This window comes from Budorcas taxicolor, chromosome 2, assembly GCF_023091745.1.
Source record: "Budorcas taxicolor isolate Tak-1 chromosome 2, Takin1.1, whole genome shotgun sequence".
Lineage (NCBI taxonomy): Eukaryota > Metazoa > Chordata > Mammalia > Artiodactyla > Bovidae > Budorcas > Budorcas taxicolor.
In genome coordinates this window covers 17804946-17947456 of record NC_068911.1, presented here as the reverse complement: position 1 = coordinate 17947456, position 142511 = coordinate 17804946, and the positions used below count along the sequence as shown (strand labels likewise).

General features: G+C 50.6%; 2 protein-coding genes across 4 annotated transcripts; one reads left to right on the top strand and one right to left on the bottom strand.

The window, feature by feature from the left end:
• The first annotated feature begins 40738 nt into the window (after window positions 1-40738).
• Window positions 40739-54904, top strand: IL21R (interleukin 21 receptor). Its single transcript, XM_052636150.1, has 8 exons — window positions 40739-40787; window positions 44008-44110; window positions 47224-47423; window positions 49592-49755; window positions 50805-50982; window positions 51426-51519; window positions 51922-52006; window positions 54182-54904. Exons 1-8 carry the CDS (start codon window positions 40739-40741, stop codon window positions 54902-54904), a joined length of 1596 nt encoding a protein of 531 aa, XP_052492110.1.
• Window positions 54905-62979: 8075 nt separating this feature from the next.
• GTF3C1 (general transcription factor IIIC subunit 1) lies at window positions 62980-142308 on the bottom strand. 3 transcript variants are annotated; one of them, XM_052654450.1, is made up of 38 exons: window positions 142085-142308; window positions 137541-137750; window positions 134739-134915; window positions 133863-134006; window positions 129177-129273; window positions 123235-123358; window positions 108493-108645; window positions 106794-106909; window positions 105387-105702; window positions 104627-104841; window positions 101489-101625; window positions 100352-100505; window positions 97599-97702; window positions 96357-96541; window positions 94347-94577; window positions 93958-94103; window positions 92361-92458; window positions 91775-91871; window positions 91492-91669; window positions 88074-88215; window positions 87552-87687; window positions 86746-86827; window positions 86428-86616; window positions 84539-84693; window positions 82673-82815; window positions 80993-81074; window positions 78429-78541; window positions 76556-76618; window positions 74724-74817; window positions 72168-72340; window positions 71059-71346; window positions 70179-70438; window positions 68541-68821; window positions 67250-67784; window positions 66537-66588; window positions 64948-65140; window positions 63821-64011; window positions 62980-63427 (listed from the first exon to the last, which is right to left on the bottom strand). In XM_052654450.1, the coding sequence occupies exons 1-38, from the start codon at window positions 142303-142305 to the stop codon at window positions 63202-63204; spliced, it is 6501 nt and encodes a 2166-aa protein (XP_052510410.1). In that variant the 5' UTR covers window positions 142306-142308; the 3' UTR covers window positions 62980-63201. The 3 variants fall into 3 exon arrangements, with proteins under 3 accessions (XP_052510410.1, XP_052510406.1, XP_052510413.1); XM_052654446.1 differs by having other exon boundaries at window positions 63244-63675; XM_052654453.1 differs by lacking the exon at window positions 62980-63427 and having other exon boundaries at window positions 63544-64011.
• Between the last annotated feature and the right edge of the window lie 203 nt (window positions 142309-142511).

Here is a 142511-nt window from a genome sequence, read left to right as displayed (position 1 = left end):
GAGATGAAAGAGATGTGGATTCAATCCCTGGGTCAGGAAGATCCCTGGAGAAGGGAATGGCAACCCACTCCAGTATTCTTGCCTGGAGAATCCCACGGAGAGAGGAGCCTGGGAGGCTACGGTCCATAGGGCTGCAAGGAGTGGGAAACGACTGAAGTGGCTTAGCAAACATGCACGGGTCACATATTCTGACTGGATTAATTAACGGGAATAAAGTACATTGACTTAGGACAGAGTCGTGCGTGCCTCTGCAGAGAGAGGCAGAAAAGATCGGGACACAGTCCAGGAGAGGAGTAAGTTAGCGCTAGAAAGCAGAAAAAGAAAAAGTAAAAAGGCACTACTCCTAAATTCTATTATCAACACTACTAACAACAACTCTTTAAGTCAGTTATATACTCAACACCTACTGGTCCCAAGTGCTTCACGTTACTCCTGCATGTCTATGCCCCAATGAATGTGAGACAGTCGACAGTGAGGAAGTTCTGTTCTATTAACTGAGAAAGATCAGAGGCTGCAGGGGAGGGAGGAGGTGGTCAACCCTATTAACGACCCCAGTAGGGTTCCCCTCAGCCCTTTTAGCGTAGCTGCTGCGGGACTCTCTGTCTTAGCTCCGGCTGCTATGACAAGTACCACAGACCCAGGGGCGTAAGCAACCGAAATTTATTTCTCACAGTTCTGGAGGCTGGAAAGTCCAAGTTCAAGGTGCCAACCCATTCAGCTTCTGGCGAGAACCCACTTCCTCGCTTGCAGAGAGCTGCCTTCTCGCTGGGTCCTCACATGGCCTTTCCTTGGTGCCCATGGAGAGAGGGAGAGAGGAGGAGCTCCCTGGCATCTCTTCTTGGAAGGACAACCGTCCAGTCCTTAACGACTTCCATACCGCCGCACGGGTTAGGGCTACCACATGTGAATTTCAGAGAGATACAGACATTCAATTCAGGACATTCTCCTTCCAGCGTAAGCCCTCCCAAGTCTTTCCAAAAATCAGAGCCCCACAGACACTCAACATGAAAGGAGCCTCCATGGCCTTGTGGTCCAACCACACATTCAATCAATCCGACTATGCGCCCACATCAACAGGTGGCCAAGCCTTGGTTTGCATACCACCAACGACCGGAAGCTCACTATCTACTTTAATTAGGCAACTGTGACTGCCGTGGTCTGGAACTAAAGGTCAGCTCTCACATCTTCCACCCTGAATCTTCCCTTTTTCAAGCTAAATACCTCTGCTTTCCCGTGGTTTTCAGACCCTCTTCACACTCTTGCCCCCCCAACATCTTGGTTGCCTCTTTGAATATACTCCAGTTCACCAGTGTTCTTAAAATGAACTGGACATAGACTGCAGGTATGGCCTCTGCAGTGAGACTCACCTCCCTTGCTCTGGGCACCATACCTCTATTAACACAGCCACAGGGAGCCTCAAGTTTCTCTTGGCTGTGATACATTCTTTTATATGTTTCTGTATATATACGTTTAGCTGGGTCAGGTCCTAGGTGTGGCATGCGGGGTCTTTTGTTGTGGCCCACGGGCTCAGTAATGGTGGTGTGTTGGCTTATCTGCTCTGCGGCATGTGGGATCCTAGGTCTCCAACGAGGGATAGAACCTGTGTTCCCTGCATTGCAAGGAAGATTCTTAACCACTGCACCACCAGGGAGTTTGATGGAGGATAATTGCTTTGCCATGTCATTGGTTTCTGCTGTACAACAACGTGAATCAGCTATGAGTATACACATACCCCTTCCCCTCATGAGCCTCCCTCCCACCCTCCACCTCACCCCTCTAGGTCATGTGACACACTCTTGGTGTTGGGAAAAACCCCCTGAGCACATGTTGCTTCAGTGGTTCTAACCCTCACGCCTGTGAAATTGACTAGTTGACCCGAAGGAAATGACATTGCACTCATCCTTTTATTTATTTATTTATTTGCCCGCTCTGAGCATGTGAGATTTTAATTCTCTGATCAGGGATCCAACCTGTGCTCCTTGCTATGGAAGCGCTGAGTCTTAATCCCTGGACTGCCAGCTAGTATCACCATCATTCTTGATCAGCATCCTTGGAAGGACCACTACTCACATCTCTTTATGTTTTTAATGCCTTCCCTCTTGCTGTGCCTTCTCCCCAGCATGCAGATACTTGGTGACTTTCTTTTTTTTAATTTCAAATATGAAGATAGCTTTATTGTTTTCCTCAGATTCCAGAAGCGATGTATCACTTTAAAAATCAATACAGGAGGGCTTCCCTGGTGGCTCAGGGGTAAAGAATCTGCCTGCCAATGCAGGAGACATGGGTTTGATCCCTGATCTGGAAAGGTCCCACATGCCTTGGAGCAACTAAGCCCGTGTGCCACAGCCTGTGCTGCAGAGTCTGGGAGCTGTAACTACTGAAGCCTGCTCCCCCTAGGGCCCTCACTGCAACAAGAGAGTGGCCCTGCTTGCTGCAACTAGAGAAAAGCACATGCAGCAGTAAAGACCCAGCACTGTCAAAAGTAAATAAATGAATACAAATTAATAAAAATCAACACAGGGGACTTCCCTGGTAGTTCAGTGGCTGAGACGCTATGCTCCCAACTCAGGGGGCCTGGGCTCGATCCCTGGCCAGGGAACTAAATCTTGCATGCCTCAACTATAGATCCCACACTCCACAAGAAAGATTGCAGATCTCGTGTGCTGCAGCTAAGACCCAGCCCAGCCAAATACATGTTTTACAGTGGACTTCCCTGGTGGTCCAGTGGGGAATCCACTGGCAATTCAGTGGGCACGGGTTCAGTCCCTGCTCTGGGAGGATCTCACATGCCACAGGGCAACTAAGGCCGTATGCCACACCTACTGAGGCCCTCTCACCTAGAGCCGCAAGAAGTCACCACAGTGAGAAGCCCTGGCACCGCAACTAGAGAGCAGGGCCCACTCAGTGAAACTAGAGGAAGATCACACAAAGAAATGAAGACCCAATGTGGCCAAAAATAAAAGAATGAAAATTTAAAATAAATAAATAAAAGTAAAAACCAACATAGGGAATTCCCTGGAAGTCTAGTGGTTAGGCCCCCTGATTCTACTTCAGGGAGCACAGGTTCAGTCCCTGGTCAGGGAGCTTAGATCCTGCGTGCCATGCAGCATGGGCACCCCCCCCCCCCAAAAATAATCAATACAGAAAAAATTTTAAATTAAAAATTCCTATCAACTAGATATAGTCCTATTAACACTTGGAGTTAGATTGCTCAGGTTCAAACCCTGACTTGACCACTTACCAACCCAATGATCCTGGGCAAGTTGCTTAATCTCCTGCACCTTCATTTTCTTGAGTCTAGAAATGGGGGAAATTAAAAGTGATAGCTTAGTACAATGCCTGTTAGATGGTGAATTCCTTAAAAATGTAAGCAATCTTGTTATTAATAATTGTGTTAAGGTTCTGTTTCTCTGTAGAGAATCTTGACTAATACAGAGAAATATGTCTTAGTCTGTTCAGGCTGCCATAGCAAAATACCATAGATGGGGGTGGCAGGGTGGGTCAGGCTTAAAGGACAGAAATTTACTTTCTCACTGTTCTGGAGGCTGGAAGTCTGAGATCAAGCCTGAGCCAGGAAGCTGGTATGGTTGGGTTTGAGTGAGGGCTCTTTCCCTGGCTTGCAGACAGCCACCTTCTTGCTGAGTCTTCACAAGGGCGTGGGGGTGTGGTAGAGAGAGAGAGCGTGGGGCGAGAACTCTCGTGTCTCTTCTTCTTCTTATAAAGCCACAGTCTTATAAGATTTGGGCTTCACCCTTTATGACCTCATTTAACTTTAATTACCTCCCAACGGCTCTATCTCCAGATAGTATCAGATGGGAAATTTGAACTTCAAGCTATAAATGGGCTGGGGAGGTGTGAGCAATTCAGTCCTTAGCAATAATATTGGTATATGTGACGACTACTGCCTGCACAGCATAACTCTATACCCAACCCTCCTTCTTTTGATGATAACCACAGAGATGGGTTGGCAATTACCCCATCAGAGCCTCCTTCGCTCTGGCCACAGTAACCAGCATAGGGATTGCCAGGTGACTTAAGCTGAGCCTTCCTTGACCCCAGACTGGCACATAGATTGGTTTGTGATTCAGTCCAAGCCAATGCAGATAATTCCCTGGGAATTTTCTGGCTGGAGTCCATGGGAACTCTTCCTTTCCACTCTGACTGCAGAACTCGTGAACTGGGAGTTTGCAGTCTACAGATGCTGCAGAGAGATCCCCACTGCGGTGGGAGGGAATTCGTTTCCGAGCTTTGACCTGCTACAATGCATTCCCAGGTTTACTAAACTTGCTTGGTTTGGTTTCCTCCTACTGCAACTGGGATAATACTGTTGGTAACAGGCCCTGCGTAATACAATTTGTTTAGTTTAGTTTCTAGCACTTGACAGAGATTGCTGGTTGCCTGTGTGAGTTTTAACCTTTTTTCCATAACAAGTCCCAGAAGGGGATCTATCCATCAGTCAGGACTGTTTCTGCACCTGTATCTTGTGTGTGCTCAGTCGTGTCCAGCTCTTTGAGATCCCGAGGACTGTAAGTCTGCCAAGCTCCTCTGTCCATGGAATTCTCCAAGCAAGAACACTGGAGTAGGTTGCCATTTCCAACTCCAGAGGATCTTCCCAACCCAGGGATCAAACCTGCACCTCTTGCTTCTCCTGCTTTGGCAGGTGGATTCCTTATCACTGTGCCACCTGGGAAGCCCCATCTCTATGTCTATATCTGCCTCCACATGCAAATCTGTATCTGTCTTAGTTCAAATACAGGTTCAGTTGCATGTAACAGGAACTTAAGTTTATGGTGGCTTAAATAAGAGTTTTGTGTGTTTTTTTTTTTCCCTCACATGTCATAGTGTAGACCAACCAAGGTGTCCAGGGTTGAGTGGTACTCCACAAGGCCTTCAGGCACCCAGGCTCCTTCTGTCCTGCTTCTGTGCCACTTTTAGGATATTACCCTAGTCTGCCTTGCCCGAGATGGCCACCACAGTGCCCACATTCCAGGGAGCAGGAGAAAGGAAGGGGGTAGAATGGAAGATTACATTCCCTCCCTTTGTTTATTATCATCATTCTTTAGTGACTTGAAACAGTTTGTCCTGATCATGGATTCTGTGAGTTAGACATTTGGACAGTACACAGCAGGGATAGATTGGTTCTTCTCCATAGTGTCTGGAACTTGAACTGGGGAGATTTTTTTTTTTTTTTTTGACCACACTGTGTGACTTGAGGGATCTCAGGTCCCTGGCCAGGGATTGAACCCAGGCTATGACAATGAAAGCATTGAATCCTAACCACTAGACTACCAGGGGACTCCCAGAGCTGGAAAGATTTGAAAGTTTTGGGTGACTTAACAGCTGAGGGCTGGAATATCTGATGGCTGGGTCACCTGCAGGTATGGCAACTGGGTCATTGTTATTGTTCAGTTGCTCAGTCATATCCGACTTTTTGCAATCCCATGGACTGCAGCACGCCAGGCCTCCCTGTCCTTCACTATCTCCTGCAGTTTGCTCAAACTCATGTTCGTTGAGACACTGATACCATCCCACCACCTCGTCCTCTGTTACCCCTTCTCCTCCTGCCCTCGATCTTTCCCAGCATCAGAATCTTTTCCAGTGAGTCAGCTCTTAGCATGAGGTGGCCAAAGTATGGTCACCTGGGTCAGAATGACTCAAAAACAGGGCAGCTGACCAGAAAACCTACACATGATTTCTCCGTGCAGCTGGGCTTCCCCACAGCATGGCCGCATCAGGGTGCTTAGAGTTCTTGTGCAGCAGCCAAAACCCCAAACAGAAGTGTTCCAGTCTTGTTTTGTTTTTATAAACGTAAAGGATTTTAAAAGTATGAGGCACCTCCCTACAAACGTATGACTCTGAAATTGCACGTGGTACTTATACTTATGAAGCTTGATTTTCTCACTTGATCTATTATACCTTTTGATTTTAAATGATATAGGAATCTATTTCTATATTGTCTCTTTTACATACAAAGAAATTATCCCATTTTAATATCTGTGGAGTATTCCATGATATCAATGTTTCATCAATTATTAATACAAACCTCTCATTCTCATTCATTTAGACTTTGTCAGTATTTTTATATGTACCTGGCATAACTTGTTCTACCAATCTGGGTATACAGTAAGACCCATTTTCTTTATGCTAGTTCAGATGGTATGAGAACAACCACTGGGCTGAATTACTTAAAAGCCTATTCACCTGTGTAATGTGAAGCCTGAAGGCAAGTAGCTGCTGATATTGCTTCATAACATGTGATATCAGCATCAAGTTCTCTGTGATTTTCTTGACCTTTCCCTTTGGTTCCAAATGGCTGCCAGAGCTCCAGCCATCACATCTATACTTCAGGCAGGAGAAAGAAGGAACTGGAAGAGTAGGAGGGCCAAAGGGTGCTCTCAGAAGCCCCATTTGAAACTTCTCATCATTAGCTGCAAGCAAGGTTGGGAAGTGGTCTGTTAGCTGGGCATGTTGCTGACCAGAATTACATTGCGGTTCTGACGGGAGGAAGAAGTACAGGGTGGAAGCTGGGAGGCAGCGGTTGCTGCCATTCGCTTTGTAGCAGATGTCAGAGCTTCGCCCCCATCCCCTCAGCTCTAGGCACTGAGACGTTCTCATTGCCTATACTTGCAGCCAGCAGCCTGAAGGCTTATTTTTGGGGCAGGTACACACCATTGGGCAGCTGAAGTGCTCCTGGAAGCAGCCCCCTCCTAACGACACATGGGGTCCTAGCCAAGAAACACCCCGACTTCCTTGTTCCTTAATCTGCTACGGTTTGGAGAAATTAACTGGATTGAGTTCCAGTTGCCATAAAAAGGAACGAAATTGGGTCATTTGCAGAGATGTGGATGTACCTAGAGACTGTCAGACAGAACGAAGTCAGGAAGAGAAGAACAAATATCATATATGAACGCATATATGCGGAATCTAGAAAACTGAACCTAGAGGCAGATGAACCTATAAGCAGGGCGGGAATAGAGACAAAGGTGTAGAGAATGGCCGTGTGGGCATAGGGCAGGGGGAGGGGATGTGGGATGAACTGAGAGAGTGGGATTGGCGTCTACACACTGCTGTGTATTAAATAGATATAGCTAGCGGGAAGCCGCTGTATAGCTCAAGGAGTTCAGCTCGGTGCTCCGTAGTGACCATGTTGGGGGACCTAGAGGGGTGGAATTGGGGGTGGGTGGGAGGGAGGTTCCAAGACGGTGGGGATATACGTATCTGTATAGCTGATTCACCCCGCTGTGCAGCAGAAACTAACACAATATTGTTAAGCAACCATGCATGTGTGCTAAGTCCCTTCAGTCGTGTCTGACTGCGACCCCATGAACTGTAGCCCACCAGGCTCCTCTGTCCATGAGATTCTCCAGGCAAGAATGCTAGAGTGGGTTGCCATTCCCTTCTCCAGGGGATCTTTCTGACCCAGGGATCAAACTCACATCTCTTACATCTCCTGCACTGCAGGTGGATTCTTTACCGTTGAGCCACCAGGGATCCCCACAGCAACTATTTTCCAATTTTAAAAAAAGAGTTCTAAGTTGCCATAGTAGTAATATGTTCCTTAGAGCTCTCTAGTGGCTTCCCGCCCTGCCTCACTTCCCCACTCCCATGCAAGTGTTTCCTGGGATCACTCCCCAAATCCATCACATGTGCTTGAATCCTTGTCTTGGAAATTGTGGCTAGGGAAACTCCAGGCACCCCTCCTGCCTCAAACAGCTATAATATGATTGATGGCTGGGAGAATCGGATCAGCCCACCCAGGGAGACTAATTTGAGGAAGAGATTTACAAAATTCTATGACATCATTATCACATGCTTAAATGAGAGCCTTATTGGTCCAGTGCCTGAAATAAACCAAGATGAGTCTTTAAAGCAGGATAATCCTACCCCTTCAGTGTTACTTTAACTGAGGACAGTTAAAGTAACTGTTTATTTGTTACTGTAATTTATTTGATACTGTAATTGTTATAGTTTAGCTGTTTATTTGTTTTTCCTTTATATTCAGTCATTGTTCTTTAAATAAATCCACTCTATGAGGGTAACAGTGAAAAGAGGGCTCCAAGTGTCAGACACATATGTGTAAAACGCAGCCCTCCTGCCAAGACCCTCTAGATGTTACTTTTGTCTCTGATGAGTTTTCAGTGAAACGCCTCCTGCCCTTCCTTGGCTAGGGTTCTCAGCAGAGCATCTGGCCCATCAAAGGAGCCCTGCAGTGTTGCTGATGTTGGGGATCAAAAGCAAATGGATGAGGAAAGAGGTGCCTGAAAGAAATTTTGGAAGATCTATATAAACAGAGAGCTAGTTCATGGGTATGGAGCAGAAGACGATATTTTTAAGATGGTACATTTCTCCTAATTGATCTATAGATTCAATGCAATCCTTGTCAAAATCCTAGGAGATATTTTTGCAGAAGTTAACAAGCTAATCCTAAAACTTACGTGGAAATCCAACCAAGCCAGAATAGACAAAACAATTCTGAATAAGCCCGATAAAGTTGGATGACTTTCACTTCCAAATTTCAAAACTTGCTACAAAGTTACTGTAATCAAGAGTGTGATACTGGCACACAGATAGACCATAAAGCAATGGAACAGAATAGAGTCCTGAAATAAACCCATACATTTATAGCTAATTAATTTTCAAAATAGGTGCCGAGGTAATTCCATGGAGAAAACATGTTTTTTCTTTAACTTATTATGCTGGGACAATGGAATATTCACATGCAAAAAGATGAATTTAGATTGGTCTCTCACACTGTACACAAGCATTAACTCACAAGACCATAGTGCTAAACATAAGAATTAAAATAATGAAACAGTTAGAAGAAAACATAAAGAAAAATTTTGTTACCTTGGGTTAGGTACAGTGTGCTTAGATATGGCACCAAAATTGCAATCTACAAAAGAAAAAAAATGGTGAAACGGCACTTTAATAAGCTTTAAAATGTACAGAATTTCAAGGATCCGTCTTTCCCACTGAAGCACGTATGAAGCTGGCAGAAACTGTCAAAATAGACTTTTTTCTTGGAATCTAATCAAAACTGTAAAGCAACCAGGGGACTGCTTACCCCAAAAAGAGACTCTTAATCTTTGCTCAGAGCATGTTGTGGCATTTTTGCTTACCTGCTTAAGTTTCCTTCTCCCCAGCTCTGAGGTAGGTGCAGGAACAGTGGCCTGCATTTTTGGTGTGTTTTGCTGGAGGAAGAAAGGGTAACAGAGCCTTTGTTCTCAAAGAATTGTGGTTGTACCTTTTGATCTGTCTGGTAGCGTCTTGAGGGATTGGCTTAGGCATTTGCCTTTGTTTTGCTCCCCCCTGAAACTCTTTAAAACTGGAGCTGCTTCCTAGGCAATGTCTGTTGAAATAATTTAAAGACATATACTGCCCAACTGGGGCAAGGAGGGATGGAAGGAACAAGCAGCAGACAGACCAAAAAGACTGGGAAGAGGAGGCTGAAGAGGAAAATACAAAGGCTTTGAAAGGCTTCCATCCGTACCACAGGATCTGGAGTGCAATGCAGATGCCGAGGGCTGGATGCATGCACACACACATAAAAACAACAACTACAACAATAGGGCCCTAGGTTTGCACCTCGGGCTGATCTCTGGACTCTTCACAAACAGGCAAAAAGCTAAGATGAAAGCTAAAATGTAGTTGTAGTCAGCCTGGCTAAGCTCAGAGCTGGTCTCAGACCGAGAAAACACTTTTTGTTCTGTTGTACCTTATTCATTCGGGCCCCAGGCGTTTAAGGAAGTCTCTATCGGGTCGTTGGCTGGCTGCCAAGATAATGGAACAGAGGCTGCAGTGAACCTACAACGGCAAAAATACAGTGTTTGCAAAAAGAGATGGGAAGAGTCATTAAACAAATGGATGGATGTAGCCGAAACAAACAACAAAAGCTAATCCTGCTGGGGCAGAGGGGAATCTGATTGCCAGAGTTATCGCCTTATAATATTCAGCATCCAGTTTTCAACAGTAACAAAACGGCATAGGAAATCACGGCCCATTCACAAGGAACAAACAAACAACGAGAAAAGAATCTGACAGAAACCGTCCCTGAAGAAGTCCAGACATTGGACTTACTAGACAAAGATTTTAAGTCTGGTGTCTTAAATATGCTCAAAATGCTAAAAGAAACCATGGATGAAGAACTGAAACCAGAATGATGTATGAACTAATGCAGAATATTAATTAAAAGATAGATGTTATTTAAAGGAACCAAATAAAAATTCTGGAGCTGAAAAGTAAATATTGAAATGAGAGATTTGCCAGGTCTGAAGCAGTCAAAACAAAGAGCCAGTGACTTGAAGCTAGGCAAATTGAAATTATCCAGTTTGAGGTGTATAAAGGAAAAAAAGTGAAGAAAAATGAACAGAGCCTAACCGACCTGTGAGACCCCATGTCAATATATGCATTATAAGAGTCCCAGAAGGAGGGGAGAGAAAGGGGCAGAAAGAATATTTGAATGGCCTCCACCACTTGTTACTACAAATGAGTAACCTAACTATACACTTGAAGGAAGGACTTCCCTGTAACTCAGACGGTGAAGAATCTGCCTGCAGTGCAGGAAACCTGGGTTTGAACCCTGGGTCGGGAAGATCCTCTGGAGAAGAGAGTGGCAACTCACTCCAGTATTCTTGCCTGGAGAATCCCCATGGACAGAGGAGCCTGGTGGGCTACAGTCCATGGGATCACAAAGAGTCGGCCACGACTGAACCACTAACACTGCTACTACTAGACCTCAAGGAACTAGAAAAATAAGAGCAAATTAAACCTCAGAACTGACAGAGGAAGGAAATGATAGAGATTAAAGTGGAGACAAATGAAACAAAGCATAGAAAAACAATGGAGAAGATCAACAAAACCAAGAAACTGTTCATTTGAAAAGATCAACGCAGTTGATAACACTTTAGCTGGATTAAGCAAAAAAGACAATGCAACCAACTAAAATTCGAAATGGAAGTGAGCTTGTTACTACCAACCTTACAGAAGTAAAGATTATAAGAGAATAAACAATTGTATGTCAAAAATTGGATAACCTAATTATCCATTTAGGAACGGAAAGATTCCTTAAAAGACATAAATTGCCAAAACTGTCTCAAAATGAAATAGAAAAGCTAAACAGATGCATAAGAAAGCATTGAATTAGTCATCAAAAGCCTCCTAACAAAGAAAATTCCAGAGTCAGAAATGCTTCACTGATAAATTTTACGAAACATTTAAGGAAGAATTAATATCTATCCTTTTCAAACTCTTCCACAGAACGGAAGAGGAGGGAACACGTCATAAGTCATTCCATGATACCAAAGCCAGATGCAGAGAGCAGAAGAAAAAAAAACCTGCATTATGTGCCAATACCCGTTAGGAATATCAATACAAAATCCTCAACGAAATACCAGCAAACCGAATCCTATCACATGTTAAGAGGATTAGACACCATGACCAAGTAGGGTTTTTCCAGGAATTCAAGAGTGGTTCAACATAAGAAAATTAATCAATGTAGTACCCCACAATAATAAGATGAGGAAATACCCGTATGATCATCTCAACTGATGCAAAAAAAAAAAAAAAAAACATTTGATAAAATTCAACACCCTTTCATGATAAAAACACTTAGCAAGCTAGGAATAGAATGGAAATCCCTCAACGTCATACAGGCCATATGTGAAAAACCCACAGTTAACACAAGATATATGACAGATCAAAAGCTTTTTCCCCTAAGATCAAAAACAAGGATGCCTGCTGTCACCACTGATACTCAACACTGTACTAAAAGTTTTTGCCAGAGCAATTAAACAAGAAAAAGAAATAGGAGAAACTGGAAAGGAAGAGGTGAAATACCTCTATTTGCAGATGATATAATACTATATCTAGAAAACCCTTAAGAATCCACAAAGAAATTGTTAGAGCTAATGAACAAATTAAGCAAAATGGCAGGGTACAAGATTAACATGCAGAAGTTAGCTGTTTCTAAATACCACCAATGAACAATGCAAAAAGGAAATTCAAGAAAGAAGACAATTTCATATATAACAGTATCAGAAGTAATAATATACTTAGGAATAGATTTAACCAAATAGATGGAAGATTTACACACTGGAAACTACAAAACACTGCTGAAAGAAAGTAAAAGTCTAAGTAAATGAAAAACCATCCCATGCTCATGTAATGCAAGAATTAACATTGTTAAGATGACACTATTCTTCAAAACAACCGATAATGCAATCCCTATGAAAATCCAAATAGCCTTTTGTTCTTTCAGAAATGGAGAAGCTGATCCTAAAATTCATAGGAAATTGCAGAGGACCCAGAAGAGCCAAAACACAAACTTATGGTTACTGGCGGCCGGTGGGGGTGGATAGAGGGGGAAAGAGGAGGAAGTGATAACTTGGGAGATTGGGATTGACATGTCCATACTACTATATATAAAATAAGGACCTACTGTATAGCACAGGGAACTCTGCTCAGTACTCTGTAATGACCTATCTGGGAAAAGAATCCAAAAAAAGTGGATATATGTATATGTAACTGATTCATTTTGCTATACACCTGAAACTAACACAGCATTGTAAATCAACTACATTCTAATAAAAATTTAAAAAATGAAACAAAAACCAAGCAAACAAGAACAACACAGCTGGAGGGCTCAAATTCCCAATTTCAAAACTTACTCTGAAGCTGCAGTAATCACGTGTGTACAGCTGATTCACTTTGCTGCACAGCAGAAACTAACACAGCATTGTAAAGCAACTATACTCCAACAAAAATTAGTTAAAAAAATAAAAACAGTGTGATACTGGCATAAGGATAGAGATAGAAATCAATGGAATTGAATCAAGAGTCTAGAAATAAATGCATGCATGTAAGGACAAGGACGCCAGGACAATTCAACAGGTGAAAGAATAGTCTCTTAAGAATCAGTGGGTGGGGCAACTGGATATCTACATACAAAAACGGAAGTTGGACCCTTATCTCACATCATATACAGAAATTAATAACAAATAAAACTGTTAGAGGAAGTAAATCTTCATGTCCTTGGATCTGGTGATGGATTCTTAGACATGACACCAAAAGAAGGGGCAACAAAAGGAAAAAGAGATAAACTGTGCTTCATAGACATTAAAACCTCCCTGCCTCAAAGGACACTATAAATGAAAAGATGATCACAGAATAAAAGAAAATATTTGCCTATCATATATCTGATAAGGGTCTGGTATACATAAAGACCCTTATATATGTTCCAGGTATACTTATAATGGGTCTGGTATATATATTCTGGTATCCAGAAAATATAATGGACCCTTATAACTCAATAACAAAATGAGGGACTTCCTTAGCAGTCCAGTGGTTAAGAATCCATCCACCTTGCAATGCAGAGGACGAAGGTTTGATCCCTGATTGGCGAACTAAGATACCACATGCCCAGGAGCAATTAAACCCATGTGCTGCAACTACTGAGTCCTTGACCCACACCTAGAGAAGCCTGCGCACCACGAGGAAGAGCCCGGGCGCTGCAATGGAGATCACGTGTGCCAAAGCTAAGACCCGACATGGCCAAATTTTAAAAAATGACAATCTGTCTTAGTCTGTTTGGGCTACTATAACAAAACCCAGTAGACTGGGTGGCTTATAATCAACAGAAGTTACTTCTCACAGTTCTAGAGTCTGGGAAGTCCAAACATCAAGGTGCCAGTAGATGCCCGTAGGTGCCTCTACGTGCCAGATAAAGCCCGCTTCCATGTTATGTCCTCACATGATAGAAGGAGCCACCTATCTTTCTAGAGTCTCATTTATAAAGGCACTTTTCCCATTCATGAAGGCTCTGCCCTTGTGACCCAATCATCTCTCAGAGGCCCCACCTTCTAATACCCTTACATTTGGGGGTTAGGATTTCCACATATGACTGTTTTGGTCGAGGGGACAGTCTATAGCCCAGCCCAATTTAAAAGCAGGCAAAGGAGGGACTTTCCTGATGGTGCATGGTTAAGAATCTGCCTTGCGATGCAAGGGACGGCACTTCCATCCTGGTCTGGGAAGATCCCACATGCCTGGGAGCAACTAAGCCTGTGCGCCATAACTACTAAGCCAGCACTCTAGAGCCCATGAGCCACAACTATGGAGTCTGCAAGCAGCAACTGCTGAAGCGCATGCACCTAGAGCGCCTGTGCTTCGCAAGGAGGGACGCGGTGAGATGCCGGTGCACGACGAACAGTAGCCCCTGCTCACAGCAACTAAAGAAAGCCCGCGTGCAGTATCGAAGACCCTCCATGGTCAAAAATAAAATAAATAAATACATCTTTTAAAAGTAAATGAACAAAAATAGAAATAGGCAAAGGACTTGAATAGACATTTCTCCAAAAAAAAAAAAAAGATCTATGAATGACTACTAAGCACATGAAAAGGTGTTCAGCATCATTAACCGTCAGGGAAATGCAAAGCAAAACCACAATGAGATACCACTTTATACCCACTAAGATGGCTGTAAAAAGAAAGGAAAATAATAAGTGTTGGCAGGGATGTGGAGCAATTGGCATGCTCATTGCTGGGGGTAATGTCAAATGGTGCAGCTGCTGTGGAAAACGGTTTGTCAGCTCTTCAGTAAGTTAAACATAGAATGAACATATGGCCCAGTCATCCACTCCTGGGTATAGACCCAAAAGATTTGAAATGCATGTCTGCCCATAGATTTGCATGGAAATGTTCAGAGTGGTATTATTCATAATAAAGATATGAATAATTCTTTCACAGTTCAACTTCCAACAGCTAATGAATGGGTAAACCAAAAGTGGCATACCAGTGTGGTACAATATGATTTGGTGATAAAAATGAAGTACATGCTACCAGGCAGATGAAACTCACACACATTATGCAAAATAGAAGAAACCAGACATGAACGACCACATGCATGATTCAATGTGAATCAGAAAAGAAAAGGGAAGATCAGTAGAGACAGAGAAGAGATTACTGGGGCTGAGAGTAGGGATGAGACTGCAAACAGGAGCAAGGGAACTTTTTGGAAACGTGCAAAAGATTAGATGGTTCCAAAACTCAGCAAACTTACTAAAACTCAGTGAACTGTACACTTCTAATGGCTGAATTTGATGCTATGTAAATTGTACTTCAATAAAACTGCTGAAATAAAAATAAAAAAGAGGAAATGGGTTGAAGGAGGGTTTGTCTCAATTATTTTTTTCCCAGTGGGCCCCTTGGCTGAAATGCAAATTTAACCACTTCCTCCCCATTGACCAGCTTTAAATACTCGGGGGTGTTGAGAGATCTTACTTCATCCTCTTCTGAGACCTCCGAGGCCACACTCACCAGACAGGCACAGACCCAAAGAGGCCCCTTAAGGGACCCTTCCCTCAACTTAGATCTATTTCTGAGGGGACTCAGGTCCACCTCAAAAGACACGCAGCTGTAAACTTTCCACCTCCAAAAACATCTACTTTTAAATTTTAAAAATATATTATTATTATTATTATTAAAAGTTTCTGGCCATGCTTCACGGTATGTGGGATCTTACTTCCCTGACCAGGGATCAAACCCACACCCTCTGAAATGGAAGTATGGAGTCTTAACCTTGCTTAACTGGACTGCCAGGAAAGTCCCTAAAAGCATCTACTTAAAAAGAAAAATAATAACAGAAACATTTTCTTTGGGGAAAAAAAAGATTATACTGAAATAAGGAAAATATTGTTCATATTGAAAGAAGATTGTTGATTAGCAGAATAATGATAGCGGAAGTTGGCATTTTATGCAGGCAGTCACAATTTGAAGACCAAGAAGGCATTTGAACTATTAGTTGTATTAAATTGCTCTCTCAGTTCTTTAATAATCCCCACAACAATATAGATAGTTCTTATCATCTACTGCCCCATTCTTGTATCTGCATTGGTTACTGACAGTAGAACTTGAAGGGTCCCACGCATATGCATTTGACTGAAAGATGATGGCCACAGCTTCTCAAGTACTCTCTCAAGCATCTACTTTTTAAATACCAGGGATTAGGTCACCCCTGCTACATCTCACCCACTCCCTAAATCAAGGCTGGAGCCCTCTTTTGAAAATGTAAATCAGATTAAACCACTCTTATGAGGAATCCTCAGATGACATCCGATTGCCCTTGGAAGCAAATCTACCTTCTTCACCCCAGCTGGTGTGCAGCCAGTAGAACTCCCACGACTCTGCCTCCTAGCATTCCTTTGTTTGCTCACTCTGTTCCCCACACTGATCCCAAATTCCTGGAGTGAGCCACACTCCTTCCTTCTCAGTACCTTTGCCCCTGCAGGTCCTTCTGCCTAAAATGCTTCCCCTACGGCTGGGATATTTCTTACCATCCACAGTGCCCCTTCTGTGTCACTCTCTAGACCTCTTATCTGCTTATTCCTTGGAAGAAAAGCTATGACAAATCTAGAAAGTGTATTAAAAAGCAGAGACATCACTTTGCCAACAAAGTCCGTAGAGTCAAAGCTATGGTTTTTCCAGTAGTCGTGTACGGATGTGAGAGTTGGACCATAAAGAAGGCTGAGCACCAAAGAATTGGTGCTTTTGAACTGTGGTGCTGGAGAAGACTCTTGAGAGTCCCTTGGACTGCAAGGAGATCAAGCCAGTCAGTCCTAAAGGAAATCAGTCCTGAATATTCATTGGAAGGACTGATGCTGAAGCTGAAGCTCCAATACTTTGGCCACCTGATGTAAAGACCTGACTCAAAGGAAAAGACCTCAATGCTGGGAGAGACTGAGGGCAGGAAGAGAAGGGGATGACAGAGGACAAGATGTTTGGATGGCACCACTGACTCAATAAATGTGAATTTGAGCAAACTGCAAGAGATGGTGAAGGAAAGGGAAGCCTGGCATGCTGAAGTCCACGGGATCACAAAGAGTCCCCATGACTCAGCGACTAAACAACAGCAACAGTTTGCACTTGGCTTATCCGTTACTTCTTTTTCTAAATTAATTAATCTATCTATTTGGCTGTGCTGGGTCTTAGTTGCCACACACTGGACCTTCTTTCACACTCAGGATCTCCTTTTACTATTGCATGAGGGCTCTTCGCTGTGCAGTTGTTGCAAAGCGTGGGCCTAGTGGCCTCGTGGCATGTGGGATCTTAGTTCCCAGACCAGGAATGGAACATGCACCCCCTGCAAAGAGGATTCTTAACTACCCCACCACCAGGAAAGTCCCTCCATTACTTCTTTTTGTCTGTCTCTCCCACCAGAATACCAGGCTCCAGGAGGGCCATCACTCGTGTATGTTTCTGGAGAATATGTCACATCCATAGCCAAGGGCATGTTCAGTGTTGGTGGAGAGAAGGCTGCAGGGAGAGAATGGATGGTTGCTTGGGTGTGTGCCTAGAAGCATGGATGCGTGGGTAGTGGGTGAGTGTGTGGGTGGAGAGACGGGGAGAGAGGAAGGCAGGGAGTTGGAAGGGAGGGTAGGAGGGCTCGACCAACCTTGGGTTAACAAGCATCCAAAAACAACTTGGTGAGTGACCAGGAATGTAAACTCAGGAGCCTGAAAGACTGAGTTCCAATCCCAACTCTGCCAGCACCAGCTGTGTGACCTTGGACAAGTCACGTAACCTCTCGGAGCCTTGGTTTCCTTGTCTGTAAAAGTAGGGTGATGTCAGTGATGGTAATAGTAACTACCTTCTTCTGAGATTTAAGTGAGATGATACATTTTTTAAAAATTAACGTATTCATTATTTTTGTTTGCACTGGGCCTTCCTTGCTGCCCACAGGCTTTCTGTAGTCGTGGCGAGAGAAGGCTACTCTCTAGGTGTGTAAGCTTCTCATTTCTGTGGCTTCGCTTGTGGAGCACAGGCTTGTGCCCAATAGTTGTGCGTGTGCCCAGTAGTTGTGGCACAGGGACTTAGTTGCTCCACTGCATGTGGGATCTTCCAGAACCAGGGATGGAACCTGTGTCCCCTGCATTGCAAGGCAGATTCTTAACCACTAGGCCACCAAGGAAGTCTGAGATGATACATCTTTAAAGTCCTTATAACCCTGGCATAGAATCAGCTTTCAGCAAATATTAGCTGTTTTTTCTCCTTTAAAAAAATTTTTTTATTATTACTCCTCTTGATCTTACATCTACGGTATCAGAAAACTCACCCTGACGATCAAGAGAAAAAGAAAAGTTGGCTTCCTCCCAAAATATATGCTCCAGAGAATAAGAGATATTTCGGTCGTGAGGAAGAGAATCTCTGTAGGGCCAACATCCTTCAAATCAGCCACAGGGGAATTTGTACTAACTTCCTCAAAAACAGTTAGAAAAAGAAAAAAAAAAAACAAAAAAGAATAAATAACAAGATGCTTTCTCTTTTTCTCTGGAGTGAGCATGTGGCTTAGCTGCAAACTGTTTCCCAAAAATGAGTCAGCTTGGGGGGAGATGGCATGTGTGTTTGAGCCCACCTGTGTCATCAAAAGAGCACAAAGCAGCCCCCATCCACTCTGGTAATTCAAGGATGAAATGTTTGGGTCCTGTTTCCACAACTTGGTGCAGACTTAGGAATCCCATCCGCCCAGGTTCACATCCCATCTAGGACACTTCTTTGCTAGTGTGATACGGCCCCCCTCTGAGTCTTGGTGTCTCCCGCTGTAAAATAGGAATAATCTTATTTGCCTCACAGGGTTTGTGAAATAAATGAGATGACCTAGTGCCCCCCAAAAAGCAGGATACTGACAGTATTAGTTGTGGTAGCATCAGCTCTCTTTTGAGGCTGCTGGGTGTGAACTTGTTGAATTTTGTCCCCAGAGACATCTGACCCTCTGGAGGGCTCCTGGCTTGTTGGCAAGATGAAAATGCTCTGGAGAATTTCTTTTCACTATTTCCTTTTTGAGTTCCCATGTATTAAAGTCAAGGTCTCCCCATTGGACAGATGGGCAAAGTGAGGCATTCAGAGCCGTGGTGACCTGCCCAACGACTTGTCTTCGCAATGGCACGCAGGTAGCATCCTGCTCCCTGCAGCAGGAAGCTGGATTCAAAGGAAACAGGGGCAGAGAATTTAGGAGGGACGGTACCAAACTCATACCCTTTCTGGGCCAGGCAGGCAGTGTGCATGAGTGAAGCCGGCCAGTGGGCAAACACCGCTTCTCCCCGGGACCTTGGGCAGGTCTCTGGGCTCTCACGCTTCTCGCTGAGCTGAGACCCCCGGGGACCTCCCGGATCTCGCCTTGCCACCTCCGCACCCTGGGAGCCTCAGTTTTTACATCTGTGAGAAGCGGCGGCTCACCACCTTCCCGCCTGCCTTAAAGGTCAAGACCGTGAGGCCTGCGGGGGTGATGTCACCGTCCAGAGGAGGCGACGTCACCCCGGTGGCCCTAAGTGTCTCGCTAACAGGCGACCTTTGGGGAGCAGTGGACCTTGCCCCCGGGGGCCCGGCCCCCTCCCACCTCTTTCTCCCTCCCCGGGGGAGGAGCCGGCCGCTCCGTGGGCGGGGCCTGCGGGAGCCGCTCACCACATCCTCCCCTTCCTCCCCACCCTGCGCACGCGGCGGGGGCTCCGACGGCAGACGCCGCCTCTGGCGGACCCGCCGGCGTCTCTGCCAAGTGACTGACGGGCTCGGGGTCTGATGGTCTGCCCGCTTCTTCCTGAGTGTGACTGACAGCCGCGCAGCTGTCTGTCTGCCTGCGCCTCCCTGCCTGTCGGCCCGGCTGGCCAGCCGTCTGTTTCGCTTGACTTCTGTCTGTCCGCGTCGTCTGCTCTCTGTTCACCGCCGGTGCAGCGGATCGGCCCCTGTCCCGCAGCCTCCGCCTTCTGTCCCTGTGTAACCTCTTTGGGATGTAACTGATGGTCGCCTTTGCCTCTGCCTGGCCCGCCTGCCCGGAGCCCACCCGCCATCCGCGGGGGTGACAGGTCCGGCCCTGCCTGATCGGTGGCTCGGGGCAGGTTGCAGCTTCCCACCCCAGACCCCTGCCTGTTCTCCCAGACCCCCATTCCCCTCCACATCCCCCCAGTACCAAGCCCAGCTGCCACCCCTGGGAGCCCACCGGACTGCCCGGAGCCCAGAGAGAATGGATTTCTGAGAAAGAAGTAGAACAGCAGGTAACTGTCTCCAGCCACCCGCTCTGGGGGCAGGCGGGGAGGGGACCTCCTCTGCCCGGGAGGACGCACAGGAGTCCTGTGCCCTCATCACCCCTGGGGGCGGTGAGACCAGCAAAGTTAAGCTGGAGTCTCTCGTTGCTCCCAGCTCAGGGTGACTGGAGCGCCTTTCTGTAGATCGCAGGAGGCCGCAGGACAGAGAGGCAGAGGCATGGTGAGATGACCCCCTGAGCTGGTGGAAACAAGCCTCCGAAAGGCAGGGGCTGGGGAGGGCATGCTGTTTCCAGACTGAACATGATGTGATAGTCACCATGGTTCTGGGCAGCTGAGCTGGGCAGAAGTGGGCATGACTGTGATCAGGCCAGTGTGGGGAAGGGAGGAGACATTGACTTTGTACCAGGTTCTGTGTTTTATCTCCTTTATTTTGTCAAAATCCTTTAAGACAGGTTGGTGTCCCCATTTTGAAGATGAAAACTGAGGCAATGAGAAATAGAGTGGTTTTCCCAAGGTGACTCAACCATTGCGTGGTTGGGTGGGCAGGTGACTCGGAGGCTGGTCCTGCCCTCCACGCTGTCTCCTCTTCCTTCTCAAGAAAACACAGGGGATGGGCGGCTGGTGAGAGGCAGACTGGTTCCGTGTGTGTGGAGGAGAGTGGGGTGAGGAGGCTTGGGGAGGCTGAGCCTTGAAAGATGGGTTGGATTTTGACTTGAGAAAAAGGGAGGAAGGAAGGAACAGGCAGACAGGCTCTTGGGCAGAGGGGGACTTGATGCCTGGAGGGAAATTTAGGATGCAGAGGACTCAGGGCACGGGAAGGGGCATTAAAATGTCAGGGGTTCCTCCTGCGAGGACATATGCTTTCCCCAGGGGGAAAGCGTGGGGCTTTTAGAAGCACATGGTAGAGTGGGGGAAAACCTGGAGGGTTCAACATCCAGCCATGTGGCTTTCTGGCTGGGTGAACTTCCACGAGTTTCTCTGCTTTTTTCTAACTTCATGGAGCCTTGGTTTTCTCATCTGTGAAATGGGCAGAATGGCAGCTCCATCTTCATAGATCTGGTTGTGAGGATTCGAGGGCATGAAATAGATAGGCTGTTGGCTGGGGGTCTACCAGGGGAGAGAATTTGCATCATAAGAAGCCTAGAGTCCATGGAAGAGAAAGGCCAGTTTCCAACAGTCAGGGAAGGTGCACCGACACACTCAGGAACATGCAGTCTTGCCTCCTTCAGCTCCCTGGGTTGTGGTTCTCCCAGGCCGGCTCTCAGCATGTGACAGGTGCATGAAGCTCTCCCATCATCCTCATGACCCCAGGTAGGGCTGCTGGCCTCTTTCAGCCTGTTTCACAGATAAGGAGACTGACGCTCAGTGGGGAGAAGCTTGCCCCAGATAGCTGTGACTGAAAGGTGCAGAGGTCGGTTTGGAACCCCAAGGTGACAACCCGCTAGACAGGATAGCAAAAAAGCAAGAGCCATAGCCTGGGGCACCTTCTGAGAGTGGGGCATTGAATCAAGGGGGCTAGGGAGACCCCAGAGGGGGAGCCTCGGTCACCTGTTCCCCTGGTGGGTTCAGCAGAAATCCTGGTCCTGCCTGCCCCACACCTGGCAGGAAGTCTAGAACCTTACAGCCTTGTGGAGGAGGAAACTAAAAGCCCTTATGTTAGAAGGTGGCTGAGACCCGGGGCCAGGAGAGACAGGTGAGCAAGATGAAGGATGCATCCCAGGTGCTTCAGGCTCACACCTGCCCAGCAAAGAAGAGAAGGGGTTTGGAGGTAGGGATTGGAGTCTAAATGGGGAGAGGGAGGGGGCTTGCAGGAGGAGGGGGCCAGTTTAAGAGAAGACAGAACAGGTAAAGCAGGCCACTGGAAGCTTTGAGTGGGACCAGCTTCTCTGCAGCATCGGGACCGTCTTGGGGCCTCATAAATAAATGAATGAAAGGAAAGGAAGAGCATCCTTCCTCCTCGTGAGAGAAGCCAGTGCCTACAGGATCGCCAGAATGATGGCCTGGCTTCTCCACACAGCTGGGAGGTCTCTGCAGTCCACTGCGGGGCATTGGATCTGGCTCACTCACACTGCCAGTTGTGCTCTGGGGCTTTGGAAATGGTCAGACCTGGGGTTGAGTGCCAGCTCCATTACTTAGTACCTTTGTGACCTGGAGTTAGTCACTTAACCTTTCTGAACCTTCAGTGTCCTTATCTGTTACAGAGAGATAAGAACGCCTATCTTGGTTTGCTGTGGGGTTTTACTCAACATGGGCTTCCCTTGGAACTCAGTCAGTAAAGAATCTGTATGCAGTGCAGGAGACCCAGGTTCAATCCCTGGGTTGGGAAGATCCCCTGCAGAAGGAAATGGCAACCCACTCCAGTATCCTTGCCTGGAAAATCTCATGGACATAGGAGCCTGGTGGACTGCAGTCCGTGGGGTCACAAAGAGTCGGGCACGACTGAGCGACTAACACTTTACTCAACATGTGTTTCTGAAACACTGTCCTAGGTCCTGGGGATTCAGTGATGCTCAGACAGAGCCAGTGCAGTTATGAGGGGAAACTTGCAATGGCTCACGAGAAATAGTAGCTATTATCTTTTACTTTAGATATCATTGGTAATAATTTTCTCATTGTTACTCATTATCAACACTTGGTATATCTTCTGGCATATACCCAGCCCTCAATGAATGATAATTCTTATCATGACTCTACCCCCCCCCCCTTTCTCAGATGGGAAAACTGAGGCTCTGAGAGGGGTAGAGGTTTTCTAGGGTCACCCTGGGAGTCATGTACAAGCAGAGGGAAGAAAACTGTGAAGACATGGGAAGGAACACCCTCAAGGAGTAGGGGTCTTCCCCTTGTCACAGTCCCTTCCTCACCTGCTTCTTTCCCTGCCCTTCACTGCACACCAGGGCAGGGGAAGCGCGGGAGCAGAGAGGAGCCCCACCCCCACTTCATGGCTCACAGGTGCCCCCGCCTCCACTCCTCACCCTGGCGCCCCGCCAAAGGGACTTTTTACCACTGCTCAAATGAGAGCTCTGAGTAAACTTGGAACTTCTGAAACAACCTGAAAATATTCCCCGGGGTGTGGGCAGAGGCCCCTCTGAGGGCCCTCGGGTAGCCAGGACACCTGCCAAAGCACCCCCGACCTGGCCCCCAGCCTGCTGGTCCTCCAGCCCCCAGGAAGGATCAGGCCACTCCAGTTGTCCCAGTGGATGTGGGGCAAACACACCAGCCTGGCTCCATGCTCAGGCCCTGGCCCTCCTTGCTGTGTGATTCTGGGCAAGCCTCTGGGCCTCTCTGGGCCTCTATTTCCTCATCTGCCAAGAGGGCTTGATGATGTAACCTGGGATGAGGGCCTGCAGACTTTCTGCAGTATGAATCAGTAACCCCCAGTCTACTTTGGCCAGGGCCAGGCAGGCTGGTGGGGGCTTGCTGGGCAAGGACGAGGACAAAGGGCAGGTTGCCAGGCCCACACCCACCCCCCACCTCATGACTTCAAACAGCCATGGAGCAAAGCATCCTTTTTTTTGTCTTTGCCTTACAACCAGCCCCTCCTGGCAGGCGTGGTGGGGTGAATGGGGCTGGGGCTACAGGAGCTGAGGCAGGTGGCACAGTCTGGGTGCGGTCACCCAGCATGGTGGGGGGCAAATCAAGATGGCACAGGCAGGAAGAGCCTGCTGAGAGCAGGGCATGTACCTCGGTTGGCAGAGTTTGCACAGGCTAGAGGCAATGGCAACCCACTCCAGTACTCTTGCCTGGAAAATCCCATGGACGGAGGAGCCTGGTAGGCTGCAGTCCATGGGGTCGCTGGGAGTCAGACACGACTGAGCGACTTCAATTTCACTTTTCACTTTCATGCATTGGAGAAGGAAATGGCAACCCACTCCAGTGTTCTTGCCTGGAGAATCCCAGGGACGGGGGAGCCTGGTGGGCTGCCGTCTATGGGGTCACACAGAGTCGGACGCGACTGAAGCGACTTAGCAGCAGCAGAGAAGTTCCAGTAGGGAAAGGCCAGTTGGGCTTGGAAAACCTGCATGGACATGGGTTCATGGCCCACCTGGGAGGGACAGACAGACTAAAAGGGTCTACAGGCTGAGAGGTGGCCCCGGCTGGTAAGGCCTTTCCCCTCATGTTCGGCAGCTACTGATTAAGCTGCAGATCAGGGTCTCAGCACACCTGTCCTCAGACACCTGCCCTTTGCTACCACCTCCCTCCCCCAGATATATAAAAAAGCAATTCCCGTTACTCACACTCCAGTGTACCCAGCACCAGCCTCACGCTCCCTCATCTAGGCCAGAGTGAGTGCCCCCATCCTACAGATGAGGAAACTGAGGCCCAGAGGAACAAAGAGCCCAGGATCCCACTGTGAGTTAGGGGCCGAGCCTCCTTCCTGATCCAGGGCCACCAGCCTGAGAGCTCTGCTTTAAGTAAAAACTCTCTTTGTGACCCTGTGCAACCCACTGTCCCTCTATGACAATTTCTTTCTTTTATAATTGAATATATTTTTGGCTGGACTGGGTCTTCTTGGCTGCACGGGCTTTTCTGTAGTTGCAGTGAGCAGTGGCTACGCTCACGCCGTGGCACACAGGCTTCTCATTGTGGTGGCTCCTCTTACTTCGGACTAAGGGCTCTAGGCCTTTCCGGCTTCAGTAGCTGTGGCCCATGGGCTCAGTAGTTGCGGCTCCCAGGCCCAGCCGCCCTGTGACGTTGTGGGATCTTCCCGGACCAGGAATCGAACCCATGTCTCCTGCATTGGCAAGCAGATTCTTAATCATTGGACAACCAGGGAAGCCCAGAAAGCATTTTCTTGCATTTAGTCACTCATGTAATGAGTGCTTTGAGCACCTACTATGTGTCAGACACTGGTTAGCCATTGACATTCAGCGGTCACCAAGAAACACGTGGTTCTTGCCTAGAAACTGCTCAGAATGTTGCCAAAAACACCATGAGTGGTGTTCTCTGAGGGGAGGATGAACCCTAGAAGAAGGAGTGACTCATATGCCTTGGAGAGGGCAAAGAATTATGAAGGGGATGACATTTGAACTGGCTTTTGAAGCTGGGAGATCGGAGATCAGAGAGTCATGGTGGCTAAAACAGCAGGTGCAAAGGCGTGGAAGGAAGCCAGATGCACGGGGGTGTTGTGAAGAGGTCCAGGTGTCAGAAACCTGGAGTACCCGGAGTCTGGGATGAAGACTAGGGGCAGAGGGAATGTTGGGGACACATGCTGACATGTTTTGAATGCTGAGCGAAGGAATTTAGGGCTTTCTCTGAAGGTGTGATGGGGAGCCACAGAGAGTCAGGCTGAGGCCTGGGTGGGAGGAGCTGCAGCTGGAGGCACAAGGTTGGGGAGGAGGCCACGGGAAGGGCAGTGGGCAGAAGTCCTTGGAGACCAGCGATGGGCTGGAAGCCGTCTTCTGTGTTCCTTCTTGGGAAGTCCCTCAGTCTTGACACTTCCCCTTCTGGCAACCTGTTGGCTCTTGTTTCTGGCACGGCTGGGGAGTCCCTCTACACCCATCTCGTGTCCTCTGGGTCCCTATGGGAAACGGGCTGTTTTACTTTCCCTCTCACCTTTTACTTTCAAGACCCAGTCCCCACCTGGGTCACACTGGAAATTATGATCGGCTTGAGGATCTGAAGGAGTCCCATTCCTGAATTATCAGTGAGCGAAAGAAGAAACAGGGAAATCAGGACCTTCGGTTCTTTTCAGTTTGAGGAGGTTGTAAATAAGGCTGCCGTGAGCACCCTGGTATATGTCTGCTTGTGTACATGTATATTTTGCCCTTTGGTGCATAATCTAGAAAAGTACCTCTTGGGTCTCCTGTTTAGCAGAAGTTTTCCAAAGTGATTGTACCAATTCACATTCTTTAGAGAAAACTGAGTAGAGATTAAGAGTTTTGATTACTTCCTATCCTTTTTTAGCACTTGGAATTGTTTTGTTTTGTTTGTTTTCATTTTAGTCATTCTGGGTTGATATGTAGTGCCCTCATATTGGGATATACATTTGCATTTCTTTGATGAGCTATGATTTTAAGCACTTTTTAACATGCTTTTTGCTGTTTGGATATCCTCTTCTATGAAGTGTCTGCTTAAGCTTTTTGTCCATTAAAAAAAAAAAAGAGTCCTGAGTTATTTATTTACAGTTGCTTTGTGGGAGTTCTCTCTATATGTTATATAGAATTATAGACATAATTTTATATATTATACATTTATATATAATATATAAAATGTGTAATATAACTATATGAAAGAAACTACAGATGTAGAGACAATCTCCTATTTCAGTTCTTTTCCATTCTCTTTCTTTTTTCAGTTTCTCTTTTTGTTTGTGTCTTTTATAAGTGAAAACTTTTCTAAATTCAAAAGATATTTCCATTGGAGAAAAAAATGGAATTATAGTGTGACTTATTATTGTCCCTTTTTTAGAGAACAATAAAAAGATTCCAATTTAATGAAGGTAGCTTTCTTCATCAAACCAGATATCTTCTTCAACATGTGGCAATTTATCTGACACCTCAGTGTGTTAATCTATTATTTCCTGGTGCATATTTTTATAGATTCTAGACTTATGCATAAGGTAATTGTAGAAGTACTTATTTTCCTTTTGAAAAGTAATCTGCAAAGATACTAGGACACAAGAAGCATGATTTGTTCACTATTTGTTCATGATTCATTCACTATTTCTCCATACTTAAAAGTTTTTTAGTAAAAAAAAAAAATAGTACATAAATTTTGCAGTGTGACTTATAACTTAAGATGAAACAGTTGACTCAAAATAGAGGTCAAAATTAGCCTTTGAATGTTGATACTAAATCATGTATCAGTTAATTTTTACAAAATTACTTAATGTAACACCTTTTGGACCACACGGTGCATGAGAGATCTTAGTTCCCCAGTCAAAGATTGAACCTGTGTCCCTTGCAGTAGAATCCCAAAGTCTTAATCACTGGACTGCCAGGGAAGTCCACATTCAATTTTTTAAAGATAAATTTATCAGAATCATACATTGCTATTTAAAATTTATATCCTCTATATAATTGATAGTTTATTTCATAATTTTAAATTCTCTCTAGTTTCAGTGGTGGTGATATAAAGTTAAGTATTTTTTAATAAAATATTTATTTATTTGGCTGCACTGGGTCTTAGTTGGAGCAGGCAGGATCTTTAGTTACAGCAGGTGAACTCTTTGGTTGCAGCATGTGAGATCTAGTTCCCTGACCAGGGATCAAAGCTAGGCCCCCATGGGGAGCTTGGAGTCTTAGCCACTGAACCATCAGGGAAGTCCCTAAAGATAAGTATTTTTAAAAGCTGTGTCATTAGAGAAAATGAATTGTATTCAAGTGTCAGTATATTTTAGTTTCTGCAGCATTCCGTTCAGTTCAGTTCAGTCGCTCAGTTGTGTCCAACTCCCTGCGACCCCATGAATCGCAGCATGCCAGGCCTCCTTGTCCATCACCAACTCCTGGAGTTCACTCAGACTCACGTCCATCGAGTCAGTGATGCCATCCAGCCATCTCTTTCTCTGTCGTCCCCTTCTCCTCCTGCCCCTAATCCCTCCCAGCATCAGAGACTTTTCCAATGAGTCAACTCTTCGCATGAGGTGGCCAAAGTACTGGAGTTTCAGCTTTACTCAGTCTTTTGACTGAGTAAATTGCTGAAAGCATGTGGTTAGTATTTTTGACATATGTTTTGAACAAAAAGACATCAGTAAAGCTAGAATAAAATGCAATACTCAATGTTGGTGTACAATATAATTTATGTAGTAGTCTACATAAATTTAATTTATGTAGTTCATAAATTCTAATTTATGTAGTTCATGAAATTTAACCACACTGAATAAGATGCTTTGGACTTATGCACTGCAAGTACATAACATTAAAAAAATTTTTTGCTTCTTTTTTATTGTGACTTTTGCTCAATAATGCACCATATATTTTTTCTTTTTACCTTTCAGCTCTATTCACCAATTCTTCCCACCCCCACATCTTTCTTCTGGCAAACATCAACCAGTTCTTTCTGTATCTATAAACATTATTATTATTTTTGGATTCTACATATGAGAGATCATACTATATTTACCTTTCTCCATCTTTCATATTTCACTCCATATTTCACTCAGCATAATACCCTCGAGGTTCATCCATGTTGCCACAAATGGCAAGATTTCTATTTTTCATGGTTGAATAATATTCCACTGTATGTGCACATCACATCTTCTTCATCCATCCACCTGTTGAAGGACATGAGTTGTTTCCAATCTTGTTTATTGTCAATAAAACTGTAATGAACAGAAGGGTTAAGTGTATCTTTTTGAGATAGTGATTTCACTTCTTTTCAGCATATAACCAGAAGTGGGATTGCTAGATCATGGGGTAGTTCTATTTTTAATTTTTTTAGGAACCTGCAACTGTTTTCCATAGTGGCTGCACCTAATACATTCCCACCAGCAGTGCACAAGTGTTCCCTTTTCTTCATATCCTCAGCAACATTTGTTAAAGTCTTTTTGATAATAGCCAGTTTTTAGCAGGTGTCACATGAAATCTGTAATCGCATTGTGATTTTGATTTGCATTTCCCTGGTAATGAATGGTGTTGAACATTTTTCATGTACCTATTATCCATCTGTATGTTCTTCTTGAAAATGTCTATTCAGATCTTCTGCTCGTTTTAAAGTCAGATTGTATGAGGTCTTTATTTTGCATATTATTCTCTTATCAGATATATAATTTTCCAATATTTTCTCCCACTCAGCAAGTTGCCTTTTCATTTTGTTGATGGTTTTCTTTGGAATGCAGAAGCTTTTTGTTATGATGTAGTCCCACTTCTCTCTTTCTGCTTTTGTTGCCTTTGCAACCAACATAGAGGTCTGTTCAGACTTTTTATTTCTTCGTAAGTCAGTCTTGGTAGGTTGTATGTTTCTAGGAATTATCCATTTCTTCTACATTATCAAGTTTGTTGGTACAGGGTTATTCATAGTTGTATCTTATCATCCATTTTGCTTCTGTGGTATCTGTTGTAATGTCTCATCTTTCTTTTCTGATTTTAGTAATTTGAATCTTCCCTTTTTCTTAGTCTAGCCAAAGGTTTGTCAACTTTGTTGATCTTTAGAAGTATAATATATTTTTTATATTGGTCTCAAATTCATTGCCCTTGCTTAACAGTTATTATCTAGTAGTTTATTTACTAAGTATCTGAACTTAGTAAAGACAGTCTGAACTTTTAAGACAGTCTTTTACCATTCCAATCCTTATAATTTTCTAATATTTATAAATTTATTTATTGTTCTGGCCTTATTGCATTGAACAGGACCTTCAGTATAAGACATCCTTGTCTTTTCCCTGCCCTGGAGGATAACGTGTTCAGTATTTGACCTTTTGGGATGTTAGCTGTGTATATTCTGTGCGTGTGTGTGTGTGTGTGTATGTGTGCTCCTCATCAGATCAAGAGAATTCTTTCTATTCCTGGTTTCCTGAGAGTGTTTTTAAAATCATGAATAAGTACTTCAAATTATTAAATGTCACATTAAAGTTATGAAATTGTCATATAGAATTTCTTTATTCTGTTAATGTGGTAAAACAGATTACTGATTTTCAAATGTCAAACAGCCTTTGTATTCTTGAAATAAACCTCATGTAATAATGGTGTATAATACATTTGTATATATAAATATCAGATATGATTTAATATTTTGTTTTGAGTTCTTGTCTGTATATTTGTGAGATAGATTAAACTATAATTTTTACTTTAATCTAAAGTATTGATTTCAAGGTTAGGTCTTTAATTTGTGGTGACTTCATTTACATTTTATTAAAAATGCTGATGTGTTTAGGATTAAGTGTACCTTCTTACTACTTGTTTTTCTTTTGTCTTATCTATTCTTTGTTCCTTATTCTTCTTCTTTGTCCCATTTTCTAAATGAATAAAGTTTTTAAAATTATTGTTCTGTGTTTCCTATTAGTTTGTTATAGTTTCTTTTGTAACTCTTTCAGTGTTTTTCTTAGAGATTATAGCATCATGCTCGAATTTTTTGAAGTCGACCTTATACTAAGGGGTTTCCTGGTGGCTGAGATGGTCAAGAATCTACCTGCAATGCAGGAGACCTGGCTTTGATCCCTGGATCAGGAAGATCCCCTGAAGAAGGAAATGGCAACCCACTCCAGTATTCTTGCCTGGAGAATTCCATGGACACCTTATATTGGTACATTTATCACTTTCCAGACAATACAGTGACTCTTTTTTTTTTTAATACAGTCACCTTTATCTTTGTTCATGTCTTCTTATATTTAGTAATCATGGTAATGTATTGAGTTGGCCAAAAAGGTTGTTTGAGTTTTTCCATAACACCTGAATGATCCTTTTGGCCAACCCAGTGTTCTCATTCTGCATATAGTTTAAACTTCATAAGACATTAACATTATTATTTTCATTAATTAATATTCATTTATATTTTTAATGTCCTATTACTCTTCATTCCTTCCTACAGTAAATTACTCCCCCTCTGAGACTATTTTTATTTTGCCCCCAAAATTCGCTTTAGTATGTCATTTGATGCTGGTCTACAGGTGACAAATTCTCTCAGCTTTTTTTTTTTATGAAAAATAAAGCTTTATTTTGCCTTTATCTAAAAATATTTGTAATTAAGGTCTGATTCACATACCATAAAATGCACTCTTTTGAAGTACACAATTAAGTAGTTTTTAGTATATTTATAAAGCCATGTGATCATCACCACTATCTAACTGCAGAACATTTTTATTTCTCCAGAAAAGTGCTATGCCCATTGACAGTCACTCCCTGTTACCCCTCCCTCCAAAGTTCCAGCCCCTGACAACCACGAATATACTACCTATCTATGGATTTGCCTACTCTGGACATTTCATATAAACGGAATCACACGATAGGTGGCTTCTTGTGTCTGAATTCTCTACTTTAGATTCTAAAGGTTCACCCATGCTTTAACATATATCAGTACTTGATTCATTTTTATGGCGGAATAATATTCCATTGTCTGTGCAGTCTACATTTTGTTTGTCCATTCATCAGCTGATGAACATTAGAGTTGCTTTCAGTTTAGCGCTATTATAAATAATGCTGATATGAACACCTGTGTAGAAGGGCTTTCTTGTGAATATATGTTTTAAGTTCTTTTCCCTATATGCCTAGGAGTCAAACTGCTTGGTCATGTGGTGACCTTATGTTAACTATTGGAGAAACTGTCAAAACGGTTTCGCATAGTGGCTGCACCATTGTACATTCCCATTAGCAATGTGTGAGCGTTCCACCCTTACATCTTCACCCACGTTTTTTATTTTCCATTTTTAAAAATAGCCATCTAGTGGGTGTGAAGTGGCACCGCACTGTGGTCCTTATTTGCATTTCCCAAATGACTAATAATGATGAGCATCTTTTCATGTGTTTAATAGTCATTAGTAAATCTCCTTGGAGAAACATCTATTCAAATCTTTCACACAGTTTAAAACTGGGTTGGCTTTTAGACCTTCAGAGTTCCTTATATATTATGAACACTAACAAATATATAGTTTGCAAGTATTTTTCCCATACTGCCTAGTGGCTCAGCTGGTAAAGAATCCACCTGCAGTGCAGAAGACCTGGGTTCGATCCCTGGGTTGGGAAGATCCCCTGGAGAAGGGAACAGCTACCCACTCCAGTATTCATGGCCTGAAGAATTCCATGGACTGTATAGTCCATGGGGTTGCAAAGAGTCGAACACGTCTGACTAACTTTCACTCACTAGGGATTCCCTGGTGGCTCAGAGGGTAAAAAGTCTGCCTGCAATGTGGGAGACCTGGGTTCCATCCCTGGATGGGGAAGATCCCCCTGGAGAAGGAAATGGCAACCCACTCCAGTATTCTTGCCTAGGAAATCCCATGGATGGTGGAGCCTGGCGTGCTACAGTCCATGGGGTTGCAAAGAGTCGGACACCACTGAGGGACTTCACTTTCGCTTTCGCATATTGTCTTTTCACTATTTATTTATTTAACCGTGTCGGATCTTAGTTGCCGCACGCGGGATCTTCGTGTGTCACGTGGGCTCTTCCGCTGGGGCGCACGGACTCTCTAGTTGTGGTGTGGGAGCTTAACTGTCCCTTAGCATGTGGGATCTTGGTTCCCTGAACAGTGATTGAACCCGCATCCTCTGCATTGCAAGGCAGATTCTTAACCACTGGACCGCCAGGGAAGCCTCTATCTTCTCACTTTCTTGATAGTGTATTTTGAAGCACAACAGTTTTAAAATTTGAAATCCTTCAATATATTTGCCTTTAGTTGCTTGTGCTTTCGGTGGCATGTCTAAGAAACTATCGATGAATTCAAGATTCTGAAGATTTACTCCTATATTTTATCTTAAGATTTAATTCTACTGCTTCATACTAGGTCTTTGATCCATTTTGAGTTGATTTTCATATATGGTGTGAGATAGGAATCCAATTTTATTCTATTTCATGTGGCTATCCGGTTGGATGAACACCATATATTTTAAAGACCGCTCTGTAGTCCTAGAATATTTAGCGGGAACTGTTTTTGTTTGGTTGTTTACCTTGTTTCATTTGATTTCCTTGGTGTGGATTCTTTAAGATGCTGCATGTACAAGACCATACCATCTGCAAACAGAAATGCTTTACTTCTTTCCCTCAAATATGGCTGTCTTTTGTTTCTTTTTCTTGCCTAATTGCCTTGGCTAGAACCGAAGCATTCAGCACAGTGAGAGTGGGTATCTCCGTTTTGTGTTCTCTGAATGTATCTATTTATTTTTGGCTGCTGGGGCCTTGCTGCATGGGCCTCTCTCTAGGTGCAGCGAGTGCGCACAGTTCTCTAGGTGCAGCGAGTGCGCGCAGTTCTCTAGGTGCAGCGAGTGCGCGCAGTTCTCTAGGTGCAGCGAGTGCGCGCAGTTCTCTAGGTGCAGAGGGCGGGCTGCTTCTCTTGCAGCAGAGCATGGGCTCTAGGGCGTGAGGGCTTCGGTAGTCGTGGCACGTGGGCTCAGTAGCTGTGGCTCCTGGGCTCTAGAACACAGACTCAGTAGGTGTGGTGCATGGGCTTAATTGCTCCACAGCACGTGGGATCTTCCCAGATCAGGGCTCAAACCCGTGTCTCCTGTACGGGCAGGCAGATTCTTTACCACTGAGCTACCAGGGAAGCCCTGGACATCCTTGTTTAACAAAAGTCATGAGAGGCAATGGCACCCCACTCCAGTACTCTTGCCTGGAAACTCCCATGGACGGAGGAGCCTGGTGGGCTGCAGTCCATGGGGTCGCAAAGAGTCGGACATGACTGAGCGACTTCCCTTTCACTTTTCACTTTCCTGCATTGGAGAAGGAAATGGCAACCCACTCCAGTGTTCTTGCCTGGAGAATCCCAGGGATGGGGGAGCCTGGTGGGCTGCCGTCTATGGGGTCGCACAGAGTCGGACGCGACTGAAGTGACTTAGCAGCATGAGAGTAGACATCCTTGTCTTGTTTCAGATCTTAGAGGGAAAGCTTTCAGTTTTTCATTATTAAGTATGATGTTATAGCTATGGGATTTTAGTAGACTCCTTTATCATATTGAGCTTGCCTTCTTTTTCTGAAGGGTATTTTTTTGCTGGATATAACATTCTAAGTTGGATTTTAAGTACATCTTTGTCTTAAATTTTTAAAATCATTTTTCTATGATGTGCCTAGATGTGGTTTTCTTTGTATTTGTTTAGGGGAGGGGTGGTTATAGAACTCCTTGAATCTGTAGCTTAAAGTTTCTTGTTAGCTTTGAAAAACTCTTAACCAGTTTCTCTATCATTGCTTCTGAATCATTCTCTCTCCTCTTTTTCTTGACTCCAAATACATTTATGTTAGATCATTTCACAATGTCTCATATGTCTCTTTTGATCTTTACTGTATTTTTAAACATTTTTTTCTCTGCATGCTTCAATCTGATTATCTTCTACCAATCCTTCAGTTCACCAATCCCCTCTTCTGATTTTTTAATCTGTTGTTAAATCCATCTGTTGCTGCTTCTGCTAAGTCACTTCAGTCACATCTGACTCTGTGCGACCCCATAGATGGCAGCCCACCAAGCTCTGCCATCCCTGGGATTCTCCAGGCAAGAACATTGTAGTGGGTTGCCATTTCCTTCTCCAATGCATGAAAGTGAAAAGTAAAAGTGAAGTTGCTCAGTTTTTGCGACCCCATGGACTGCAGCCTATTGGGCTCCTCCTTCCATGGGATTTTCCGGGCAAGAGTAATAGAGTGGGCTGCCATCGCCTTCTCCAAAATCCATCTGTTACGTTCTTGTACATCTCAATTATTGTGTCTTTCAGCTCTCGAGTTTCTGCTGTTAAATACATTTCATATTTCTGGTGGAATTATTGAACACATTGATCATTGTTGTTGTTGTCTAGTTGCTAAGTAATGTCCAGCTCTTTTTCGACCCCATGGACTATTGCCTGCCAGCCTCCTTTGTCCTTGGGATTTCCCAGGCATGAGTACTGGAGTGGGCACCATTCCCTTCTCCAAGGGATCTTCCCTACCCAGGGATCAAACCCGGGTCTCCTACATTGGCAGGCAGATTCTCTACCACTGAGCCATCTGGGAAGACCAATCACAGTTATTCTAAATTCTGTCTAATAATCACTTATGTGTCTGCTTCTGGTTTTGTTTCTTTCTCTTGGCTTTTGGTCATTTGATGCTGTTCTCTGGTTTGTCTTGTCAATTTAATTCAATGCTGGACATTGTGTATGAAAAGTATGGAGGCTTTAGATGAAGCTAAGTTTTTCTGGATAGGTTTTTTTTTTTTTCTAGTTGACAAATAGTTTATAGGCAGATCATCTTGATGCAGTGAAGGCTGAACTATTCCTGATTTTTTTTCTGATTCCCAAGGCATCTTTTTTTTCCCCCTGAATAACTGGGTATTTATCGGGGCCCATTTTTCTTAAACTTTGATTCTCTCCTTAGCACTGTGACACTGACAAAATCTCTTCTTAGTTTTTTTAGCCTCTTACCAGATGCTTTCTGCTAGGTTTCTTGGAATGCAATGATTTGGCAAATTATTTAAGGGGACATTGCGTGCAGAGAATTTTCCTTCTCTCTGGCACCCTGGCTTCTCAAGTACTATCTCACTTGGTTGCTTTCTCATGCTTTCTAATAGTTTTTTTTTTTTTCCCTTCCTGCTTAGCAGTTGTTCTTAGTAAGAAGGTTAATCAGTTACCAACTCCTTCATCATAGCCAGAAGTGAAAGTGTCCTTTCACATTTTATTTTATAATTCACTTACATTTAAAATGTTATGAAATAGTTTGGACGTACACAAAAGTATAAAGGAAAATATAATCAACACCATTCACTCAGTTTTACCAAACTCCTGAGACGGCTGAAGATCCCCACCTGATCACATCCCCTCCTAGTTTGCACTCTTCAAAGTTTGATGTTTCTCATCCCCTTGAGTTTTTTCTATATATTCAGGACACATGGATATTCACCGAGACAATATGTAGAGCTTCTTTACATGGTGTTGTGTAAAGACATGGGCTTTCCCAATGGCTTAGCAGTAAAGAACCCACCTGCAATGCAGGAGCCACAGGAGACTGGGGTTTGACCCCTGGGTTGGGAAGATGCCCTGGAGGAGGGCATGGCAACCCACTCCAGTATTCTTGCCTGGAGAATCCCATGGACAGAGGAGCCTGGTGGGCTACAGTCCGTGGAGTCAAAAAGAGTCAGTCATGACTGAAGTGTCTTGAAAGTGTGACATAGATAGTGTTATTATGCCTGTGTTCTTTTCTAACTTACTTTTCTATTTCTTCAGAAAGGGTCGTTTGCTTTTTTTTTTTTGGTTGCTTGGTTTTTTGTTTTTGTTTTTCTGTAAGAGTCATTTGCTTTGTTGTGTGAAGCTATGATTCATTGTCACGTTGGATGAGGACACCGTGGTTTATCTTTCCATTCTTATGCTGATGGAGATTTATCTTGTTTCCAGTTTTTCAATATTCAAGTCAATGTTGTTACAAACATTTCTGCCTCGGCTTCTTGTACACATGTGCCAGTGTTTCATTAGTAGTATACTTCACAGTGAAATTGCTGGCTCTTAGGGCAAATACTTGTTCCAGTTTGTCAGACCATGCCAAACTGTTTTCCAGACCAGTTGTATTAATTTACATTTCCACTAGCCATAAATGAGAGTTCCCATTACGCCACGTCCTCAGCAGCACGTGATATTGTCAGACTTTCAGTTTTTACTAATCTGATAAAATTTAAATGGCATGTTATTGTGGTTTTCATTTGCATTTCCCTGTTGACTGTGAAGTTAAGCACTTTGAATTCTCCATAGCACCTGCTTCCATCTGACTTCCTCCCCCGAGTCTGCCCCACATCCCCAGACTCTCTTCAAATTTGGCCAACTTTTAGTCTGAATGACCACAACCTCAGAAATCATTTCTAGGCACTGGAGCCTTGTGGATAAGCACTTCTTTAGGGCTCTATCCCATCCAGGACTGTGCTGGAGGGCTTCATATGTACTTATGCATTTAGTGCCCGCAACAAAGAAAACAGAATCAGAGAGGCCCGGAACTTGCCCAGCGTCACACAGCTGGCACCTGGCAGATCTCAGCCTGGTGCTCCTCACTCCTTGTAGGAGGCTGCAGGGCACCCTCTGTCCTTCACTCAGGAAGCACACCTGCTGGTCTGGGTGCACCTGGGGAGTAAGCAGCTGTTGCCCTCAGGAGTCCGCTGAGCAGGAAGCCCCATATAGGGATGGATTCAGGGCAGGAAGGGCCATGGGACTGTGGAAACCAGAGGAGATGACTTGAAGACTTCATCATTCAAGGCTGATGTTTCCCAGAACTTGAGTGGCTTGTTTTAGATGGTTTTAAATATCCCTGGACCCCCTAGTGAGAGAGTGAGACCCTTTTCAAATTTCTTTGGCTCCTCTGATGTTGACGAGGTGGTTGTGGAGGGGGAGAATCTCAGTTTGATGCTAGTATGTCTTCCACACCTCTCTCTGATACTCTTTAATCTCTCTTTTTAAACAAAGGCAAACTAGATCTCCAACTCATCAGAGTCTTAAGCAAGGAATAGTGTCTTGCTAAAACTCAGTTTCTGTCTTTTGTTTTCCTTATATTCAGGTTTTACATTTCATTGCATTTTGTTTCATGGTGAGTCGGTTAGTTTAAGAAACATGTCTACAGTGCCTACTAACATGCCAGGCACTGTTCCAAATGCTTTAAAAACACTGACAATTCTCCCAAGAACTCTATGAAGTAGGTTATTAATATCTCTATTTTACAAATGAGGACTCAGAGGCCCAGAAAGGTTAAGTAAACTCCCCAAGGTCACACAGTATATAGTCAGCAGTGCTGAGATTTAAACTGAGGCAGGCTGGCCCCAAGTCTGTGTTTTCACCACTGTGGTGCATACTGCCTCTCCATTTCATACTAGTCACCTGTTGAAAGAGGGCTTCCCTGGTGGCTCAGTGGTAAAGAATCCGCTTGCAATGCAGAAGACGTGGGTTCAATCCCTGGGTTGGGAAGATCCCCTGGAGGAGGGCACGACAACCCACTCTAGTATTCTTGCCTGGAGAATCCCACGGACAGAGGAGCCTGGTGGGCTATGGTCCATGGGGTTGCAAAGAGTTGGACACGACTGAAGCGAATGAGCACGCATGCATGTACCTATTGATGGTCTGATTTTCCATTTTGAGATGTTTATTGGAGCAAAAACTATGAGAGCAGATAAAGAGAAACAGCAAGCAGATCACAGCACTGGTAAGAACCTTGAAGGCAGTAAGTGGCAGGAGTTCTAGAACATTCCAGCATAGCTTCATGGACACTGGGATGGAGCAGGTGGGCCATGAAGACTGAGTGAGTGGAGGGAGAGGGAAGATGTCTAAGAAGCAGACTCAGCACAGGAACTTGTCTCATGCAAAGTCAGGGAGGCACGAGGAGGCCTGGGATGCTGGGGACTGGTGAGTAATTCAGAGCAACTGGCCACTAAGAGCAAAAATCCAACCCCCTGGACAGCACTTTACGGTTCACAGAGCACTGCGGCATCTGCTTTCCCACTGACTCTTCTTAACTTCCAGGTGCCATGTGCATTTCTGTCCCTAGTTTAGAGATGATAACTGAGGTCAGAGTTAGAAAAGGCAGAGAAAAGCTATTATTTGCTCCAAGATGCTCTGGCCACAAATCTGGGGCTCTTTGTTCTGTTCTACTATTTCAGGTATCTTAGATAGCAAGCCACAGAAAAAGGATTCTACCAAATAGGTGGGGGGTTTTGGCATATGTTAAATCCAGGTGTGGACATCAGGTATAGCTGGATCCAGGCCCTCAAGTGCTGCCATGGGGACTCTGGATCTGTATTTCTCAGGACTGACATTTCTCTAAGAGATGATAATGGAGAAGGAAATAGCAAGCCACTCCAATATTCTTGCCTGGAGAATTCCATGGACAGAGGAGCCTGGCAGGCTATAGCCCATGGGGTCACAAGAGTCGGACATGACTTAGCAACTAAACCACTACCGCCAAGAGATGACAAAGATAGCTACCAGCTTTTAGCAGGCACCCAAAAGATTACCTCTTAATAGAGTTCTAGAAGAAATTCCAAGATGGCTCTCATTGGCCTAGCCTGGGTTGGTTTCTGTGTCTGATCCCTTCACTTGACCAGGTGGGTGGAGTGCTTTATTGGTCAGAGCTGGATTAGGTGCACACCCTGGTTCAAGTCAGCTTCAGTTTGAGGGGCTGCTCATAAAAGGGGAAGAGATGCCTGGAAGACAGAAGCAGCAGAAACATCCTCTCCTTCCCCAGGGGCTTGTTTGTCATTGGTGCAAAGCTGAGGAATGAGGGACCTTGAAACTGGCAAAGGATCTTGTGCTTTCTCCTGTGGCCCCAGATGGAGCCGCTGGGAGCGATGTGGACAGAGCCAGGCCAGGCCCTGTGCCGAGGCTGGAGTCAGAGATGTGGCCTCACCAGTGAGGGGCAGACACACACTCCATCTTCTCTAATGGGAAGCCAGACCCCTAAAGTGTGATGATCAGACCTCCTCCAGGGCGTGGAGCCAGGCATGAGCAGAGCTCCTTAAAGCAGATTTAAATACTATCTGTGCCAACATTATTTTATTTTAACAGTGATATTATTCATTTTAAAGTGTGTTGGGGAGGGAATTCCCCAGCGGTCTGGTGGTTAGGACTTGATGCTTCCCCTGCTATGAGCCCTGGTTCAACCCCTGGTCAGGGAAATAAGATCCCGCAAGCCAGGTAAGGAGGCCCCCAAAAAAGTGTATTGTGGAAAAAATGCACAACTATGGACATTATTGCTTAGGTTGAGGTTGGAGTTAAAATTTTAAGAGTTCATTTATAGAAAATAAACAGTAGTATACATGATCTACAAATATGGCCAACTTTTTGAAAATGAGACATTTAAGAACTTCCTGGCTGGGTCACTCAGGGAGTCCATCCATTTCTGGTGCTCTAAAAGCCTGTATCCATCGCTGTTTCTTGAGCGTTTACGTGTCAGGGGCTCTGCCAGGGGCCCAGCAATTCTATAAATGGAGTCTTTGAATTCTTGCAGGCATCCTGGAAGCAGGGTTTACCATCTTTACTTATAAGGCTCAGAGAGGGGAAGTGTCCAGCCCAGAGTCCCACAGCTGAGCCTCTCTGTGCCCTGCACCACTGCTGACTGGTGACTTGTTAGGGAGTTCAGAGGACGCTCTCCTGGGGGCCAGAGTAGGATCTGGGGAACCCAGGCTCAGGGATGGCATCTGGAAGAAGCCACACATGTGACCTGGTCCCTGCGTGTGTCAGTCCTCTGGGCTTCAATTCCAGCTACACTCTTGTCTCTGGGGTCAGTCTGGGTGGGGTTCCTGGACCCACTGGTCTGTGACTGGTACCGTCCCATGCAGGCACAGAACTGAGGGTGGAGCTGGCAAAGTGCCAGTCTGGTGAGTTGTTCCTCTGCCCAGGGTACCAAAGTCTGCTTTTCCTGGACAGGCTGACTCAGGTCTCCAAAGAGGTCCCTTCTCGGTCTCACACAGATCAGGGTGAGTGATCAGGGTGAGTCCAGGGCACCTTCATGTGCTCAGGCTGGGTTCCCTGGTGCTTCCTGGTGGGCTCCCCCAGGCAGGCTCTGTGGTTGAGTTACCGGGCTAGGCTTATCTTAGTATTAGGTAGTGATCTCCTTTGTGGTCTAATCTTGGATTTGTTATTCAATGAGAAGCCAATTCAGGGAAACATGGCATGCTGCAGTCCATGGGGTCGCAAAGAGTTAGACACAACTGAACAACAGCAACAAGAAGCCAATTAATTGGGCTAACAGCAACATGGGGATTTCATGGGAAGGAAATATCTCTGCTTATCAAATACAACTTTCCAAGCCACTTTCCCTTTTCTTATCTAGATGGATAAACACACACACATCATGCTACAGCAACAGGTTTATCGGAATCTCTGAATAGCGAGCTTCTCCCCATTTCCATCCCCCTCTCACTTGTGACTGTGCTGAGCGCCCAGGAAGAAGGCGGGGGAGATGTGGGGAGGGACCCCAGGGGTGCAAATTGGCCACCTCTAAGGGACAGAAACCCTTGGGAGCAGCCACGTGCTCCTCAAACACTTTTTTCCCCCCCGAAACAAATCCAAGGAACTGAGAGGCAAGTCTTCCAAAGGAGGGATGAGGACCAGAGTGGGGCAGTTGAGGGCCCCTTGGTCTCTGGACCCTAGGCTCACCCTCTCGCTCTGTGTCTCTTCCAGGCTCCGGGAGGCAGCATGCCGTGTGCCTGGGCTGCGACTTTGCTCCTGCTAATGCTCCAGGGAAGTAAGTAGCTGCCCCGAGGTCTGCAGGTGGGGAGCGGCCGCGCTAGCCTTGTGGGCTGCAGAGCGGGGCTAGAGGGTCGGAGCCTGTAGCATCTGTCCACTTACAGCTGACACGGGTGCAGTAGCCCTCTCTGCATCAACCAGAACCCATCCAACCAGCGAGCTCCACCATCTAGAAGTGGTTCACGCGAGTCCCAAGTGGTCCAGCCCACCGTCCTGGGTCTCCAGGTCTCACTGGCTGGGGAGGCTGGTTCGTGGGAAAGATGAGAGACTTCATCCTTCATCTCCATGGCTCTCTGCGTTGGCCAGCTCCCAATTCTTGGAGGGAGGAAGTCCTGCCTGTGGTCTATCCTCGTTTCTCCTCATCTCCTAGGAGATGGTTTTCAACAATCCCTGGGTCCACTGCTGGCACTGATATTCCCCAGAGATGTTAAGCCCTGAGCTGGGAGAGGCCGGGAGTTACACTTGGGGGCGGAGTCGGGGCTGAGAGATCCAGGAAGCCTGCCCGGAGGAGGCGAGACACAGCACACAGGCTCAAATAGAGGCTGGAGGGGGCAGGCTGGCGGGGGTAGGGTTGGGGGGGCGGGGCCCTCTGCCGCGACTCTGCTGACTCATGGGCATTTCTCTCCGGTTTTTACCGAAAGACCCAGAGCTTCAAATAGCTCCGTCAGGAAACAGATGTCAGGCTCCTTTGTTTTTCCTTTCTGAGTGGTCAGCAGCCCGTCCTGGCTCTAAAGGGCCTTTAGGTCACCCGCTGCCTCTCCCCACCCCGCGGGCATAAACTCCAAGCCCCTGCTGTGTCCCGGGCGCCGCCGAGTAGACTGTGAAGTTCTTGCAGCCCTGAGGAAGCTAAGGCTCAGAGAGCGTGGGGGGCAGGCTCATGGCCACACAGGCACGCAGTTGCGGAGCTGGGATCGGTTCCCATATCTGCCCGATTCCCATGGTCTTAACTGCTTTTACTGGGTAAGTGCCTCGTGCAGGCGGCGTGGGCTGCCCTAGCATGATAGCATCTAAATACCTCCACACACAGACACCCTCGAGAAGCCAGTGTCCCCAGATTAATAACAGGGACTCGGAGCTGTCGTGAGTCATGTGTCCACTTTCCGTGGTTCCCACTGCCTCCCACATGCTGTGATAACCCTGTGGGTGGGGATGGGGTGGGGGTGGTGGTGGAGGGAGGGTGACCCTGGGGCTTTCTGCCTAGGGCTCAGGGTGCTGACCAGGTGATTGGGTTTTTACTCCTTCTGGTCCCCGATGCCACCTCCATGCTAGTTTCTGGGACTGCTGTCCCCTCCTCAATGTTTCATTCCAAGTTTGAGACAAACCTTGCCCCTTGGTAAGGGCTTCCCAGGTGGTTCAGTGTAAAGAACCCACCTGCCAATGCAGGAGACTCGGGTTTGATCCCTGGGTCGGGAAGATACCCTGGAGGAGGAAATGGCAACCCACTCCAGTATTGTTGCCTGGGAAATGCCATGGACAGAGGAACCTGGCGGCTATACAGTCCATGGGATCGCAAAAGAGTTGGACATGATTTAGTGGCTAAACAACAGTAGCTGTTCCTTGGCGGCCTTGAGCTTACCGAGGAATGGCAGCCCCTCTCCAAGCTCTGCAGCCCTGAGAGAGAATAACCAGGATACGAACCCGGAGAGGACACAGCCACATGGGTTTGGGTTCTGCCCAAATCTGTCCTCTTTTCTCCACAAATTATCTGAACTCGCCCTTCTGTAACCACCAATGGGCCCTGTGTTCCTCCCCAAAGGACGCCTCCTCCTAGAATAGGATTGGTTTCCACATCTCAGATCCCTTGCTAACGCTGCCGGAAGCCTTCTCAACTGTGCGAAGGATTCTGAGGCCACACACCGCTGGGGGGAGTGCCGTGATCGATTAGCAATGTCTGCCATGTGTGTGGATGTAAAAACCTAGCGGAGATTAGCTTCTGCCTTTCCTGGGTTTCATCAGCCCAGACCAAAGAGAGAGACGAGGCGTAGCCCAGTCTCGGAGCCTCAGTATCCTCATCTGTAAAATGGTGGAAAGAAGACTGAAAGTCGCTCAGTCGTGTCTGACTCTTAGCCACGCCACGGACTATACAGTCCTTGGAATTCTCCAGGCCAGAATACTGGAAGTGGGTAGCCTTTCTTTTCTCCAGGGGATCTTCCCAACCCAGGGATCGAACCCAGGTCTCCCACATTGCAGGCAGATTCTTTACCAGCTGAGCCACCAGGGAAGACTGTAAAATAGTCGTGGGATTAGAAATAAAAGCTGTTTCCAGCAACAGTGCTCTTGGCTCCGCATCCAGCTTCTGAGCTAGATGGAGCCCTGGGAGGGACCTACTCCCACCCTCTGAATCTTCATTAGTCAAGGAAAAATAGGAAAAGGCCACAAAGAATGAATCCGCTTAAAAGGGGAACGGATTTCTGGTAAATAGTAGGGATGTGGGGGTGGGGAAGAGCAGTGTTGGCGCTTGAACTTACAAAACAAAACCGAACTAAAACTTAAGTGGATTTTGTCAAACATTTACCAAAATTTAAACTGTGGTTGGACCTATATTTTTAGACCCAAAGTGAAGCAATTGACATTGGAGGTGGGCGAGTATGAAATCTTCCAACAGAATTGCCTGAGAGGGCCAGACCTGTGCCACTCTGGTGGTGGTGGTGGTGCTTTGGGTAATAGGATACATACATTTTGGCAAATATATTCAAGGGCTTCTCAGCTTTCTGAGGCCTTCTTGCTCCCTCAGAGCACTTCCGGGTCACCGAGGTCTTTGTCCTGTCTGAGACCAACTGCAGGGGAATAGAAGGCTCCTCCTTGTCTCTCATTGGCTGTGTGAATCCCTCTTGTGGGATGTGCAGATTCATCTGGCATCTGAGGCATTCAGGATGCGCCACCTTGAGAGGAAGGCTGGCCAGGAGGGATGATGAGCTGGTGTCTGGACACGGGGCTTATTGGGAGAGCTCATGGTGGGGACCTGCTTAGTTTAGGAATCTCATCCTCACAGCTAGCCTCAAAATTTTGGGGGGCTCAAAAACAGAACTGTCAGGTGGCAAGAACCCCCGTTGCCCAAGTCCTTCATCTCAGTTGCCTTTGAATCATCATATTCATCATGGCCCAGGGACCCCTGCTTCCCCTCACCATCCAGCCCTCAAGGGGGTTAGGAGGTGGCAAGCCCTGCAGCCCCCACTCTACCCCCTCACCAAGGCCTCTGTCTCCCTTTGACTCTCCAGCCTGGGGCTGCTCCAACCTCGTCTGCTACACCGATTACATCGAGACTATCACCTGCATCCTGGAGACATGGGCCAGGCACCCCGACTCGCTCACCCTCACCTGGTAAGTGGCCGGGCCTCGCTAGCTCTGGGGATGATATTCAGGGTAGCCCTGGAGGGTTGGGATGAGGCAGGACCACAGAGACCTCAGATTGATTTGGACCGACTGGGTGCCTGGCAGGTTTTGTTGTTGTATAGTATCTGTGTCTGACTTTTTTGCGACCCCATGGACTGCCGCCCACCAGTCTCCTCTGGATTTCCCAGGCAAGAATACTGGAGTGGGTTGCCATTTCCTTCTCCAGGGGATCTTCCCAACCCAGGGATCGAACTCACATCTCCTGCATTGGCAGGCAGATTCTTTACCACTGAACCAACAGGGAAGCCCTCCTAGCAGATAGTTATGCAATCTAAACAATATCTACCACTGCATAGGGGTTCACTCAGCCCTTTCACCAATAGCACTTGGTTTCACTGTGGGCTGAGAACCATGATCTGGGACCAGGAGCTGAGAATCACTGACTGTGGTCTGGGAATCAGTCTGCCCATCTTACAGATGTTCACACAGGGCTCCTGAGACTTGTCCAGTAAGCAGGGCTACAGAGGCCATCCTCTCTGGCTCACACAGGCCTGACTGTGGCTTTGAGGCTTCAGGATGACCAGTCTCCCATGACTGTCTTGAACACTAAATACATGCCCCACATCCAGCTATGCTTCACATGAGTCATCACTTCTGATTCTCACAATTATTACTCCCATTTTACAAATGAGAACACTAGGGTTCAGCGAGGTTATGCAGTTTGCCCAAGGTCACACAGCCAGTGAATGTTGGAGCTGAGATTCAAACACAGGCAGTCTGACTCCAAGATCCGCGGGTCCCTGTTAGTGCACAGTGCGAAAGAAAACATTGTTCATTGCGCTTGTTAAAGAATGGTAAGGTGTATTTTTTTTCACTTTATGTTTTAAAACAGAATGAGAAGTTCATGCTTTTATTTTATTTATTTTTAAATTTAAAAATTAATTAAATTTTTAATTAAATTTCATTAAATTTAAATTTAAAAAATTTAAAAAAATGCTGTGCTGGTTCTTTGTTGTGATACATGGGCTTCTGTCTAGTTGCAGTGCACGGGCTCAGTTGCCTCATGGCAACTTAGTTCCCAGAGCAGGGATCAAACTCACGCCCCCTGCCCTGGAAGGAAGATTCTTAACCACTGGACCACCGAGGAAGTCCCGAGGCAGATTTTATTCAAGACCGTCATGATAGGTGTAGGGGCCGGGGGTTTTGGCGTGGGGAAGAGAGATTGGGCTCAAACAGAATTCAACAAGGAAAACTGGGAATTTATAGCCAAGGAGAAGGGCAGTGAATGGGAAAACACTTAAGAGGAAACATCAGGGGTCGGGGGGAATTCCAGATAAACTGACCTGAACTGATGGCAGCCCAATATGATCAGACATCACCTGGGTAATGGCTGAGGATGAGGAAATTGACCAGTTATGAAGGATAGACGGTTCTGGCTAAGCTGAGTTAGCAGGATTCTTGCTGAAATTAGCCAATGCTCCAAAGTCAGCACCTAGTTGAGGAGAGAGTTCCAAGGAGCCTGAGCTGAGCCTGGTCAGGGAGAGTCTTTGTCAAGATGCTGCTCAGGATAGAAAACAGGTGGTTTTCATTCTGTCATCACCAATTCATTCGTTCATTCACTTACTTCTTCAGAACATATTTATTAAGCTCTTGCCAGACATTCGCAGGCACTGAGGGCTCAGTAGAGCCCAAGACTGACAAAGTCTCAGCTGTCCTGTAGCTGACACACTGCAGGGAAGACAGACAATAAACACGTAAACAGCCAACAGGATACGTTCTGAGACTGCGTGCTTTAAAGTCCAGGAGTCTTGACCCTGGAGTAGAGAGTCAGCAACGTGGGGGGAGAGCGGCTTTAGCCAGGGTGGTCCGGCCAGGCCTTTCTGGGTGAGAAGGAGGCAGTCAGGGAGCTGGGGAGAGGACATTCCAGGCAGAGGGTAATGCACGTGCAAAGGTCCTGAGGTGGGGACAGGCTGGTGAATTTGAGGAATAGGGAGGAGGTCAGTGTGGCTGGAGCAGAGTGAGCCAGGGTAAGGGAGAACCACCGGGGAAGGAGGGGAGAGGTAGGCGGGGGCCAGCTTTTATTTGTGTGGGTGGTGAGAAGCCACCTGAGGATTTTAGGCATGGAGGTGACAGGGAATTTTTAAAGGTCCCCCTGGATGCAGTCTAAGAGTCTTAGAGACCCCCTTTTTTTTCAGCAGAAGTTTCTATTCCAGCAAATACTTGGCAGAGAACTGAGTCCATGCCTCCATATTAGCCCTGGAGGGTGGTCATGTTCATAGCCTGAAGAGATAGGTAGGAGAATAAATATCTGGTGAACTCCTATACATACTTCAAAACCCACTGTTTCTGCTCACTGGCAGTTAAAAAGCCAGAGCATTTTCCCCTAACTTTATACCAACAGCCTTCCTGGAAGGCCACCCAAAGCAGGGGGTAATGTTCATTTGGCTCTTATCTTGGCCCTGAGTACAAGCACTTATTAGGTATGCATCGGATATTGGACAGAAAGAGGGCAAAAGGGAGACTTGAAATGCTTAGCTTCCTTCCTCTAGGACAGTGATACAGTTGATGGAGCTGACAAGGATGTATTTAGGTTCCGTCCAGGAAAGGATGACCCAAATTTCCAAAGTTAAAAGCTACTGCTCTCAAATGGGGCTTCCCCAGTGGTTCAGTGGTAAAGAATCTACCTGCCAATGCAGGAGACATGGGTTTGATTCCTGGGTCAGGAAGATTCCCTGGAGGAGGGCATGGCAACCCACTCCAGTATTCTGGCCTGGAAAATCCCATGGACAGAGGAGCCTGGCGGGCTACAGTCCACGGGTCGCAGAGTCGGACACGACTGAAGCGCCTGATCACGTATGCAGGCATGCTCTTTTAAGTAAGGTGGTGAGTTCCTGGTCCCCTGGAGGCATGCAAGTCAAGCCTGGACACAGTCCATCAGGGCTGCTTCAGGGAAGGAATATCTTCCTTGGGAAAGGGGCAGTTGGGCCAAGTAACCCCCCAGCCCCACCTCAAATCCCTCCCAAGATTCTGGGCTTGGGCCCTGACCCTGAGCCCTGAGCCCTGCTGACTTCCAGCCATAACTAGCTGCTCTGTCTTTGAAGGCAAGACACATTTGAAGAACTGGAGGATGAAGTCACCTCCTGCAGCCTCCTCCAGTCCACCCACAATGCCACCCATGCGGAGTACACGTGCCACATGAAAGTGTTCTCCCTCGTGGCTGACGACTTCTTCAATGTAAGCATGACAGACCCATCCGGCAACTCCTCCCAGGAGTGTGGCAGCTTTATGGTGGCTGCGAGCAGTGAGTATCCCTCAGACCCCAGAGTTTAGTAGAATGCACGGTCGCTGAGCTGGCCCCCCAGGCCCACCCTCTCCTTAGAGTTCTTTTTGCTATAGTGTGATGGGTTGATCAGTAGGTTTGAGTCTTAACCAAAGAGAGGCAGCAGGGTTACGGAAACGAGTTGGACTGGGACCTAGGACCTTGGCCTTCAGTTCTGGTTCAGCCCCTGCCTGTCTGTGACCTTGGACTGCTTCCCTATTTATAGAGTTGAACCCTGACTCTTAGGGATTCTGTTCCCATGATGGGGGACATTGGGTCCCAAGAGAAAATCCTCGCTGAGTTTTCTCCCATTCATTGGCTCCGTGAGGCCCAGCATCTCTCTCCAGGCTGAGGGTAGGTGGGAGTCCACAGGCAGAAGGGGCCGAATTGGTGGAAGCAGTTGTCTCTCTGGGTCCAGAACCAGGTTGGGTCCAGGTGTGTCCAAAGTGGGATTTCCAGGGAGAGGGGGTGAGAGTCCCATGCCCAGAGGCATGCAAACACAGACTGCTGAGAGAGTCCTGTCTTGCTTGGGAAGGCCCAGCCTCCGCGGTTTGGGAGTTTCAGGCCCTGGATCCCCAAGGGTGGGGCGGGGGGTGAGAAGGTGTCTGTCATTCACACCTTGGGGGTCCAGGTTTGGATCATTTCACTGTGGGTGTCACACCACACAAGGTGTGAATGAAGCTTCACACACACCCAGACACACCCAGAGTCTCTCTCACATACACACATTCATAAATACACCCTCGAACACATGCATGGGTGTCCCACCCACCCTCAGCCTATCCAGCCTGGACACCTGCCCACATGCTCGCTCCTACACAGGCACACGTGCCCGCACGCTCTCTCAGCCACGCAGATCCAAGCGTGGCTAGTTCACAGAGCAGGGGTGCCCTCTTGCCCCTCTGAGAGAGCCGGGCAGACAGCAAGCCTGCCCCTTCCCCTACAGAGCAGAGGGACTGCTCCACTGCCCTCCACCTCACAGTGGGGCTCCAAGTCACTTTTCCCTCTGGCCCTGCCTTCCCCTCCCTGCCAGGGTCTGAAGCCAGGCCTGTACCCAGATTTGGCAGGGGGCGGTGTTCTCCCCCACCCCCAGGCCCGTTTCTTCTCCTGGGCCCTGGACCCCTGTTCTTGACCCCACCCCATCCCTGATCCCCGACTCTGGTCCACACCACCCAGCCCAGGACATACCAGAAAGTGGAAAACCAGGCCTCCATTGGCCTGGGGAAAACAGGAGAGGGCCTAGAAGCATTTCCAGTCCCAGGAGACAATGAAACTCCCCCCGCCCCCCCCACCTCCTGAGCACGTGCCTTCCCCCATCACAGTCGTCCGCAGCTTCAGAGTTGCTGTCTGAAATCCCTGGCAGGGATGCGCGTTGGTTTCACAAGCATCTCTTGAGGGCCTACTGTGCACCAGCTCTGTCCTAGGAACTGTGGACATGGCATTGACTGGAGAACAAATCCTCTGTCCCAAGGAGCTAAGATTCCCCGAGACAGGGGCAGGTGACAAGCAGGATCACAGAGCCCTAGAGGGCGTGGTGTGGCGACTCAGATCTCTGCTTCTGCACTTTCCAGAAAATGTCCAGGAGATGACAGCATTCACATCACATCCCCAGGGCCCCTTCGGGCATCAAATTACTTCTGCAGAGCAGCCCAGCAGGCACTCAGAGGTGGTAACTTCCATCATTAGCATAATTTGTGCTAATTCATTAGCATGATGCTAATTACAGTCTCTTGACTTCTCAAGGAAGCTAGAGTTAAAAGAACATGATGCCATCATTTAGAACAGACATGGAGAGCATCTGGGTCTCATTGGTTTTTTTCCCCTGGCCGCCGGTCTGCATTCTTGCCCCTTTGAGGGGTAGCATCCCCCTTGAGACTGGGAGGGCTTGGTCTCTGAATCTGTGTCATCCATCTCTGTCCCCTGCCCAATTGGGTTGAGTTTGCAACCCAATCTCATCTAAATCTCCCATTTCTCAGATGAGTAAACAAAGGCCCAGAGACGGGGTGCTTCACCCCAAGTCATTCAGGGTCACTAGTCTTCATCTCATCAAGAATGGATCAGGCATAAGGGAATTTATTCCCATCACCACATCCTTCTCAGCTGCTGCAAAATCTCATCCCATTTTTCTCTTTCTGGCTTTTTCCTGTAAGTCAAGCCATCTCCCCCTTTCAACGTGACCGTGAACTTCTCCGGATATTATAACATCTCCTGGAGTTCCAGTTCCAGTTCCAGTCCCAGGGACCTTGTCTACGCCCTGAAGGACAAACTTCAGTATGAGCTGCGGTACAGGAAGGTTGGAGAACCCTGGGCTCGGGTGAGGCCCTCAGAGGACTGGGCTGGAGGGGTCGGGGGAGGGAGGGACAGGATGTGCAGAGCATCCAGGCAGGAGGAGGGGCAGCCACAGGTGAGCCTGTAATTCACCGTCCAGAGTGGAAACCAAGGACTCGCCAGGGATGGAGGCGCTCCCTGGTACCCTCTCACTCCATGCTGCCCTCGTCTCATTTTTCCCCGGGGTAGGAGGCCCTTTAAAATCCCTTCCTCCCTGTCCCTGTGTCCTCTTCTATCAGTGTGCCAGACAGGAAGGGATCAGCACCATCCCTGGTTCTATCTCAAGTCTAGGTCTGTCACAGTAGGAGAAGTTTCAGAAACGGGGCAGCCTGGAACTGTCCCATTACACTTAGAATGGCCACTGTTGGAGACTTCCAGAATCATCGATAACCAAGGAAGTCCAGAGGGACCGTTGTTTCAAATGTGAAGGCTTCTGAAGGCGTTCTTTGTTTAGAGTGTTGAAGAGTTCCAGAATGGCCTGATGTTTTGAACAGTCACAGCTGAAGAGTTCTAGAACTATCCATCCTTTAGAATGGTCCCAGTTGAAGACTTTCATAAATGCCATTGTTCAGACTGTCCCCAATGGAAGACTTCCGGAGGCATCAGTTGCTAAGATGCCTGTAGTTACAGATGCCCAGAAATGCCCACTATGGAAAATACCCGCTGTTGAAGAACTACAGAAGTGTCCAAGGTCTGGAATGCTGTCAGTTAAATATTCCCAGGAATGGCCACTGCTGCTCCTGGGACATTTCCAAGCCCGGCCAGGAAGGGTGCCCTGCCAGGACTGTGAGTGGATGAGCTTGGATCAGAGAGAACAGAACAGAGCACTATATCTTAGGGAGGCCAGGGCTCTGTGCTGCTCAGGCTGGAGTGTCCAGAGCTCAGACTGGGGCTTGATTCTTGTGAAGAGGGCGGAGACTTTGTGGGACAGACTCCTCCCCTTTCGTGGGGGCTGGTGAAGGATGGTTCTGCTGGGGGGTGGGAGGGCTGGACTAGGGGTTCATGGCTTGGTGCATCCTTTCCCTGTGCCAACAGAGTCCAGGGAGAAAGCTGATCTCAGAGGATTCCAGAAGCGTCCTTCTCCTCCCCTTGGAGTTCCACAGCGGCTCAAACTACGAGCTGCAGGTGCGGGCAGGGCCCCAGCCCGGCTCCACCTTCCAGGGCACCTGGAGCGAATGGAGTGAATCAGTCGTCTTTCACACCCAGCCGGAAGGTAGATGTGAAACAGGGATGGGTGGATGGATAGACACCACTCCTTGTACCAGATCGTGTTCTAGGGCAGCCACCCCGAGCCTGGCTGGAGGGTACCCATTGAGTCCTGCGCCCGTTCGTTGCCACTCCATAGCATTCCTAGGGCCCCTGCTTGTCAAGCCCTGCACTGGGTGCTAGGCACGTTTCCCGGCAGGGCATTTGATCCCTCTAATACATCTGTGAAGTGGGAATTATTATGCCCATTTTGCAGATAAGAGAAGGGAGGCTCCAAGAGATTAAAATCACTTGCCTGGGGTAGGGGTTGAACCCAGGTCCATCCCACTATGAGGTAGCAGCAGCCTTCTGACCCTCTTCCCCTCCAGCCTGGACCCAGTGCCCCACCCACACCCGCGTGGCCTCCTATAAAGGCCAGTCAATGTCATCCAGTGTTTGCTTCCTTCCCAGAGAGAAAGGGAGACCTGTATCTTCACCTGGTTCCCATCCTGCTCATCCTGGTCTGCCTCATCTTTGTCTTCTTGGGCCTGAAGGTCCCTTGGAGGTGAGGCCAGGGCACAGGGAGGCAGGGAGGGATTCAGCATGGGCCAGGATATAGGGGGCACCTCCAGGAGCTGGAGTGCCCAGGTCCTCCACTCCCCGACTCCTCCCCGCAGCCCTGTGGAATTGAGGGTGGAGGAGGACTCAGGACTCAGAGCGGGGCAGCATTGGCTCAGCACAGAGTAGGCAGTCCAGCCCTTTAACACTGTGCACCGTAGGAGACTCGCTGCCCCATTTTACAGATGTGAAAATTGAGGCCTAGGGCAGAGGGGCAGAAGGGAGGGGCCCGAGTTGTATCTTGGAGACGCTGAGTCTCCCACAGGACACATTTGGGGTGCAGCTGAGCAGGAGGCCCTGCTGCCCTCTGGGGGGTGCAGGGGGACTCACCTCGTCTCTGCCTTCCCAGGCCGTGGGAAAAGGTGTGGCTGCAGGTGTCCAGCCCAAAGCCCTTCTTCCAGCCCCTGTACGTGGGCCACAGCGGAGACTTCAAGGTGAGCACACCCACCCTGTGATGAGCTCCTTGGAGCCTCTCACCTTCTGGGAGCTTGCGTCTCCCCTCACACCTGGACCCCCAGCCCCACCCTGCAGGTCAGGGGCACCCAGATCCCCGCCCAGCCCAGAGCCAGACTTCGTTTTCTCCATCCACAAAGTGCAGGAAGGGGTTCCCGTGGCGCAAGGTTGGCATGAGTGTTAAACCAGATCCTGCAGCGTTTCTCAGGCTGAGGAATCAGACTGGGGCAGAGTGTGAGCTAGGTGGTCCCTTGAGCCTCAGACTGGCCTCCCAGTCCTTTCGTAGAAACCCTTGCTCTGGAGGTGGGGAGGGAGCAGCTTCTGGGAAGGAAATGGCCCCACCTGCAAAACACATGGGGCCCCCACCCCCTCTGCCAGCACCCATGGGTTCTCTGTGCCCATTTACCGCCACCCACCCACCGGAGGCGGCAGCCACCACAGAGAGGATGTGGTGATGGCGGGCGGGGCGGACAAACTGCTCCAGCCGAGCCTGAAAGTCAGGAGGTGCGACCTGCCGGCTGCCTGGCCATCATGGAGCGCCGTCTCGCCTCCGCCCTTTCACCCGCGTAACAGCCCCTGTGAGTGGGTGGCTGGGTGTTCCATTGTTCCAGGGGAGACACGAGGAGACCAGAGGCTGAGGCTCAGAGACAGGCAGGGGCGAGGCCTAGGTTCCATCACGTCCAACCAACCTTTCCTCTTTCCTCTGCACTTTCCCTGAAGCTCAACTCTTACGTCTATTCTGTTTGTTTACCAAGACTCATATAGTCCTCGCTGGTGCACTGGGTGCTCTGCTAGGAGCTCCACAGATGTTATTCAGTGTATCATTTAATCCCCACAAGCACTCTGTGGAGTGGGGACTGTTAGTGGGCCCGTTTTGCGGATGAGGAAGCTGAAGCAGAGAGGGCAAGTAACTGGCTCAAGGCCACACAGCTGAGAAGTGACTTCAGATCATGGGTGATGGGCCTCAGCAGGGTTCTGAGATGAGCTTTCTGACCAAGAAGCTCAAAACTGGGAGATTTTGGTTCTCAGGGATGTTCTCTGCTGACTGATTGGAGACCCCGTGTCATGAAGGGAACCCCTGGCAGGCAAGGGCAGGGAGACCCTTAAAGCTTAAGGATGGCTGCCCCACAGTTCATCTTTGCCCTGCAGCCCTTATCAGGAGATGCAGTTTTGATCTCTGGGTCAGGGAGATCCCCTGGAGTAGGAAATGGCAACCCACTCCAGGATTCTGGCCTGGGAAATCCCATGGACAGAGGAGCCTGGTGGGCTACAGTCTGTGGGGTTGCAAAGAGTCGGGCACGACTGAGCAACTGAACCACCGCCACCACCTTATCCTTTACGAGTGGCTGGTCCTTGATTCATTCCGCTCATTCATTTACTTAATATACATTTTTGGGGCGCCTACTGTCTGCCAGGCACTGTGTGAGCCTCTGGGGGACACAGCTGTGACCCGAGAAGCTAGGAGCTTTTGCCTGGCCACATGTCCACCCTAGTAAGGACATAAACAGGAGAAGCAAGGTTTCGAGAAATCTCCCCAAGGAAGATAAAACAGGAGGCCTGGTGGGGGCCCCGCCACTCAGTCCTCAGGCCCTCCTGCCCTTTGGGCCCCACTACTCGGGAGTCTTGACCCCACACACACACAGACCCCAGGCCGCCGAGCAGCGGATCACCTGTGCCTGCAGGCTGCCGAGAGCCATGGCTCCTTGCTACAGGTGGGGAAACTGAGGCCCAGGGATGCAGGGACAGTGGGGGGGACCATCTCTGGACAGGGCCACAGCCGAGTACTAATCTCCCCCACCCCCATCTCTCTATATTCTGAAGTCTTCCTTTCTGTCTCTCTTACTGTCTGTCTTGTCTCTGTGTCTGTTTATGCGTAAACAGCTCACCCCCTTACCCCTGTCCGTGGGCCTCCCAGATGGCCCTAGTGGTAAAGAATCTACCTGCCAATGCGGAGGATGCAGTTTCAATCCCTGGGTCGGAAAGACCCCTGGAGGAGGAAACGGCAACGCACTCCAGTATTCTTGCCTGGAGAATCCCATGGACAGAGGAGCCTGGTGGGCTACGGTCCGTGTGGTAGCAGAGTTGGACACGATTCAGTGACCAAGCACCTTGTCCCTGCTCCCATCCATGACTCTCCCTCCTTGCCTCTCTTGCAGAAATGGGTGGGCACACCCTTCACTGCCTCCAGCCTGGAGCTGAGACCCTGGAGCCCTGGGGTGCACTTGGCCCTGGAGATGTGCAGCCCGTGCCCACCGCAGGGTGCAGCCAAGGGGCTGGTGCCCACGGAGCTGCCGGAGCCCACAGAACTGGTGGAAGCTGACGGGGTGCCTGAGCCGGGCTCCTGGGGCCCAGTGCCCTCCACTGCCGGCAGCTTGGGCAGCTCGGTTTACAGCCAGGAGAAGGACCGGCTATATGGCCTGGTGTCCATCGACACAGTGACCGTGGTGGATGCAGAGGGGCTGTGTGACTGGCCCTGCACCTGTGGGGATGATGGCTACCCTGCCCTGAACCTGGACACCGGCCTGGAGCCTGGCCCCGGCACAGAGGACCCGCTCCTGAGCACGGGGGCCACAATCCTGTCTTGTGGCTGCGTCTCAGCCAGTGGCCCCGTGAGGCCGGGCAGCCTCCTTGACAGGCTAAGGCTGTCCCGTGAGGATGAGGCAGATTGGACACCCGGGCCGTCGGACAGTGAGGCAGGCTCGCCTCCGGTTGGCCTGGACATGAACACATTTGACAGCGGCTTCGCGGACTCTGATTGTGGCAGCCCCGTGGAGAGTGACTTCAGCAGCCCCAGGGACGAGGAACCCCCCAGGAGCTACCTCCGACAGTGGGTGGTCACGGCCCCTTCACCTACGCCACTGGGATCCCAGGCCAGCTAGTGATGCTCCTGAGCCACAAGCCGCGGACAGGGTCCCCGGGGGCTATGGAGTGAAGGGGCCTGCAGCTCTGGTCTCCCCGATGGGACGCCTGAGCCTGGTGCTCACACTGTGCATCTGGGGTTCAGGGACCAGTGGCGTGGCTGTGTGCACGCGTGTGTGTGGCCCATGTGCCTGGGTGGACATGGAGCACCCCCGTGGTGATGCCATGTGTGTGTCTGTGCCAATGTGAGTTCCCCGTATGCATGAATGTGAGCGGCACGTGCCTCTGTGCACGCGAGGACAGCCTCCCTCCTTCCCAGGCACGTGAGGGTGGCCCCCAGGACATGTGCCAAGAGGCCAGTCATGCGCTGGGACCAGGGCCCTCCCTGCCTGGGACAGGCCACAAGCCCAGCACCCACCACCCCCCACCCCAGGTCCTGCCTCTGGGAGCTGCACAAGGTCCACACTCTTCCTCATCACTTCGCAGGGGGCGGGAAAGGGGACCAAGTAAGCCCATCATGACCCTGGGGGTGGGAAGACTGGGGAGGGTGGGCAATGAATGTAGATCTGAATCCTGACTCTGACACCTCCTGGCTGCGCCATCTTCAGCGAGTCGCTTCCCCTCTCTGGGCTGGAGTTTCCTGTCTGGACCATGTGGGTGGCCTGACCTACCCTGTGGAGAAATCAGAGAGGTCGCCCACATACGGTGTGCAGCCCAGAGCCTCAATAAACATAAGCTTCCTCCTCAATAAGCTTCCTTCCTTCTGCGGCCAGGACCACGGTCTGTGCTGGATGTTGCGTGGGGCTGAGAAACCAGACACGACGCAGGTACCTGCGGGCTGTCCCGCCCTGCAGAGGGGCACCTGGGGGATTCTGGGCTGAAAACCAGCTTTGTTTCTTAGAATCAGCCCCTCAGCAACCAAGATTTTGTTTTTGGGCGCCTGCTGCGCGTTTGTTGTTCCCATTGTGTGCCCAAGAGATATTTATTGAGTACACACAGGTGCTGGGATGCTGGGAGAGGACCCTCCTCTGGGCACTCATGGTGGGGGAGGGACACTGGGCTAGGCAGTAAGGACATGGTGGTCCTGGTCCCTGGCATCTTATCTGTTCATCCTGGGGAATTAGAGGGAGTCAAGTTCTTGACAGTTTGTCAGAGAGCCTGCTGAAATGTGAAATTAAGATGCTAAGAAAATACTTCTTTGCGACATTTTGAAAGCAACTTTCTGGACGTCAGCTTTTCACAGGAGCTGGAAATCGGTGCTGCATATTGCAAACAATTCTTACTTTAAAAAAGGAAAAAAGATCCCAGGAAAATCAGAATGGACATCTCCGTAGTGGGGCACAACGTGCAGAAGTATTCCCATCCCCTTCTCTAGAGCCCGATAGAAATAAAAATCAAAAAGAAAGGAAAAGAGATCATTTTTCTCCTAAGGGTGCTCACCTTTAAAGGCAGGCTTTTCGAGGCCACTGAACAGGGTTAAAATAGCGGAGTCTGTTTCAGCCACCAGCTCTCAGAGCCCTGAGGGACTCTCTGCCCCGGCCTGGCCCTGCCTGGCCTGTGGTCCTTCCCAAAAGTCAGGCTGCAGGGCATCACCTGAAGCTCTGGGCTGTCTCTGCTTTTGGATGAGGCTGACCTGTCAGTCCTGCCGATGGCTCTTCTGACTTCTAAGTTGCTGAGAGAACACCAGATGCCTTGGTTCTGAAAATTCTAGAACACTGATGGTCTTAACAGTGGGACTGGGATCAGGATGTGGGAGGTGCAGATGGGAACACAGGTGTGAAACCACAGCTCCTGCAGGTGTGAGCAGCCCTCCCCACCCCCCACCGTCACCCCGGAGACGCTTGGGCCAAGGTGTGCTGTGGTTTTCACACCTTCAGGGAGACCACGGGCTCCAGGCGCTCATGAGCCCCCGGCTCTCCGGGGAAGCAGCTCAGCTCTCCAGCACCCAGAGCTCTGGGCCCAGGTGTAGGGGGAGGGGACACCTGCGACCCCCACTGATGACAGGCCAGGGTGGGGGAGGGCCAAGGGTCTCTGGCCTGGGCCAGACAGGACTCCTCACCGACACTGGGTCTTTGAAGGGGACCCAGCTCATAAAAGTCAGTGCAGAAGGGAGACAGGAGCTGGCCCACCTGGGGGGCTGGAGTACCAGGAGGGGGGTGGGTGGATGACCGATGGACGAGTGGGTGCATTAGTGGGTGGACGGAAGCATAGAAGGATGGTCAAGGCTGGAAGGAAGAACAGTTGGATGGATGGATGGAGATAAACAGTTGCTAGAGACAAGGATGAAATGCCAAACACAAGCTCCAGGAAGGCAGCAACTTCACCTCTAGTGTTCGCTGCTTCACTCCCGATCAGGCACATAGGGAGCCCTCCTCAGTAAAGCCTGATTTGCAGCGTTTGCTTATTTCCACGGTGTAAACATTTCACCACGGTCAATTTCAAGCTACCAGCTTGACGGCTTCAAACACGGGATTGGAAGAGATGTTTATAATCGACACTCCTGGCTGGTAGGAGGCAACCCCAGCACTTGGATGGGAGATCAGAGCAGGCAGTAGGAAGGCCCTGGGGGTCTTCAGGGAGGAGGTGGCATTTGTTGGGCTCTGGAAAATGAATAGGAGCTGTAAGGGACACCAGCTACTCAGGCAGAGGGAAGAGCTTGAGCAAAGGCCTGGAGGTGTGGCTGAGCCCTAAACACGGGGTGGAGGGGGGCTCGGAGGTCCCCGTCACCCAGCGTCCAGGCCACACAGTTACTAACAACCCTGTCTTTGGAGGCAGGAGGGTGCCACCCACTGCTCCTGGCCCAGCCCTTTTCCATCTGCAGGCTCCCAGGGGCGGGATAGCCATTCAACAAATGAAGTGAAGGTGCAGAAGGGACCGGTGACTTGTCTGCAGTCACACCCTGAATTAAAGGTCAGAGTCAGAGCTTGAACTCTGGGCTCCTGACCTCAAGTCCAAACTCTCCTCATCTTGCTCTGCTGGAGGGCACCTGGGTCAGGAGGGAAGAAACAGCCATGGGTGCCCGAGCTTGTGTCAGCACCACTGGGGGGCTGACCCCAGCTCTGGGAATGGCTACGTGACCCGGCCCCCCCGACCCCTAGAGAACATCTGAGCTCATCTGAGACGAGGCCAACACACTGGAAAGCAGGGCTGGGAAGCGGACTCATATTCCTGATAATACCTCTTAAGCTCTTGGATCCAGCCATGCCTGAAACTACACTCCCCTTGGGCTTTTGCGGTACATCTCTGGGGGCAAAAGACATGAGCATCCTCTTTTTAAAAACTGATGGCTCCAGAAAATAAATTTTAGATTCTGCAATTTGAGGGGGGGTGTCTCTCAGCATCATGCTGGCCACCCACCCAAGGCAAACCCCATCTCTGGAAAGGGGCCTAAGTGGAGAGGGCTTTGAGCCTGGACGGCCTGAGTTGGGAAACTAGGAGATCCAATTACTAGCTTTCAACCCGCAGAAATCATTTCACTTCCTTATGTCTGTTTTTTCATACATGGAATGGGTATATTGATCAGGACCAGGAATCAATACGTGTGAAGTATGGAGAGTGGTGTCCGGCACATTGGAAGTGTTTAGAAAATGGTGTTACTTTACCATTTTTGTGGACAAATTAGCCCCACCCTGACCCCCACTCCCATATACTTTGGTTGACCTCAACCTTAAACTTGGCTGGACAATGAGCTGCATGTGCGTGCATGTACGTTCAGTTCTGTCCATGGCATTTTCCAGGCAAGAATACCAGAGCGGGTTGCCATTTCCTTCTCGAGGGGATCTTCTTGATCCAGGGACTGAACCTGTATCTCTTGGGTCTCCTACATTGGCAGGCGGATTCTGGGCCACCTGGGAAGCCCAAACAACAAGCTATTAATACAGACATCTGGAGACCAGACCAGCCCTCAGCAAACGGAGATGTTGGGTGGCTGCTGCCACCTGCTGGTGAGCACTGGAACTTGGCTGAGGAGCCAGCTGAAGGCGGTGTGCTCCCTGCGCTGAGGTCCAGGGGCTGCACTCGCATCTGCCTGGCACCGTCAGCTGGCTACACAATTGTCCCAGCAACTCGGTGCGGTGGGAACGTTCACAAGGTGAACCGGTAGGTTCTTTTGGTCACATACTGTTAGTTTCAGATGTACAGCAAAATGACTTTTCTCTTTTTGCAGATTGTATTTCATACAGCTTATTACAAGACACTGGGTATAATTCCCCGTGCTACAAGGTAATTCTTGGTTCCCTGTTTTATGTATAGGGCTTCCCTGGTGGCTGAGAGGATAAAGCATCTGCCAGCAATGCAGGTGACCCGGGTTCAATCCCTGGGTTGGGAAGATCCCCTGGAGAAGGAAATGGCAACCCACTCCAGTATTCTTGCCTGGAGAATCCCATGGACAGAGGAGCCTGGCGGGCTACAGCCCACAGGGTTGCAAGAGTCGGACACAACTGAGTGACACTGTGTGTGTGTGTGTTTTATGTACAGTAGCGTGTATCTGTTAATCCTAACCTTACAATTTGTCCCTCCCTTTCTCCCTCTCCCCTTTGGTAACCGTGGTAGGTTCTTTTTTATTATTTATTTACAGTACGTTCTTTTCCATTTTTTTCTTATAATTTTTTAAATTTAAAATTTATTTTAAAAATTCTTATTTATTTTTCTTTTTTAGTAGGTTCTTTTTAACATTCAACAAGGGATGAATTCTACTCCTTGGGTGGGTAGGCCTGCATTGGGCACCAGGCGGGGTAGGTGGTGAGACCACACTCAGCAGGGAGATCACGTGTGCATACGCACACACACACATGCATATAAAAAATACACATATGTGTGCACACACATAAAAATACACATACACTTCACATAGCACACACACACGCATATAAAAAATACACATACACTTCACACACACACACGCATATAAAACACATACACTTCACACATACACGCACATAAAAATACACATACACTTCACACATACAGCACACACACACACATATAAAAAATACTTCACACACACACGCATATAAAAAATATATACACTTCACACATACACACGCACACACACATATAAAACATACACTTCACACATACACGCACATAAATACACATACACTTCACACATACAGCACACACACACATATAAAAAACACTTCACACACACACGCATATAAAAAATATACACTTCACACATACGCACACACACACATATAAAACATACACTTCACACATACACGCACATAAATACACATACACTTCACACATACAGCACACACACACACATATAAAAAATACTTCACACACACACGCATATAAAAAATATATACACTTCACACATACACACGCACACACACACATATAAAACATACACTTCACACATACACGTGCATAAAAATACACATACACTTCACACATACATGCATATAAAAATATACTTCACACACGCATATAAAAAATACACGTACACTTCACGCACACACACACACATAAAAAATACACATACACTTCACACACACACATATAAAAAATACACGTACACTTCACACACACACATATGCACATGTGGGAAATTCCCTGGCATAAGTGGGTCAAGGACCCAGGGGAAGGGTGGGGAGTCAGGTGAAGCCAGAGGACACTCAGCCCAGGGTTCTGGCTGGCCATGGGCAAAGTGAGGCTGGAACGGGAGGAAGGGGATGTGGGAGGCTGGCAGCTGCCAGACACTGAGCGAGATCTGATTGGGCTCCAGCAGGAAGGTAGGCAGGGCCTGGAAAGGCAGAGGAGAAGATGTTTAGTGGGGAAAACCAGGAAGCAATTTCAATGAAGAGGGAGTAACATCAGGACCTCAGTGCCAGGACTCCCGTCTAGAATTAGCTCCTAACTCATGGCTCTCTATGTGCAGACACCGATGTGCAAGGGCACTCCAGGGTGAGCCACAGCTGGAGCTGTGTCAGTACGCAAAAGGCCATCACAGGTCTGTGATTTCTCAGGGGTGGGGAGCATAAAAGGTATGTAAATGCAGAGAAAAAGGCCTGGAGAAGAAAGCAGCCTGCAGGTTTAGGTGTTTAAAGAGAATGGATTAGCTGTGGCTTATATAAGCAAAAAGGCATAAACATGAAGGGTGTGGGCTTCCCTGGTGGCTCAGATGGTAAAGAACCCACCTGCAATGTAGGAGACCTGGGTTTGATCGCTGTGTCAGGAAGATCCCCTGATGAAGGGAATGGCACACCACCCCAGTGTGCTTGCCTGGGGAACTCCATGGACAGAGGAACCTGGTGGGCTACCGTCCATGGGGTTGCAGAGTTGGACACGACTGAACGACTAACACCTTACGTAAGTAAAAAGGAGTAAGAATGAAGAGTGTGGAGGGACAAGGAACCCAGAGGACAGACCTTCGGGGGTCTGGGGTGTGCTGTTACTCGGGGTGAACAGGACATGACCCCTCTGGGCTTGGTGCTCCCCTGCTCACATCCCATGTTTTACTAGGTAAGTGAAAGTCGCTCAGTCATGTCCAACTCTTTTCGACCCCATGAACTGTAGTCCATGGAATTCTCCAGCCCAGAATACTGGAGTGGGTAGCTGTTCCCTTCTCCAGAGGATCTTTCCAACCCAGGGATCAAACCCAGGTCTCCCACATTGGAGGCGGAGTGTTTTACTAGGTAGTCAGTGTTTAAAATCTTTTTTTTCTAAACATGAATTCCTTCTCACCCTGGGCATGCAGATTTTAATTTTCCTTAGTTCCTACCCTGCCTAGTATTAACCAGGCCACTTTATATTACCTGCCTGGCCCTGAAGCCATCTGATCTCATAGCTTCTGGTCTACACTTCTGGTTTTGCAAACCCTGGGTGCAGAGCTTGGCAAGGCAGAGAGCTACCTTGGATGGGGGCTAGCTGAGGGGGTGGATGGACACACGGACAGATTGATGGGATGGGTTGGGGGAGGGAGGGAAGGAAGTCATCCTTGCACAGGATGCCTAGATGTGGGAATGAGGGTCACAGAAACCCCCTCTCTCCACTGGAGAGCTGACTCCTCGCCCCGGTGTCCATCTCCTAGACACGTGCCCAGACTGTCCCTCAACCTGGGGACACAGGGAAGGAAACAGACTTGACTGAGTCCTACTACGTGCTTGTCCCTGGTGTTCTTCAGCTCATCTGGCCCTCCTGTGAGGGGGACAGTCTATCCCCATTTCTCAGGTGAGAAAAACAAGGCTCTGGGATGGGACATCAACCCTACCTCCCGCCACGAAATGCATTCCCACATAATCAGCATCTGTATTTTCTGTTTACAAAGCAAATCATATCCATTATTCTACTTGATTACCCCAGATCACCCCAAATGCTATTTTTTCACTTTAGAGTAAAAACGAATAAAGAAGGAATAAAAAAAAATGATGCCAAAACTTGGCCAGGTCTTGGCAGTGCTGGGGGCGGTGGTTCACTCTCAAGACTCCGGACCCCATGCCTCCTGTCCTCTGCCCCACCACCCTGGAGTCTGGCCTGGGGACCAGGTCCCTGGCAGAGAGAAGCTGGAAACCCAAGGCTGCCAGGTGGGCCAGGCCATGAGCTGCAGGTTAAAGTGAGAGGAGCTCTGATGGGCCTGAGACCTGGCCTGGGGGTGGGCCAGCCATGACTGGGGGGGGCATGTCCCATACTTGGGATTGTCACATGTAGTATTTCTAGATCTTTCCAGAGAAGACAAAGATCTGGATTTTTAAAAAAATGTGAAACCTCCAATTTTAAAGAAATGTTGGTAACTAACTAAAAAACAACAAAGAAACACTGAGTGAAAGAGATCAGCCGTGGGCCGACTCCACGCTCCAGGCTTCGACCTCAGCAGCCTGCCGGCATCGCAGGCCGTGCGCTCAGCCACAGGCCTGGCCTGAGTGCAGCCGGATGCCTGTTAAGCGAGAGGCCGGGGCCTGGCTGAGTAGGAGGAAGGGTTTCGAGGCAGTGGCGTGCGGTGAGGCAGTGCCGGGACGGGCTGAGCCAAGCTCACCCCCAGCACCCACCTCTTCCTTGGGTTTTACCGACAACGTCTATTCCTGGCTGTTCCATGGTGGAAAACAACAGGCCCCTGGGGGATCAAAGATTCTTTAGGAAATACAAAACGAAATGCGTTTTACTTCGCTTTAATTAAAAAAAACCATATAAATACATGCCAGGGTTTTTTTTTTAATAAGGAAAGAGGCTGAAAAAAAAAAAAAAAAGACAAACTCCAAACCTGTAAGGACTCCCCGCTTCCAGGTGGCAGGAGGCCTGCAGGTGGCTTGCAGGCTCAGCAGTCAGGGGTCCTGCCTCCAGAGGAACAAGTCTCAGTGGCAGCCTTGGCAGGGGGTCACCCAGCCCGTGCTCTATGACATGTCCCCACGAGGCCCTGTCCCTCAGACCAAGGGGGGTTTCTGGGGAGCATGGAGAGTCCTCCATGATGGGGTGGCCGGAAGCTGGAACGTGAGTCTGTGTGGATGGGGCAGACCCCCGAGGCCCACAGCTTCTGACCCCTCACTGGACAGCGGGCAGATGTCCACAGAGAAGGCTCAGGACCTGGGCAGGCGGCTCTGCTCCTGAAGGGCAGGATCGTCTCAGAAGCCCTTGGAGGACCAGCCCACCGGGGGCCCTCACCACAACCCAGGATCCAGAGAGATTGGAAACAGGAGGAGAGCAGGCGAGGAGCGGCATCTCTGAGCTCCCCCACCCAGCTCCGGGGGTGACAACGCAGAGTCCTGAAGGCCAGCCGTGGACAGGCTGGGAGCAGGCGGCCAGCTGGTCCTCCGCCCAGAGCTCTAGGCCAGAAACCACAGCCAGGGCCGGGCTGGGCACACAGTGTTCCCATGGGTGGGATGCAGGAATCCTTGGGTCCCGACCTTGCCAGGCCACCCCCACACATGGGCAGAGGCCCCCCAGGAAAACTCTCGGGAGGCTTGCCAGGACCACACAGGCCTCAGAGGTGGACCCACTTGTTCCAGTTGACCTCGTTGGGGAAGACGCGGCCGAGGCGGATGGTGCAGTCCAGCGTGGGCTCGTAGAACACCACGGGGCTCTCGTCCGGGCTCAGCGGCGCCTCTCCCACCGGCGGCTTCGAGAAGAGCGAGGCGGCCGCGGGCTTTCTCAGCACACACTTTTTAATGCAGCCCAGGGTCTCCAGCCCCTGCAATGGCACAAACAGACCGGTTTCCAGGGGAATTTAAGGACCACGTCCTCTGTACCCAGAGCGGCCTCCCAGAACAGACACAGGAGGGTGACCTTGAGAGACGAGCAGGGATTGACCAGGCAGGTTTAAGCAAGGGCCCAGCACGCGCGAGAGAAGGGCGTGGCCAGCATTTATACAGCGGCCCCGTGTTGAGCAGGGGCTGCAGACTGGCTTCCAGATGGGGGTGTGTGGCCCAGATCTGCTGTGAAGTGCGGCGAAATGCACACTGAACTTCCTGCTCCTGCTTCTGTCGAGGAGTCGGAACTCCTGTGCACACACGGCCGGAGCCCAGGGCGGCCATCAAGCCGAGCTGCCCTTAGGAGACTGTGGGCACCTCACCAGCTCTCCTGGCCACCCATGAGGGTTGGTCACTCACCTACCTGCCGGTCCCCGTGGGCATGCAAGCCCTTGAGCCCTGGTCTTGAGAAAGGGTCAGAGATAAGACCCCGTGGATGTTTCTGTGTAAGCCTAGGCAGCAGCTCGGGGCTGAAGGAGGACCTGGGAGGGACAGCTGGGGCGGGAACCTGGGGCAGGGGTGGGGGCTGTGGGAGGCTGAGTGCTGAGAACTGGGGCTGGGTGCTGGCAGCGCTGAAGAGCAGATGCAGGAGGAAGGAAATCGGTGTGGGGCTTGGCCGGCACAGCGACCTCGGAGGGCAGTGGGGCAGGAGTAAGCTTTGGGGGTGGCGGGGGGCGGGGATACCAGGGGCCCAAGACTTTTCTGAGGAGCTGGCTCCCTGCGAGGAGGCCAGTGCACCCTCGTGGGCTGAGCTGGTAAGCAGTGGCCGATCCCAGAGCTCAGCCCACGTGCCCACGGCCCCCGCCCTCTGAGACTGCGGAAGGGGAAAGGTGCGGTGGGGCCGGGACCCAGCGCGCCCTCCCCACCGAGAGGCTCACCTGGAGCAGCTCGAGCACGGCCAGCGGCTGCAGGACACCCTGGTAGTGCTGCAGCAGGCAGCTCTCGGGCACGCCGGGCCTGGTCATAATGTGGTACAGCACCGCCTCCATCATGCCCTTGACCACCGGCGCATTCAGGCGGCCGTCCACGATGCGCCACGGGCGCCCGATGAAGCGCACGCTCTCACAGTCCCTGCGGCGGGTGGGGGCGGGGGACACAGGCATCAGGCTTAGTGGGGGAGGGGAGACAGCTGATTCCACATGGCCCCACCTCGGCAGGGGCTGGGGACCACTTCCCTCCTGTTCTTTCGCCTCCAGCTCTCCTGCCGCCTGGAGGGACGGGCCCCAGCCCCCTCATCACCCCACACTGGCGGGGCAGGGAAAAGCCAGGACTTTTAGATTTACCAGCTTCCTCTGGGACCTGATAGAACCTGCAGGTTTTTTTTTCTTTTGTAGGGAAGACTTGACGGGACTCTTTACCTAGTAGCTGGTCCCCTTGTTTACTATACAGTGTGAATTCTGCTTAATGTAACTTCTTTTCTGCTTAAGCATTTGCACGACTATTGGTGCTCTGAAGTCAATTCTAAAACACGCAAGTTATAAATGCAGAAGAAAAGAGTCAACCTCCCAAACCAAGCCTAACCCCTGAGCTTTCCCTAAGACTGAAAGCAGGCTTCAGTTCTGCCTTTGCTATAAGTTGACCCCAAACATCTGGAAGAAAATGGGGCTGTCTGCATCTCTGTGTTTCTTACTTGGCATCATAAAGCTTACTTTCATTAACAACAACAACAACAAATGGCTGCATCCCCTTCTGACCAAGCTCACAGGTCTGTATGCAGAAGCTCTGCTTCTGTGCTGTATTTGGGGGTTCCAGGCACTTTCCTCACAAGATTTCTACTAAAAATTAAAGCAGTGACTGGTTTAGAAGTTTTAGTTGCTCAGTCATGTCCAACTCTCTGCGACCTCATAGACTGTAGCCTGCTAGGCTCCTCTGTCCATGGGATTCTCCAGGCAAAAATACTGGAGTGGGTTGCCCTTCTCCAGGGGATCTTCCCGACCCAGGGTCTGAACCCACATCTCCTGCACTGCAGGCAGATTCTTTACCGTCTGAGCAACCGGGAAAGTCTGACTGGTTTAGGTTTTTACTAAAAACGAAAGCGGCGACAAGTCTGCCACACAGAGTCCCAGTGTGGGACCCCAGGCTGGCTGGACACCTGGCTCTGACTATGTGACTGGGCCTGCCCAATCTGAGCCGGGAGAACACAGCCCTTCAGGCTGAGGGTGATGCACACGCTGTGGGAGGCACCCCTCGGACTTCCGTGACACCCACTGTTCCCAGCAGACGGGGCGCTACAGCCGTCAGCACTGCTGGGCTCGTCTACCTCGGGCAAGGGGCGCCTGCCTGGTCTCTGGTGAGGGGGGCCCACGGTCCCTCAGGTGTCTGAGACCCCTGGCCAAGAAGCGCTGTGCTTGACAAACCTTTGTGAAAGACCTCCAGGTAATAATCTACCCTGGACCTTGGGCGCCACCCTCCAAGGCTCTCATCGCCCCCTCCCAGCCCAGGCTGCTGGAGCCTGAACCACACTCACCTTTCCCATGCCACCTGGGAGAGGTTGCCAGCCGCGGAACTGTCTGCCAGACCTGACAAGAGGGGAGAGGCGTGGGAGACTGCAGAGGTGGGGCCCACCCATCTCTCCCCCGACTGTTCATCCCACACAGTAAGGCCGTGAGCACAGAGACAGCACCTCCCTCCTCGGGGCGGCGGGGTGTGGGGGCTGCACCCCCAGGACAGTATCAGATGGACAGATGGCAAGGTGCCAGTCTGGGGGCTGTGCCCAGGGCTTGGGGATGCCCCCGCCCCAGGGGAGTGAGCGAGTGCCTACCCTTCTCCAGAAGCCCTAACCACATAGCTGGGTGTGTAAACCCGTGGGAGAATTCCAGCAGAGGAGAGGAAAGGGGTGGGGGGGCACCTGCCAAGTTCCCTGGGAGGCGAGATCCTTCCCCTTCCAGCTTCCTGGTAAGGACACCTCAGGAAATGCCCCTTTCCAGAACCATGAGAGAGCCTCGTCCTTGTAATTAATTCACAGGTCGGCTAAGGAGCACGAGGCCCCTGCCCTCTAGAGGGAAGACGAGCGTCAACAGGCAAGAGCCTCCCGCTCAGTCGGGGCCAAGGAAAGCTGACGGAAAGCCCCCTCTGTGGCAACAGCAGGCTCCTGATCTTGAGGGAGGTGGTGTGGGCCCTTCAGACCCCGACAGAGAAGGGGCGGGTGGGGGAAGGCGGGGTGGGGACAGGCTTTGGTACCTCTGGGGTCTTCAGGGGCCTCCGGAACCTGGGCCTGACAGCTCAGCTGCTCCTGGCCTGGGAAGCTGGGCACCTCGACACCCTCTTGGTCCCCCGGCCCGGCTTCCGATGCACCTCCGTCCTCAGGAGCCGCGAGCAGGGCAGGCGCCAGAGTCCCCAGCTCCTCTTCGGCTCTGGGCCCTGGGCTGGGGGCCGAGCGTATGTCCTGGAGTGCGGGCCTCTTTGCGGGGGGCTCCGGAGCGCTCTTGGGGTCAGCACCCCCGCCCTGGCTGTTCGCGTCAGCGCCGGCCCAGCTGCCACGCCTCTTGGCGCTCTGGGGACTCTGAGAGGGCGGGGCCTGCCTCTCTGCGGGGCTGTCCTCATTGGAGGGCCCCTCGGGGGGCCCGGCCCGGGGGTCGTCCCTTTGAAGGTCAGCACCCCCCTCTCTGTCTTTCAGCCGCACTGAGTGCAGGAGCCAGGGCTGTGCATTGGCCACGGTCACCAGGCGAGCGGTGTTCCCGCCGACTTCCAGCACCTGCTGGTGCTCTAAGAGGTCCTAGGAAAGAGGGAGACAAAGGGGTCTGCAGGGAACCCCAGGGTCACTGGGGCTCGTTTCCCCTGCCTGAGTGTTTTAAGTGTCCTGAGCCAGTGGCCAGGCCACCTCCTTAGGGCAGGTGACTCTGCCTCAACTTCTTGGAGCCACAGCTGCACCCTCAAAGCTGATGCAACCTTACCAGTCTCGTTCTGCCCAGCCAGCTCCTCCCAGACTCAACATGCTGATGGCCAAGTGCTTCTGCAAAAATGCACACCCCGTGATGCCCCTCCCTCACCTGCCCTTTAAAAATGCTTTGCTAAAACCCTTCAAGGAGCTCAGGGGTGTTAAGGCATGAGCGGTTGTCTTCTGGTGTGGCCCTGCAATTAACTTTTCTCTGCTCCAAGCCCTGTTGATTCATTCTGTCTGGCCTTACTGTGCACTGGGCACACGGACTTGAACTAACAAGGCAGTGAGACTGTGGACCAGTGGCAGGGAGTCTGGAGACAGCAGAGAGCTGGGGGAGGACAAGGCCCAAGGCTTGGGTGGGGGGAGGCTCTAGCCAGCTCTGCTGAAGAAACAGGGCCCAGAGTGAACAGACGGACCATCTAACTTTCAGGAGAAGCTAGGGTTTTAGGCAATCTTCAGTGTTGACAACCAATTCAACTTTTGAAAAAAAATTCGGCACGCCCTGAACCAAGCCCACCCACAGCGTGCCTCTGGCCCAGGAGTTGCGACTCTGGCTTTTGCTTCTGCAGGCTACCTGAGAGCACAGCTCACCTGGACGTAGTCTGTGAAGGTCCTGGTGCGCTCACTGTCTGTCCTGGCCAAGGCAAAGAACTGTTTGCTCAGCTCCAGCCAGTCCACCCCAAAGCAACCAGCCGCTGCAATGGCCTCCTGGATCTCCAGGGCGGCAAACACGTCTCCGGGCTGGTACCCAGACAGCGCCACCTGGTGGACGAACTCCTCCAAGCTGCAGGTGTCCTCTGGGCTGTTTATCAGCCGTGTGAAGGTGTCAGGGAGGCAGGAGGGCCCCACCGTCAGCTCCTCCAGAGAAGGGTCTGTGGAGACCGAGAGGACGAGCATCAGCCCTGAGAAGCCCCCTGCCCTCCCCAGACCAGTGCACAAGCAATGCCGAGGCAGGTGCACGCCAACACGGATTCGCTGCTTTGCAAAAGTCAAGGGGTCGCTTTCTGGGTGGACACGGCTGGGCCCCTGGCAGTCAGGTTCCTGATACATGCCTCTGGGCCCTTGACTGCAGCCAACTTGATCCCTTGGGCCATTGGTTCTCCTGCTCACAACTCAGTGAAGGGGAAAAGGGGGCGCTGGGGCCTCAGAACAGAGCCCAGCAGCTCTGAAGGAGCGGGGGTGGGGGTGGGGGGCGGTCCTCCACTCTGGCTGCCTCGGGCCCACCCTTCCTGATGCTCACATGTTCACAGCTTCTGAGACCCTCTGAGATACCCTGGGACTTCTCCATAAATCCCCACTTTTGCTCACACCTGCCAGGGCTGGTTTCTGGTACTTCCTGGATAAGGTATCTCTGCTAAGACCACAAGCCTCAGGTTGCCACATTTTTGCCCAGGCCAAGCTCCCTACACAGTGTGGGATACTGATCGTAGTTACGAAACTAGATGGCGGTCCAGTGGATAAGAATCTGCCTGCCAATGCAGGGGACACGGGTTTGATCCCTGGTCCAGGTGGATTCCACGTGCTGTGGAGCAGCTAAGCCTGTGCACCTCAGCTCCTGAGCCTGTACCCTGGAGCCTGTGCTCTGCAACAAGCGACGCCACCACAACGAGGAGCCACAGCACCGCAACCAGAGAAAGCCCGCACCGAGCAATGCAGACGCAGTGTAGCCAAAAATAAACCACCTAGCTACAAAAGAGTAAACTCCTCAACTCGTGAAAACGAAGGCGAGTCAGATGGGCTGGGAAAGGGAAGGGTGAGAAGGGCAGGGACGAGGCCCTAGCATTCTCATTATATGTGCAGCGAGGAGAGACTGCCTGATACCGAGGGTGCGGAAACGGAGGTGAAAGTAAGTCATTAACGTTTCAGAGGCAATCAATACAAGAACGCAAAAACATGTAAAAATTGGAAAAAAAGGAGATAAGAGGTAATGAACGTAAGTGGAATACTCAGCTTTCACAGCAAGGGGTCAAAAGACTTAAGTAAAAAAGACCATGCTGAGCACTAACCACAGTACACACAGCCCAGGGCTCCCTGCAAACAAGCAGGCAACTCGGGCCGCATGCCCACCCTCCACTGCCCTCCTCACCCTGGGGTCGGCTGCTAAGGACAGGAGGGGTTTTCCTTTGCTTTTCCCTTTGGCTGGGTCAGCGGCGGCTTCCCCAGGCAGCCCTGGGAGCCTGGCCACGAGCTGGGGGTCTGGGCCTTGGGGTGGGCGGGGGCAGCGCTCACCCAGGAGCGCGAGCCTGGTGGGCTTGGGGGTGCAGCGCAGGCGGAACTTGACCAGGCAGGAGTTCACCACAATGTTGTCGTTGGGGTTGAGGTTGCGGTTGCTGACGATGCCGGGGACACAGTAGCCCTTCATCAGCAGGTAGTTGGTGTGGGAGGCCTGGTGGGCTTTCACCTCGATGCTCCGGCGCTTGGCCCCCGAGCCTTCGTCCAGGTCTTCCTCTTCGTCCTCGTCCTCTTCCAAGGTGCTGTCCTTGCCTAGGCTGGGAGCAGACAATGGACCTGGGTGCTGGAGCCCGGCAGGGCCTTCTCTGCTGGTCCGGCTGCCCCCTCAGGGAGTGGTGCTCTGGCCCTGGACGCCCCATGGTGTCTGGCTGAGGTCAGGTCAGCACGGACTGGTGTCCAGATTACCCGCCTTGCCCACCTTCCCACACTCCCCTCCCCACTTCCTACACCTGTGTCTTTGCAAGGGCTGGTCCTTCTGCCTGGAAACCCTTCCAGGTTTCTGTCCAAAAGACACCCATTTGTCCACTAAACCCCATTTTAGCTCTCAAGCCCTCAAGCAATGGTCCCTCTTCTCTGCCTCCCCATCCCTCCTGGCCACACTGTTCCAGGCCCTTCTCTTTGGCCCAGCCTAGCCACCCCCTCCTGTGGTTCCCCTGGTGCCTAGGGGCACCATCAGGAGGCACTGCACTGGAATTCCTGGTTCACAGACCCGTGAGCTCCTGGGAACCACTGCCGAGACCCTGCTGTCTTGGGCCACAGGATGCCAAGCACAAGGCAGAGAAATGTGTTTGTTGAGTGAATAAAAATGAGAATGAGTGAGCAAAGAAAACGGCAGACTCCCAGCCTGAGGGCAAGTGACGGTGCCCGTGGCCCTCACCTCTTAATGACCTCGTTCTCCACCATGGAGCTGTCCACCACGACGATCTGTTCTGGGATCCTGACGTCCACGGAAACAAGGCCCAGGGAGAAAAGGATCAGGGCGGTCACGCAGTTTCCTCCCGGGCCGTCCAAAGAGAATGCTACCAGGTCGCTCGCGGGCTCGCCACAGTTCTGGTCTTTGAAGGAGAAGTGATCGGCCTGGTCCCGCTTGCCCGCAGCCAGGAGTCTGCTGAAGAACTGGAACGATTCTGTGCAGACAGTGCTCGGAAACCGCCACGTGAAAATCCTAAGACAGGACGAGAAGGGCAGGGCCTTTCTGAGCTCGGGGTGCCGGAGGCCTGGGGGTGGACGGGCCGCGGGCGCTTCCAACTGGCCGCCCACACTGAGCATGCCGGCTTCTCCCTGGAAGCCCTCTTTCCATCTCAGACCAAGGCGCTGCACTGCAGGTTCCGTGAGGCCGCTCCCCGGAGCGCCTTCAAGGAGGCGCTGTGACTCTTCAGCTGAGCCAACACTCTAGGCCCCTCGGTGCTGAACTGGGGAAGGTGAACGTGCGTTGTGTCATCACCTTTACACGGTGAGCCCTGGACCCCTCGTGTGTTCAGCCTGTTTCCACTCGGCGCCTGCACACAAGCCCTCGCCTCTGTGCAGAGGGGTGGCTTTCGTTCCTTGTAACAACACCCTCTTGCTTATGAGCCACAAACCAGGTCTGAACACAACGGCTTCCAAAGGAAGTGTGTCAGTCCACGGGGCAGGCGGCCTGGTACAGCTCTGAGCCGTGGGACTAGGGACTGAGATCACACCCAACCAGGAGGGTGCACTTTTAGCCGGTCTAATCGTTGGTCACTCATTTCACCCAACTTGATGCGAAGAAAGGAAACAAACTACCAGCAAAACTGGTAAATGCCCCCTTATGAGAGACCGCCGGCATGAACCTTATTCCCAGACAAGGAAGGACGGGTGCTGATGAGAAACCTGGTCCCGGAGGCTGGGTCTCGCACAAGAGGCCACAAAGGGCCCAGGCTGCCCTGCCTGCTGATGAAGAGGGACACCTGTCACTTCCGCTCACCTGCGCTCCCTCCGCTGACAGGCCCCGCCCTCCCTGCTCACCTGTGGTAGGCCTGGGACAATTGGTAGGACATGGGCGCAAAGGGCAGAGCGCGGTTTTTCTTGGGGCCCAGCGTGTGGTTGACCCGGCGCCGGTTGACTAGGCTTCTCCGCTGGTAGTCCACGAAGGCCTTCACCAGGACCTGTTCCTTGTAGTCCCGGTACAGGCGGAAGGTCTGCAACACAGCAGGCCAGGCGTGAGTGGCGCTCTCCAGCCAGCAGGGCATGGGGATGGGAAATGGATACACAGACGCCATGGCTGATCATCCATGGAGGAAGGCTGCTGATGGGGGGGGCGGGGGTCGGGAGAGGCTGCGAGGCCGGAACGGACACTTGGGGTGCAGTGAGGGAGAGCCCAGAAGAAGCCCACAGCCCCATGGTCAACCTTGACCCACCAGCACATCCCCTTAGAGAGTGCAGAGGACAGGCAGGCGGAAAAGGCAGGCGCCTACTTCTCTGGATGTATGGACGCTGGGAGCCGACACAGAATCGTCTCTGATACCGGGTATCCTTCAGCTCCCACCTGAGCCATTGGCAGATCTGCTGGGGCTGATCTACTCTGAGTATGTTCCAGAAGCATCTAGGCTGTGCCACCTATAGCCACCGTCTGTCTGGGTCATGCCACGTCGCTTCTGCCTGTGACTGCCTGCTCTTCCGGCTTCTACCTGGGGCTCCCTGCCCCCACCTCTGACCACTCTGCACGGCAGGCAATGTAGCCCTTTTATGCCTACATCGGACCACATGTCCTTCCCTGCCTCCAAAGCCCTGGTGGCTTCCCTCTGCCAGGGGACCACCCAGTTCTAACACTGGACCCTCAAAGAATTCCCTAACCTCATTCCTGTGACCTCCCACTCCTTGCTGCCACGGGTGGGGGTCCCTGGAGAAAGGGTCTGCATCCTGCTTGGGGTCAGGTGCCCTCTCTCATGTCTTTCCATGCCCTGGGAAAGTCAGGGAGAGTGACAGCCCTTTGGCACCATTGTTATAGTCCAAGCCCCACCTGAAAATAGAGTTGGAGAAAGGAAAAGTGAGGCTGGGACAAGGCCCCACTGGGACGTGGGGACCACGCTCCTGCTGTACCCTGGGGGCTGGACTTTCTCGTGTAACAGGTGGTTGGACCCACCCCTGAGGTTGTGCCAGCTCTAACTCCTACCGGGCAGAAGAGCTTGTCGGGGTCCTGCCCCCTCCACTCTGGTCTACGGTCTCTGGGGGTGGGACCTGGGGTCCATGTGCTATAAGAGCTCTCCAGTTGACTCTGAGACACCCTAAAGTTTGGGACAGCATCCATCTAAACACATCAGTGGGATAAGAAACACCACCAGCCCTTTGTTCTCTAACTTCTTCCTTCAGGTTCCAAATTGGCTTGACTTGGTCATGTAAGCTGTAGGAGCTGAGTTTTAGGTTGCAAGATTAAATACAAACGTAGATAAACTCTACTTGGAATGCACTTTTGTGATCATTAAAAACAAGAGAAAGGCTTCTCTGGTGGCTCACGGGTAATGCAGGAGACACGGGTTTGATCCCTGGTCCGGGAAGATTTCACACGCTTCAGAGCAACTAAGCCCGTGAGCCCCCACTGTTGAGCCTGTGCTCCAGGGCCCGGGAGCCACAAGGGCTGGGCCCACGCGCTGCAACTACTGAAGCCCAGGTATCCGGAGCCTGTGCTCCACAAAGAGAGGCCACTGCAGTGAGCAGCGTGCTCACTGCAACTAGAGAAAGGCCACGCAGGAATGCAGACCCAGCACAGCCAGAAAAAGGGAGAAGCAAGCATGGGCTCGGGGAGCAGACTCCTCTCCGCTGGGGACTCGGAGCCACACAGACTCAGGTTTGATGAACGAGCCCTGGGATCTTGGTCACGGACTTTTTAACTTCTCTGAGCCAAGTTTTCACACCTATAAAGTACTAATCCCACCCCCCTTTCCCAGGCTCAGCACAGGGTTAAAGAGACCTGCCTTCTCCTTCATCCTCATTCAGCTACGATCCAAGCAGCATCCCACTTCTAGTATGTTCTCAGAAGATGTATAAGACTCGATGCCCGCAGAAAGGCAGCTTTCCCACCAGGTGACATTTTCTAACAATCAGAATACGCTGGCGCTTGTCCACTATAATTGAAAAGATAGGCTATGCAGCCCAGTTAGCTTCTCAGCTCTTCTGCCACGGCTCATTTCTCCTTCTCCCTAATAGGCTGCCTTCAACGTTAGATTCAAAACCTCAGCCCTGGGAGGGATTTTGGAGGTCACCAGATCCTGTGCCCATACTTCAGTGAATGGGCGGGGTGGGGGGGCGGGGGTCTTCCCTGCCAGCCCAGTGATGAGGACTCAGCCCTTTCACTGCAGTGGCCCAGGTTCAATCCTTGGTCAGGGAACTACTAAATCCCGCTAGCCATGTGGCAAAACCAAACAAACAAAGATGAATGAAGCTTTGGCTGGAGCCTCGGGGGGCAATCAGGGCCCTGAGACCTCACAGGTAAGAAGAGAAGGAGGAGAAACCCCATGGGCCCCCAGCCTGGGAAGGGCCCCAAGTCCTGGGACGCTGCTGCCAAGCTGTGTCCCCAACACCCACCTGGAATGACTGGCAGATCTCCATCTGTCTGTCTGAGAGGGCCAGTGTGCTCTGGATCAGGTTCTGGAGCACCAGGAAGTGGATGTCATCCACGCTGCAAGAGATGGGCGGGGCGGGCGACAGGGCCACGTGAGATGGGGGGCGGGGGAGGGGCAAAGTGCCATGTGAGATGGGGGGCGGGGGGGCGACAGGGCCATGTGAGATTGGGGGCGGGAGCAACAGGGCCACGTGAGATGGGGGCGGGGGCAACAGGGCCACGTGAGATGGGGGCGGGGGGCGACAGGGCCATGTGAGATGGGGGGCAGGGGAAACAGGGCCACGTGAGATGGGGGCAACATGGCCACGTGAGATGGGGGCAGGGGAAACAGGGCCACGTGAGATGGGGGGCAACAGGGCCACATGAGATGGGGGTGGGGGCAACAGGGCCACATGAGATGAAAGGGGGCAATAGGGCCACATGAGATGGGGGGCAACAGGGCCACGTGAGATGCGGGGCCACGTGAGCCCACAGGCCACGTGAGACAAGGGGGAGCGGACAGGGCCATGTGAGTCCACGGGCCACGAGCCACCGTTCATCCTGCTGGTAGATTCCGCCTCAAAAAATCTTTCCAATCTCCTGACAGTGATACAAATGTTCCCACTAGTCATAAACCCAAACAAAAGGAATGAACGGTGGTTTTTACCCCTTACTGACTGGTCCATTTCCGAAGGGAAAAAGTTTTATTCTAGTGGGTAAGGGGTGACAACCTAGGAACAGGTTTTCACGACAACAAACATGGGTGGTTACTGCTTTTTTTTTTTTTTTAACCCAAGTTTGTTTATATTATTTTTTAAACTTTTTACTTTTTATTGGAGTATAGGATGAGATGGTTGGATGGCATCATCAACTCAATGGACATGAGTGTGAGCAAACTCGGGGAGATGATGAAGGACAGAGAAGCCTGGCATGCTGCAGTCCGTGGGGCTGGTAAGAGTTGGACACGATTTACTGACTGAACAAGAACGACATAGTCAATTAGCAATGCTGTGATAGGTAAACAGCAAAGGGATTCAGCCCTGTATATTTTTCATCCAATTTTAAACAACTGTTTCTCCAATGAGAATAGGCTTTTCACTCAATACAGAGCTAAAAATCAAATATTGATTGTCTAAGATGGAAAGAAAAGTCTGAGTTTTCTAACCTGAATTTTCCTTGGGAAATTCATGGACTAGGAGTTCATACCCCTTCTCCAACCCGTCCTCAGGCGGGGCTGGTGACAGGCGAGGTGAGGGGTCGGCCTGCTTTTCCCATGAAGGGCCACATAATTTAGTCTCCATGGGCCCCATGGTTTCCACTGCAGCCCCTCAGCTCTGACGTTCCACCTGAAAGCAGCGCCGACCACACATGGAACGGGCGAGGCTGTGTTCCAATAACACTGGATTTCCAGAAAGAGGCGCCAGGCCAGATTGGGCCCTAGCTGATCCCCGAGCCAGGCTGCAGGCAACCCAGGGAGGCTGCAGGCAACCCAGGGAGGCTGCAGGCAACCCAGGGAGGCTGCAGGCAACCCAGGGAGGCTGCAGGCAACCCAGGGAGGCTGCAGGCAAAGGGCGCTGGGCCTGTCGGTTGCTGCTGGTCTTTAGTCCCTCAGTCACGGCCACTCTGCGACCCTGTGGACTGTGGCCACCAGGCTCCTCTGTCCACGGGATTCTCCAGGCAAGAGTACTGGAGTGGGGTGCTGTGCCCTTCTCCAGGCGATCTTCCCGGCCCAGGGATCAAACCGGAGTCTCCTGCCCTGGCAGGCAGCCTCCTTAGCACTGAGCCCCCGGAGGGCTTCGGGCCTGCCAGTACTTGCCTCTTAAGTTCATCCTCTTTCATGGTCTGATCTTTTCTGTCTCCAATCACCAAAACTCGGTACCTGCGTAGGAAACAGAAGAAGCACTTGTCAAGGGAACCCAGCCGACCTTCCTGAGCCAAGGCGACGCTCGAGTGAGATGGCTACCGATCGCCTAAACACTGGAAAACAGTAATTGGTAAACTCCCTAAAATTCAAACTCATACGTGTAAATTAAAATGAGAAAACACTGCGTTCTGCCCAATGAATGAGCGTGTTGTTAAGAATGAGAGTCGGGGAAATGAGGAATGCTCGATCACTGACCATCTCGAGGCAATAAGGAGATATGTTAACTTGCAGGCAGTGACTGTTAACTGTTACCGGAGGAGGAAGACAGCTGTGGGCTCATCACGATGACCAACAAGCAGAGAAAGGAGCCTGGGAATAAATAACCTCACAGGGGAGGTGCTGTATTAGGTGATCGTGTTACATGTTATCTCCCCATCTGTTTTTCTGAGCTCCATGCAACTTTTAAATTAAAAAAAATTTGGAGGGCCACACCATGTGGCATGTGGCATCTTAATTCCCCAACTGGGGATGGAACCTGCGCGCCCTGCGTTGGAAGCGTGGAGCCTCAACTACGGGGCTGCCAGGGAAGTCCCCCCGAGGTCCATGTAATACTGTCTCACTGTGTTTGGACCAAGCAAATAAATATAAAAATAAACCATAGAACTCTACCAAAAAACCCTTGGTCATTTATTTGTAAGCCATGTCTTTGGTTTCTATAACACTAAAGTCAAAATTCATCCTTGCAATAGTAAATTCTTCCTAAAATTTAGCAATAAGACAAAACACCTTTTCAGAAGAATGTGAACTGGTTTTAGTCAAACGAGAAAATACTTGGGACCATTTTTCTCTTTTACTTTGCCTTCCAGAATGCTCAAGATCAAATCTAGTGGTCAGCTGTTACAGCTGGAACTTTTTTTCTTTCCTGTAGATGGGTCATGAACTCACCTTTACAAATCTTTGTCTTCCTTAATAACTAAAAGTTGGCCCATGTGTTTATTAAAAACATGCAAGGACAGAAATTACAAGTAGTTACAGGCTGCCTGAAACACCTTCATGAGTGAAGAGAAGCCACACCACTTAGGAGTTCTGGATAAGAGTTTGCAGCAAAAGCAAAATCTATAAGTGACTACAGAGCGCTCCTTGGCCTTAGCACATGGCGGGCATGACACGAACTACTTGCTGGGTGAATGAAAGGATGAGACCCCCAACCGAAACACAGAGGGCTGGCTGCAGAGGTACCACATGGCTCACAGTGGGACCTGACAGATGGACGTCGTCTCTAGAGGAAGAAATTTGGAAATACAGTGGCCACAGGGAGTATGCTGATGAGAATGGTGAGAAGGGATTCACGTCCGGATGAGGCAGCAGAAACAGGCCTGGTTCAACAGCACTCAAGATTTTAAAACTGCACAGGTTCTGGGAAGCTCAAGTGTGTTCCTCTCCAGGTGCCCAGGGGTAGAGCTGGAAAGAGCAGGGGCTCTGGGGTCAGACCCACCTAAGTTCAAACCCTGGCCTGGGGCCTACTAGCACCGTGACCTTGGGAAGCTTCGTACATTTCAAGGTTTCAATCTTGACAAAAGCACTCCAATATCTGAGTAAGCCAGAGTGGGGCCACGCTGGAACGGAAGGGAGCGCCCCGTGGGGTGCAGGGGATGGTGGTGTCTCCCCAGTTTCAAGTCCCCCAGAGAGGAGACGAGAGGTGCAGAGTCAGAGGAGCACAGGGTTCGCTGCTGGGCCAGGTGAACGGCCGGTGGGGGACACACCTGTCACTGTGACGCACCCTCTTGCCCCAATGCCACACAGAACCTTCCTGGAGGAGCCTTACCTGGCAAACAGCTCCTCGAGCGTGTCTGGGATTTCAAGGTTTGGATTCTTTAGGGCTGAGCTGAACTTCTCTCTAAGCTTCGCCACGAATTCTTTAAACTCGCTGGCACAAACCTGTCGCCGTGAGAGAGTGAGACCTTAAGCCCTCTTTCTCCTTGAAGGGAGGCTTCACTAAGACACACTGAGGAAAATCCTGGAGCAGACACCTGGGGCAGCGCACCCCCAGAAACCCAGACGGAAACGCTGTCTCCTGTGCCCTCTCCCCAGCCCCCGAGACCACCGGAAAGGTGCCAGGTGCTCACCACTCTGGAGGTGGCGAGCCTTATGCCTGTACCGCCAGCGCTTGCCCCCAAGCCCCAAACACATCCCTCCATCAGCAGGCCTGTGTCCCCTCATCACCTCCCTCCCTCCTCTGCGACTCACCTGGCACGTCGGCCTCCACTCCCACATTCAGCCGTGAGCCCCAAGCCAGCCCCTCCTCCTCTGTACCCACCCCACGTCCATCCAAGACCAGACCCGGATCACAGCGTGGCCCCTCACCTCCTCGCCACCCCAGGCTCGTGCCTCCGACTCCTCCTCCATGGTGAGGCCGGCAAACCCAGCCTGTCACCCCGCCAGCCGGCGCCCAGGGCTCCAGGGCAGGGTCAGGCTCTTGCCCGACGCGGCCCTCCCACAGGGCACCTCGCCCCTCTACCTTCTCTGCCTTTCCTCGGCTGGTCCCCGGTCTCTATGGTCTGGGCTCAGGGGTGACACACCCAAAAGGCCCCGTGTGATAACAGACGGTCACCTACTTCCTTCATCCCATTCTTCCTGTGTGGTGGAGCCAGCCCCTACGTGGAGTGGGCAGGCAGCCTGCCCAGCCTCAGGGGTGAGTCAGGACGGATCTTCTGGAGACGGCTGTCCCCTCCTCCCTTGACACAAGGGCCCTCTCCCCACTTCTTCCTGCCTTGGGACTCTGTTGTGAGATGTCAGCTTCAACAGCTACCTGGCAGCCATGAGGTGACCAGTGTGAAGATGGAAAGCTGACCCCCGGGGATGGGGAGTGAGCGACAGAATGAACCTGGGACCCTGAAGATGTTTCTGCTCTGCTGCACCCATGTGGACAGCCTGCTTCCGGGCTGCTTAGCCCAGTGTTAGCTTTTCTTTGGTCATTAGCATCAGGCAATTCAGTTCAGTTCAGCCGCTCAGTCGTGTCCAACCCTTTGCGACCCCATGAACCACAGCACACCAGGCCTCCGTGTCCATCACCGACTCCCGGAGTTTACCCAGACTCATGTCCGTTGAGTCAGAGATGCCACGCAACCATCCCATCCTCTGTCATCCCCTTCTCCTCCCACCCTCAATCCTTCCCAGCATCAGGGTCTTTGCAAATGAGTCAGCTCTTCGCATCAGGTGGCCAAAGTACTGGAGTTTCAGCTTCAACATCAGTCCTTCCAATGAACACCCAGGACTGATCTCCTTTAGGATGGACTGGTTGGATCTCCTTGCAGTCCAAGGGACTCTCAAGAGTCTTCTCCAACACCACAGTTCAAAAGCATCAATTCTTCTGTGCTCAGCTTTCTTCACAGTCCAACTCTCACATCCATACATGACCACTGGAAAAACCATAGCCTTGACTAGATGGAACTTTGTTGACAAAGTAATGTCTCTGCTTTCTAATATGCTATCTAGGTTGCATCAGAAGCACTCCTAACTCTCCCCCTGTGACCTCAGCAGCCCGTGCTCTCTGGTGGGGTGGCTGCACTGTTCTGCGGTGTCCACTTACTTCTCTGCCTGACTCACTGGCCTCAGCTGGCGCCAAGGCTGGACACACACACAGCAGAGTCCAGTGACGGCTCAACAAATTGGGGGTAAGCAGACTGTGAGCCACGTGGCAGGGGAGTCTGGGTCTGGAAACACAGCTTCCTTCCTGGTCAGTCCCTGCCCAGCCCTACCCACAGAAAACTCAGAAAGAAAACTCATCGCCTATCTGTGAGCTTTCTGGAAGTCTGTTGCTGCTGCTGCTAAGTCACTTCAGTCGTGTCCTACTCTGTGCGACCCCACAGACAGCAGCCCACCAGGTTCCCCTGGCCCTGGGATTCTCCAGGCAAGAACACTGGAGTGTGTTGCCATTTCCTTCTCCAATGCATGAAGGTGAAAGTGAAGTTGCTCAGTCGTGTCCGATTCTTAGCAACCCCATGGACTGCAGCCTACCAGGCTCCTCCGTCCATGGGATTTTCCAGGCAAGAGTACTGGAGTGGGTTGCCATTGCCTTCTCTGTTCCGGAAGTGTAGCTGTTTGTAATTTCTGAAGAGCTGCCCTACTTTCTTAACAAAATAGACCCAAGGCACAGCAGCATTGCCAAGAGGCAAGCCAAATTCTAATCGTCTTTAAAAAACTGATGCTGGAGCCAGATCAAGACAGGTTCACAGCCAAAAACCTGACAAGTCAATTTCCCAGATGAGCACGGGAAAAGCCCAGGTCTGCAAGGCCAGCAGAGGCACCATGGAACCCAGACCTCTGGGTCTGGAAACCTAGAAACCCCTGCCTCAGGGCAGGCTGCCCCAGCTGCCGCACGGCACCCACCTTAGGGTTTCCGTAGTCACCTTTCCGACTCAGGAACTCCCCGACAAGTGCCTTATCCTGGTACACCTCGGCGAGGCAGACCCTGTAGGCAAAAGGACCACAGGGAAGTCTGGGCACTGCAACCATGCCCACGTACAGAACCACCGAAGATTTCTAACGCTGCTGGTGTCAGCTAATCATGGAGTGTGGCCAGCTTGTGTGCCTGCTGGGCGATCACACAGCTTTCAAAAATGAAGGATTTTGGGTCAGCCTGTTACTGCTTACACTTCACACCTCAGCTTCTCCAAGCTCCCACCCTCCTGCCCCTCACAGGGGTTTGGCCAGGACTCTGGGAAAGATCTACGTAGAAGTGTATCATAAACTTAAAAACAGGCCCCAGGGGTTGGTATTAAGAGCTCCGGGTTCCTCCATCACCTTTTGTCCACCACACCCATCTTCATATCTCCATGGTGACAGGACAGCCTGACCTGCCCACCAGGAAACAGAGGGAAAGACAACCAGTGTTTGCTGAGCTCCTGGGAGCTGGGCACTTCTGACCCTCATAAGGAGCTTGCAAGGTAGAGGCTATCATTCCATTTCATGGCTTGGCGAGCTGCAGGGATCCCCTGCCCCCGAGGTCACACAGAGGCCAAGGGTCAGGTGGAACAGGTGTGGTTACTATTACTATGGCCCTGCTCACAGGTGGGGAAACAGCCTCTGAGGAGATAAGTGTCTCGTCCCAGGCCCCACGGCTCTGAACTGCAGTGAGGATGGAGACTCAGGCCTCCAAGCCCTGCAAGCCCTCTCATCCCCCCGCCCTGGCTGCTGCAGGACAAGAGGAAGAACGTCAGGCAGGTGCAGAAAGCCCAAGCCCCAGACCTCACTCACTGCAGCTCTCTGTTACCCAGCAAGCTGCCCATCCTCTCTATGGGCCTGTTTCTACTTTGTGAAAAAAAAAAAGAGGACTTTGGACCAGGGGATCATAGCCCTTTCTGACAGAACATTTTAAGAGCATTCCACGTGCTGGGCAAGTGGCTTCACACAGGAAGGCCCCCTGGTGTGCCTAACCTTGTAGTTCTCGTCAGGCTTTTCATTGTCACAGCTGGGGAAGGGGGGTTGCTACTGGTGCCTAGTGGGTGGAGACACGGATGCTGTTAAACATCCCACAGAGCATAGGATGCCCCACACAAATGATCCGGCCCCATGTGTCAGCAGTGCTGAGACCCAGAAGCTCAGAAGAGCTGAATTTCCTCCATGATCAGGGCTGGGTGCCTCCCCTCTAGGCTGGCTGACTGCACGCAGCCCAGGGCTTGGGATCAACCTGGAGCCAAGCTCTCTCACTGACCCACAGCATAGGCATCAGCTGGTAGAAGCGGTTTCTTCCAACCCAGCTCGGGTCCCCTCCTGGCCCCACCGTCCTGCTGGCTGCAACTCTGGAGAACAGCTCTAGCTTCACAAGGCATCCTGAAGTCTAAACAACACCTGATGCATGCGAGTGCCCGGAATCACACCTGGCCCCCCGGATCAAGGACCACCTCACTAACAGCCTCCAAAACACATCTGATGTGCTCCTGGAAGACTCAGACTCTTATCTACCTGGATTCTACAGCCGACTTCTAAGCAGATGGGATGAAAACAGAGGAAAGAACAAGCCTGGGGACACCCTGGACGGGGAGTTCCGGAAGTTCAAAAGCGGCTTACTTGTAGTTCAGATAGGCTTGTGGGTTTTTGATTATGTAGCGAGCTCTTCGTCCGACCGACAGGGAGGTTTTATCCAGAGACTCTTCCAAGGTCGAGTGCAGGATGTCCCGCACGACCTGCCAGGGGACGAACGGGCCCTTCACCTGGATCAGACACAAGCCGAGACGGGAGGTCAGTGGCCCTGGAGCCCACGGCACGGGTCACTACTAGTGTGAGGGAGGGGAGTCGGCCCGTGCAGCCTCTTCGCTCAGCGGACACACAAAACTCGGCCACAGCTACTGGGTACTGACCACAGGCCTGGCCCTGAGTGGGGGCTGGGAAGAGAGGAGTAAGACAAACCCTCAACATCCAGTGGGAAGTGTCTCTTGGAGACTAACGGAGGTGCCTGGAGGGTGCTGGGCAGTACTGACTGGAAGGCAATGTTAGGGGAAGTCAGGAGGTCTGTGACATGGTTGTGGAGGGCTGTGCTCAGAAACGCTGTGTGTGGCACCTGCAGTCACACTGATGGAAACAGAACGCATCGAGTCCCGGGCTCAGGACCCCTCTTGGAACACACGCAGGAAGGCAGAGCCAGGCGAAGAAAGGGTGTGATGACAAGGTTTTTTCTTAGTGCCTGAGCATGAGGGGGCTGGGAAGTCTGGTGTGAGCTGAAGTGAGTGAGTGGAGGGCCCGTGCAGGCCTCTCCCATCATCACCGTGATGAGACAAGGGCCAGGCATGAGGGACAGCAACACGCCATCAGGTTCCTCCCAGCAGAACGGGCCGCGATGGAATTTAGGAACGCGTCAAGGGGTAAGAAAACCTTGGAAAATGATCAAGCAAAGGGGTTTACTGAGCTTAAATTAAAGGCAGAGAGCAACCGGGACACACGGCCTCTGGGTGGGTTTCTTTGGCTGGTACGCAGAAAGACAGGAAATACTGACTCTGCTATGAAGCTGCCTCACCCGTTCTGCCTGGTGGTGTTACTACCTGCAGGGGTCCCGGACGGGCGGCTGGTGGAGCCCACACTCCTGGGGGCTTCTATGGACCAGCCTGATGGGACACTGGCCTTGGTGTGGCTGGAAGGTGGGGCATGAACCCAGGCATGAACCTGGGGCCATAGCTACACAAATGAGTAAGAAGCCTCTCTGCCTCTAGAAGCAGCCACTCCAGTGGGCAAAGAGGGGCCAGAAGCCGGAGGAGCAGCGTGACACGAAAGGGGCAGAGCGAGACAGCAGTAACCACTTCCTTTCCACAGGCTCAATGGTGCCTTTCCAGAGACGATAAGCAGTAAATGAAAGATAAACAGGACTATTCCAGGCAGCTGAGGATGGGAGGCGGGGAGCAGGGAAGGGACAGAATCCCGAGAAGAGACAGCGAGTGCAGCTCTCAGCTGTGTGCCATTGTTTGCTGTTGCCGTTTACTGAGTCACGTCTGACTCTGCGACCTCACGGACTGTAGCCCACCAGGCTACTCCGACCATGGGATTTCCTAGCCAAGAATACTGGAGTGGGTTGCCATTTCCTTCTCCAGGGGATCTTCCCAACCCAGAGATCAAACCCGTGTCTCCTGCACTGGCAGGCGGGTTGTGTATCATCTGAGCCACCAGGGAAGCCCGAGCTGTGTGGTGTGCAGCCAGGCAAAGACACAGATGTGTGAGCTGAAGGCTGGAAAGAGAGGTGCAAAGGTGAGCGTGGGGTTCACTGGGAAGATTCTGGGAGACGCTTCTCCCACGGGCCGAGTGGAGTAGATGGGATGAGTGGTCCCAGGGCCACGCTCCTCCCTGTGTGGGTCAGAAGAGCAAGAGCCTCCCAGACGAGGGAGACTCACAGTCAGCGGGCTGGAAGCTGGGGTGGGGTGGAGAGGCGAGTGGGATAGGGGGGCGCACCTTGGTGTTGAGGACGTTGCTGGCGATCCGGCAGAGCATGAGCAGCCCGTCCTCCTGCAGCGACCAGGTGACCCGCAGCCGCGTCATCCTCTGCAGGGCGCTCTGGTCCGCCTCGTCATGGTAACGCCTTTTGTTCTTGTCTTCCGGGAGCTCTTCTAAGGTGGGGATAGCAGAGGGGGCTTTGAACAACTGTTTGAGAGCTGTTACTCCAGAGAGCGGAAGGGTCCCTACCCAGTGGGTGGGCCTGGATCAAGGTGTCAGTTATCAGCATCTCATCAAGTGGGGAGTCATGTCAATTAGCCACAAAAGACTCAGCCCAATGGGACAGATTTTTTTTTAACCCCTTTCATCATTTCTCTTTGGTCAGATTTCATGGTGACAGCCTGGGCAGCCTGATGCAGCCGGTTATCTGCCCATCTCCAATCTTTCCCTCGGAGGCAATAAGCCCTCTGAAGGTGCCTCGCCTCCTTCAGAAGCCCTCTGAAGGAACCTGCTCGGGGCGTGCTCTCCAGGTAAGTGGGACCCCACCATTCCCTGCTCTGAGACCTGAGAGATGCTGTGTACACACTGGGCTAAATAACTTCAGAACTGACCCAGACCACTAAAACACACCCAGCGCAGCGCCTGGTGCAAAGGAGCGATCATCTAAGTAATATCAACCACAAACATTATGGAATATTTACTGGGTGCCAAACACTGGCTTAAGCTTTTTACATATATTCACTTACAATTAAAATAATACTTGACAACCACGGTAGGAGAAGGATACAACTATTATCCCCATTTGGCAGGTGAGGAATCTGAAATGCACAGAGACCCAGCACCTTGCCTGAAGTCAAAAATCCTAGGAAGCGGCAGTTAGGATGGGAACCCTGAGCTCTAAAACCACTGGGTTTCCCCAGGCTCCACCCTCCGCTCTCCTCCCTGCTGGGAAACACTGGCAGGAGTTCCAAAGGCAGATGCCATATGCTACCGCCAATTCTAAAAGACTGTTTGCTTAGTGAGCATATTTCAAATGAGAGCAGGAGAAAAGTGGGCAAGATCATTTGCATTCAAAGCAACACCACCATCGGATTTTGCTTTGCAGTGAATTCAGGTCTTTTCAAGCCAATTTGATCTTACACATATCTGGACAGGCTGAACGGAGGGGGCCATTTCAGCTGATGCGAGGCTATTTGTTATGAGCACCAGCCGAGTAAATCACTAAAAATGGGTTCGTGTTAAAGCATTCTGCTCTCAGCTGAAACAGCTAAAGCTATCAGATCGTTGTTAAAATGCACAGTCCACTGAAATGACATAAAAGTGGCTGAAAACCTGGACACTGGTCTCCTCGCTGCCCTCCTTCACTATAAGTGATGCCCGAATGAAGAATTCAAAACGGGAATCGAACAGGCGCTGTGCACAAGGGGTTCACGAGATCCAGAGAGATCCTGCAGGCTTAAGTGACTCCCATGCTCCCTCTGATTTACAAACACAACTTGAAACTTTGCCCTGAGCACAAATGCCGATGTTAAAAGGTGAACCAAGAGAATAACAGGATTTGAACTGGCTGTGATGAGGACTTGGCTAAGGATTTTTGCCAAGGTTTTTTTTTCCCCAGTTGAGATGAAATTAAAAATGTGAACAGAGGCAATCACTAACTGAAATGGCTCTATATACTACTGTGATGGAGAAAGCAGGGGGAGATGTATAGAAAGTTCAAGGCCCTCTCGGCCAACAGGCTGGGCTTGGAAAACAAAACACAACCACACACAGTTATCGCTGCAAGCGGAGAGGGTGAACCGGAGTCTGAGGGCAGCACTCATGCCGGGCTACGGGGAGGCTGCTGCCCGTCCCCGGCTGGACTGGGCAAAGGTGAGCCTCACAAACACCAATGATCATCACCAAACCTTTCTTCTTCCTCTTGATCTTCTTCCCTGGGTCCTTCTTCAGCCGTTTGCGCTTCTGGCTTTTCCCACCCTTCACTTTCTGGTTCCGCTCCAGCGTGGGCTCTCGCTCAACCTCGACGTGCTCGTCTCTGTCGGCACAGAGCCCCGATCCGGCTCGAGCATCTCCCCAGACTGTCAACCTGCCATTGCCTGGAAACAAGCAAAGGAGCCTGGCATTGCAGAAGGCCCCCATAAAGGCTGGAACAAGGCGCGGCGCAGGGGTCCCACCGGCCCAAGCCGGCCCCGTGTCCGTTTCTGCCGAGGTCCTGGCCCACGTACCTCCAGCCCCAAGAGGCATCGGGCGCTTAGACAGAAACGTCTGCAGCCTCATCGTGAGCCCGTTCTCCGATGTGGTGGTCTCCTGAAAGACAAGGATGGCACTGGATGAAGTGTGAGCTTCACTGGGCCCCCAGGAACCCAGCGCAGCCAGTGGGGAGTGTTGAGTCCCTGATGAAGAGGCGGCGCAGGGACCGCCACCTTCCCATGGAACACACCCCCCCATCTTGTGTGACCTCTTAGACTTCCCTTTCTTTCTTTCTAAAAGGAATACTTGTACTCATTGAAGAATAAATTAGCATCCATGGGGGGAAAGAAAAAAGAAAGTCAGGTGGATATTTACAAAGTCCCACTGTACCTTCAGTACTTACGGATGCAATTACTTGTGTCTCTGGTCAATTTTGGTTTGGCCAATTCAAAAGCTGTGAGCTGGGACTTTCCTGGTGGTTTAGTGGCTAACAGTCCACCGGCCAATGCAGCGGACACGGGTTCGATGGTCTGGAAGATCCCACATGCCGCGGGTCAGCTAAGCCTGTGTGCCCCAACTACAGAAGCCCGAGTGCCCTGGAGCCTGTGCTCCACAACGGAGAGGAGCCACCGTAACGAGAAGCCTGAGCGCTGCAACGAAGATCAGCCCCCTCTCCCACAACTGGAGAAAGCCCGCACACAGCAACCAAGACCCAGAGCCGCCAAAAACGGGAACAGAGGAAGGAAATCTTAAAAACAAAATCTGTGAGCCAGGGAAGGCAGAGGCAGGTGAGTAGCGATGGCCGGGGAGGGGGTGTGATGGTCCTAGGACGGACGCCCACCTTTTTGGCCTTGTCCATGATGTAGCTGGTCCAGATCCAATTGCGCTTCAAGTGTGCGTAGAAGCTGGAGTCGAGCCCCGCGGCTCCCAGGCCGTCTCCGGGGATGACGCCTTCATCCACGACCTCACGGCTGCCCCTGGGAGTCGGGAAATAAACAGACACCGAGCCTCCTTGGGAACTGGGAGAGAGCCTGTGGAGTGGGTACGGGCATGTACTGCAACTGCTACCTTCCCACAGAGACACCTGACAGGTAGCAGTAAAGAACTTGTCAAAAATCCAGATTTTTATGTAAAAATCCCAGTTTTTGAACTTTAGCAACTGGTTCTTTTTAGTTTTTGACAATGTAGGGGGGCTAGCTGCCTCATGGCGGGGGCCAGAGTGAGCCACGGCCACCCACTCACAGCCCCACAGCAGGGACTCAGGCCTCCAGGCCCGACAGGGAGCCTGACTGGGGTGGGGGGGCCCACAGCCTGCAGGGCGAGCCCCCCCGCGGCTCTGCACTCGGGGACAGGTGGGACGCACGTGGTGTACTCCATCATGGCACACTTGCGCTCCAGCGTGTACTTGTCCATGGCATTCTCCTGCTCCTTCTGCATTCTGCCCTCCTCATCGCTGCCCTGGTCTGGGCCGCTGCTCTTCCGGGCACGTGGGCAGCGCACCACGCCTAGGAGAGAGACACGAGCCCCGCTGACGACACCTTTCTGCCAAGGTCTGCCGCTAGGTGGCAAGAGGAGTGAATTCCCTTTCTGGGACTAGGATCCCCACCAGGGGAGAGGGGCTGAAACTGGTGGACCTCTTTGCACAAAACGTCTTATGTCTTCATGTCATGGGGGAGCAGAAGAAAGAGTTAAGGCTGGTGGGTAAAACTGAGAAAAGAGACTGCACACAGCCTGGATTCTATAAAGGTGGGAAGGTGAGCAGGCAACCAGAGAAACCCCAGGCCTTCTTTCTTCCTGGTGGAGGCCCCAAGGAGCCACATGCCACAGGCCTGGGCTTACCCAGGGGCTCAGTGGTAAAGAATCTGCCTGCCAATGCAGGAAACACAAGTTTGATCCCTGGGTTGGGAAGATACCCTGGAGGAGGAAATGGTAACCCACCCCAGTAAAGTATCCTTGCCTGAAGAATCCCACGGACAGAGGAGCCTGGCGGGCTACAGCCCCTGGGGTTGCAAAGTGTGGGATACAACTGAGTGGCTAAACAACAACAAACATGGCCACACAGCTCCGAGGTACGCTCGCTGTCTGTTCACCACGATTCCTGAGTGCCCTCTGCAGAGACGCATTTGCTGAGAGAAGTTAAGCAAACTGCACTTCTTGCAAAGAAATGTGAAACATGACTAAAACCTTTGCTTGAGGGGCTTCCCTGGTGGTCTAGTGGTTCAGAATCCGCCTGCCAATGCAGGGGACCTAGGTTTGATCCCCGGTCCAGGAAGATCCCACGTGCTGCAGGACAATGAAGCCGGCGTGTCACAACTGCTGAGCCTGCGCTCTACAGCCCGTGCTCCGCAATCAAAGAAGCCACTGCAATGAGAAGTCCACTCTCCGCAACTAGAGAAAGCCCAGGCATAGCAACGAAGATCCAGCGCAGCCATAAATAACCAATTAATTAATTAAAAGAATTGCTTGAGTGAGGCCAGGGAAGGTTATGATAATCTGCAGACTATCACAGAGCCTCCTGCAACATGGTCAGCTGGAGACTTCAGCCTGGCTGGTGGCAAGGGGCAACAGGCAGAGCCCATGCCACATGCCAGGCATCTCTCAGCCAGAGCTTCATGTGAAGCGTCCGGTTCAAGCCTCCCCTCAGCTCCACAAGGTGGCAGCGGCGGCGTTCCCAGATTAGAAATGAAGAAACTGAGGCTCAGGAGGCTCCAAAGAGCTCACCCAGGGTCGTGCATCTGAATGGACTGAGAATCTAAGAGGACCTCAGGCAATGTCTTGCCTGGCACCACCAAGCTGCCTGTTGGAGACGCAGACTTAGGCCACCCCCAGGACTGCTGAGCCCAAGTCCCCGGACGGCGCCCAATAACCCGCATTTCAACGCGCTTCCCCAGAGCTGCCGGTGCACTCACGCTCTGCGAGCCCCACCCTGTAGGATGCCAACACCTTATTATTTGATGCTTCCTCTCAGTCTGTGGGGCAGAACCCCCCCGACCCCCATAGATGTTTGTTGATTGAAGGGACAGTCAATGTCTCATTATCAAACTCAATAAGCCTCCCATATTTCAACTCAAGGACACAAAAAGGGATGGAAATTCACCCGCTGTCAAGCCTGAAAGACTCTGGTGCAAATAACATACTGGTTCGCAAATTTTTATCTAGTATAAAATGCAGGGGAATTAGGGCACTTTAAAATCTGCAATGCTAAAAGCCTAGCTCATTGCTGCTGCCAGAGGAGTCTACAAAACACACTGTTTCTAACATTTGTCTGGACCCATTAAATGATCTATACAAGTGCTCGTTAGCCTCTTAGCATTAAACAGTTCTACCCAAATCACAAGCTTTCCTGGTGGCTCAGCAGAAAAGAATCCGCCTGCCAATGCAGGAGGTGCAGGTTCAATCCCTTAGTCAGGAAGATCTCCTGGAGAAGGAAATGGCAACCCACTCCAGTGTTCCTGCCTGTCAAATCCTTGGACAGAGGAGTCTGGCGGGCTACAGTCTGTGGGGTTGCAAAGAGTCTGACACGACTGAGCACACATCAACACAGTACACGTGTGGCTCCTGCTTTGCAAAAATCAAAGCGTGACCTTGATCTTCAGGCGCTGTGACAGGAGGAAGACAGAAGTCCTCTCCCAGGTGCGAACGGAATGCAGCATCCTTCTTCTCCTTGGGAGAAGTGGCAAGACAGGACCCGAGGAAAACTGGCTTAGAGGAAAGAGCACCAGACTGGCAGTTCTATCACCTTCTACAAACCCTCCATTCATTCTTATAAACATGTTCAGGATGTTGCCTGTGTATCAGGCACTCTGAGACACGCTGGGGATGAATACCAAATCTCCTGTGCTCAAGGGATACCCAGAATGACATCAGATGACAGCAAAGATGCTGGAAAAGCTTTCTCGGAGAGAGAACGCTTGAAGTAGGGGGTGGCTATCTGCAAGGTGAACATAGGTCAGGATGTGCCAGACAGAGAAGACGATGCAAGTCAACGCCTAACACAAAGCCCAAGTCACGCAAGCAATGGGCAGTCTGGTCAGTTCCTCCTCCAGACCTCCCCACCTGTCCTCTGTCCTTCACTGTCACCAGAGACCCGAGTCACAGTCCCCAGCTGGCCTCCCTGCCCCTGCTCTGGTGCCTCTCAGCCTATGGTCCACACAGCGGCCAGGGCAGCGTTGAAAGACATGAGATCTTGACTTACAACCACCAATGGAGTCTCGCTGCTCCGAGAATAAAGCCAAAGTCTCCTGCAAGTTTGGAAGTTTGCAAGTTCTCCTGCAAGGCCCCCGAGTCTCTGCTTCTCCATGCCAGTGGCCACTCTCCCTCCACATATACTGGCCGATTCTGCTTCTCAGCTCTGGTCGTGCTGGCTCGGCCTCATCCTTTAGAACTCAGCTCAAACTCTCCTGCTCAGAAAGGCTGCTTCCTCACCAGCCTACGAAAATACCCTCGATCCGACACCCGGTGCGTCTCCTCCCCAGCACTTAACGCACTCTGGATCTCTGTGCTGTGTGTCTTCCCCAAGAGACCACAAGTCTCGCTGCTGTGTGATGGGTGTACGGGAAAGCACACACACAGTGGTCAGTAAACACCTGCTCAACGAGCCCAGTGAATGAAGACAGAGGTGGAGCTGCGTGGGGCCCTCCCAGGTAAGGTCCACCACATTCCTCTCTAAGGGAGCTTCCTGGACACTCCAGGCCTCTGGGGGACAGTCTGAAAACCAGCAGGTGGTTTCTTTCCAGCTCTAACTCCACAGAAAGGAGGAGTTCCGTAAAGACGGCTGGTACCTAACGGGGTGTTGAGGCAGACGCACTGCAGATCAAACCAGTAGTTCTCCACGTCCTGCATTGAGTTCAGGACGTACAAACGCCTCTCGAAGGGCCGGCTGCTGCGGGCCACGTTGTAATGGGGGTCACAGGTGGTGGTGTCCACGATGCCCACGTTCTTCTTCAAGTAGACAAAGACCTACAAGGGAGACAGCAGATGGCGAGGGGGGGCCACCTCTGAGTCGGGTTAGTGTCGGAAATGCTCAGGACCAGCCACCTTCCACTGGGGGTGAAGGCCGTTTACCTGATCTTTATCCTGAAACTTCTCCGTGGGGCCGAACTGGAGCAGCCCCATGAAGCAGAGCCTCTGAAGGTTCTCCACCACAGAGAAAATGAAACGTCTGCAGGTAGAGGGGGTGGCAGGCGTTCAGTCATTATCAGGGGGTCGGATGGGAGTGAGGGATGGGACTCGCTACTTCTCCCCTCTTCTACCTGTGGGACCTTGAAGGCGGGCTTCCGGCCTGCACTGAGCTGAGACCCAGGACCCCTGGCCCATCACCACCCAGGGCAGTGGGGCACTGCTTCGACACGGGGGGCTTGAGATCAAAAATAACAAAAGGAAAACCCACTTCATCACCTACAGTCTTTATCAGCAGATTTTACTTTTAAAAGAACCTTGCAATCAAGGGCTAAAATGTCCCAGCCCACACTGCAGTTGCCACTGTGCTTTACGTAGAAGGACACAGAGTGGCAAAATTAATAACCTGGGGTCTCTACAACCTGGAAAAAGCAGAAACCTTTCCTTTCCTGGGTCAACCGTTACTCAGAAGCCTAATTTGGAGGGGCCTGTCGGGACCCTCAGCTGCCCCGAGTGACTGCAAGGACCTTACCTCTTGTACAGAAGCTGCTGCCGGATGGACCTGGGAAGAAAGCGGATCAGCGTGTGCTTCTTCAGGGGATCGCTCAGAAACTCCTCGAGGTGGTCCACCTAAGAGGGGATTTTCAGGGCTCAGCTCACCCTTGAGGCCAGGGCGAGTTCCAAGAGTCGTGAAAGGACACTCCGCGCTATGTTCTGGGCTGAGGTCTCGCTGAGCTGGGTCATCTGCCCCGTGGGGAGATGGACCCTCCTCCGCATCCCCCCACCTCCCACATCGCTCTCTCAGCCCTGACACCCCGCCCCTCCCACCCTTCTGCCACACTGCTGGGGACCGAACATGTGGCCTCACTCACTGCTGGTAGGCATACAAAGTGCTAAAACAATGCTGGGGGAGCACAGGGGAATGTATTATTTATATTTAACAGGAAGAAAGATGGGACTTCCCTGGTGGCCCAGTAGCTAAGACTCAGTGCTCCCAACGCAAGGGCCCAGGTCCAGACTCAGTGCTCCCAACGCAGGGGCCCAGGTCCAGACTCAGTGCTCCCAACGCAGGGGCCCAGGTCCAGACTCAGTGCTCCCAACGCAGGGGCCCAGGCTCAGACTCAGTGCTCCCAACGCAGGGGCCCAGGTTCGATTCCTGGTCAGGGAACTAGATCCCACGTGTCACAACTAAGACCCCGAGCAGCCAAATAAATAATTAAAAAAAAAAAAAAAAGATAAAGGATGCTTATTGCCTTTAAAGCCATTGATTCTGCTTCTATCCTTACCCTTAGAGAAAAAATTTTAGGAGCTACCCACAAATACAGCTACTAAAAGGCATTCATCATCATGTCATTTACAACACCAAGAAACCGGAACTTAAACACCCCAAAATACAGTACTGGTTAAATAAATTGGGGTATGTGCATAAAAGGAATACTATGGAGGGAGGTGGGAGGGGGTTTTGGGACAGGGGACACATGTACACCCGTGGCTGATTCATGCCAATGTATGGCAAAACCAGTACAATACTGTAAAGTAATTAGCCTTCAATTAAAATAAATTTTTTAAAAAAGGAATACTATGAATTTACTTAATATCAAGTTAAAACAATGGTGTGGAAAACACAATATGTTGTTCAGTGGTAAGAACAGATGACAAAAGAATAAACACAGTATGATTTCAATTCACTGTTTTTTTTAAAAAGGAAGCTCTCAAATATATACACACATTCACGTACATACAAACGTGGCATAGGAAAAAAAAGACTAGACGAAAACACACAGATAACACGAGCGGCGATGTCTCTGACTGATACAGTTATGGCATTTCTATGGTAACTTCCGTTCTCTCCTTTTTTCTGTATTTACCGAATTTGTAAAAACATTTTATTGCTCTACTACAACTGTCTGTCTATTGACTGATCTAGAAGGAACAAGCCTTTGAAATATTTCCCTTGACCCACCGTTCATCCAACCCCCACAATCTACTCTGCCTGCCTGCCTATTTAATCCATCTGTCTGTCTATCTGGCCAGCCACCCGTCACCCAGCCAGCTACAGCTGAGCGCAGGTACCCGGTGTGGATGGAGCTGCGGCGCTGGCCCCTGCAGCGGCCTGGGGGTCGCCGTACCTTGTAGCTGACTTGCACGACCTGAGTGAAGATGGACAGGGGCAGGCACAGAAGCAGGTCGCTGACCAGGGCCCAGCCGAAGCCGAAGTCCTTGTGGACCGGGATGGGGGGGACATAGCGCTTCCACGAGGCTTCGTCCACGAACACTAGGAGAAGACAGGGGTCACTCCCCAGACTCCCGGTCACGGTGCTGCTCTCTCCTCCCTGGTCCTGGATCCCTCTCACCACAAACTTGGGCAAAACCCTCCCCGTCGGGCAGGAGGCCCAGAGGCTCAGGAAGGCTGGGTGATGTCTGTATAGTGACCGGGGCAGTTCAGATCATAAGGATGAGGCGCTGCCATGACTCCCCGCTGGACCCTGCTGTGACATCCCGGCCCAGGGCATCTCACCGGTCTCTGTGGCAAGTTCCACTTCGCCCTCCCAGGTGTCCTTGGGTGCGGCATCGAAGGAGGCCTCCAGGTCGCTCCTGGAGGAGGACGGGACTCCTGCCTTCCTTTCCGAGAAGCTCAGCTCCTCCACCGTGGTAGGGTGCCCGTAGATCAGGTACCACAGAAACATGTGGATCACCCGCAGGCGAGGCATTTTGGGCAGAAATCCTAGAGAGCGCCCTAGTCCAGGAACTGGGGTGAGAAAGGAGGGTGGTGCGTGAAAACCCCAGGTTCCCTTCGGTTCACTTCATTCAAAAGTGATCCCAAGGGCCAGGGAGACAGCGAATGCTTCCATCCTCGTGGGACTTACTTTCTAGCCGACAGACGACAGCAAACTACCTAAGACAGCACGCTGGATGGAAACAGCTGATGCAGAAAATAAAGCAAGGAAGGGAGAGGAGGGCGATACTTCCGTAGAGGCCTGGACGGTCCCGGGGTGAGACCTCAGGGGGCGGCCTGGAGTTGGTTGAGTGGGCCATGCAGACACCTGGGCACACACACTCCAGACTGAATGCAATGTGCCTAGCTTTCTTTCCTGGTGGCTCTGCTGGCAAAGAACCCACTTGCCAATGCTGGAGGCTCAAGGGACTCAGGTTCGATCCCTGGGTCAAATCCCCTGGAGGAGGAAATGGCAACCCACTCCAGTATTCTTGTCTGGGAAATCCCATGGACAGAGAAGCCTGGCGAGCTACAGTCCATGGGTTCTCAGAGTCGGACATGACTGAGCGCACACCCACACACAGCATACTGGGGAAGGGCCAGGAGACCCAAGGGACAGGGCAGAGCAAGGAAGGAGGGGAGCGAGGAGGTGAACTGTGGGGAGCGGGGAAGGGGGGCCTCCAGGACAGGCTCAAGGCTCACGGGGACTGCAAACACTCCAAAATCAGGTTCTTCTAAAGAGCTTATTTCTTTGACACCAAGTGCTCCCTGACTTGCCCCAGAGAGAAGAGACAGGTGAGAGCAAGGACGATGTGGCGGGGAGGACAAGGGGCCCAAGGGCCCTTCCTCCGGCACCAGGCCTGGACCCTGTGAGGAGCCCTTGGCTGCCTCTCGGCCCCCAGGCGCGTGCGCTGCTCAGGTGCACATCCTCGTGTGAGTTCCCCTCCCCCACCTGCACTTTCTAACTGTGAAGCCTCGAGAGGAAAGGCCGAGCCCACATGTCTGGAGAGCTCAGCAAGTGGGGTCCCTCTTGCTCGCCATCCCCAGCCACTGGGGGCCCCGCCAGGACGTCTCCGCCTGAGGTCTGTGCCCTGACGCCGCTGCCCTCCTCCACCAACGTGCACGCTGTGACCAGCAACCACAACTGAAGCTCTGACTACGAAGGCCTGGCTGTGTGCGCGGCCCAGCAAAGCTGACGTCAGAGCTGCTTGGTGCAGGGGTGAGGGGAGTTGCTGTTGTTCAGTCGCTCGGTCGTGTCCCACTCTTTGCGACCCCATGGACTGGAGCCCACCAGGCTTCCCTGCCCTTCACCATTTCTCGGAGTTTGCTCAGACTCCTGTCCGCTGAGTTGGTGACAACATCCAACCCTCTCATCCTTGCTGACGGGAGGCAGCCCTGTAGGAGACCTGCATCCTGGAAAACTGGATAAACGCTCATACTCATCAGTGGCTGTAACTCCCAGAGGCTGAGGGGTCGGGAGAGGCAGAGATTTTCAGTGGTTTACCGAATGATCCAGCCCAAGGATACTCAGCAGAAGGAGCTGTGTGTGTGTGTGTGTGTGTGTGTGTTACTCACTAAGTCGTGTCCAACTCTCTTATGACCCCTGCGCTGTAGCCTGGCAGGCTCCTTTGTCCATGGGATTCTCTAGGCAAGAACACTGGAGCGGGCAGCCATTCGCTTCCCTGGGGGTTCTTCCTGAACCAGGAATTGAACCTAACGTCTCCTGCGCTGCACCTCATTCACTGTCTGAGCCACTAGGAAAGCCCCATCAGATGAAACACAACTGGACCCTGACCGGGAGTGGCCTTTTACCTACGACAGGGTGGTAGTTTTTCAGCTGGGTCACGCCCATTTTCTCATGGGTCTTTTTCACCCGTCCACCTTCTGGTTTCGACGAGGCACTTGGCTGAGCGTCTCCTGATCCACTCGGGCCCTCTTCTCCTTGACTTTCCTCTTCGGCTTCCTCTTGAGGCACTGGAGGCTGGGGTGCTTTCATCCTGAAGGTCACAGGTAAGATGCGACGACAGTACGTGAGAAAACCGAGGGCTGAGAAACGACAGGGTCTGTCCTCAAGAATTTGGCCCTGCAGAGTCAAATCAACCACCCACAGGGGCCGGACAGACGATCGTAAACGGACAAATTGTGTCAGGGCACCGGACATGCGGGGGTGACCTGGAGAGTATATCCCCGCCTCCGGGGCGGCTGCTACCTTGTGAGCAAGGCGGCCTACTGTGCTGGGCCCTCTGAGACTTTCATCCATGCCAGAAAACAGGAATGGGACGCGAAATTAACCAGCAACTGATTCACAGCACCCATGGCTGAGGCACGGCTGGCCACACAAGCCAGCGTCTGCGAGTCACATCCAGCCCTGTGCCTGCCCGGGCCCCACCTCTACTTTAAACTCAACCGAAAACGTTCTCCCACCAAGCTTTCTCTCAGTTCGTTAGGTGGCTTACGAACAGAAAGACAGAAGACCTCAGGGAAGCAAGTGGAATCCTTCTGAGCTAGGATGGAACTAGGCACGCTTCACATGCTACAGGGCCTATGATATGAAGCACTCTGTCCACACTCTATTAAAACAGAATGAAGGATGTTAAGATTTTTTTTTTTTTTTTGTCTTAAATAATCCAGGGACTTCCCTGGTGGTTTAGAGGTTAAGAATCTGCCTGTCAGTGCAGAGGACACAGGTCTGATCCCCGGTCTGAGAACTAAGATCCCACACACCTCAGGGCAACAAAGCCCCAGAGCTGGTGCTCTGCAACAAGGGAAACCTCCGCAACAAGAAGTCCACACACAGCAAGTAGAGAGGAGCCCCTGCCTGCTGCAACTAGAGAAAGCCTACGTGTCACAACGAAGACCCAGCACAGACAAAAATAAATAAACGATAATGAAAAAAGAATCTCGAAATGGATCCTTTTTGAGACCAAGGGATCATGAATCATAAACTCCAGACCAGTGAATTCACTGATTGCACACAAGCATGAATAAAGGGCTTTTGTTGGAACGCCGACAGGGGCAGCCTCACTGTGAATTCCCGCGGGAGCGGCCACTTGCCTGTTGGCTGTGCTTGAATTGGACATCCGGAAGCGAACCTGCTCGATGGCACTTCTCACGAGAGGGTCATTCTGGTCCATGGACGGGTGCACCACAAGGTCAACCTGCAGAGAGGGATGCGGGGGGGCTCCTGAAGGAGAAGGGAGGAGCCAGGGTAGACTCAGCCCCATACCTCGGCTCCCTGCTGGATCCCTGGTCATACCTGCTGCCATTAACATTTCCAAGTGGCACTGATGAAACCAAGTGAGATGCTGATCAGTTTACCATTACAGTTTCCGGCACCCAAATCCCTCAAGCACCCAGCCACAAAGCTCTGCCGTTGCGAGCATGCTGCTCTGATGGCTGAGGAATTCCGGCCTGGAAACAGAGCAGTCTGCCCTGCGGCCCCCCAGCTGGGCTGTCACGGCCCACTGGTCCCTGCTGCTACCTGGGGGGCAGCTCCTGATGCCCCGCTCCTGCGAGCGGAGCGTCTCCCACAGGTGCCCGGGAGTCCTAAGGGCTTCCATCTGGAAGAGGAAAGCGGCTTCCATCAGTCTCCCCTCGCTGGGTGCCATCGGGGGGCTCCTGCCAGCTATGCCTCTGCACACACTGGCAGAGGACTTAGGGCTGCCTGTGTTGGTCTCGTGTTTCCAAGGTACTGAGGTTTAACAGGAAAGTGGTGATCATTTCTCGAGCCCCAACTAGGCTGATGGAAGCACATGACTTGGTGGGGCTGAGCAGCACACTGCGGGTGTGACAGCCGTACAGGAGGTGGCAGGCATGGTGACCTGGATCCGGGAGGGGCGGCTTCCTCTGACAGAAGATGGCAAGGAAAGGTCTGCTAAACAGGGAACTGTGGCCAGCAGGCTTCCTGCTCAAAATGGCCTGAAAGAGGGTGGGTCATAGGGAACCAGTGGCCACATCTGGGCAGGGACTCCAAAAAGCCACACTGGGCTCCATCTTTTCTGTTCCTCACTTGGAAAAGGGGACCCCTGCACTTCCCTGCCAGCTCTTTTTTGTGGTTTTGTGAGGTTCAGGTGAGATTAAAAAAAGTTCAGCAACACCTCAAGAGAATCTGAAAGCCTGGGGTCAACACATAGCACTCCTGGTTCCCCACTCTTCACAGCCAAATGGCCCAGCCAACCTCCCAAAGGCCCCCGATGGACCGAGCAGATGCAGGAGCAATGGCAAAAGGCGGGCGCCAGGCACAGCGACCCCAGCCAGCGAGGCTCCAGCAGAGAGGAGGGCCGCCTGCCAGCAGCCCATGGCCTGGGTGCCAAAGCGCTAGCGAGAAACTCAAGCTTATTCCAGAGGCAGATGTAAAATCTGGGGGCCCTTTCCAGCCGGCAAACAGTCTAATACAGAGGTACCCTGTGGCATGAGGCCCCCAGTACTAGGCACAGGTCATCAGCCTTTACCTGGGACACGCACTCCCCATCCCCAGCTCCTTGCCCATTCCCTTGGGTAACACCTGGTGGACATGGCACCAAATGGGCACATGGGACATGGTGGATACCTATATATCTCTATAAACACAGACTCTCTCAACTCCTAGACAGGGTAGATATTCCTGCCTCCAGCGACTGCCTTGGAAGGCTGCACATTCAAAAGACCTGCTCCAGGAAGATCAACAGAAACTAGAGCTGGTGCTGCTGACTGGCTGGGCGACTGTCCCCTAGTGAGAGAGGTCACAGCCCAGGACTTCCGGCCATGCTCAGGGGGACGAGAGGCAGGCTGGCTGGGGATGGGCACGGGGCAAGGTCAAGAGGGCTCAGAGCAGGTACAAAGACTGATGAGACCTGCCAACCCGGAATGGTAGGGACGGAGTTTCCAAAGCTACTTTTTGGGATTGCTCTGTTGCTCAAATTTCGAAGGTCTCAAAAGATAAGATAAGTAAAGTGAAAGTGAAGTCGCTCAGTCGTGGTCGACTCTTTGTGACCCATGGACTGTAGCCCACCAAGCTCCTCCATCCATGGGACTCTCCAGGCAAGAATACTGGAGTGGGTTGCCATTTCCTTCTCCAATAATAAGTAAATAATCTTCTCCAAGATAAGTAAAAGAGACCCTAAATGACCTTGCCAGCTTAGTCAGAAAAAAAAACCATCAAAGTGGAGCTTTCTTAAGGCAAAAGATTTAAAACATCATCAGAAAAAAGGTGAGGGAATTGCAAATGCCCGTCCCTCCCTCTGGTCTCCACGCCTAGCCGGGTGTCTCGAATGACTCTGACCCTGAAAAATTTATGCCTTCGAGTATGTGCAAAGCCGCTGAGCTACAGCTGCTATGGGCAGGGCTCCAAACGTTAAATCTTACAGAAATAGATAGATTGGGACAGAAGATATCTATTGTCCTCAGTGGACGCCCCGGCGGGGCATGCTCACTGACTCCCTGCCACCGTTTCCTCTGGGATGTGTTTTCTGCACGTTTCTGTGGATAATGTGCTTGCTGCTTAGCCTGAATTTTCCACCTTCTAAGTGTTGCCTCATTTCTCCCATTGCTACTCAGCTGAACTTGGATATGCCTCCCTTTCTCCTCCCCTTTGAGGCCGGCTGTGGGGCTGGGCTCCTGCCTTGGGCTTACACAGGCTGCGTCAGGCAAATTATTCCTCTTTTCTGTCCCTAGCTTCCACAGGAAGTTGGGGTAAATCCCTGCTGCCCCAGTGAGGAGGCATGATGGGAAATTCCAAGTCATCAGCAACAAAGGAACAACCCGGGCACCAACAAGGATGTGAGAAGCTGGTAAGAAAACGCCCAGCATGCACGGTGGCCACGCGATACCTTCTTCTTGATGCCGTCCTGAATGACCGTCGTCCGATACAGCCTCAGCAGACCTTCCTCGGAGAGGTTCTGCACCAGGCGGATGATGGATTTCTTACAGCATTTGGTGGACACACCTTCTTGCTTCTCTTGATCCATGATCATCTTTTGAATTCTGAGACACCACAAAAGCAGCCGTTTAACAGTCACAGTCTCAACATGGAAGGCCAGTCTCAACCCCAGCAACTGACGCCTGCCTGATGGGATCCAGCCTAAAGCTGGGGAGAATTTACAGGGTGTTTTGCTGCTGCCAGGATGACTTCTTACGATGGCAAAAATCATCTCTCGCTGAGATAAATGGGTTAGCTAAGGACAGGCCGCCATTCACAGCAGCTAAGGAATGGCCCAGTGTCTCACCATCGACACCATCAGCTCCGGAGCTCTTTTGATTCTTCTCCATCTCTCTAGCGTTTACAGAGCCACTAAGGCAGTGTTTCTAGATCACCAGCCACAGAACAGCAGGGCCAGACGGGGCTTCAGGAACAGCCAGCTCCATGCCTCTGTGCCCAGGAGAGGAGACACAGCCAGCAGTATCCACAGGCCGTCCCCCCTTCCCCTAGTGAAGGGACTCCCGTCCTTGCCTCAAGGGTAGACAATCAAGAGGCTTTGATCTTGACTGCCCAGAAGCCCAAGTATGCTACCCAGGACGTAGCGGTAACAGTGGGTTAGAAGGACCAAACCAGAGAGCAGAGCCTCCACTGAACCTGGGAACGGAAGCTCCACGTGTCCCTTTTGCTTTCATACAACGTTTTGTCTGAACAAAAGGCTCCGTGGAGGCTGATGCTATTACCTGCCTACGTTTCCTCTCACCCTGTCCTGAGCACAAATGGCGAAGGAAGCAGCAGGGCAAACGCACTTCCCGTGGCCTCTGTTTCCTGCCCCACTGTGCTTTCCCTGTCAAGTGTATGGGTAGATATTCTTCAGTGTCTAACTTCTCAAATCACACAAGCAGATTCTAAATCCTTTCTACCACAAAGGGCTCCTGTGAGAATCGATACAGAAGAGAGATGCAAATGCCTCCGGGTCCTTTCTGCGGATGGTGATGACTCCCACGGGCATTAGTTTTAATGTAAGACAGACAGATAGACTACTCCTTACGTGAACAAGCTCTCGATTAAGCGGAGGTTGGTGACGGCCTCTATGATCAGATTCCTGCGCTTCAGCAGTCGGTAGGTCTCGTGGGGCTTGTCTTGGCCTGGGCCATGCTTCCCTGTCTTCTGGGAACCACCGCTCTCCTAGAACAGAGACCGAAAGAGAATTAAAAACAACGGACTCAGCAAGGCTTGGGGGCCAGACACCACGCCTGCTGGTATGCTTTCCCTCTTTATGGAATTCTACACCACGTTTCAAGAAAAGAAGTCAAGAGGATCACAGCTCTCACAGGATCCCACTACCCCACTATCTCAGTGCTTTGAAACAGCACAGACATGCCAGAGGTTTATGAAGGTCAGCTGGCTTCAGAACAGAAACCAGACACGTCTACTCCAGCCCTTCCTGGAGAAGGGGACCGCCTTCACTCAGTTCTGACTTGCTTCTTCCACAGTGGAAGGAAGGAAATGGACAGACTGAACGTGGACTCCCTACAGTCACTCTGTGGGGCTTTCTTCATTCAAGCCTTATTATTAAGGTTCCATTTTACGGAAGAGGAATCCAGGGCTTCCTGAGGTGAAACAACCAGACAGGGTCCAAGGGCATGAATGCGCACCAGGATGGGCTTCTGCGTCCACGTGGAGGAAGCCACGGGCAGCCTCTCCAGGGACATAAAGTAGACAGAGAGGCAGCCTCGGAGTGTATCATGATGAGCAGGAGAGAACGAGGCAAAGAGGGGGGCAGACGGGTGCCCTCCCCACCCTGCCACCACGCCCACACCTCTTTTCCTGCCTCCTTTCAGGAGCTCAGATCCTGACCTTGTTCCATCTGCTTTCAGATCACTTACCCTAAAGCCCAAATCTGCGCCCTGCAGCGAAGGGAAATCCCAACCCCAACACATTCCTGGAAGATCCCTTGGCACAACTCAGGGCCTATTCTGCTGGACGCGCTTCTTACTTGGAGCAGCGCTTCCAGAGAAACGAGAACGCGAAGAGAACACGCTTGGGCAGGGGTCCCATCACCTCCCCGCTGCCACGGATGCTCCACGAGGGGCTCACTGATTTCCTCAAGCAGGTGGGGCCTGAAGGGAGAGTCAGTCACAGATCCAAGAAGGGGCCCAAGAGTGGGAGAAAGACTGGTTCTCTCCTCTACTTCAGAGCAAACATTCTGGAGGAATGTTAAAGAAACCCGCCTGCTTTCCAAGGGGGCTGCCGGGAAGCAAAGTGAATACACGCTTTACCAAGAGACCTCCAGACAGTGTGGTTCCTGCCCCTCTGCTCAGCAAGTAGAGAAAAGAAGGACGAGGACTCTGGGGACAGACTTCTAAGAGGAAAATGCAGAGCTGAGCGAGGACCTGCAGGGCCTGGAGGGAGCGTGTTGCTAGGGGCACGAAGACCCGACAAGGAGGCGCAAAGAGGGGGGCAGGGCTGAGGACGGCAGGGAAGACCCTCAGGAACCTGGTGGGCCCCACCTGCCGGTGGGCCCAGGCGCTTCAGGTGGAGACGAGACCAGGCACGACCTGAAAAAGAGTCACGGCGTCTGATGACAGGATACGGCTAGAAAGTTCTGCCGTCTATGGGGTTGCAGAGAGTCGGACACGACTGAAGCGACTTAGCAGCAGCAGCAGCAGCAGAAGGTTCTAGAATATTCCACAAAAACCCCTCACTCTCTTATACCCCACCTCACCCCTCCTTGCTGTAGGGACAGGGCCCAAACTCAGGCTTCCACGCCAGAGACAGAAAGAGAAGCAGGGCAGGGTGGGAGCTGCAAGCCCACGGGTTCTGATCTCCATTCTGTCATCAGCTGAGCAGGCAAGTCCCTCCATCCCCGGGGCTTTGCTCGCCTCCTCCAGGACCAGACTCGGCCTTTGTTGCCAGGGCTGCTGTGAAGCCGGAACCAAACAGCAGCAACACCACCAAGCCACGCCAGTCCCAAGTCTGCCCTGTGCCGGACGACTGAGGCACCGCTGGCCGTTATCCGAGGCACTTCCAGGAGACCGAGGACGGCAATGGGGAACTGAATCACTCAATGACAGGGCTGCTCCTGTGTCAACTGCCTTTTCATCCCTCTAATAACATACAGGAAAAAGTACTGGTTTGACTCTTTAATGCCGTGGATACAACAGGATCTGACCAGAAAGAACTAAACAAGCTTTGTTTTTATCAGACCTTTTTATGATCACTTTCTTTTTAGGGCAAATGATACTGGCTTTTCACCTAAAGCGGGGTTTTTCAACCCCAGAACTGCTGAGGCTCTGGGCCGGATAACTCCGCTGCGGGCTGTCCTGCACAGTCTAGGACAGTTCGCAGCCTCCCTGGCCTCTGCCCACAGGACGCCGGCAGTGCCCTCTCCCCACTGGGACAGCTGACAACGTCTCTATGTGCGCGCTCGGTCATTTCCGACGCTCTGCGTTCCCACAGACTGCAGCCCATCAGGCTTCTCAGTCCATGGGATTTCCCAGACAAGAATACTGGAGTGGGTTGCCACTTCCTTCTCCAGGGGATCTTCCTGGCCCAGGCATTGAACCTGTGTCTCTTGCATCTCCTGCATTAAGACACTGCCAAATATTCCCTAGGAGGCAAAATAGGCCCAGAGTGAAAACCATTGATTTAAAGTAGCCATACAGGGACTTCCCCATGGGCCAGAGGTTAAGAATCTGCCTTGCCATGGAGGTGACTCAGGTTCAATCCCTGGCTGGGGAACCAAGATAACACGTGCTGTGGAGCAACTAAGCCAGAGCACTGTAACTCCTGAGGTCACTCGGAAGCCCACGCGCCACAACCAAAGATCCCGCAGGACACAACCAAGACCCGGTGGAGCCAAGTAAATATTAAAGGGAAAAAAAAAGTAGCCATTTTCCCTCCAGAATAAATTTAAATAAAGAGTATGTGGCGACAAACGCCAAAGTTCCGCACATAACAGGTGATTTCTGGTTAAGGCAGGCCACGCGACGGCAGTAGGTAAACAAGCGCTGCGTTCCTTCCCACAGGGCCCTGCCCCCTGCCCACCCCCCAGGCCTGAGCACGTGGCCCTTCTGCTATTACTGATTTTGTTGTTGTTGTGATTCGTAAGCACACAAAAGAGAAGGCTGATGCCCACCTGCCACCGGCTCTTTCCTGGAGGAAACAGCCTCCCCGTGGGACTCACCTTGGAGTTTTCAAGCCTGACCTCTTCAATCACGGCAATGTCGCCACTGTGACTGTCCACGCAGTGGGGGCCCAAGGACATGCCGAGCTCCGAGGAGCCGCTGGTGTCCAGGTTGTCCCCACCGAAGGCGCCCCGAGAGGCTCGCTCTTCAGCGGCTCCCGAGGAGAAGGATGACTGCTTCTTCAACGGGTGGAGGTTGATGACCTTCCAGCCCCCTGCGGCGGAGGACAGGTGTTGGTGGGATGACCGTGACCGCAACAGGGGGAACGTGAGAGGGGCTGCTTCTGCTCAGCTGCCAAGCCAGAGCTGCTCAGGCCAAAGAAGCCCATGTGGTCAGTTTAAGATGAGGGTGGTGGGCCTGCAAGCTACCCCTCCCAGTGTAAACCCCCACCCCCAATGTGCAATTCTGCTGTCAGCAGCAGCAGCATCCAAATGTCTAAGAAATGTCTTCCATAATTTACCTAAAATCCTGAGGGATTACACAGATTGTTGGAGGGAAGTGGATAGAGGAAGTTTAGGAAATTCCATCCCTTTAATAGTTGAACTATAACAAAACATGGGTGAAGGGGAGGAGACTTGGCGGCAGCCTGGAGACAGACCACACGAGGCTCTCCTGAGCCTAAGGTTAAGTGACGCGTGTGACACCGATAGGCCCCTGCTGGCACAGCACCCAGGCCACCCTCGGTGTCCGCTGGACTGAACGGCCCCAGAGCCAGACTGAGAGCGCGAACCCTCCCGCCCCCGCCCCAAGCGCCCCTACCCTTGTTCGGGGTGGAGTGGTGGGGCTGGGTCCTGAGACCGCCGTTCGAGAAGGACCTCGCGTCCCGCGGGGCTCTCCTGCCTTTTCTCTTTCTGCTGCCGCCGCCGCCCTCCTCATCACTGTCCAGCTCGGAGAGGAAAGCGTCCTCCCCCTCGGGCAGCAGGGACTCCTCCTGCACCGAGGCCAGGCTCACGGTGGTCAGCAGCTCGTTGCGCGCCTTCTCCCTCTCATACTGCCGGCTCAGGTCGCTCTCCTCCGCAAACACACAGGAGATGTACTTGGTGGTCCGCTGCCGCCCTTCGTCCTCCATGAAGCCCTGGGCGGGGGACACAACGTGTTTAAGACACCGCAGAGGACACAGGGCCGCCCAGGCCTGCAGGTGACCAGGGTTGGGAGGGTGGGGGGCCCTGCAGTGTCTGTTTGCTTATCATTCCTGCCTTTCCCCGCGCCTCCTCCATCTCTTGCCTGCACCCCAGCTCAGCTCCTCAAGATGCTCCCTCCTGTCTACCAACCCTCAGCTCCACAGGAAGCAATCCTGACTGTCTGCTCTAGGAGACCCTGAGCCCCTCGCTGGGCAGTGCCCTCACCTGGCCTTCCATAAACTCCCAGGCCCGGGATGCCCTAGGCCCACGGGAAACAGTAAGCAGAATTCAACCCTTTCTAACTGTGTCGTCAAGATGCAGAGTCAGAGCCTGGGGGTCTCCGGCTCTGTTGAGCCACTGCCGTGGTGACTGGGAGTGAAGCTGACCTACTGCCTTCTGTCTTCTAGAATAGGGGAAAGGGGCTTTCTGCCCGTAACGGTAGAAAGGGTAACACCTTCCATGTGCCAACCACACGCCAAGGACAGGGCTAAGCACTGCAATCATTAGCTCAACTGCTAACACTGCCATCCAGCAAATGGCCAAAAAGTTGGCAACAAGGGAGTGAGGCATAAAGGGCTGAGACAGCAGGTCTGGTCCCGAAGGGGGATCCCAGACCCAGTTAGCCAACTCGGTGCCCCCAGGACCCAGGCCAGGGACACAAACAAGAAGGAGGGTGGGGCGGGGACTGAAGTCTGGGGCTACCTGCTTTATTTCAAGGGGCACTTGGAGGCGCCAGCCTCAGCTGACCCCCCACAGGGGAATGGGGGCGGGGGAGGGTGCTTGCTCCCCAGACTGCAGCATCTCCCACTGACTTTTCAATGCTGATAACTTGGTTAGTTTTCAGAAGTTGAAAACCAACAAAATCCACAGCAGGGAGTGGGAGCCACGCTGGTGGGCTGCATTTGGCCCCCTCCCCCGGCAGCCATGTGCCCCCTTGATGGAGACCTGGGCTCCTGACTGTCTGAGACAGCCCTTTAGAACCACGTGGTGCACGCACACACGCACCCGAAGACAATGAACCACGTGGGATGACTCACGCTGTTACCTTGACAACTTTGAATCTCTGAAGGAGACGGCACAGCATCCTGGCTTCCAGCTTTCCCACATTCATAGCCACTCGGATTTCAGCCTGGGAAATGCCTTTCGTGCCTCGGCGCTCGACTGCGAGAAACAATCCACTTGACCCCTAGCCTCCGCCATGGAGCCCCTCTGCACAGGTCGGGTCAGCTCCCACCCACCTTTCCTAGGCATGGACATTTCAACACAGGGAAACCGACAAACAGAATAAGACACCCTGCCTCCCCTCTCCCTCTGCTCCCAAGACTCGGAACATTCCGACTCTTGGCTCATTTCTAAGCGCTCCCTATCTGACTCCTCCATGTCAAAGCTGTAAATGTCAAGTGACCGAGGCCTGATCCACTGAGTTCCAGGGACGCTGTTTTTCTCTTGCAATGGGAAGTGAGTGCTTTCACGTGAATGAACTTTCTCAGCTAGATTAAACTGAGCCTTTTTTAAAAAAAGCCTGGAAGTAATTTTAATGAAGAACTTTTCATTTTCCTATCTTTCTCAGTAGACTCAGAGGCACCATGGACACAGATTATTGTATTACCACAGCTGCCGGACAGCAGGGGCTGGGGAAGAAAATAACCCTATTTGGCCCTGTAATAAATGATCAGTGGACAACTGCGCAATTATTTGCTCTGTCTGGTATGTCAGCCCCTGCCCTGCTACATGCTGGGCTATTACTGGATCTGCCTCTAAAGAGCTGTTTCAAATATACTCAGAGATTGGGAGGTGCCTGTGAGGTGGGGGTGGGGGTGGGCAGGAGTCCCTCCAGTAAAATACAGCAAATATAGGGCAGATTTTGGGGGAAAATTCTGCACTGTTCAGAAAGAATTTCCCTTTCATTTCCTGATGGGTCACACACGAGGCCGCTAGGCAACGCCAATCTGAATGAAGGCAGTTTTGCTACATTTATTGTCCATGCATAAAAATTTAAACAGCAGAATGCAAAGAAGTGATCAGCATGTGCTCCTATGTTGAACTAACAACTTGCTACAACCAGGGATGAAAGGGTTAGGACAGTTTTATCCCCAAATTGTGTCTGAGCGGTGTTAAAGAAGCCCTCCCTATAGGCTGTGCTGATTCGCCCGGTGGCTTCGTATCTGCTGATGGAACCAGACCTCCTGCAGCCCCTCACCTCCTACTCTAGACATGCTCCACTACAGGGGACCTGCGGCCACAGCATCTACAGCACTGGGTCACGGCTGCCTTACACAGATGTTAGGAAAGTCAGGGGAAGGAGGGGAGGGGTGGAGACATGGTTGTTCCCCACCTTCATCACTATAATCCCCAGCCTGCAATGAATGATCCCAGGCCAATTTTAAAAGCTGGAAGGTGACTCTCAAATCTTTGAATAACAATGGTACTAGGTAATCGTTTCCATGGTCCCTATGTAAACCAGATGTTTTAATCCTACTCGTTCAGTCGTCCTATGTGCTGGGGGGGATAATGGCCCCATTTTACAGATGAAGGAACTGAGGCTCAGAGACCTTGCCAAAGTCTACAGCCGGCAGACAAGGGGCGGAGCAAGGGTTCAGACTCAAATCTGACCGCAAAGTCGAGGGAAACTTTGCTCCCTGATGGAAGACATTCTCCACAGCAGGGCCCTCATTTGACGTGAGACCGAAACACGTCTTGACCCAAAGCTCAGGACCCAGAGCAGGTGTGAGAATGGGACCTACTGAGCTCGTAGGTCTGCGTGAGCATGTCCCGCTCGAACACGATGTCCACTGGAGGCACGCCCTTGGAGATGACGTCCTCGTCGTCGTCGTCATCGTCCACCTTCCGCTTGAACTCCTTTAGCAGTCTGAGGCAGCGCACCATGATGTCGGTCCCTGGGGACACAGACACGCGGTTCCACAGTGACACACTGGCGCGGCTTCGGCAGAGCAAAGGCCGCATGTGGCACCAAGTTCCGAACATGGAAAACCGCATACCTGGGAACACGAGCCCTGAAAACTGACTCCACAAAGTTGCTTTTAAAAATATATATATAACTAGAAAACAAAGAAACGCAAATGAAAGGAATAATGAGATGCCATGTTACGGCCTATTAAATAAACAGCAGCTCTGCTTCAGACAAGCTCCAATGACCAGAGGAAATGGGCCTGTTTTCCCATCGGTCCACACCACCACCTACCACCCCACTCTGGAATACTGTCCGGAACGAAGCAGGCAGGCGTGCACGGTATCACTGCAAGGATGAAACACAGCTTCTCCCTTTTAAGTTAATACCCCACATCACCACGGCTTCCCTGGTGGCTGGGCAGTAAAGAATCTCCCTGCCAATGCAGGAGACACGGGTTTGATCCCTGGATCAGGAAGATCCCCTGCAGAAGGAAATGGGAACCCACTCCAGTATTCTTGCCTGGGAAATCCCATGGACAGAGGAGCCTGGCGGGCTACAGTCCAGCAGGTCACAAGGAGTCGGGCACGACTGAGACACTAAAGGACAAGCCACTCCTCAGACACCTGCCAGTCCCTGAGGCTGGTCTAAGCCCTCCCGTGGCTAGTCCTCAGCATGGCCTTAGGAGATGGGCTACCATTCCCATTTCACACTTGAGAACACGAGGAGCTAAGGGACTGGCCCAAATCCCCACCCTCAGGGGGTGAGGAACTGGGACTTATTGGGCGCTTCAGCCTCGGAGCCCAGGCCCTAAACCTTTGACCACACATGGCCCCTAATTCAGATACCCATGTGACCGGGAGCCAGAGCTGCCCACGTGAAAGGGGGCTCGATGCAGCGCCTAGGGCAGGCAGATGGACATGTTCTCAGGCAAGAGCCCAGCGTTATTTCTTCCACACTTTTATAACTTCCTTAAGGGCTTAATTAGCCAAGGAAAGATACACAGAACAGCCCTCCAAATAAGTGGAAGTGGAAGAAGAGAATCGCTGCAGGTACACTTGTGGACTCTGAGGCACCGAAAGACAACGCTCTCTGCCGTCAGCCTTCTGTTCCTCACGCCAAGGCTGTAACTGGGCTCACGGGCATCCGCCACCAGAGCCTTCTCCCGCCAGCACAGCTGCCTCCTCTGCTGACAGCCAGGAATAAATGATGCTCAGAGGGAGGGTGGGGATGAACGCAGTCCTGGGTCGGGCACACGTGGTTTCAGCCTCAGCTCTGCAACTCTGGGCAGGTGACCTGCTGTAGCTGTCTGCTCCCCACTTAGTAAAATGAGGTAACCATGCTCTCTGCCTCACACACTGGCGTTAGCTTGACCTGAGATAATGTCTGTACGCTGGCACGATGTCAACTTGGCATGGAGCTGGCACGGAGCCATCACTTAACACTAATGCCCAGCTCTTGCCATGGGCCAGGCACTGTGCGCTGAGTGTTACATAAATTAACCCATTTCCCGAGATTCTAGAGTTTGTCCACGACTCAGAGAATCTTGATTTTGATTATTAAAATCCCTTCAGCTCCTGCTTGCCATTTTTTAGGGAGACTGTTCTAGAGCACAAGTCAGCTAACGGCAAAGCCGCAGGGACCAGAGTGAGACCAGTCAGCACATCTATGTGGATGAACGTGGCCTCTCATTCCATGTGAGCTGCCACGGAGATTTCCTGCAACCACCCTGGAGGCACGAGCCTGTTGATGATAACCCCTGACCCCTGGGTGCAGGGCATTCTTTCCAGGAACAAAAGGCAAGAGAAAGAGAATCGGCTAGCTCACTGCACATGCTTTCAAATACACAAAGTTCTAGGCATTTCAGACACACAAAAACTTTCGTGGTGTGTATGAAAGTCAGCACTTGTACACACGCCTGTCAACGACTCAGGATGGGCATCAACTTAGCAGGAAAACAGCCTTAATTTACACATTCTGAAGACCCAGAAAGGAAGAAGGGAAGGACAGAATCTTTACTGAGCACCCTGGATGAGCCTGGCACTGCGCTAGGTCCTTTCAGAGACTATTTTACTTAATCATCTCCTGGCTTCTGCAAGTTATTGTCGCCGTGTGAAGGAAAAAAGGAAACTGAAGCTCAGAGGGCTTGAGGGATCTAAGGAGCCTTGGACCTAGCAAGTGGTCTTCCTTACACACCCGGCCACCTGGTGGGGTGCAAATTTCACATTTCTATCAGAAAGCACTGTTCCTTGGAAAGGAAAACCCGGAGTGGCTGTGGCGTGGAACCAGTAGCTATGTGTCTCACATTCTCATCCGGCCCCTAGCAGAGCGGTATCCTTAACTGTGATCAACTCGGTAAGGAACAAAAGCCAACAGAGGAGCCCAGGACAGACTTCCAGGACAGACAAAGCAACATCGGGCGGATGTTATGTAAATTCAGAGTGCTACCCCGTCACCCCACCAACACCCTTCCCTGAATGGAGCTGGGCTGGTCAGTGATAGGGAGTCATTCAGATAGCCTGGGAAACTGAAATCGCAGCAAGCCCATGGGACATCCTGAGGAGAGGGGCGTGCCCTGGGTACCTGCAGAGGGAAAGTATTAGTTGCTCACTTGTGTCTGACTCTCTGTGACCCCATAGAATTCTCCAGGCAAGAATACTGGAGTGGGTTGCCATTCCCTTCTCCAGGGGATCTTCCCAACCCAGGGATCGAACTCAGGTCTCCTGAATTACAGGCAGATTCTTTACCATCTGAGCCACCAGGGAAGACCAGCAGAGAAGCCTGACCAGAGATGGAAGGACAGAATTGGGGGCAGCACCCAGAAGGACAGAGAAGGGGTGCAGCCCACAACCCAGGGCTGCGTGCACTCTGGAGTCAGTGTGTCGGGTCAGAACCTGCCTCTGGCACTTACAGGCTGGACCAGCACAGAGCCCTGGGCCTCAGGCTGCTCAGCTATGAAATGGGGACAAGGACAGTATCTTCCTCACAGAGTGCTCAGTGAGTAGTGCTTGCAACTGTCTTATCAATACTCATCACAACCTCTGAAAAGCACAGCTCGGGGGTGCAAGTGTTAGACCATGTCACTCGGGTGGAAATAGGAGGCTGCTTGGGGCCTTTCAATTTGATTTCACAGCATTTATTCTGTGATGGGCCCACGACACAGAGAGAGGGATGAGACAGGGGTCCTGCCTCTGCAGAGGGCATGTCTGAGAGGCACAGAGGCCAAGGAGCCCAGCACAGGGTGTCGCGGCTTCTTGCAGGCCTGGGTATGTACTCTGGCTCTGCTGCGGACCAGCAGTGAACCTCTCTGAGCCTCAGACTCCTCGTCTACAAGACGGGATAATTCTACAGCATGTCTACACTACCCAGGGGTGAGGACTAAGGGGGAGAACGCGCATAAGTGCTCAGGGCACGCTATCTGGCTGGATGACTACAGAGGAACTGGCTATGAAGTGCTCAGGGCTCTGCTTCCAGAACACAGAGTTGGCAGACGAGAAAAGACGCAGGCCAGGGCTACACAGGGGGAGAGAGAGAGGAGGGGGCACGTGGGTGGGATAGTAAAGGACACAGAATGATCTTTGCAGAACAGGGCAGGCTTTCCAGGCAGGAGGAGGGGCACCAGCAAAGGCGTGGAGGTGGGAGAGGACTGTTTGGGAAGGGGCTGAGGTGGGGGGAGGCAGGAATGAGGGTGAGAATGACGAGATTCCAAAGGTTGCCAAACCAAGCAGAGATTTATGTTTCACTCTGCGGGAAGATCTCCCGGAGGAGGGCACGGCTACCCTCTCCAGTATTCTTGCCTGGAGAATTCCATGCAGAGAGGAGCCTGGTGGGCTACAATCCATGGGACGGCAAAGAGGCAGATGAGTGAGCACCTAACACTTTCACTTTTTCATACCACAGGCATCCAGGTTACCCGGGATGTGGAGGGCGGCCTGGAGGGAAGAAGGCCTGAGGGCAGTCTCCTGCCCTGGGGGCTTCACCTGCTCGGCCCCTCCCTCGCCCCCTTCCACTTCCTCTCAGGGAGGGGGAGGCGGGCAGAGGGACCTGATGGCTAAGGGCTCAAGAGCCACACTTGCTGTGGGCCCGCCCACCCCGCCCCAGCACATCCCAGGTCTATGACCCCAGGCAGGCAATCTGTGCTTCAGTTTCTTATCAGTGAAATGAGGAGAATGAGCAGCACTGACAAGATGGGGCGATAAAAGGATCAGAGCTGAAGAACTGACACTTGGCTCCGGGCGGGCAATTCTCTCCATGGGTCTTCACCTCACCCCACCCCACCCCACAACCGACCACGAAACGGCTAACCAAGTGCAGGCTCTCCCCCAGGCCTTTCCTCCCCTTTGTCACATCCTAAGACAAGTCGTCAGAGTCGAAGCCTCTCTGGGTCGCTCTGGGGTCCTGACAGCACACAGGGCGCTCAGCCCGGCTTGGGAACCTGCGGAAACGGCCTCGGTCCGGAGGTTCAGGCGTCACTCAGTGCCTGGTGCGAGGACCACCTCCTCAACCTCTGGATGGATGGCTTAGGTCCCCAAAGCTCTTTGAACATGACTGACAGACGGAAAGGCCTGGGTAAAAACCACGGTGCTGAGCAGGAAGGCCACATCGGGCCTTTTCTGAGGGCTCCGAAACGGCACTGTTCAAGAATGAAACGTCACCGCGCAGCGAAGCCAGTCACTTCTCAGCCCGCTTGTGCCCCTCCGTGGCCAGGCTGCTCCCCGCAGGCCAGCCCCCGTGCTCACAAGCCCCAGCACTTGCCTCGGGGCTCTCCCAAGCACGGGGAGCCTTCCATTCTCATCCCGCAAACCTCAAAGCCATCAGTGGGCTACACCACAGAAAGTTCTGGAAGGACCACAATGACCTCCTTGGCAAGTCTACTGTTGTCTGCCCCTGTCTGATTCTCCAGGATCCTGCCCCAGCCCCCCACCTGCCCCCAGCCTGCTCCTTCCACTGCACGGCCCAGGCAGGCCCATCTTTCTGCTCATGGGGGTCAGTGGAGAGGCCAGCAGGTGTGAGCCCCTATTCCCTCCTGGGGGCACAGGGGAGATGGAGAAGAGGACTGGGTCCCCCCGCGGGCGACCCCTCGGGAGAACTGCCTCCACAAATGGGTGAAGTCACCCAAGACCCAGAATTTAAGTCACAGGATTCTGCTCCTTTCTCTACTCTTTTAAGTCCCTTCTTTAATAGTTTTTTTTTTTGCCATATTAGAAAGTCTGTTTCTTTTGTCTTAATTATTAATGATGGTAATTACTCTTCATAGTTTAGCTAGTGCCCTTTAATCAATCTTGTCACTTTTAACTTAAAGAAATCACTATTTTTAACTAAACTGTTTTTCCCTCTAGTACAATTCATTGTCTAGGCTTTAAATTTTCCTGACAATCTTCTATTCTTTTCCTGTTTACGCTCATCCTCTATCCTCTCTGTTTCTGATCTCCATTCTTTTTAATTCCAGTTTTCAGGTTTCAAAGCTCTTTAAAACCTTTACATTTATTTTATTGCATTTTAATCCTTCTTGGTATGGCTCATTTCTCTTTTTTCTTAGCTTATATACTTTAATCCTACTGTAACTTTTAAAATGTCCTCTTTTGCCATTTTAATGACCATAATTTAGTTTGCTATACCTTGTCAAGTGTTTGCTGGATTCGGCTTTTATTTTCATTGTAATTTTAACAGCTTTCTTGAGACATAATTCATATGCCACACAATACACCCGTTCAAACTATGCAAGTCAATGGTTTTTTTTGGGGGGGGGCACGCTTTTAAAAATTTATTTTTAATTGGAGGATGATTGCTTTATAATGTCCTGCTGGTTTCTGCTGTACATCAGCATGAATCAGTCCCTGGTATACATGTGCCCTCCCTCCTGAACCTTCCTCCCACCTCCCACCCCACCCCACCCCTCTGGGTTGTCACAGAGCACCAGGTTGAGCTCCCTGTGTTACACAGCAACTTCCCACCAGCTATCTATTTTACATAGGCATGCATGCATGCTAAGTCGCTTCAGTCGTGTCAGACTCTGTGTGACCCTCTGGACAGCAGCCCACCAGGCTCCTCTGTCCACAGGATTCTCTAGGCAAGAACACTGGAGTGGGTTGCCATTTCCTCCAATCTTACATATGGTTATGTATACATTTCAATGCTACTCTCTCAGTTTGTCCCACCTTCTCCTGCCCCAGCTGTGTCCAAAGGTCTGTTCTCTGTGTCTCTATTTATGTCCAGCAATTAGGTTCAAGTCAACTTTTTTTAGTGTATGTCGCAGGTATATGCACCCGTCACGAGTCAATTCTAGAACATTTTCATCCCGTCCTTTAGCTATCACCCCTCTGCACCCCCACTGCAGCCTTTGGCACTCATTGTCTACTTCTAGATTCCCTATTCTGGATTCTCCCCTAAAAGGAATCAGAGTAATGGCCTTTGGTGAGTGGCTTCTTCCTCTGAATGGCCTTGGCACGCTGGCTGAAAGTCAGCTGACCACAGAAGTGTGGGTTCATTTTTCTGGCTGCACTGCACGACATGCGTGATCTTAGAGGCCCCATCAGGGATCAAACCTGTGCTCCCTGCAGTGGAAGCAAGAGTATTAACCACTGGACGGCCATGGATTTCCCCACGTGGGTTTATCTCTCACTCTCAGTTCTATCCCATAGATCTCTAGGTCCATCTTTGTGTCAATAAGTACCATACTGTCTGGATTACTGCTGCTCTGTGGTAAGTTTTGAAATTATAATGTGTGAGACCTCCTACTGGATTCTTCTTTTCCAGGATTGTTTTAGCTTTCTGGGTACCCTTCAATTCCATATGAATTTTAGAATCAGCTTCCCAGTTTCTAGGTGACACTTCCCAGGTGGGGAGGGTGGTAAAGAACCCGCCTGCCTATGCAGGAGATGCAGGTTTGACCCCTGGGTCCCAAAGAACCCCTGGAGGAGGGCATGGCAACCCACTCCAGTATTCTTGCCTGGAGAATCCCATGGACAGAGGAGCCTGGCGGGCTACAGTCCAGAGGGTCGCAAAGAGGTGGACACGACTGAGCAACTGAGCATGCAGGCACACATCAGTCTCTACAAAGACGTCAGCTGGGATTCGGACAGGAACTGTGTGGAATCTGAAGATCAGTTTGGGAAATAGGGGCATCTTAACAAAGTTAAGTCTTCTGACATAGGAATAGGGGCTATTTTCCCATTTACTTACATCTTAGATTTCTGTCAACCATCTTTTATACTTGTCAAGTATATGTTTTGCATTTGTTTTGTTTAATTATTCCTGTCTTATTCTTTTTGATGCTAATGCAAACAGAATTGCTTTCGGATTGTTCATTACAAGGGTATAGAGATAGAGCTGATTTTTGTACATTGATCTTGTTCTGCAATCATGCTGAACTTGTTTTTCTATTTTTGAAGAGTTGTTGGGCGACAGCTTAGGGAAGAGCCCACATCATATACAGGGAGGTAAAGATGCTAGAACATTTCTTCACAGTTGGACTCACCTTGCCACTGAACCTGGAAACCTGCTAAATGCCTGCCTCAGTCATTCAGCCCCAGGGAACCCAACTTCTGTTAACTGCTTCCGACTGTGACCCTTTTCCAAGGATTACAAAGTTAACTTCTATTTCTCCTCCCTTCTGTTCTCAGCACAATTTAATAAACACAGAATGACTGCTAAACACTTGGAGAGAATAATCCAAAACACATCAGTTCAGGGTGAATGTTTCCATTACTGAGGATTTTTTGCTTTTGCAAAACAGGTCACAGAGGCTTTCTGTAATGCATTTGAAATATGCCGAAATCCGAACTCTTTGTTTATGGGCTTTTAGAAACAACTCGTATATAACCAGGCACACCTGTAAATTTACGTGAAGCAATACATCATCTTTATTTATTATTTAAGTCTTGCTTACTCCGTAACAGCTGGGAGGAAAGGTTTTATGTTAATTTTGCAAACTGGGAGGACATACTTCAAGCCAGGAAAAGACGAAAACTGTGCAGTTATCTCTTGCATTAGGAAAGTCACTGAAGGGACACCTAAGTGAAATTAAATTCCCTAAACATTTAGTTAGTACCTGCTCTGCTTCCCTGGTGGCTCAGATGGTAAAGAATCCACCTGCAATGCAGGAGACCTGAGTTCGATCCCTAAGTCGGGAAGATCCCCTGGGGAGGAAAACGACTACCCACTCCAGCATTCTTGTCTGGAGAATTTTATGGACAGAGGAGTCTGGCAGGTTAGGGTCCATGGGGTTGCAAAGAGTCAGCCAGAACTACAGGACTAACACTTTCTCTTTCTACCCTGTTCCCAGCAGACAATGCACCGGCGCTGGCTTCTCTGGTGGCCCAGACAGTAAAGAATCTGCCTGCAATGTGGGAGACCTGGGTTTGATCCCGGGGTTGAGAAGATTCCCTGGAGGAGGGCATGGCAACCCACTCCAGTATTCTTGCCTGGAGAATCCCCATGGACGGAGGAGCCTGGCGGGCAAAGAGTGAAGACACGACTGAGAGACCAAGCACAGCACAGGCATTAAGGACAGAAATTATGTGAGGGGTGGAGCCACCACCCTCAAGGAGCTCATGGCTTAGCTGGGAAAAAAGTCACACAGAAAAACAACCGGAGAAGGGAGGGAGTCTGTCCATGAACTTGCACGGCTGAGAGGTAGTAACAAGATACCAAGCAGGGCCCTGCGGGGCTCCTGGACACAAAGCCTTTCTGTGTCCCCCATTTCTCTGGTTACAGGAAACATCCTTCATTCAGCCTCCAAGACATTCCTTGAGTTCCAATGGGCTTATTTATCCAAGCAGGGGATGAACAAAGACTAGGGAGAAATAGAGTTAAGAGCAGCCTTGGGGCGAGGTTCTGTTTCCTCATCAATAGATACACACAACAATGTCTCCAAACCCCCTCCAGGTGGGAGTGCTTAACAGGATGGCATGCTGCCCACAAGCATGGAGACCCAGACCTGTTGGACCTGAAGGGTGCTGATGAAGACTCCTACTTGGGTGCTCAGCCATGTCTGACTCTGCAACCTCATGGACTGTCACCTGCCAGGCTCCTGTGCCCATGGAAGTTTCCAGGCAGGAATAACGGAGTGGTTTGCCATTTCCTTCTCCAGGGGATCTTCCTGCCCCAGTGACTGAACCTGCAGCTCTTGTGTCTCCTGCATTGGCAGGCGGATTCTTTACCATTGTGCCACTTACTTCACCATCAGTCCATCAGCAGAATGCAAGCCCTTCACTGCCTTGATCCATATCACCAACCCCCGACCACAAGCCTTGCACACAAGACCTCCCTGCTCCCCAGGGAAGGGGCTACAGTTCTTGAGAAGTCACTACTGTGTTCTTTGCCTGACAAAGAAATAAAGCCAGTCTTTCCTTCTCCTCCATAACTCTGTGTCCCCATATTTCTGTTCAGCATCAGTGTACAGAGAGCCCAGGTACCGGCATCACATATGGGCATGAGATGAGCCTCCTGAATGGTCAGAATGGGCTCACTGAGTGTGTGCATGACAATCTAAAAATGCTGTCATCTCCTCAGCTTAGGTGTTTGCCCTCTTAACTTTACCACTGCCATCCTTAGTACCCAGTCGGTGCTGTGAGTCGTGCTCACCCTTCTTCCTGGCATTGGGCCTCGGGAAATGAGGGTCCCTCATCTTGTGACGTGAGCACACCTTGAAGCTTCAGGCAGATGACATACCAGAGTGAAGCCGCTGTGGGTTACACAGCAGCAAACAGGGTGCGCTTGCTAAATGGGGAAGGTGAGTCCTCTCGACAGGGGGTGGCACCTCTCTGCCTCGCTAACTGCTACTAAAGAAATGCAGTTCAATGTTGCCTGGTTTTATTTTTTAGAGAGAAGTGGAAAGTCTGACTTTGTAGGTCAAATTTCTGATTTTTAAATGCCAACAACTACAGTTAAAACAAACTCCATGAGGCCAACAAAATACACTGCCAGAGGTGGCCTAAAGGCCTTGCTCTGGGTACACTGTCTCCTGTAAGTCCCACAACACTCCGGAAAGAAGCTGTAGTATTATTCCAGATAATCCTGATGAGGAAACTGAGCCAGAGAGCGGTCAAAACTCAAAGGAAATTCCAGTAGGAAGTGACAGGACAAGAATTCCAACCCAGACTGTCTTACATCAAAGTCCATTCAGGTATCTGTTAGTTTCAAGGGGCAAGTTTGAATTTCTAGGTGAGACCATAAAGGGGGCAGGTGCAACTTCTAAGAGAATGACATAGCCCACAGACATGACATAAAATGATTAGAGTCAACCAGGTGCAAGGTCGTCTTCCACTAGACCTTCTGCCTCAGTATAACATATCAGCACGCTAAATGACATACCCAGAGGAGCCATGACCACAAAGGTCAAAAGGGGGACTGTGGCGCGAATCCTGGAAAGCCCCGCTTCATCCCCCAAACAGCAGGAACACTCCTCCCATTCATTAGCCTATGTAACTACTCGCCCGCCCCTATAAAAACTGACCAACCCATACCCTGGTGCTTCTCTTGCCTTCCAAGAGGGCCCACACTCTGTCTATGGGGTGATTCTTCCCTGAATAAACCTTTTTCCACTTTATTATGGCTCACTCTTGAATCCTTTCCCATGGTGAAGCCAAGAACTCATATTGGCGACTGTCCCAGGGACTTGGATGTGATCTGGGATATAACCATCCTGTCACACCCCATTCTCTTTCCTATAACACAGGGACCTCAAACCATGGAGAAATCCAGCAAAATAAATAAATAAATGTATATATACATAAGTATTCACATATATATTTAAAGCTATTTTTTCCCTAGATTCATCTGCTTATATTTAATGCCTTTCTTTAAACGTGTGTGTTAGTCACTCAGCTGTGTCTGACTCTTTGTGACCCCATGGTCTGTAGCCCACCAGGTTCCTCTGTCCATGGAGTTCTCCAGGTAAGAATACTACAGTGGGTTGCCATGCCCACTCCAGGGGATCTTCCCAACCTAGGGATTGAACCCAGGTCTCCCACACTGCAGGCAGATTCTTGACCATTTGAGCTACCAAAGTGACTTTCTTTCAATAGGTCAGGAAATAAAAAAGCTTATTAGAGCCACAGGTCACACTATTTTCAGCATTCAGGTAATCCTATTTCCAAGTCAAATGCTGGGTGGAAATCCCTAGCACAGCTCTCAGCTCCTGGAGCCTTTTCTTGCCTGCTCAGGAGCCAGTGGGACTTCCTGCTCTCCTGTCCACCAAAGGCTGACGCTCCCCTACTCCTTCCCTTGAGGAATTCCAGTCATTCAACCAGTCATACATCTACTCAGCACTGAAGACACTTAAAAGATGAAGTCTGCTCAAGGGGGGCTTCCCTATCTCCAGGGGCTCCTGGTTTTTATACACCTGTAGTGTGGTCATATCTGTGTGTTACCATCTCCTTCACAAGACTTTCAGACACAAGGAAGTCAGACAGGGTGGGCAGTGATTCCAGTAACTGAAAGAAGAAGTAAAGGAAGAGACACAGCTCCCTCAGACTGGCAGTTCAGTCACTCAAAAGGCACACCACCTCCCTCCTGCAGGCAGAGCTCTGGTCTGTCCCCATTCAGCACACATTCTCCAGAGCTGTTAGCAGTCTCCTTAGGTGGCTTGCTATGCTCTAAGTTTTTAAAACCATACACCTTTTAGTTTTAACTGGTGTTTGCATCTTTTTATCCCATTTGCTTGGTTTTCTCTGTACAGATCACTAATCCTCACTCAGAATCACTGCCAGCACACAGCTTTCCCTACACACGTCCGCAGGAACTAGGCACCTAACGCTTTGTATGGACTCCTGCCCTCCTAGAGTCTGCCACAATGATTTCCCTTCATCATCTCCCCAGGGCTCCCCTTGTCCCCGCTCTTTCTGGACCCCATGCTTTCCTGTCTCCTGGTCTGGTCTGTCATTTGATGGCATACATCCTCCAGTAGCTTCCTAAAAGGGAACTTGGAAGATGAGAGATGAGTTATTTCCAATCCGCTTGTATGAAAATGTTCTCACACCTCGTTGATGGTAAAGGTGAATAAAGATGTCCAAAGTGAAAGTCCATCCCCTTCAGAAAGTTGATGATGCTGCACCAAGGTCTCCAGCTTCTGTTACTACTGGGGAAGTTGGATATCTCCTCTCTGGAGGCTCTTCAGCCAGACTGCTGAAGTCTCAGTCTGTCAGATCTTGGTGTGGGTTTCTTCATGTTCACCAGGCTAGACGTCTGCTGGGTCTTTGGATCTAGAGCTTGACTCCTTCAGATCTGGGGAAAACTCCATGTCTGTCATTTGCTGGCTGTCATCCCCTCCCTTCTACTCTCCTGAACACACCCCCTTCCTCCGCCCCCAACTCAAGCCCTGACTGTGTGGAGGCTGGATCTTTTAGGCTCAGCTTCGTATTTTCTACTGAACTCTCCTATTTCTATCCCTTTTGAGTTTCCTGGGGAGGTTTTCTCAACTTTCTCTCACTGTCTTTCCTTCCACTAAATCTTTCATTGCAATGTGCTGTGCTTAGTCACTCAGTCGTGTCCAACTCTTTGCAACCCCACTGACTGTGGCCCATCATGCTCCTTTCTTCATGGGGATTTTCCAGGCAAGAATACTGGAGTCGGCTGCCACGCGCTCCTCCAGGGGAGTCTTCCTGACCCAGGGATCGAACCCAGGTCTCCCGTATTGCAGTAGTCAGATTTATTTCTAAGAACTCTTTTCTATTTTCTGCATGTCCCTCCTTTATTTATAGCCTCTCGCTTGGTTTCTTGGATGCAGTATCTTCTCTTCCCCCTTTGTTTTCCTCTGCTCCTCACTTTGCTTCTATTTCCTAGGTTAATTTGTGTCTCTTACATTCATGTTAAGAGTTCTCAGCTGCTTGGTGAAACATTAAAATGCTGCATTAAAATATATTAAAAGACCTGTGTTTTGCAGGCTGGGGAGGAAGAAAGGGGAGAGAATGCCAGTGTGTGAATTTCCACAAAGGGTGAGCAGGCACGAGCTGGCTACTGTACTAGGAAACCCCTAAATTTCAGGATCTAGAAAACTTTTTCTCTTGGACTGGTCAGTTTCTACAGAAAAGAATCCTCCAGCTGCTGGCCTCAGGGACTGTGTAAGCTTAGCTGCCAGTGTTCTCGGGAGCCACGGGGGATTGCAATGAGAACTCCTACCTCCCAGTGTGTGGATTACCCATCGCCTGTTATCAGCTCTCTACCCTGTCTCCGGCTGCATCTCATGTCTGAGAGTCTCGAAAGCCTCCAGTGCATCTTCTCTCTTTTAAAAAACTTATTTACTTATGGCTGCAGCGGGTCTTCAGTGCTTCCTGTGGGCTTTCTCTAGTTGCGGCAAGCAGGAGTTCCTCTTTGTTGTGGTGCACAGGCTTCTCACTGCGGCGACTTCTCTCGTGGAGGCGTGCAGGCACCAGGGTTCGGGGGCTTAATAGTAGTGGCGCACGGGCTTAGTTGCTCCTCAGCATGTGGGATCTTCCCAATGTATCACCTGGCTTGGCAGGTGGATGCTTAACCACTGGACCCCCAGCAAGTCCCCAGTGCATCCTCTCTGGAGGTACGTCCAAGGAATGAGGATTCACTGTAGGTGCTAAAGAGGAAAGACTGCTAAGCCACAAAGTCCAGACCTCTGTCTTTGTAGGAACCGGCTTGCTACCTGCTATACCAAGTAGGGGAGGGGACCTGGGGGGGTGCAATGGCTCTTCAGACAGACTTAGCCTCATCCAAACTGGGGCTTTCAGAGGGCCCTGGTTTATTTCAGGTTTGAGGTTTCCATTCTTGGCTACTGGCCTGCACAGGCATTTAGCTTTCTAGTCTGCTTGGCCAGTTATCATTTATCCATCTGCCTCTGAGCACAAAAAAGCTGACAATCTCCTTGCTGTCGAGTCTTGTCCTATTCTCTCTGTACGTGGGTTTATTCCTTTTATGTTCCTGTGATCGCTAGGGAGGAGCCGGGAAGAGTACAGATAAACACATCTATTCCTTCTGTCAACTTTTACTGAGAGTTATGACCCTCAGCTTTTTAAATGACTTTCGTTAATCCAGAGGGTGCATGGGATAAAAATCAAGAACAGAGAAAAATCAAAGGACTAAAGGTTTTTAAAGTTTCATCGTCCATTGTCCTTAGTTTAACTTTCTTATAAGGTTCAAATCTCACCTGTGCCACTTTCTGATTGCTTAACCTCATGTATGTTACTCATCATCTCTTAATTTTCTTACCTTTAAAATTGTGATAATAACACCTACCTTGCAGGGCTAGAAAATGCAACCATGCAACACAGATTAGGTACTTTAAAAATACTGGCTGAAGAATGAATAAGAGGGTTTAGATAAGAAGAAAAATAGGAATTTGGTTTCTGGACACCAGGAATGGGAGATATTGGAGGGACATCCATATAGACATGTTTGCTGAGAATGAGCACAGGTGTCATTCAGCAAACATTTCCTGAGTGCTTTATATATAGAAGGTCCTAAGACAGGCACTGAGGAATGAAAGAGTTGAATAAATAACGTGATGTCATCCCACTGCAGGGCAGAATGTGGTAAGAAGACAGGCTGGTGCTTAGAGGCGAGAAGTGAAAGCCGGCTGAGCAGCCCAGTGAACAGCTCAGACCACCTTTACCTTTCTTGGTCTTGCAAGGTCCGCGTTCAGGGTGGATCTCTTTTAAGGGAAGGGGCACCACTTTGGCCAGCCCCGCGTTCAGCATGTACTGGTACAGGCGCTTGAACGTCCTCTCGCACAGTCCCTGCAACATTTAAATGCAGTGGTTAGATACGAGCAAGCTATGTGAAACTACCAGAGGGTCATGTAAATGAACAAGTGGGGACCCAAGTTAACTGATGATCTTGAATGAAGAAACACTGGGGGCACTAATGAGGAAATACGGCCCAGCCACCTTGTCCCGGGAACAAAATGAGTCTGGAGCAGCACAGAGACTGTGCTACTTTTTGATGATGAAAGGGGGAAAGAGATTTGCCTCAAAATATCCTGAAAGGGGTGAGAATGAGGCAGTTGGGGGCAGCACTTTACGACTTCCACCGTATACTTTTTCATAAGTGTTTTGGTTTTTTAACCAAGTAAGTGTACTATTAATTTCTGGGGGTGGGAGGCCATGCCATGTAGCAGGATCTTAGTTCCCTGACCTGGGATCAAATCCTTGGCCCCTGCAGTGGAAGCGTGGAGTCTTAACCCCTGGACCACCAGGGAAGTCCCTACTATTAAATTATTAACAGATATATGCAGACATACACACAACTCCTACAGGCAGTGGAAGAGGAAAAAAAAAAAATTAAAAAACTTTTAGGTTAAAAAGAAGAAAAAACCTTTAGGGACTTCCCTTGTGGTCCAGTGGAAAAACCAAAATAACCATATCTATTTCTAAAGCTGTCAGGGTTACCAAACAGCTGCCACCAGTGCAGGCCATATGTTTCCATCTACATGCGTTTTTTTCTTTTTTTGAAGAAAGTAATTCACTTGCCAACATTGAAAAGTGAGAGATGTCATGTTAAAAAAAAAATGAAAAAAAAAAAAAACACACACACACACAACAGATTCTGGCTTCTTTCAGAAAACAGGATGTGGCAACAAGTCCTAGCTTGTGGTTCATCACAACGGTAGCCAGCGGGAGGCGAGGACCAGCTACTCCTTCAAGACACGCACGCCTGCCCCGGACGCCCCAGCCTTCCCCAGCCATCCCCAGCCATCAGACCCCTTACGCAGTGAGGCTGAAGGTCAGTTCCTGTTTATCACCCTTTTTGTGCTGCTTTTCTCTCACAATAGCTAAGAGGAAAGTGAAAGATTTCTTGAATCCATACTGATGTCAAGAAAAATTTTTTGTTGTTTTTGGCTGCACCGTAAGGCTTCCAGGAATTCAGGTTCCCCTGGCCAGGAACGGAACATGGGCCACAGCAGTGAAAGCGCTGACTCCTAACCTCCAGGCCACCAGGGAACTCCCTCAAATAATTCATACCACCCTTCAGGCTACTACTGGCCATTTAATTTTGCCACCTCTAGATCAGCGAGGCAGGCGATCACCTGAACCAAAGGAGGTGCTGCTGAGAGTGGTCTGCGGCGTCTCCCAGGTTCCCTTTTACACTCTGCAGGGAGAGAGCGAGCGCATGTGGCCGCATACCCAAGATCGCCTCTCGGATGAGCCTGGCTGCTCAGCAGCAGAACAGATGGGCATCAAAGAAATACAGACGACTCACAGACAGCACATCCAGCCCCCTGGCACGTCAGTGACACCTATCGTAAATCTAGCTGTGCCCCCAGCGCCGTGGAAAGGCCTTGCAGACACCCACCCATCAAACCCCAGCCCTCTACATACGGCCCTGAGCCCTGGACCACCCTACAGGGGAGCTGCCAAGGAGGACTCCCATGACCTGCCCGCAGGATGGAGGGTGGTGGGGTCCTTCCCTTACAGGGGGCTGCCATGGAGGACTTGCACAATCTGCCCAGCTAAGGAGAGAGGTTAGCCTCCCTCCCACTCCCCCTGAAAGACAGCATCCACACTCAAAGCATCCACCTCATCTGGAGGCTAATCATTTACTAAATCCTGCTCAGCCTTCTCTGACCCCTATTTCCAGCTACTGACTAGACATTATTACCAAGTCAAAGTCCCAAAGATCTCCATACCCTATAAATCCTACAATCAAATTTGTCATGAGACTTCTCCCGTGATCCAGTGGCTAAGACTCCCTGTTCCAATGTAGGCAGGGGGGTGAGGGTTTGATCCCAGGTCAGAGAACTAAGATCCCACAAGCCCCACAGTGAGGCAAAAAAAATAATAACAACTGTTATATGCCTCGTCCTTGAGCAAACTCACTCCTCTTTCTGAACTGTCTACTTCAGTCATATACTCATTCAACAAACATGGGCTGAGCGTTCACATGTGCAGGGCCGTCCTCTTGGTGGGTGGTCGGCACACAGGGTCCCTGCCAGCAGGAGCCCACCCTCAAGCTCTGGTCCACCCTAGGGAGGGGCTGTCATTCAAGCCAGACAACAGATTCCTTCTCCTTTGTCCCCCTCCCCCAACACTCACACTCTGGCTTCAGTCTCTCACCAAGTCACCCCCCTACCCTGAGGCCACAACATCCACCTCCACACTCAGCCTCCAACCTCCCCTCTCTGCCCACCAGCTTATCTCCTAATCATTCTTCTTCTGGACGTCTTGGTGGCTCAGGGGGTGAAAGATCCACCTGCAACGCAGGAGACCTGGGTTCGATCCCTGGGTCAGGAAGATTCCCTGGAGTAGGAAATGGCAACCCATTCTAGTATTCTTGCTTAGAAAATCCCATGGACAGAGGAGCCTGGTTGGCTCCTGTCCATGGAATCCCAAAGAGTCAGACACGACTGAGCGCATCCGTACTTCTGCGTCATCTCTACTTAGAAACTGCCACCAGCAATTCCTCAGGCTTAAGGCTGAAATCCAACTCCTCAGCCTGGCACTTGAGCCCTTCCTTATCTGGCCCCAATTTTCCTTTCCCGCCGCCTCTCTTACTACTCCTGAGGAGCACCCTGCTGCCTGGCTGCCCTTGGGTCACTGCCAACCTCGGAAACCCCCAGCACCTCCCACTGCCTCACGCCTTTGCTCCAGCTGGTCTCCCCATGTCTCCTTGGGGCTCATCTCATCCACGAAGCCCAGCACAGCTGGAACTCACTCTACAAAGCTTCTCCCAGCTCTCCTTTCACGGAGCTCAGATGCATCCTTCCAAGGAACAGTCCGGCCTGAGTGTGTCGTCAGCCTCCCCAATTAGACAGCTCCACGACAGCCTGAGACTGTCACCCCCGTTAATTTTTGTCACTGTGCTGCGGAATATAGTTCTGACTCCAAGTGGACACTCACTGAAGTATTTGTTGAGGGTTTCCCTGGTGCGTCTGTCAGTGGTAAAGAATCCGCCTGCCAATGCAGGTTTGATCCCTGATCTGCGAAGATCCCATGTGCTGTGGCGCGACTAACCCCTGGGCCATAATGACGGAGCCCACCCGCTAGAGCCTGCTGGCTGAAACAAGAGAAGCAACTAGAGAGGAGCCCCTGCTTGCCGTAACTGGAGAAAAGGAAGCACGAAGACCCAGCAGAGCCAAAAATAAACAAATTTAAAAAAACTAAAAGTATTTGTTGAATGAATGAATAAATAAATGAATAAACAATGTCCAAATTCTGTCACTTAGCTCTTCCCCAGTCCTGACCTGAGACTGGGCCCACCCCCTCTCTCCACCCTCGAGTGACTCCGCAGGGCAGAGGGTATCAATCTCCAGTGTCCATAGGGGCTGGACAGACAATAGAAAGAATACAGTGGGCAGGTATTTCTTCACTGAACGTGTAGGAGTCTCCTTATTCTTGACTAGGGTCTCTCAGGAAGAGGTCTTGTCAGTTTACCTTTTATTCCCCACTTTTGACAGATACTCAGATACTGAGAAATACTTCCTCCTCCTCAACAACAGTGCTCACAGAGAGATAAAAGGCATTGCCTAGGTGCCTGAGAGCTGACAGGAGGTAAGTAAGGGACCTGGGGTGGGAGTGGAGGGGCCGGCGGGGGGTCACTGGCCAGCGAACAGCCAGCTCCATATAGCTGCTGTCACGAGACCACAGGCCCAGGCTGGCCAGAACCTCTGGTATTTCAAGCGAAGCTGGTAACTTAAGATTTTGATGCAAAATCTCATTTCTTAAAAGACCCTACTGCTACACCAAAATTCTTAACAATGTGCAGGCCAGATCTGACCCATGAGCCTTGATTCATAATCTCTGCTTTTTTATTTTTTGGCTTCATCCTGTGGCTTATAGGATGTTAGTTCCCCAAGCAGGGATTGAACCCAGGCCCTTGGCAGAAGAGCACGGTGTCCTAACCACTGGACCATCAGGGAAGCCCCATACCTTCTGTTTCAAACCGACTTGGGCATGTGATGAATTGAGCCGTAGAAGAGGCAGGTCTCCCTTCTCTCTGCACAGTGAGATGAGAGAGCAGGGCCTCCTCAGGGAAGCACAGGTGAGGAGCTAGGATCTTCCTGGAGGCTGTCATTAGACTGCAGGCTCTTCTGGGGACTAATTACTGCTGCTGCTAAGTCGCTTCAGTCGTGTCCGACTCTGTGTGACCCCATAGACAGCAGCCCACCAGGCTCCCCTGTCCCTGGGATTCTCCAGGCAAGAGCACTGGAGTGGGTTGCCATTTCCCTCTCCAATTACTATGACCCTGCAAACCTTGACTTTAGGTCCTACCGTTTCACCTGCAGGACAATCTTATTTTCTTCCCATTTCCAGTGTCGGCTCTTTCCTAACTTCTACCAAAGAGCCTCACTTCAGACAGGAAGCAGTAGCCCCCCAACCCCGGTGCCTTCTCCCCTCACTCTCTCTTCATCACTGCCTCGGTTCCTGGGCCCAGAGATGAAGCAGGTCCGCCCGTAACTGCTTTTTTCCCTGTGTTGTCTCACCTCTTCTCAGTACAGTCACTCCGCTATTTCAGTATAAAACTGGAAACAGGGGACTTCCCTGGTGGTCCAGCCACTAAGATTGAGCTCCCGATGCAGGGGGCCCAGGTCAGGAACTAGATTCAATGTGGTGCAGCTAAGAATTTGCAAGCCACAACTAAAGGTCCCTCAAGCTGAAACTGAGATCCAGCTTAGCCAAGAAACAGAGGAAACACACAAACAAACAAACCTTTAAAAAAAACAAAACCTGAAACAGGAGGGAAGGGGGCAGGGCACAAACTTTAAAAGAATGACACAGCCTAGGGACATGACACAAACTGATTAGAACCAAACTAAGTCCAGGGACATGACACAAACTGATTAGAACCAAACTAAGTCCAGGATGGTGGACGAATGGACTTCCACTAGACCTTGAGCCTCAGTACATGCCCATCATCACACATCAGCAAGCTCAATGACATACCCACAGGCGCTATGACAGTTCTGAGGCTAACAGCAAAGGCCAAACAGTGGGTGGCGACCCAATCCCTGGAAATCCCCATCCCTTCCCCTGAAACATTTGGAATAATCCTCCCCCTCATTAGCCTATGAAACTACCCAGCCCATAAAAACCAACCGCACCACATTTCTGGGCTGCTCTGCCTTTGGGGACGGCCCACACTCGATCTGCAGTGTGCTCCTCTCTAAGCAAATCCACTTCTTACCTCTCACTTCGTCCCTCACCGAATTCCTTCTACAAGGAGATACCGAGAAGCTGAGCTTCAGGTCCCAATCTGAGTTACACGGTTACAATGCCAGTGGGAAGAAAGTTACAAGCCTGATTATGAAATGAACTGATTATGAAAGTAAATCTTAATGCCCAGATTCACTGCTCCACAGGAACTTTTATAGCTGGACTTGGCACAAACCCCAGGGGAAAACCAAGGCCACCCAAGAGCGGGAGGGGTTTAAATGAAAGACTGAGCCCTTTTTCATTCTGTATAAACCAAAGGAAAACCCTGCTCGTTTCACGAGGGGCTGGGGGGTGGTCAACTCCGTAATAGAGCTCTTGACTGCAATGCATGGAGCCTTCATTTGACAAAGATGCCCACAGGGGCACGGACGCATTCAGCCCCGCACGAGGGCAGCCAGCAGCTCACCAGTTCCTCCCTCAGCTTTCCCAGGGTCTCAGTCCGGTTATTCCGTGCGCTCAGTAGAGTTGAAAGCTTCTCCATGAGGATGTCGTATTTGCTCCTCCTGTGAGAGAAACAAAACATTTCATTTTTTTAGACCTATTAGTGATGACTGCCTATTTTTTAAAAGATGTCAAGGTTTACATGACAACATATCAAACTACAGAACTTTGGTCTTCAGTCTCAAGAGAACAACTCCTGTCCTTTACAGCGGGAAGACTGGGGGCGGCAGGGGCGGGGGGAGGTCTGAGTGGTGCAGTCACACGGCCAAGGTCACCTAACCAGCAGCAGCGTACAGACTGCACTCTGTGGCTAAAACTTTCAGGAAATGATTGTTTAATATGCTTACATCTTTTGATCATACTGAAGAATTTCTTTAATTTAAAACAGAGAAAAACTGGTTTGGGAAGTTTTATTTGTGGTCTGTGCTATCCCTCAATGGGTCTTACAGATGCTAAGAAAAAGATTAGAATAATCATGGTTAACAGGAAATAAACTTATAAGGAAAGATACTTTTTCCAAGAAGGTGGAAATTTTTTAAAACAGGGCTTATGTCAAATGAATAAAGAAATCTTTAGATGGTTATTAAAAATGGGATAAATAAAATGGATATTTATGTGATTTAAACACAGGGTTTTGATATTCCATTTCCTAAGGTTAAATGCAACAACAAAAAAGGATGTCCCCACTGGTCCTCAACATTAAAAGTTAAATAAGTCATTCTATTTACCATTTACAGTTTATGTACCGCTTATGTACAGTTTAAATATGTACAAAACTCTATAAGTATAAATATAAATTTGGGCTTCCCTGGTGGCTCAGTGGTAAAGAATCTGCCTGCCAGTGCAGGAGATGCAGGTTCGATCCCTGGGTTGGGAAGATCCCCTGCAGAAGGAAATGGGAACCCACTCCAGTATTCTTGCCTGGGAAATCCCATGGACAGAGGAGCCTGGTGGGCTACAGTCCACAGGGTTGCAAGAGTCGGACACAACTTAGTGACTAAACAACAACAAATAAATATAAATTATATAAAGGGAGGGCTTCTCTTGTGGCTTAGCTGGTAAAGAATCCGCCTGCAATGTGGGAGATCTGGGTTCGATCACTGGGTTGGGAAGATCCCCTGGAGAAAGGAACAGCTACCACTCTAGTATTCTGGCCTGGAAAATTCCACGGACTATACAGTCCATGGGGTCGCAAAGAGTTGGACACGACCGAGCAACCTTCCCTTTTACATATAAAGGGAACAAAAAAATTTACAGAGATAGCCAACCAGCAACTATTTGGGCCAAAGGGCCTAAGTTCCTTGGCTCAACCCTACTCTGGGGATCCCTTTATATAAACTGATAAAATGGACAGGAAATAAAAGAAGGAAAGAAAAACTTCTGAAACTCCTCCTGTAAGATCAAAGCTTACTGATTAGGTCCTAATGAAGACCAAAGTCAAAAGGTATCAAAGTAGACAGAATTGAGATGAAAGTGTATAAAACTGGTATATTTAACTGGGCTTTATTTAAGACGGTTACATCTCTTTTGCTTAATTATGTTGTGGGGTAGACGTGTTTCATTGGGGAGTGTGTTCCCCGTGTTGTATTATAAGCTCAGGTGTATATCAATAAATGTACCTCTCAGGAAATATTAACTGAACCGTTTAAGGAAACCAATAGGGTTACCTGAGCCATACAAATAAGTAAAAAATGGGAACTAACATTCAAGGGCTAATAAAAATTAAAATGGTGATTTTGCTCTGGGTTTATCTTGTAAACTCAGAACATCTTTGCTGAATGCCTTATACAAACTTTTGGAGGCATGATAAATTCTAAGTTTTAGAACACAGAACTCATAAACTTTAGTTTACTTATTGTCTCACTGATAACATAAAGTCAGACAAATCAATCTTTCAGAATCATTTAGGTGACAGACCTGCTTTTGGGGGGATGAAAAGTAACTGTCTTTCTCTTGCAAATCTCTACAAACCAGAAATATTAAGTATAGGTCATAAGGATCTGAGATTGAGCCTAATTAATTAGATCAATCAGGCAAGACCTGAAACCAAGGAAAAAAAGGAAAAAAAAGAAAGTGGCAGTTTTAAATCCAAGAAAATTAAAAAGAAAGTGGCAGTTTTAAAATTCAAACCACAGGGAATGCTCCCTCAGCCAATATTACAAATAGTAAAGACTTAGTCATCTGAGCAAGCAACTTTAATGTATTCCAACTGTTCTTTGTAAACTAGTAAGTTTACATTGTCCCCTGGGTCGGCAAAATCCCCTAGAGTAGGAACAGGCACCAACTCTAGTATTCTCGCCTGGAAAATTCCACCGACAGAGGAACCTGGCGGGCCACAGTCCATGGGATCACAGAGAGTCAGATCTGAGTGAGTGACTGCGCGCCACACACAAGTTTACGCTGCGATACCTGACTCACCAAGGAGCTTTTTTTTAAGTGAAGCCATGAGATCTCCAGTTTTGCCCTGTTTATACCATATGTCTGTGCACACATTATATAGGAGGTATCTCTACCTCGGGAAAGTATTATCAACACTGAATTTACACACCATACAACGTCACTTACACGTGGAATCTAAAATATGGCACAAACAAACCTATCTACAAAACAGAAAACACACTCACAGACAGAGAGCACAGACTTGTGGTTACCGAAGGGAGAGGGGGCGGGAGGAAAAAAGGGACTGAGAGTTTGGGATAAGCAGATGTAAACTGTTATATACAGGGTAGATAAACAACAAGCTCCTAACACATAGCACAGGGAACTATGCTCAATACCCTGTGATACACCATAATGGAAAAGAATATTAAAAAAAAAGGTCTATATATGCAAAACTGAGTATCTTGGCTATACAGCAGAGACTGGCCCAACACTGTCAATCAACTATACTTCAATTTTTTAAAAAACAATAAATAAAGAGCTCTATTCAATTTAAAAGTAAGAGCTTACAAATTAAAGAAAAGAAACTGGCCAAAATGACTTTCAGGTTCATGGGAACTGGGGAATATTCAATATTAAGCTGCTGTTTGGTATTAAAGTTTGTTGATCTAATCATGTCTTTTAAATTTGTTTGTGGGTTGTTCCTTTTCAGGGGGGAGGGGCATGCTGGCATTTGAGGTCTTAGTTCTCAGCCAGGGAAAACCAGATAGGCCAAGTTAAGGAATTAAGCGCTTTTCCTCCAGGGCTTACTGAAATCATTCTTTTGATGAGCTCCTCAGCTATCTGGGCCTGAATCCTGTGTTCTCACATCCTGAGTTTCCTCAGGGCTCAACGGCTCATGCAGGATGGGTGTAACTGCTGATGACTGTGACATCCTTGCTTACTGATAGGGCAGGAAATAACTCCCATTTTTCACGCCCTTTGTTGCAAAACTTCTATATTACCTGGTTCTCCCCACCTCGTCTCCTCAGAGCAGTTCTCTCAGGGTTGCTTGAGATGCTGCCTTTGGGGCTTAAAGTCCTAAAAATTCCCACCGAATAAAATATAATCCTCAACTTTGAGGTTGTATTTTTTGAGTCAACAAGACTGTAAAGTTTTAGGAAGCATCTATTCACACATTTTCTTATAAATCAGATAGTAAGAGAGGATAGGGATGATTTCACAAACAAGTTCAGCTTTTTTAAAATTTAGGCACAAAATGTGAACCCGGGTCTCCTTCACTGAAATACAGTGCTCTGTGTATTAATCAGGACACATCTCTGATTCTGCTCTCACTTCACTGGTGTGAAGGACCTTCTCTTCCTTGGCATTTTTAATGTGAAGTGGAGGTCATAATAAATGCTCCCAAGCTAATGGCCACCACAGGAAGCTATTAAAGGAGCCCAGGGCTCCTCAGCTGTGGGGAACAGGGAGAAAGTGAGGGGTTTGGGGGGAGAGGGTTGTGCTGGGAGAGGGGCAGAGAGAAAGATAGTGTCATTCCTCTGGGGAAGGCGAACTTGGCTTTAACGACCCACACAGGTCTAGCAGCACCAAGGGCAAATGTATGGGATTGGGAGACTTGTTCATTTGTGCTGCCTTTCTGGGAATGAAAGCATACACGAAGGCACAGATATTCACTGCTTAGGAACGAGCACCAAGCTGTGCCAGGGCCTCTCTACAGAAGAGGGAAACAGTGGTTCAGTGAGGTCAAGTGACTGCGCCCAAGTCGGGAGCAAAGATTTAAATACAGATCTTGACTTAAGCCCCTTGTTCTCTCTTCTACCCACAGAATTCTGTCGCCATAACAAATCAAATTTGACTTATCGGCTTTTCTTTCTACCCTCCCCCTAAATTTCACCGAAAACAGTCCCTACTGCTGGGCTGTGGGGCGAGAGGTATTTCTTCCCCCTTCTTTTCTATATAATTTCCAGATTTTCTAAATAAGCATGGCTTATTTGCATAATCAGAAACAGATGGAAAATGTCTTTTTCCTAAAAGCTAGTCATATTTGATTTCGCCTCTAGGATTTTGGTTTTTTTTTTTCTTTTCTTCACTGGCTGCACTTCAAGGCACAGAACTTCCAGACCAGGCATTGAACCCGCACCCCCTGCAGGGGAAGCCAGATTCTTTACCACTGGACCACCAGGGAAGTCCCGCCTCTAGGATTTTTAAAGGCACAAGACACCAGGCTGAAATACAGAGGTAAGGAAGCGCTCTGGAGTCTACACTGTACCTGTCCATGTGAAACCGGTTCAGGAGGAGGAGGATTGAGTGCTGCTGGGCCCCGGTGGGCAATCGGATCACATGGGACTGCATCGTAATCAGCCCGTTTTTGTTCAAAATTTTCCTGTGATAGTGAAGCTTCCCAGCATCAACCCTGGAGGAGAGGAAGAGAGCAGTCATTTTGCTTTGCTGGTTGCTTTCACCCCACAGTGCAGAGGACGTGAATACCAGAGACACATCCCCACCCTCTCCCCCAATCCAGTCAGCCTAAGAGAGCCGCTGCTATATGACAAAGGTCATGGAAAGCGACCCAACCTAAGGCACGCTCCAGACCCCCGGAGAGGTGGATGGGGAGACAGGGTGGAGGTGTGTGTGTGTAGAGGACCGAGGAACAGAGTGGGAAGGCATGGCTGGGTTAGCAAGCAGCTGATCAGACAAGACACGGGTATCTAACCATGTAGCAGCCCATAATTAGGGTGACCACGCATTCTGGTCTGCCAGGTGGGCTCAGTTTATGCCCACTGCCTCGCATTCCTTCTGATCAGCTCCACCTTTCACTCTCAAAATATCTAGTTTGAACAGTAAATTCTACGGTCACCGTAGGGTCTCTTTTTTTCCCCTATTTTTGGCTGCGCCATGCAGCATGCTGAATCTGAGTCCCCTGACCAGGGATTGAACCGGTGGCCCTTGCAACGGAAGGGCAGGGTCTTAACCACTGGACCACCATTGAAGTTCCCCCTTTTCCTTTTTTTTTTTTCCCCAGGGTCTCTTCAATGAGAAAGTACCATGCCTTCAACCACCACAGATGCTGGGACTGCCCAGGTGGCAGGGCCTGATGGTCAGGGAGCCCCAACATTTACAGCAGAAAAGCAAAGCATCCTCTCACTTGAAAGCAGTGCTGTGGAGGTCTCGCTGGAGCTCCCCCTGCCACCGGGACCGGCCTAACCGCTCCAAGATGCAATAGGAGAAGTCCGGGAGCTTCAGGTCGGGGTCGCCCTCAAAGCCGATCAAGGCCCGGTACCGCATGTCCTGGGAGGCAACAATGATCAGTTTCTTCCCCCACCTGCAAACCAGAAGCCACCAAGAGAAAAAAAAAAAAATCACTTTAATTTTTTTAAGCAGAACCTTAGTGAACCATGGTTTCCTGCTTCTCCTCAGAGGTTCACAATCCCCAGTTAAGGAGGTTTCCATCCTTAGAACCACAAGAGGATTTCAGCGGAACAGAGCCAGTCTCACCATTTCCTTGCTCGGACCCCTCCCAGTCCTGCCAGGGCCCTGGGACCCAAACCCAGACTACTCCCCACCAGAGCCTGGAACCTTCTACACACCCTCACTGCCTGCCTCTGCACCCACAATGGCCCCATTGGTCCTCTTCCCACCTCATCCTTAGGCTACTAATTCTCATCCTTTAGATCACTGCTCAGATACCAACACCTCAATTCTCCATAAAAATGCTAGCCAAAAGGCCATCCCTGCCTCTGACCATTTCTGGACTCATCACACACCTGGCACTCTTAGAAATGGCCACATTTTGGGGGCACACGTTCCTGCCATAAGCGCCCTAAGTGGGGGGGGGCAGGTTGTCATCTGGGTCCCCAGGACATCCTCAGTGTCTTCAATGGTTACAAAAGGGCCTCTGTAACCATCTATTAAGTGAACGAACACACCTCCTGAACTGGACTGAGAAAACAAAACTTCAGAGTCAAAAACAGTGCCGTGTGTGATGCGTGGACCTGCCATTCTTGAGAGCAGACCTGGGACAAACCATTAGCTCTTCCTACCATCCGGGTGTGTGAAAAATAATGTCTGCAAAAGAGGTCAAGGCCCTGTCCCAGCAAGGCGCTTCGAGAAGCCCTGGCTTGGGATATAGACTTCTCTGCTGAAGCTAAACAGTCCCCGACGCTGAAGACAAAGAGACTCCGCCCTGGGGCCTTGCCTGCTGACTTATTAATAAATGGCCGTCTTGGGCAGACTGTCTCGGGTCCTAGCCCTGCTGCAGAGATCCCACGAGGGTGTACTGGCAGAGAAGCCATCCTTACTCACTCCTTGGCATCGAGACACACCAGCTGGAGGAGCTCCCTCTCCCAGGAGAGTAAGTCACTAAGGGTGTATATGAGAGCCCACGGGCTCCCAAGCCCTCCCATCTACAGGCAGCATCTACTCCTTCCAGCCTGTGGTTCACAGATGCCTGATCCTAAGGCCTGTCTTCACTCACATCGCTCAGCCTGACAGGTCCTCCTCCTGCTTCCCTCCCACCACCAAAAAACAGATGATTCTGCTGCTCCTAGAGAGCAGGCAAAAAGTAAAAAGCTGAGGTTGCCGATGTTTTCATTTAACCGCAGCTTCCTTCGCACTGCTTGTGACCCAGTTAGTCTTCCGTACGGTCCATCTCTAAAGAGTGTTAGGCAGCACATACACATGATGGACAAGACAGTCTCCCTTCTGGGTCTGCACGTCACAAACTTACGACCTGTGTCCTCGAAACAGGTTCATTAAGTTAAACTGGAAGAGCTCAGCTGAGAAAAGCTTGAAAACAGGGACGCTGACTTGCGCCTTTAAAAATGTATTCAGGGTGGTTTACCCCCTTCCTGTGGGAACTCCAACCTTTCCCAGTAGCTGACTCTAGGACTCGTGCCCGAGGCCTGATTTGCTGACTGTGGTCATCTAATTATCCAACACTGATTAAATGCCATGCAAGGAACCAGCAATGCCAAGATAAATAAAAAATGGTATCTGCCTTTGTGGAGCTCACAGTCTATTGAAGAGAAAGACAAGAAAAGAATTACTTATAAGGGGATGTGATAACTGAGACTGGGGTTATGAAATGACACGTACAAGGAGCCCCCAATTCAGGCCTACGAGTGTGAAGAGAGCCCGTGGGCCGTCACCAGGGAGAGCTCTCAAAGAGGGGGGTTCCTGAGGAGGCAGGAAGCCCGGTGGGGCAGGGGCAGGAAGCAGGTGCTGCAAAGCTCCAGGAGGGGAGGGGGATCCAGAGGGACAGAGAGCGAGTGCGGCTGTTTCTCAGAAGCTTGGCTCCAGCAAGAGTCATATAGTCACAGGGGATCCGAGGTGGGGAGAGGGTCTTGTTTTAAGACCAACGAACCACAGTGTCAGGCTGGGGAGAAAGCAGTGTCGATAGGGAAAAGCTGAAAATACAGGAGAAAGATGAGCCAGCTGACAGAGGCGGGAAAGAGCACGAGGTTCTGGGGAGAAAGAGAGGGAGAGACATCACCGGCTGAGACAGGACCCAGTTTCCGTCTCCTCCGAGGTGAGGGAGGAGGGAAATGGGGGGACAGGTCTGCAAGCTGAGGAGGAACGTGGCAGCAAAGTGAGTTCACTCTGGAAGCTTCTCCCTGTTTGTCAAGTCGGGAGGAAGGTGGGGATGGGGCGAGGGGCTTGGGAAATTGGGACCCTGACTGAAGACTCACAAAAGGACTGCTCACTAGGCAACAAAGGACGCAACCTGGACACAATGTGAAGAGAAAGGCAGCCTTCCCCACCCCCACCCCAGCCCGAGCAAGATTAGCCCCAAAAGAAGTGGAGTGATGAAGGCAGAGGGCCGGCTTAGTTAGGGCAGGGTGGACACACGCTGAGAACACCGGGGCTGCACCCCGTCCTGGCGCACTGACCACACACCCCAACTTAAAGGGAAGAGGCCCACCAGTCTCCCACAGTGCAAACGAGTTACCTGCCAAAGGCTTCCACCATCGTGCAGCGGGGCTGTAACATCTTGGTCCTGATGTCGTTGGTAATGTTCTTCCTCTCCTTGAAGTACCGGCATGAGCCCTGGATGCCATCTTTATTCTCTAAGATCATGTGAATGGGGTAGACATCCTCCAGAGGGACTGGGTCCCTCCTGGACTCCACGATGCCCGTTTCCAAATCAATTTCTTCATACCTAAGGCGGGGGGGTAGGGGAGGAGTGCACAAACATCTCAGCCTCAGAAGTAACACGTGCTGGGTGTGTTCTTCTGACAACCTCTGGCCGAGGTCGGCGAGAGGGAGCAAGAGCCCCTGGTCTCCCTGCCTTCCTAACGCAGGACGTCTTGACAAGCACTGTCTCTGAGTCTCTATCCTAGACAACACAGATCTTCCCAGGGGCTTCCACGTTCACCCCCAAGGATGAATGCTGAAATTGGAACCACCTTCCTGGCCCCACCACCTTCCTTGCTTTTCATTTTCCCTGCAAATCCTGTGCCTGGCTTCCAAACCATCAAGTTTGGACTTAATGACTCAAGGCTTCTCTACTCGGAGATGTCACCTTTCCATCTCTCTAACTACCCCTCTTCTACTTTCACCCATTTTTATGGTTTTCAATTATCACTTGGCATGTTAACAATTCTCACCATCAAATCCTCAGCCCTGTTTCTTGCCCCCAAACACTAATCCTGTTTTCAACTGTCATGGTTGATGAGATCAAAACCAAAGTTATGACGGCCACTTCCCACCTCCAACGAAGCCCCTCCTTGGTACCGTTTTCTCCCAGTGGCCTCTCATCAACACCATGGAGACATCCTGAGCTGTGCTTTTATCCAGTCACCTATGTTTGTCAAGCTTTCCTTCGGAATCCTGCTCACATCCTGCACCTGTCAAACCCCATCTACATTTGTCAGTGCTTTTCCTTCTTGCCCTGTCTGTAACCTCTGCACTATTAACCCTCCATTCTCAAATCACACCTTGTCAATTCAGGCCATTCTGGCCTGCTGTCCTCTGGCTCGCCACTTATAACTTCCCAGGCTTCTTCTGAAGGCTCCTGGGCCTTCCTCCACCCCAGGGCCATGTCTTAAGGCTTCCAACCACACTACACTCTCTCCCAGGGAGGGTCCTGGCCAAGAGCTTCCATTACCAGCCACAGGAGTGACTCCGCGTGCCCAGCTCAGTCCCACTCTCTGACCTGCTGACCCTCCCACAAAGCTAGATGTTGACCAACCAGAATCTCCATTTGATAACCCACAGGAACCTCGAACCCAGTGTGTTTCAAGGTACGTTCAGCATATTCCCCACTCTCCCCCCCACACCCCCCCCCACCCCCCACCCCCCCTGCCGCCCAGGTTTAGCCTCCTTGCTGCACTTCTGTGGTCCCCATCACAGCTGGTCCCCATCACAGCAAAGAGTAGCAGTCATCCATTTTAACAGGGAAGAGCAAAACCTGAATCTGTTTCTTTTATTTAACCTTTGCCATTCGTGCTTTTGTTAATATAATCACTAAAAGCATGCTATCAATAGCTGTAAGCAAACATAATGGCCTGCCTCAGGGGAACCTGTCCCAACCCACCCCCCACCCACCCCCCATCTGCTCTAACGGTAAACTGATTTGCTTTTGTTCAGCTCACAGGGATGCATTCTGACCCTGCCCACCTGTCAATCGCTGAAGAAAAGAAGGAATTGGCACATCCTTTTCCTCTGCTGGCCCAGCCAAGAGATATTCTGCAAAATTCCAGTATTCTTGCCTGGGAAATCCCAGGGATAGAGGGGCCTGGCAGGTTACAGTCCATGGGGTCAGAGTCGGACACGACTTAGCAGCTAAACAACTGCTTCCCATGCTGGCCCAACCAAGAGATATTCTGCAAGACTAATGGCCTTTCAGGGGCTTCCCAGGTGGCTTGGAGGTAAAGAATCCGACAGCCAAGCAGGAAACACAGGTTCAATCTCTGGGTTGGAAAGATGCCCTAACCCACTCTTGCCTGGGAAATCCCATGGACTGAGGGGCCTGGTGGGCTACAGTCCATGGAGTCACAAAAGAGTTGGACACAACTTACCGGAGAGCAACAACAATGGCCTTTTAACTTTTTTGCCTCACCTCTTCCACCCTTAACAGAAACTGGCATTCAAGAGACTGGTACTCAAGGGCGCTAGCCTGCCATGTTCACGGATGCGCAGTTTTCCAAAAAAGTCGCTATTTCTTGCCTCAATACCTTGTCTCCCAATTATTGGCCTGTCGTACACTGTGGTGCTGGAGAAGACTCTTGAGAGTCCCTTGGACAGGAAGGAGATCAAACCAGTCCATCCTAAAGGAAATCAGTCCCGAATATTCATTGGAAGGACTGATGTTGAAGCTGAAACTCCAATCCTTTGGCCACGTGACGTGACGAGCTGACTCAATGGAAAAGACCCTGATGCTGGGAAAGATTGAAGGCAGGAGGAGAAGGGGACGACAGAGGATGAGATGGTTGGATGGCATCACTGACTCAATGGAAGTGAGTTTGAGCAAACTGCGGGAGATCGTGAAGAACAGGGAAGCCTGGTGTACTGCAGTCCGCGGGGTCACAAGCAGTCAGACACGACTGAGCAGCTGTACAAGTAACACACTCAGATGCCCAAAAGTCAGGAACCGGATGGCACCATCCTCCAGACCTTCTTTTCTTTATACCCCACACCCAACCAGTCACCAAATCCTCCAGATTCTTCAGCTTCATGTCTGATTCCATCAGCTTTTTCTCTTCATTCTCACACCCACCATGGAAAGCCAAACCTTGACTGCTGGTTCGTGAGTGGATTACTACAGATCTCTCAACTTCACTCTTTGCCCCTAGTTTGACCCTCCCTTGGGTGGTGCAGGTTTTCAATGGATTGAAGTGAAGTCACTCAGTCGTGTCCGACTCTGCAACCCCATGGACTACAGCCTACCAGGCTCCTCCATTCATGGGATTTTCCAGGCAAGAGTACTGGAGTGGGTTGCCATTTCCTTCTCCAGGGGATCTTCCCGACCCAGGGATCAAACCCGGGTCTCCTGCATTGTAGGCAGACTCTTTACTGTCTGAGCCACCAGGGAAGCCCAGTTAAATGGATTAGTCCAGTCCAACTGGTAAGGGCAGGCTGGATTCTGAACTAAGAGTTCCTGGATTCAGCTTCTGGGTTCTGCCCCTGCTGGTAGATGACTCTCTCTGTGTCTCAGTCTTCTTTCTCTTGAGGGAGATGGGGATAAGAATATCCAACTTTGTTTTAAAATTAAATAACTTAGTATATTTAAGAATCTTAGAACAGTCCCTGCTCACAATAACCATATACATAAATGTGAACTATTATTCTTCTTTCACTACTTCCAGTTCTACACTTCAACCAAACTTACTTCTCTTCCTTTAGAAAATTCTGCCAACTGGCTACCTAAATCCAACCTTTAAGTCTTGTTTTACACAGTATTCCCTCTGGAAACCTGACCCTCAAAACAAAAAGGAAAAAAAAAAAAAAACCCACAGCTTTGGGAAACGAATCAACACCCAGTCACTTACAATGTCCATAACTTTGGATGGTTGACTTAATTTCTCTCCATCACGGTTTCCTCCGCTGCAAAATGGGGAAGATAGCTGGGAATTCCCTAGCAGTCCAGTGGTTAGGACTCAGTGCTGGATGGGGAACTAAGATCCCGCAAGCCACACACTGGAGCCAAAAAAATTAAAAACAAAAACAAACAAACACACAAAAAATGGGGAAGCAAAGAGCACCTTCCTCATAGGGTCAATGCGAGAATAAAATGGGTTCAATCTCCTGAAACAACAGGAACAAGATACTGCCTTGTACCAAGTTAGGTGTTTGTGTTCAGTCGCTCAGTCGTGTCTGACTCTTTTGTGACCCCATGGACTGTAGGCCGCCAAGCTCTTCTGTCCATGGAATTTTCCAAGCAAGAAGACTGGAGCAGGTTGCCATTTCCTACTCCACAGAATCTTCCTGACCCAGGGATCAAACCTGTGCTGCCTGCTTGGCAAGGGGATTCTTCACCACTGCACCACCTGGGAAGCCCACAGCACCAAGGCATAAGCAGCAATAAATAAATGTTAGCTATTATTATTGTTGCTTGCTAAACTTGCTCTCTAATCCAGCACTGCATGAATGCTCCATAAAGGTCTGCTGATTTCAACTGGTCTCTAGTCTTGATCTGAACAGCCTTACTGCTTCAATCCTCAGCTCCACTTTAAAGAAATTACTCTTTAAAACCCAAAGCATATCCTCCCAAAGCATATCCTTCCAGTTCTGCTCACCATCACCCCAAACACACACGAACATAATGGAACATCACAAGGCGATCCCCCAACTCCATCAGACGTCTGGGCCCTGCCAGGCCGAAGACCCCCCCCCAATCAGCCTTACTCTGCGGCCCCCCCCCCCCCCCATCAGGCTCCGGGTCTTCCTTCCGCTCCACTCCTTTCTCTTCCCTCTCGTAAGAACCTGGCCGCCTCCCAGCTCCACCAGACCCCGAGCTCTGCCCTCTCCCGCCCGCAGGGCCAGGCCGCTGACCGGTCTTGGAGCTGGAGGTCTGGTCGTTCCCGAGGCTCCTCGTAGAAGCTGATGCCCGGGTTCGTGGCAAGGGCCCGCCACAGAAACTCCTGCGTGTAGGGCTCCAAAGGAAGCGGGAAGGGCGGCACTCGCGTCTCCAGACGGCTCCAAAGCGCGGGAAGGCACAGGCCATCAAGCCCCTCCAGGGCCACCTCGTCCAACAACGACTCCAGCGCGTCCATTGCTACTTCAGTTAGCTGCACCCGGGGCGCCTGCGTACCACGCCGCCAAGGGCCCCGGTCCAGGGCGCCTGCGCACAACGACTGGCAGCCAGGGAGGCGGGGCGGACCCGGGAACCGGAGGAGGAGTTCCAGACCGAGATCTTAACGTCACTCCCTTTGAGGGCGGGTTCATTCCGTGGAGCTCCTCCGCTATTGGTCCGGAACCC

Bases quoted from the DNA above. Each gene is read 5' to 3' on its own strand.
- GTF3C1 (XM_052654446.1), bottom strand. From the start codon at position 142,305: ATGGACGCGCTGGAGTCGTTGTTGGACGAGGTGGCCCTGGAGGGGCTT. The intron at 91,872-92,360 runs GTAAGGTCCTTG...CTCTACCTGCAG, and splicing joins CAGCAGCTTCTGTACAAGAG to ACGTTTCATTTTCTCTGTGG. The intron at 64,012-64,947 runs GTGAGCCTCTCG...GTGCCATTGCAG, and splicing joins CCGTGCTCGAGCTGCTCCAG to GGGCTGGAGACCCTGGGCTG.
- IL21R (XM_052636150.1), top strand. From the start codon at position 40,739: ATGCCGTGTGCCTGGGCTGCGACTTTGCTCCTGCTAATGCTCCAGGGA. The intron at 49,756-50,804 runs GTGAGGCCCTCA...CTGTGCCAACAG, and splicing joins TTGGAGAACCCTGGGCTCGG to AGTCCAGGGAGAAAGCTGAT. The intron at 50,983-51,425 runs GTAGATGTGAAA...CTTCCTTCCCAG, and splicing joins CTTTCACACCCAGCCGGAAG to AGAGAAAGGGAGACCTGTAT.